At 44.8% G+C, this 144,179-nt stretch overlaps 3 protein-coding genes across 4 annotated transcripts; all 3 read right to left on the bottom strand.

The window, feature by feature from the left end:
• Nucleotides 1-2,997: 2,997 nt before the first annotated feature.
• Nucleotides 2,998-64,411, bottom strand: Lpcat2 (lysophosphatidylcholine acyltransferase 2). Of its 2 annotated transcripts, XM_006984049.4 has the most exons (14): nt 64,104-64,411; nt 55,740-55,879; nt 50,385-50,602; nt 48,772-48,884; nt 46,947-47,007; nt 45,846-45,904; nt 44,241-44,275; nt 40,600-40,654; nt 33,719-33,801; nt 30,715-30,840; nt 29,063-29,216; nt 11,404-11,502; nt 7,555-7,690; nt 2,998-4,991 (listed from the first exon to the last, which is right to left on the bottom strand). In XM_006984049.4, the coding sequence occupies exons 1-14, from the start codon at nt 64,272-64,274 to the stop codon at nt 4,807-4,809; spliced, it is 1,635 nt and encodes a 544-aa protein (XP_006984111.1). In that variant the 5' UTR covers nt 64,275-64,411; the 3' UTR covers nt 2,998-4,806. The 2 variants fall into 2 exon arrangements, with proteins under 2 accessions (XP_006984111.1, XP_076427819.1); XM_076571704.1 differs by lacking the exons at nt 46,947-47,007; nt 48,772-48,884 and having other exon boundaries at nt 64,104-64,394.
• Nucleotides 14,644-18,905, bottom strand: Capns2 (calpain small subunit 2). The gene has a single exon (XM_076571705.1). It carries the CDS (start codon nt 18,520-18,522, stop codon nt 17,776-17,778), a length of 747 nt encoding a protein of 248 aa, XP_076427820.1. The 5' UTR covers nt 18,523-18,905; the 3' UTR covers nt 14,644-17,775.
• Nucleotides 64,412-66,042: 1,631 nt separating the features above from the next.
• Nucleotides 66,043-93,226, bottom strand: Mmp2 (matrix metallopeptidase 2). The gene is made up of 13 exons (XM_006984047.4): nt 92,805-93,226; nt 89,816-90,042; nt 88,902-89,050; nt 87,743-87,871; nt 86,913-87,086; nt 84,038-84,211; nt 83,035-83,208; nt 80,459-80,614; nt 79,351-79,492; nt 75,882-76,018; nt 73,138-73,297; nt 68,968-69,077; nt 66,043-66,929 (listed from the first exon to the last, which is right to left on the bottom strand). The coding sequence occupies exons 1-13, from the start codon at nt 92,955-92,957 to the stop codon at nt 66,826-66,828; spliced, it is 1,989 nt and encodes a 662-aa protein (XP_006984109.2). The 5' UTR covers nt 92,958-93,226; the 3' UTR covers nt 66,043-66,825.
• Nucleotides 93,227-144,179: the final 50,953 nt, after the last annotated feature.

Below are 144,179 nucleotides of genomic sequence, written 5' to 3' on the forward strand. Positions count from 1 at the left end.
TGAGAGTGTCCGTAGCTCTGCTTGATTGATAACAGGCAATTCCCAAAGATGATAGGACATTTGATTTAAACACTGAATGAAGATCATAGCGTGATAACATTAGGTTGTAGTGATGGCTATACAACCCTGTGAGTAAACAAAACCAAGTATTGTATGAAGTGTGAGCTGCATTGTGTGGAGCTGTTCTTAAAACCTGAAGAGCAGAAAGCCATGGGAAGATCAGGAGAACAGTCTATCCAAAAAAGCTGCGGAGCTACTCCGAGACTGGAACTGGCTTTAGCCAGCTTGCTGGAAAGTAAGACATTGGGTCCAGGGATTTGGTTTGTCACCAGAAACTGGTGCGACTGAGGGCAGCTGAGATGTAGCATGCAGGGAGGAGTCAGGCCATAGAGATTTTGTGTCCCGGGCCGAATGTTTTCATTTACCCACACTGTAACTGTGGCCTTTGCTAAGCTGTAACTGCGAAGTGATGTCTTCTTTGAAAATGATTGCCATGCTTCCTGCAAGGCAAGAGAATTCTCAGGAGTGGGTGAGCGTGAGCAACACAAACATCCCCCAACAGCTGGAATGAAGGCCTTGACCCTCAGCTCCTCCTTGACCCTCAGCTCCTCCTTGACCCTCAGCTCTTCCTTGACCCTCAGCTCCTCCTCCACGCTCTTCTGTGACTACAGGGGCACCTCAGCAGAGGATGAGAAGTGGAGACCCAATGCTCTAGCACCACCCACAGGGAAATGCTTCTGTAGAATTCTGAAGCTCCCTTCACCTCTAATTTACAGAAACCTGGAGAATTCACACAGGAAGGTAGGACCATAATGAAGGACAGAGGTGTTACTCTCACTGGCTGGCAGTTCATCTATCTTACTCCATTTGGTTATGGCTCATTGTTCAGACCATTCTTTTTTCTTTGTTTTAAATTTATTTTTCTTTTATGTATATGAGTGCTTGTCTGAATGTATGTTGCTGGTGCTCATAGAAGCCAGAAGAGGGCATCAGATCGCCTGAAACTGGGGTTCTAGCTAGTTAGCGCCTCCATGTCAGTGCTGGGAGTCCAGAAAGTATTCGGGCATCTCTCTGGGTCCCAGAATTATTCTAATGACATTTATCTGTTTTCAATTTAAGAACTAAGTCACAATATGATATCTAGAACCGACAAGTGGGAAAACATGTGACAGATGCTAAATCTGTAAATTCTATAAAGCAGGCAGTGTGGTGCTTTACCTCATGGTTAAAAGAATGGCTGTTGGAATCAGGCAAATTCTGACTTAATTGTATACTTTACCACTTACTAAGTTCTAGTTTTTGTTCACTGGAACTAGTGACAGAATACCCATGCTCCACTGCGTGTTCACATGACCTACTTAGGACTAAGAAGCAGGGAGGACAAGAAGCTGGACCAGGCTTAAACCTCAAGGCCACTCCTCTGGAGCTCCACCTCCTCCATCGAAGCTCCACCTCCTAAAATTCGCATTCCCTCTCAACACTGTACCACCAGCTGGTGACCAAATGTCCAAATACATAACCTGTGGAAGGTATTTGATTCCTAAGACATAACAACAATCTAAACAAGAACAACAACAAAAAAAGAGTTCATCCAAGTGTGTGTGTGTGTGTGTGTGTGTGTGTGTGTGTGTGTGTATGGGGGTGGGGTGGGACTAATACATCATAAATATGTTTGCTTTCCTAGAAAATGGCTTTCTACAAGTAGACTACCTTCTTCAATGATTGCTATATAAAGACCAAACATCCAAGGACTTTCACAGCAGACAGCTTGTCTAGTCCATACAGTCCATGTCCTTCCATTTGAGAAAAACACACTGCCTTCAATTAACCATCCTGTGTTTAGAATGATATGATGGGGGTTCCTGGGCCTGGGAATCAAGCAGCTTTTCTGCTGTGCCTCATGCAGAGTGGAGAACACACACCTTCCAAAAGGGGGCCATTCTCCCTTAAACACCCACCAGAAGTGGGATGGTGAGGTGGCTCACTGAAGAAAGCCACTTGCTGCCAAGTCTGATGACCTAGGTTCACTTCCCAGAACTCACATGGCAGAAATAGAGAACTGACTCCAATAAAGTTGTCCTCTGACCTCCACACAGGATGGTCACAGCATGCCTATGCCTCCACTCCCAAATAAATGAATGTGGGTTTTTTTTTTTTTGTTTTTGTTTGTTTGAGAAAAGGTTTCTCTGTGTAGCCCTGGCTATCCTGGAACTTGCTTTGTAGACCAGACTGGCCTTGAACTCAGAGATCTACCTGCCTCTGCCTCCCGAGTGCTGGGATTAAAGGTGTGCATCACTGCACCCAGCTGCAAATGTAATATATCCATCTACAGCTATCACCACTAATTTTCACACCTGGAAGAGGAAAGTTAACCACGCATAATGCAAACACCTTGGTCTCTAAGCAACTTGGTACATCATAATCTCCCAAGAGAACTATTTTGATCGAAATGCGTTTGGTTTACAAAGTGTTTTAAGAAATAATATTTCTCATTTTCCCTCTACAAATTAGTATATGTGACCATACATGTGGAACTTAATTTCTAACCTTCAATCTTAAGAGGAGGAAAGCTTCTCTAAAAGAAAATTTCAGGGCAGGAAGGTCCAGGGCTGCTCAATCGGCCGAGTATTCAGCCAAGTATTCATCCGGTCAAGTCAAGCCCCTTAAGAATAACAACATGAGGCTGCAGAGCTGGCTTAGTGGGTAAGAGCCTTGGCTGCTCTTCTAGAGGACCCGGGTTTGGTTCCAGCACCCACATAGTGATTAACAACCATCCATAACTCCAGGTCCAGGGGATCAATCCTCCTTGGCCTCCATGGGCACTGCACACACATGATGACCAGACCAGACACACATGCAGGCAAAAACATGCACATAACATAAAAAAAAAAAAATCTAAAAACCACCACTACTAAAGACTCTACTTTGGGTAGAGTCTAAGTTTTTTCTGTAGAGCATAATAACATCAATGAAAAAAAAGATGAACTACATCCATAATTATGTAAATTCAAACTGTATTTTAAGTAAAAAAGTATATTTGAGGTAAACATCATAAAACCAGAACTTTGTCGTCGTCAAGTTTTACATTGCAAATTTGTTTGTTCATTGATGAAATCATAAAATAGAAATGCCATACTGACAGAAGTGGAGGTCTACAAACCAGGAAATAGTGGAACCATTTTTGAGAGCTCCATAGAAAGCCTCTAACTCCTAATGTTACTCTCCCATGATTAGTAGATTAACATGTGGGCTTTCTGCGCTCACCTAGTACATACATTCACCACACATGGCAGGTATCACTGTAAACATTACTTAGCATAATTAATTAGTTAAGCAATTGCTTCCGCTCTTCTAATGCCTCTTAAAATGCTTTAAGACACATGAAAAGCAAATAATTAATACACTTAAGGATAAAACTTTGTTACTCAATTATTCAAATATGTCTTTAGCCATTAACTTAGAAGACACTTGCTTCATGTGTAAAAGTAGTTCAAAATCATGGTACTTGACTAAATACAGTCTCCAACACTTTCAGGAGACTTTGGGGCCTCAAAACTAACTTTAAAACTCTAACTTAAGGTGGACTGTCTAATAGATTCTGAAACCTAGCCAGAGCAAAGAATTTGGTTTCAGAGACTGAATGCAGAATATTAACCAATTATTTTTGTACATTCTTTCAATAAATTGCTTCTTTATTCAAAACCTGAAATATAAGTGATATTAAGAGTATGAAGACATGGGGCCCAATAAAAATGGCATTTGGAGAATTTTTCACCTAACCTAGAGGGAATATGTTGCTGCTGGATTTCTGCCTGGGCATAGACTGTGGCCATACAATGACAAACTTTTTGATTCCTTGGCTGTTGGTGACACATTGGAAGCCTCTGTTTTCCATGTGAATATTTCTGACACACTCTAAAGTTTGAGAGGAAAATTAAACTCAATAAAACTCTCTCTTGGATTGGATGGTACAAAATACTAATTTGACCAATATATAAATAGAACAAATCTGATTTATTTATTGGGAAAGTGCTACCTTCAGAACCATCCAACTCAAATTAAATTCAACTCTGTAGCAAACAATTCATTTTCTCATTAGGCAATCACTGTTCCCTTCAATAAGGTAATTCCCACTCAGCTTGTGGCCACAGCAGTCATTTCAAAACACGGTCCCTTCTACACTATGGATAGCGTCAAAGGATCTGCTGACCTTAGCAGGCATTTTAAAGAACCTTGCAATAGAGATGCATGTCAAGGGGATTGTGTGCCCTTAGAAAATGTCATCTAGCTAAGGGTGCACTCCCCTCTCCTAGCCGGTGACCGACCGAGGAAACTGAAATTTAAATGGGAAAAGAAATCTGCAAAAATAGAGATAAAAATTCTGCTATGTTTTTCAGATTCCTTATCCTTATTTTCAGAAAGGAAAGTAAACAGAGAAAACATAGTATTATTATTATGTGAAAGGGCTGAAAATCATTTGTACTTGCTAAACTCACGGCATTGACTAATGCTGGCCCATACAGAGGAAGACTAATGAGTTTATTATGAAAATTGAACTGAAAAATTCATAAAAATATACAGCATTTATCACCAGTTAAGGCAACTGGTAAAAGTACAATATAAGACAAAAGGAATTTACTTGATATATGCAGGTTAATAAAAGTATTTTAGGAAGAAAATATATCATTTTAGTAAAAAAGCTGTCTGTTTTGAACATCATTACTTAGTAAGTACATTTACAATATTGTCAATCAACACCTTTCCAATGGCAGGCAGAAGCACAGCTTTCCTCCCCGGGAACACAGATTAATCAGCCTTTTTGTCTGAGGTGCCCTCCTCATGGTTCTCAGGACTGACTTTATTACTAGCCACAGACCGAGCTGTCTGGACTTCATCTGGCAATGAAAATACATGGCTTGTCTGGAGGTCTAAGTACGTTGTAAATATCTTGGCATATTCTGGGTGCTTTAGGGCAAAACTTTTGAATTCCTCTAGAAGAAAAAAAAAATCAATCAGTTAGGGTGTTTCTTCTTTTGGCACGATGAAACTTAACAAAAAGATCTTAATCATGCAATTATTGCAGAATCCTGTTACTCAACTCAAAAAACTGCTGATGAGAATATGAATTATACAACCGCTCTGTAGGAGTTTTTCCAATATTTAGTCAAGCTGAAGATACATGTTTTAATGACTCACTAATTCTTTTCCAAGGTACACAACCTATGGAAATTGTGAATTGCACCTGGGAGACATATATGAAAACATTCATAGCAACATCATTCATAACAGGGAAAAAGGAAAATGGCTCAGATGTCTATCAGCAGCAGCAATGAATAAAACTGTAGCATATTCATGGAGCATAATGACCGCAAGGAAAGCGGGTGAGCAATGATGATGAGTTTATGACTCTACGCACTAAGTGAAAAATGCCGCTACAAAAGAACACAGATTATAAGAGCTCATTTATATAAAGCTCAAAACCATAGACAAAACTAAAACATGTCAACACTTATTTTAAGAAATACTTAAATACCTCAAAAAATTTTTAAATTTGGACTTGCACAATATTAGGGGAAGGGAGAGATTCTATGTATTCTGAAAAGAAAAAGGCTGAACTGCAAACAAAACTAAACACTGGCCACTGGTAGATCGCCAGATTGGCCATGTCCCAGTGGATGGTCCCATAGCTAATTGGACTCAGTGGGTTATTTGCAAAAAAAAAAAAAAAAAAGGAAGTAATGCTGGAAGGGACATGTACCAAGAGGGCCTGAAAGAAGTTACAGAAAGAGAACATGAGGGGTGAATATGATTTAAAAAAAAAAAAAAAAAAAACCTCTATATATACATGTATGAATTTTTTCAAATAAATATATTACTTATGATCAGAATAAATCATATGAAAAAAATGTAATTAAAGGAAAAAAATTCCCTGGGAATGGTGACATGTCTCAGCAGTCAAGAGCACTTGCCCTTGCAGAGAACCTGGATTTGATTCCCAGCATCCACATGGCAGCTCATAATTGTCCATTATTCTAGTTTCAGGAGATCCGTTGCCCTGTTCTGACTTCTGTGGGTACCAGATATGCATATGGCCCACAAACATCCATATAAGTAAAAAACTCCTACACATAAAATAAATAAATCTAAAAAAAAAAAAAAACCAAAATAATGTAGCATAATTCTCTAACAGATTATTTAAGCTGACAAAAGTATGGCTATCTACAAATAATTTTAATGGAATTAAAATTATTATCTCTTCCAATGAAATACTTTGTCAAAATTTGGTAATTCTGGGGCTGGAGAGATGGTTCAGTGGTTCATTCCCAGCATCCACATGTAGGCTCACAACCTTCTCTAACTCCAGTTCCAGGGGAGCTGATGCCCTCTTCTGACCTTCTTGGGCTCCTGCATGTACATAGTGCACATGAACTCACAGAGGCATACAAATAAACACATAAATTAAAAAAAAAAAGCTTTAAAAATAGATATTCATGAGTAATAGAGAGTGTTATGGAAGCAAATAGCCAAAGAAAATTTAGTTAACATGAGTTTTTGAAGATTCTTTTTTAATGAACTCAATAGATTCATGGCCCTTTGCATGTAATTATCGAAAAGAGAATATGGGGCAGACAAAATGCCAGTAACTAAACACAGAGTAAGAGAAGTATGTGACCTAATTTCCCCATCCCATGAGCATTAATAAGCTGAACCTCTGTGAACACCTTCAGAGCAATGTAATTAGGTAGTTCATGTCCCTCCAGCTAGAGGGGAAAGCTTGGGGAAGATAAGCCAGCCTGGCATCCAGGACCATATCAAAGCTAAGCAGGAAACAACACCTAGACCTCTGCACAGAGGTATGTTTCTCAAAGACTACACTGGGAAATACAGGGAAAGTGATTCAGCACCATTGTTTTGATGTAGGGTCTTGAACCATCAGGAGGAAGGAGAAGCCAATGCATGGGTCTGTGTCTATACACAGTAACACAGGCCTTCTTCTGTCATGGTCACTCCCTCATGGGGGTTGCTCTAGGATGCCAAAGACAAAGGCTGCCCACGTTTACATGAACAACTACATGGAATCTCAGTAAAGATTCAGCTATTGCTACTGTCAGTGCCTTGGTCCACACTCCTCCGCTGCAATTACAGCCTAGCTTGACTGGCTTACTCAGGGCAGCCTGGCCACACTCACAGCAGATATGAAAGGCACTGAGGTATAGTCAATGGTCCAGGATCTACTGCCAGACTCTTTGAATCCTGGCTCTGACCATCTTCAGGTGGACAGTCTTCAGAAAGTTACTTTGTTCTTTGCCAAACACAGATATGAAAAAAGCAGGATACTGATTAAACAAGTTTATATACACAAAACATAAAAAGAGTAACTGGTGTGTAAGTTTTCAATAGTTAGCTATTACTATCACCATCATAACAATATTACAGTCATCATCATTGCTATTACCAATAGTTAGCCAAGGGAAACACACTCATCTGACTCTCAGTTAATAGCCTGGATGCTCTTCTCATGAATGAATGGGGATTTTGGGATTGCTTACTCACCATAGGAAACAGAGTCCCCCTGGGCAATTTCCCTGAAGAGACCAGAAACTTCAAGGTTAGGCACTCCAAGAGAAGCCTGCAGAATGGTGCAAAACTCCTCTTCTGTTATGTAGCCATCCTCGTCAACATCAAAGAGCTGCAAGGGAAACAGCACACAGAGGTAGGGCCCTGAAGCCTACTGTGTTGAACTGCATTGGAAAGCAACGTCTTTAATAATGGAAATAGTTACATGTATAGTTACAGACACATACATAATGTATATGCATGTGAGGGGGCAGGGAGAGAACAGTCTCTGCTACTCTTAGAAGACTTAAAAACCGACACTAGTTTGGTAATGGAAAGAGACAGAATTAGAATAGGGGCTGTGCCAATGGTGCATAGTAAAAGACATGGGAGCCCTGGAGGGACATGATGACTCTTACCCGGAGAGGTCCACAAAGGCTGTCATTATAGTTGGCTCTCATGATGCAAAGAGATGTTCCCAGAAGATAAAAGGAATGGTAGGTGAGTCCCTGGGACTTAAGTCCAGAGACTGATGGAGAAGCCAGAACCAGATCACGGTGGATGCACATGGCCCCGCCTAATACTTGCAAGTGGGAGTGGTGTGATCACATGTATTCTTAAGGAGGCCTCTGAAGCAGAGTGTGCAGGACAGGATGGGGGCAAGAGTCTTTTTCAAGCAAGGAAACCAAGCGAGTCTAGGTGGACAAGCAGGACAGGAAGGGCAGGCTGTACAAGAGGCACAGATGGGGTGCAGAAAAGGTTTGTAGTGATGGGAAGGGGCAAACAACTGGAGTTTTCTAGCTGGGTGGCTGAGGAGAAACCGTCATGAGAACTACTGCCAACTGAGGTTAGAGCTGCACCTAGAAAAGTTAAATTTGAGTTAGAGGTGCCAGGAGGAAGAAAGGGAGGGAGGGAGGGAGGGAGGGAGGGAGGGAGGAAGGAAGGAAGGAAGGAAGGAAGGAAGGAAGGAAGGAAGGAAGGAAGGAAGGAAGGAAGGAAGGAAGGAAGGAAGGAAGAATCAGCTATGAACTCAAGAGATTGAGACTTAGGTAGAAATCTGGGTAAGACCTGAAACCACGGGTGTTGCAGCTTGTCTGTCGAGAAGGTATGGAGTACAGAGTAAAGGCACAGCCCTGGGACAGTCACCGTTGAGACATGTGGACAGAAGAGGAACTGAGACTTAGAAGCAGATGACTGTGTGTCTTCTGAAGCTAACAGGGTTTTAACAGAATGAGACTTGACAGTGGTAACAGGCACCGGACTACATGCAAAAGCAAGGAGAACTAAGTGTTTGCTAGATTTGGTAATTAGGGGATGAGAAGCTTCCAGTTTCAGAGAACCAAAAGGGAGGTGGCAATGAGAATCAAGGAACAAACCAGTGATTCACGGTGACGACTGGCATGGGCATTTCTAAGAAGTTCCAGAAGAGAGGGCAGGAGACGGGCAGCTAACACCAGGCATTGTGATTGTACTTAGAGGTGGAAAGAAAAGCAGTGGCCTAGGGAGGTGAAAAGCCACACAGCGGAAAAGGAGTAAACAATGGATAACGAATAATGAAAATCCTGTCCGGGTATTAAGAATTTTTCATTAGAACTTCTTCTTTATAGGCACTGATCAAAGGTGTCCAGTTCCCTTTACATGTACTAGTTCTTAATGTTCTCAATATACTTTGCTAACAGGTGCCACTGCCAGCCCCCTTAGACACCAGCAGCTGAGGCCCAATGAAGATAGGTAGTTCTGTCCCAGGGCATAAAACCTGTAAACGGCAGAGCTAGCAAATGCTGGAGGTCAGGACTGAGAAAGGCCCCGGTACTTGAAATCTCTATTTCAGACCGAACATTGGATCAAAGACATGGAAAAATTGGCATTAGTAAGGTCTGATAATCATGGAAAGAAATGTAAGTGAATATTTAACATCGAATGAGAGAAAAAATACATAGCTCAAAGTTGGGGTTTGTTACCCCAGGAAGGGAAAACAGGCTTCTGGCCAATTCCCTGCTGTTGAGCTTTTAACTGGGGGTGAAGGTGACTGGAAAGAGAAGAACTGACAGGTTGTCATAAATTGTAGACCGCAGGTTCCTTACGTATCTTAGACTTCATACAGTAACTGCCAGGGCTCAATGTAAAGAGGAAATAAAAGATAGGAAGTTAGCTATAATGTGCTTACCACAGAAAAGGATGGGACAGGATTCTATATACTAGGAAAGCAAATAACTAACTGAACACAAAAAACATGTAAAAATATTCTCAAAACGTAAAACATACTAAAAAGGCAGCTTTAGATAAACAGTGTGAGCTAGGCATGGTGGCCTGTCATCCTAACACTCAAAGGGCTGAGACAGAAGTACTTCAAGTGTGAGCCAGCCTGGGGTATAGAGTGACATCTTGTCTCAGAAAAAAAAAAGTAGATAAGTAAATACATAAAGAGATAGGTAAATAAAAACCAATGCAAATCATGACCCTTGACACAGAGAAAAATGAGCTAATTATAGATGTAAGTCTTCCTTTCTTCCATCTTCAAATCAAGATCTAGGCTGGTCAAGATTTTCATGGTTTCTTTAAAAACAGTAATTACTGTGATTGAGGGCTAACTTTGCTATTGGGTCTTTCATTGGCAAACCAAGAGTGACTATTTGCTCAGCTAAACGTGTAATTACACATACCACCCCAAAACAGAAACAGAGATGTCTGGATTGGGGTGAGTTAGCTCTCTGCGTCATTGTAGGGTTTTTGATGAGTAAAGTCTAAAAGCTGAAGGTTTGGAATTTTGGGGAAGAGTCTGGCCCCTGCATCATGCCCATCTGCTGCGCATCAGTCACCGGGTTTCTTTACATCCAGTTCGCTCAGTTTAAAGCAATCTGCAGTAGAAGGTGCCCTGGGGTGCTTCCAACAATGATAGAACACCCCCCCCCCCAAGCCTCTAAAACACAAAAAAGGAATCTTGGCCAAGAGAAGTTTTTAGATACTAGAGAAGGGGAAAGGCTGGTTGGAACCACAGTGGGATCTCTGTCTCAGAGAAAGCCAGGGAGAGAGAAGAGGAGGAGATGGGAGAGAAGGTCACTGGCTTTCATGCAACACAGAAGTTGAGGCTGTTGCTGTACAAGTCAATGAACCCTGCTTGGCAAGGCCAGTGGGGAGATGAGGGGCACTGCCTCAGTTGAGAGATGCTCCATGATCTCAGAACTCGGGACACACAGCGATGAAACACTACAGATGAAGCATTTCCACTCCCAGGACATGTGCTTGAGTGTATAGCATGTGTGAGTGGCCAATGCAGTCCGGATCGTCACAATACACAGTTTCCTCAAGCTTTGCTGGGTATAAGAAAGATTTTTTTCTCCTAATTTAGATCCCTCCACTATGCTGAAAATATGTTGGATATTACAGTAAGATCAGCAGGGTAGAAACAGGGTATGTTGGCCTGACATCACCACACAAGATAAACTCCAGCACCAAAGTGCCACTTAAATGATCTAACAGATGCAAAAAGAAGGACAGATCAGTACTTTCTAGATGAATTAGGATGAGGGGCAAGGAGTGGTATTTATTTATAAATCTTACTTCAGGACTTCAAAAGAGAGCTGAAAAGAAATAACATTAATTTGCCAAATCACCTGCTCTTCAGCCTTGATGCTCACACCTAGACTGCATCCACTGTTGTTTAAATGGAAGCCTGTGTTTTCTTTATTCTCAGTAGCAATCGACTTAATCACATTATCCTCCTGAACATGTCACAGCAGATCTATAAACTCGGGGAACAGATTCACCGACTTTTCAAATAATGGAGTTAGAGTCAACACATATTTACAAGGCCAACTGAGATGTGGTCAGTGGGGTTGGCAGTACCTTAAATGCCACCTGGATGATCTCCTCTGTGTTGGCAGGGTTGCACAAGACAGCCAGGCCGATCACATACTCTCGGAAGTCAATACTGCCATCATTATTCTGTGGAAAGACAGCCATCAATTAGGAAGGCAGTTATTGGGTTAGCGTTAGTCACACCAGGTGAAGTGCAAGCCTGCCGCATAGCACTGCAGAATCACGCACTGGGACACTGTGGAGAGAAGCTTCCCGAGAACGACGGCAAGGGAAGGGCTACCCATTGCCAGTTCAGGAGGCAGAACATGCTACATCCAATAATAACTATAAATGCTTACCCCCGAGGCCATGGAAAGCGACCCACCGACACTCACTGTGGTGCCTAAGTTTGGAATTGCTTTCTTTGATGAGGACCCTTCAGGGAGACAAGGACTAGGACTCTAATCCTTAGTGGAAATGAAGCTTTGGGTCCTGCCAAGATGGCCATCACCAGTGAAGGAAAAGAGGGAAACTGAGGCATTAATCAAGCTGCATTCTTTAGTTTTTTGGCTTAATTTGGAGCTGATGTGGCAGACCCAACAACCCTTGGGGAATCTGTGGTCCCAGAAGTGCCCATACTTTGGCATCAGTGAAAACCAAACACAACGAGCATGATACAGTTCAGGAGGGGTGTCATGACAACAGAGAACAAAGGATGAGTGATTCCACCCAGGCTGGCACATAACTTAGCTACCAAGAGAATGAGAGCTTACGATAAAGAGGAAAAAAAGAACGAGGCTTGGTGGTGCCCACATTTAATCCCAGCACTCAGGAGGCAGAAGAAGGTGGATCTCTGAGTTCGAGGCCAGCGTATTCTACAGAGTGAGTTCTAGGACATCCATGGCTACAAGATGAAACCCTGTCTCGAATAGAGAAGAAAAAGGAGGAAAGGAGGTAGGTCAGAACACAAGGGACAAGAAACAGAGAACAGACACAAGAGGAAACAGGGGAAAATGAGATGGAGAGTGAAAGAGGAAGACTGAGGAGGGGGAGGTGAAGAGGACTATGAGACTCCCAGATGTGAGAATCGTTTTGGTAGCACAACCCTCAAGTGAGGAAACTCCCGACAAACCGTGCACCAGCGACAAGACCGGGGCAATACTTCATCCCACAGGTTCACAAAGGACACATGGCATCATCATGCACGGATCGCCACCTTCACACAACCAGCAGGTGCACCTGAGAAAGGGGGTGTCCACAAAAGCCCCTGACCTGGAGGGTGGCACTCTATAAGCACATTTTCTAGGGAGGATTTCACCAGCCTCTCAACAGCCAAACCTCAAAAAGTCAAATCACTTTCTTCATATTGCTTTATCTTACTGCAGGGCGGAAACTAAAAGGAATAATTTAATTTCATGTTCCCACCAGAAAAGCAGAAACAGAGATTTTAAGATTTCCCCCAAGTATTAGGGTTTATTTCTAAGACAAAACCTAACGTCATTGAACTTCTCTATTTGCCTAGAAACCATCTCTAGGATAACTATTTTTTTAAAAATAACTTTACTGCTGTATAAGTTATATCCAGCTGGATGCATCTACTTGAAGTGTCTGACTGAAATCCCATACACCAGGTAGTCACTGCCACAGTGAACATCGGTATGTCAGCACCATGGAAGCGTCCAAGAAGATAGCATCTGAAGGAGCACAATATGCTTCTTGTACGTCACCATTTAATTCTTTACATACTGAACACAGTGGTTTTTCATGAGCCTTAGATACTGAGGAGCTTACTGAATTAGAGCAAAATTGCTCTACGTAGGTACGCTTCCTATGCAGTTGATTTCCCTGAGCAATACAGGAGTTGTGAATGAGCAGTCCTCTCTACACCATCAACCCTGTGTGGAACACAGGTCAAGCATCCCAACTCTTTGCAGAAATAAAAATGCAACAGACCCTTCCTATTACCATAAGAAACAAGGCAATGTGCTAGTGCCCAAATTTTCATTAGTATATGATGGCTAAGCTTTCTTCAATGGACACTTTTTTTTATTGATATGATTACATAATGCCAGACCCTTGACTCACATGAGAAAGACTATGTAATTTTTCTTTCTAGTAATGTAAAGGAGGAAAAATCAATATGGAAATTACTTGCAGAGATTACTTTATTGGATTAATGACATACTACTGAGGCTTCTAAATCAGTATAATAAAATTTAGAACTGGAAAAAACTGTAGAAACCACTAGTGAAACCAAGACAGCATTTCATTTCAAGTTAATAAAATTCACCATTTCTATAACTGCAATTAAATTTAAGTAGTTTGACCATAAATCATTCACATCTAACAGTTTGATGAGGTATATTTTTAAATGTACAAAGAGTTATATAACAACATACATTCTTTTTAATTTTCATATTTTTGAATCAGTTCTGTGACTTTAAAAAAAAATTGTTCCATAAATCTATGGTAGTTTCCTTAAAACTTCCCTAAGAAGAATTATAAACTTAATAATAGCACCTGGTCTTAAAATTTTTTTCACAGCTACATTTAAATGAAGAAATAAACCTTTCAATGGAAGGTCCTAGTCATTTCTCCACATCCTTTGCCAAGGCAGAGCTGAGGAATAGTCCAGAGTTGGCACTGAGGAGTTACACCAAGTCACTGCAAAAAGAAGCATGGCCAAGCTTCAGTGAGCTCCAGCTGTGGACTTCATCCCTTTCCTGGAGGTCAGCAGGGTCAGAAAAAAGTGTGGAAGGAGTTAGAGTGAGTCCTGTCACCCAGCACCTTTCACCTGCTGCCTTGGCCTCTAGGAGCAATGGGAAGCCCAGGTGACTTGTCCTTGTATTAGCTGTTTAAAATCTCAGGAGTGGGCCTAGAGAGACCACTCTGTAGTTAAGAGCACTGGCTGCTCTTTCAGAGGACCCAGTTTCAATTTCCAGCACCCGCTAACAACCATCCCTAACTCCAGTCTAAGGGGATCTGATGCCCTCTTCTGGCCTCTGCAGGTACTGCACATACATGGTGCATAGCCATATCCACAGCCGAACATCCATACACATAAAAATAAATTTAAAAAAATCTCAGGAAGAATAAATGGCCTGATTCTCAGGCATCAGTTCTTTGAGGCTGTTTCAGAACTTAATGTATTTTGTCATTTAGAATCAGATATTTTATAAGGTTTTGAGTCTTCTATAAGATTTTATAAGATTTAAGGATACGATTTTGAATACATTTTACAAGGGTTAGTTCCCAAGGATGATTTTTCTTTTTCTTTTTGTTGTGTTATAATTGATATCATCTTTGGGAATGAGAGATAACCAATGTTCTCAGAGTAACATTCAAAACATTGCCCATAAAATATATTCTACTTGTCTGCCTTAAGTCTCCATCTGTGATGACACATTGTACCCTGAGGAACACTATTATTGTTGATCTCAGTAATCAAAGCAGGCAAGGAAAGATATCCCAATTATGTGGGTATTCCAATTGGGAGTATATTTCTACCACATATATAAGAATACTATCAATTTTACTGTAATTAAACTATTTTAATATACTTAGCATTATGTGAGCATTTTCAAATGGTAATTCTGACATTCTCCAAGATCAATTCACATTCAGGTACAGGGTTGCTCTGAAGATAAAGCTTTAAAACCAAAACATATTCCTAAACATTATGGATGTTTTTTGGAAGTTTCTTGCTTTCAGATAAACAGCACACGGTTCCTTTCTATGGTTTTATAGGTTATAGAACTTAGTGGATACAATCAAGATAAAGGTATTTTCAAAGTTAGATGCAGTCTTTTGAAATGTAAATTTGCAGATAGCACAATTTCATATATTCTTCTCTTTCTCATTCTCAGTTTACCGCCTGGACTGTATTCTTTAATATTAGACATTCACTGACAGTAGAGTGGATGAATCAAAAGCCTTCGTCATAGGCTAGAAGTATTTTTCCATATAGAAATGGATAATTTTTGCATGGGGGCTACAGAGATTGAGAGAGGGTCTTATGTAACCAAGGCTGGTCTCAAGCTCACTAACTACATAGTCACAGCTTGACTTGAACTCCTGACCCCCAGCCTTTATCCCAAGTGTGACGATCATAAACATGTGACTCCATGCCCAGGGACATGGTACATTTTTTGAAGTTGCAAACTAATACGTTCTTTAACCTTGAAAATGAAGTTTTAAATGATAAACATTGAATGAAAACTTAGAAACTCAGTCCACTGTTTGAGCTGTTGGTTCTATACAATAGCCTAAGACTTTCCTACTTAGGACAATCTTGAGTTTGGACTAAATCTTCTAGTATCTACAATGGGGACTGGGGTAATTTAGATACATTTTATATGAATGTAGAAAACAACAGAAGAGAAACTTAGGTGGCTTCTGGGTGTTTTTCATGCACACGTTAGAGGAGAATCATGAAATAGGTATTCTCTTAGCTGGAGGAATGAGGGAAATACTTAATGCCACTTCTAGTAGCGATGACAGCCTTAACTTGCATAAAACATTTATGATGAAATTTGGAGGGAAAAATACAAGCTCTTCATTGTCCTTTCCACAACCACAATGTGGAAATCAAATTAGAAACATATTCTGAGAGTCCCGATAGACATCTTGGCAGTTTTCTCTCTTTCCTGGCTACTCCCCTGCTCCCGTGTCTGATGTATTCCTGAATTTATTCTACAATAGGGAGGCTGATATGAGTATGTGGTTGCTGGCAGCAGCCTCGTGCTTATATTCCCACGGCTGGTCTAAGCAGACTATCAGACCAAGTTAAATCACAAGTTCCTTTAAGAAAGTAGATGTGATCTCTGTGCTTGGCTCAGAATCATGTGTGTGGTAGTTCATAAATACTACATGATGGTGGTGATGGGGCACACAGAGGCTCAATGTCAACCTTTCCCAACATCACTGGGGCTTTCTGACATGAGCTCCAGACCTCCTAAGAGGCCAACTACACCATTTCCATAGTTACAACTTTCTTCTAAATTAGTTTTGATCTTAGAAGGACTCTCCAAAGCGGCCCAGGATGGAAACAATGCATCAAACACAGCAGAGAGTGAAAAACACTGAAGACTGGGGCATGGGTGAACAAAGACTTGCAACCAAGCCTCGTGTGGGTCCTGAGTTTTGCTTGCTTGGTCGTAACAAACAGCTCGTACCAAAACAATAAAGCCAGGTTAAGAGTTATAGACCAGAAAGGCTGGTTTACTAAGCGGTAGGGTGCCAGGTTCTCACTATTCCCATTTTCCCTTTCTTGAATGGAGGTGGCACTGACTCACCTGCTTGGCAGTTCTGGCTGAGACAGATTTGAAAAACACGGGGAGCCAGGCATGATCTAAAGCGTTTAGAACTGTCAGCTCGGCATTAGCATGATCTGAGGAGCTTAAAGAAGAGGGTTTAGAAGAGACTCACTTCATCTGGAGGAGGAGTCAGTCACTCTTGCTAAAGGACTCACCCTGCAAGGCTAAACTGTAGCCAGGCCCTCCAACCACCGCAATAAAAGTCGGCAACATTTGCTATCTACGCTGCTCCACATTCCACTTCACTGACTGCTAATTATGTGTTTTTTTCTATTCTTTTTTTTTTTTCTCCCTGCCTGTTGTTTCCAAAGATAAGCAAAAGAACTTTCCTTGCTCTAAGGTAGGGCAAGATGGGACAAGAGCTGGCTACCATCACCTGGGTGCGCCTGATTTTGTATGAAGTAAACATAAGGGTGATCATTTTGATTCATTAAGATGGCTAAAGATGTTTTGAACAACTGGAATACCTTTTTATTCCTCAATGCCGTTGACTCTTTACAAACACTAACACAAAGCTGCTCTGTTTGTCTTACTAGAAAACAGCCAAAGGACTCTAGACTTTCAGGTAGGCGCTCGATGTCTTTTATAAAATGATACCCCTGAATAAAATAGCTTAATCTTACATTTTTGAACCTATCACTATACAATAAAGTAAGCTCTCTAAAAAGTACACTTCTTCATAAAGACCAGATGTGAAATTATGAGTAGGACAGTCTTTGATCTTTCCTTCTCAGCCTTTCAAAGGGAAAAAAAAAATCCTACCTCCTGATGCTTTCTTTAGTCCAGGATCGTAAACAATGCTAATCCATTCACCAATAAGTAATAACCAATAAGTCAACAGTACCTCCTCATCACATGTATATGTCTCTACATATCACCTCTCAAAAAAACCAATATACAAACCACTCAGAACACTTTTTGTCCAAAGTTAGTTTTAATTAAGCAGTATAGTGTAGACGATCAGGAATATGCAGCATTATAAAAGAGTGCTACCCCCGCCCCCTGGAAATGGTAGCTGTTGGGGGGAATATGAGCCATGGCTCACACAGCAAGGCGCTCTGCAGCCCTGTCCTGCATGGAGGGTCTCTGTCTCTCTCTATCCACTTCAGGAATACATGGTCAGCTGCAGCCATTCTCGGATGGACACCTGAATCAGGCCGTCCGCATCACGATCCAGGGACTTGAAAGCCCGAAACATAGCATCCAGACGGACCAGGCAGGAGATGAAGTTGTTGAAGTCCATACTGCCATCCTCATCGGCATACCGACGGACAACCATTAGGTAAAGCTGCTCATTGAGCTGGAAGCCTGCCGCCTGCACAGCACTGCGCAGCTGGGAGCTTCGGAGAGAGCCAGAATGGTCGCTGTCATACTGCTTAAAAACACACTGCCACTTCTTGATGTTGTTCCACAGGTACTTAAACTCCTCAAAGCCCAGCCTCCCCGTCGTATCACTGTCCATGACCGACACAATGCTCCTGCAGGTGTCAAGGCTGAAACCATCGGTCTTCAGATCTTTGTGCTTGGAAAGGACTTTGTTGAGAATATTCATCAGGTCCTTGGCACCCACCTCCATGTCGGGTCCAGCCAGTTGTGCAAACTGTTGCCGAAAGCGCCTGACTTCCTCGCTTTCCGAGGCCTCCACAGTGGTAAAATGCCGCTGCTGCGGGGGAGGCGGCTCGGGGGTGTACTGAGCAGCAGCCGCCTCGCTGATAAAATTGACAATTCCTCCAATGATCCCTCCGATGTTGCCTCCGCCTCCTCTTCCCTGAGCACCTCCTCCAAGAAGGCCTCCGAGAGCCCCCCCAAGACCCCGATCTGCTCCCTCCAGGATCGCCTTTGCCAGAAACATGCCTGTGGGTTAGCGAGCAGGTGTGATAGCGGCTAAAATCCTGGAGATGGTTTGGAGAGAACTGCAAAAGCCTCAGAGTAGCGCGCATGTGGAAGAACTGGCTTTTCTGTACCTGCTTAAAACTGCACCACACCCATGAGGAGATGTTTCATCTCCAACCAAAGTTGCTGAGTTCCGCTGGGTCCTAGCACCAGCCATATTTTCATGGGCCTCAGTGGAGTTATTTTTCCATGTCTTCAGATAGTCCACATTAGAATAATATTTTAAATAGAAAATATAAAACTACAAATTTCTATGGCATTGTGTTCTTATTTTTATTAGCACCCAAAACAGGACATGAATTTTCCTCAAAGGGGAAGGTGAGTGACTCAAATCAACAACTTCTTAACCAAGGGATATTTACTTGGGGGTTGAATTGAAGAATTCTTGGGCATTTGATACAGATGTTCTCCTTCCTTTAAGGTTTCCAGAATCCAGTTCTTAAGAACAACTTGGTAGAGGCGTCTTTTTCAGCCAAGGTCTCCAGATCCTTCCCTCAGAAGTTTGGTCTGGAGGTTGGCAATGGGGTCCATAATTAATATTTTTGGAACCTTTTTGAGGCTAACACTTATGCAAACAATATACTACATACGTATGTGTGTCTATGGATCCCTTGGTGCTAGAGTCACAGGCAGCTGTGCTGGGATGTGGGTGTCAGGCGAATCCATTCTCCATTCTCCGCAAGAGCAGGGCAGGGCAGGGCAGGGCAGGGCAGGGCACACTCCCCAGCCCACAGTGTTAATTCTTATTTCTTATTTAAATGTTCGAAGGAATTCACCAGTGAAACCATATGGCTCTGGGCCTTTCTAAGTTACTGACTTAGGTCTAAATTTAACTTTGGGGCTAGAGGGATGGCTCAGCAGTTAAGAGCACATACTGCTCCTGCAGAGAACTAAGTTTGGTTCCCATCACCCATATCAGGCGACAGCCTCCTTTAACTCCAGCTTCTGGGGATCCGATACCCGTTTCTGGCCTCTGTGGGCACTGCAGGCTTATGCACATAAACACACACACACACACACACACACACACACACACACACACACACAGTTACAAATCAAATAAATTCTTAGGAAAAAAAGGCTGGTTCATTGAGTAATTAAAAGACAAAGGCTGGGCGGTGGTGGCACACGCCTTTAATCCCAGCACTCGGGAGGCAGAGCCAGGCAGATCTCTGTGAGTTCGAGGAAAGGTGCAAAGCTACACAGTTCGAGGGCTACCAAGTGAGATCCAGGAAAGGTGCAAAGCTACACAGAGAAACCCTGTCTCAAAAAAACCAAAAAAGAAAAGAAAAAAAAAAAGACAAAGAACTTTCACAGATTTTTCTGAGTCTTCATGATTCAGTTATGGTAGGCTGAGTATGTATAAGAATTTCTCCACTTGTCCAAGTTATCCAGATGGGTGGTACGTAGTTGCGCACAGCACTAATTGTTATTTCTGTAAAATTAGCACTTATGATACTTCTACGATTTCCATTAATTCGTCTGGCTTCCTTGTCTGTTGTTTTTCTTCAATATTGCATTTGTGAGATTTGATTATATATTTCTAACAAGCATTTTCAGAAGTCAGCATGTGATAGGTAGGTCTCAGACAATACTCCGATAAGGCCTACCTTTGATATGCTCCATCTGAATTCAAGTCCTCCATTAGTCTTTGAAAGGTCTAATGGTGAATTCAGAGGAAGAGGGCTAGGACTCAATGGTTAAATTATTATGTCTCTTAAGAACTAGGGAGACAGTTCAGTTAGCAAAGTCTTTGTGGACTGAACACAGGGACCATGTAAAAACCCAGGTGCCACAGCACACACCTGTAAGCCCTGGGCAGGTGGTAAAATAGGATCCCGGGGCTTGCTGCCAACCAGTCTGGCAAATCAGTGAGTTTCCGGTTCAGTGAAAGACACTGCCTCAAAAAGGAGAGAGTAACTTAGGAAGACGTCGACATCGACCTCTGGCCTCTACCTGTACGCACACTCACACAGTCTCTCTCTCTCTCTCTCTCTCTCTCTCTCTCTCTCTCTCTCTCTCTCTCTCTCTCTCTCTCTCTCTCACACACACACACACACACACACACACACACACACACACGATTATTTTATTGCTTAGTAATTATTTTATTACTTATTGCAAATCTGAAAAGTAATGATAAGAATATCTTTCCTGCTTGCTTTACAATGGTTCAACCTAATTTTGTATGCATTGGGCCATGGGCTAGGTGGTTAGGATAGAAAGGTAAATAAAACAGGATTGTTGTGCTCAAAGTCAAGTAGATCATAAGGACTGACAATACGTATACGCTTGTGTCCATTTGCATATATCTATCTGTAACACTAAACAATTAAGATTTCACAGATCATAATTTGGTGTTAAGATTTCATAAAATTCCTCTGGAAGACAAAAACACATTCCAGATAAAGAAAAACTCAGAAAAGTTAGCATCCATTGAAGATCATTCAGGTAACGTGCTTTATGTTGCATTACCAAGCTAGCAAAGTCACCAAAAAGAACATAACGAACTCTGCCGAGACAAAGGAAAGGGGAGCATTTACTCCAGAAGAGGTGATGTGTACGTCTGACTACAGGTGCAATCATCCTCCAAATGTGCAATGATACAAAAGGACAGTGAGGAAGAAACAGAGGGAACCAAGGATGCCGGGTACTCAAGTGGCGGTAAATGGCACACTGTGATGAGGCTCTGTTTACAAGAGAGAAAATGATGAGATAGCAACAAATCAGAACTGGATTGGAAAGGATTTGGGACCACCATGTACTGGGGTCCACCTCACAGGTTGCTGCAGAACCCCCCATAGCTCGAAGTGCGGTCAAAAGGAGAATAGATGTGAAATGACTGCGAAACTGGACAAGTCTAGAACAATAAATGGGCTGGCTATTTAGAAGAGAATGGAAATAGAAAAATCTCAATCTCTCTCTCCCTTCTGATATCTCTACACAGCCCAAGAAGACCTTGAAATTTCAATCCTCCTGTTCCAGCTCTGGAATGCTTGGATTATAGGTATATGCCACTAAATCCAACTAACATTATCATTTTTTTTTCCTTTTTTTAGGTCATGGGAACAACATCTTCAATATCCTGTCTATTTCAGACATACCCAATAACTGGCCTTATTTCTTAGGGGCACAATGAAATTACTTCTATGAACACCAAAGGACAAATGTCATTCTTCACTGTGTAGGGAAAAGTACCTAGACATTACTGCCTTCTTTCACTGTGTCTCACACAGACTTAAATCTGTTCACAAAGCTTCTTTAAGAGGAAAATGGGCTTTGTTTTTCATTTTTAATTTAATTTAATTTAATGTGTATGGGTGCTTTATTTATATGCATGTCTTTGTACACATGCATGCAGTGCCCCTGGAGGCCAGAAGAAGGTGTCAGATCTCCTAACTGGAATTACAGTTGTGGGCCACCCTGTGGGTGCTGGAAATCAACCATGAGTCTTCCAGAAGAACAGCCAGTGCTCTTAACCACTGAGCCATCTCTCTAGATTTTTTTTAATGTTGCAAATTAACTTGATAGTAGCTAGTATCATATACAATATACCACATTTTACATGTTGTTTTGTTATTTTGTTATGTTTTAAATTCCAGTAATTTATTTTCTATAAAGTAGGAGGGTATTTGGCTAACAGTTTGTCATAGATCATCACAGGATAAAATGTTGTTATTAGATGAAGAAGTCTTTTCTTTAATGGCCCATTTAATCTTCTATGGTTATTTATTAGAACATCTATAACAATCTGAGTTGCTATCTGGGAGGAAAGACCACTGCTAAAACCTGGAGAAAAAGGGTAGACCAGCCCAGACCTAATGGAAAAGTTAGCCCCAATTTGGGGGAAAGAGTTACTGAACTCAAGAGATAAACAATGATACACGAACACTATTAGAATATTATTTCTAATAGCCCGAAGTGAAAACAACCTGAATATCTACCAACTGGTAAATGAATATCTGATACAAAGAAATACTAATCAAAACCAAGATGAAGTTAATCATTGATACACACTACATGGATGAATCTCAAAGCATGTTAACTATAGAAGTCAGGCACAGGTAACTAACTACATGTTGTGACGTTCCAATTATTCAAAATGTCCAGAAAACCCAAATGTATAAAGATAGGAAGCAGATTAGTGGCAGCCACCTAGGTTCTAGCAAAGAAGCATGTGACATAAAACTTATACAGTCAGTGACACAGTCATCATATGAAGTTGACAGATATGTGCCAATACTGATTGATGGTGACGGATGCATAGCTTGGTAAATAAACTGAGGGGAAAACTTGTATTCTTGAAATAAGTTAATAACATGATTTGTAAAAACACATCTTAAGAAAGTCATTGTTTTAAATCCACAGTAACAGTTTACAGCAAAAAGAACTTAAATTGTTTGGTTTCCATGGTGCAATTAGCTAGCTCTGTGGCCATGACGTGGAACTTCCTCTCTTGGCCTCACTGCTTACCACAAAATAAAGAGAATGGGCAATTAATTTGATGCCAAAGGCCTCGGGTTCTAGAGTTGTGTGTGTCTGGATTTTTTGTTTGCTATTGGGTGTTTTTTTTTGTTTTGTTTGTTTGTTTGTTTGTTTGTCAAGACAGGGTTTCTCTATGTAGCCCTTGCTGTCCTGGAACTTGCTCTGTAGACCAGGCTGGCCTTGAACTCACAGAGATCTGCCTGCCTCCTGAGTGCTGGGATTAAAGGCATGCACCACCACTGCCCAGCATGTGTCTGGATTTTCATGTGCCATGTAATAGTGACAGCAGCAGCATTCTTGAGTTTCGTTTCCTTCTGGTACCTGTACCTCTTTCTGATTTATGTGTGTGTGTGTGTGTGTGTGTGTGTGTGTATGCATACATATATACAGATATATGTATGTATGTATAATTATCTGTATCTTGAACCTGGTTCTATTAATGTTACTTACTCCTAATCCTATGTTTACATGCTGCTCGTTTTCAAAAGTATTCCCGACTACAACCTACTAAGCACATTACTCCTCTAAAGAGGACCTCAAGGTCACCGGAAGGGTTGAGTCCACACTAACTGAGGACTGCCAACTCCCATCTAGGGGAAGTCTTTCTGTCAGGTGAGGCTTTAGCTACTTCAACATGATGTAGAGTTGTCTGAACTTGGCAGTCATTTGTTGATCAAAATGTCAGGTTGGACTAAATCAAAAGCTTTCCTAGAGTCTATGTAGACAGTATCAATTTTTTCACTATGCTGGACTCTTGCTCTGCCCAGTGTCGGGGGCGATACGGTTGAACACAATCTTTTCTTTACAAAGCCTGCTCTTTACTTCCCTCTGCTCTCAGGGGAGGCCAGCAATTGCTCACTTGCTCCAGTGAAGAAGTTTGGATTGTTTCAGCTTCTCTTTTGTTTCCTCTACTAACCTCCCAGGTACCCAAGCATTAAGAAGGGAAAGGATATAATTCTTATGTCCAGATACATATTTATAATATAATAACACACATAGAAAAATACTATGATGGATGAGATGAGAGAGCCAAGTCAACCTAGGAATTGGAAAGAAATGCTCAGACAGAGGGCTGCCAAATTTTCAAGACAACTGAGTAGAAAAGTTCACCTATCCCATCCAGAAGTAGTAGCCTTTTTCCTCAAATGGTGTCACATAAATTATGAAGTGCGTTTCATAGAGCAAGGACTGAATAACTGGACTTGAAATCAAGATGAGCTCTTCCTACAAGAACTATAAAACACTATATATATATTACTTAATCAAAACTGACATGGTAATTAAAAAGATGGGAATTTTCTAGTCTCTCTACAAACATTGAAGATACCTACCTGTGTCTTGACTTTCATCAGGATCAAAATCCCTGTACTGTGCACAGCACCTTGCTTCTAAAAACAAGGGCAAGCCAGTATGTTTGTTATTATTGGCACTCAAGACTTATACTTGGACTCTCACCAAGAACAGGGTAGATGGGAAGAACTTGGAATAAAGAAATACATTCATTCCACAGAATGAAACAGTAATACAAGATCTACAGAAGTTTACAACAGCCAGAAAGGCTGGTTTGCCAGAGTGCTAAAGTATACATAAACCCTTCCTGGGTCATACTTAAACAAAGGACATACTGCTGCCAGGAGAGCTCAGTGCTAGACAGCAGAGATGGAAATATGACACTTTTCAATGTGTTTTAAAGAAGGGAAATAGTAACCAAACAGTCTTACTAGTCGATGGTCTGTGTACAGAACAGTATTGGTTAGTAAGATGCGGAGCTCATGTCAGACTATACCAGAGGAAGTAGAAGTCAAGTTCTTCGCTCTTTTCTTGTGTCTGTGAAGACTGTTGATATACTAGTACTTCAGACTAGGGGAGGAGGGCGGGAGAGATGGCTCAGAGTTTAAGAGTGCAGGCTGCTCTTCCAGAGGACCTCGTTTTAATTCTTAGCACCCACCTGGTGGCTCACAGCCATCTGTAACTCTAGCTCCAGAGGATCTGATGCCCTCTTCTGGCCTCTGTGTGCACCAGGCATACATGTGGTACAAGGACATACATGCAAGAAAAACACCCTTACACATTTTTTTTTTTAAGTGTAGGAGGAGATTTATAAGAGGTGTTTGCAGAGGATGAACACTGTTGTTATGGTACTGGTAAGACACGGGTGTATCTATAGAAATGACTGCCCCATAATTGTTCCTGATTTAGCTAGTATTATTTCTAGATCTCTTCAAATGCTCTTAAGTTCCCTCAAATGTGCTAGCAAATAAGTTAGTACTTAATTTGAATTATTAGCATAAAATATTGAGATGCCAATGTTCTAAACTACTTTCTCAGACTTATCTGGACATTTCACTAATTTTCCAATTAACCCTTGAATAGAAGAATTCAGTCAATACTCATGAGTATAAACAAGGTCAATTAAAGCCAAAGATAAGAAGAGTCTTTTGCTTTTGTCCCTCAGAGAGATGGGACCTTGGCAAAGGAAACTACTCCAAATTAGTAAACAATGACATGGCACCTTTGGAACCTTTAAAGTTGTCTACAATCAAATATCTGGGAAGCTAAAGAACATACTACTAATAACATTTTTAGGACAAACTGATAAAAATAATTGTGCAACTTTTGTACATTAGCCAAGAATGCAGCTGGGAAGAAAGACTTTTAGGGAACCTGAGAAGGGCAAAGAGGGCAAAGAGGCATGTAAAGGGACTGGGGGGTCCCACTCAAGAATGTACAGCTGCTAAGAGATCACCAGCAACACCCAGCCCTCATTAAACTTTGAATTTACTACATAGCTACTGAGAGGAACACACTTGGAGCTGCTGGACCTCCTTGCTCTCCCATCAAATATCCTAAGCTCAATCACTTCTCTAGACTGAGGAAACAGGCCTGGCATGTGTGAGTGTGTGCACAAGGTGTGGTAACAATTACACAACTCAGCTTTTCAAAACAAAGAAAATCTTCACAGGCACAGACATGCAACTGCATTAAACAGAGCGAGAAGAGAGAGAGAGAGAGAGACAGAGACGGACAGAGACAGAGAGGGATGGGGTGGAGAGACAGACAGATAGACAGAGACTATCTAATACATTAGCCATTAATTCTCCACACTATTTTCTCTTTCAATATGTGGCAGGCAGAAGAGCAGCTTATGGTCTACATGGAAATCTAATACAGAGAAAACCATTTATAGCTGCAAGGGCGAGTGAAATCTGTCTGTATTCTATGAATTCCTTCCTCAGCTTCGGCGTCTCTGCAGCTGTATCTGCTTCTAGTTCTGATTTAGTCTTTTGCTCCCTGAATACACCACAACACCCCAGATGAGTCCTGGGCCTGCATCCATTTCCTTCTCTCTTCTTTCAAGACATCTGTGCAGGAAAACTTCACCTGTCTCATATCATCACTTTGCAAAAGCCTGCAGCTATCTATGTAGCCCCATCGCTACCTGGAGTTCCTAGAGTTCATTTTAATTGTGTATATGGCTCAAATTATGGGGCCTGCCCTATTTTCTTTTATTTCTAGTATAAAATTGAGATCGTGCTGTATAAATTGACATTTTGAATTCATTTTACTAACGTGTCATAAATATTTTACTGTATTATAAATAGATTTTCAAAATAACTAATATTTTAATGGCTTCTTATGTATTATTAACTTTATTGTCCAAAAGTAAGGCCTCAGGTAAATCAGTAAGAGGAGATCAGAAGCCAGTGCCCATAGCACTAAGGAAGACTGCAAGACAGGGTGGAAACGTCCTACCACGCAGAGGCAGGACAGCTAACCGGAGACTGTCGTGTTACACTGTTTAGCGAGGGCAAACAGAATGCAAGCATATATGAAGAACCCAGGAATCGGTAGAGTCAAATCAAACACACACTGCTTAAGGAGCCTAGAAGAAAGATTTCATGTTTGCATTAGCAACACAGTGTGTTCTACACCACAATAGGAAATGAATGCCAGTTCTCATCAGAAATAAATAAATAAATAAATAAATAAATAAATAAGTGGAAACCACAAAACCTACTGAAATGGTCCATGGAGAAATGTGACTGGCAAAAACAGGCTACAGTTCTCACCAGTATCCTTATGCCTGGGACCAATTGTCTTCTCTCAGTCAGAGTGACTCAATCTGTCTGACTGGCAGTTATTTTAATCCCTGCTTTTAGCTCCCTTTCTGGCTCCCAAATCCTCCCATATTTAAACGTGATATAGAAACAGCACAGGTGTTAGCAGGTGTCTTCAATCAAAAGCCAGTACAATCCTGGAAATGCCAGCTATGGTAGCTTGACACCTGAAGTACAGGACAACTTTTACAACTACTACTTTAATGTTGATGGAAAGTTCCAGATGATGTCTAAAGAGGTGCTGTAACTGCCCCCTTTGTCCCTGTTTCACGTCCTTTCCCATTTCCTCATCTCCTTCCCTTATTCGCATGTCGCTGTCATATCCCGTCTGTCCGCACAGAGACTGCAGAGAAACTTCCCTGGAAACAGCCTGCATGGATTTGAGCCTCAGTGAAAGCTGCTATGGAAATGTCACAGAAACAGTGGTTATAAAGAGAAAAGCACCTCCAGTCTACCAACTTGCATAGCTAATGTTCAATCATTTTTCTTCCTCACCATGAATCTTTATTACACTTTAAGCACACCATGACACTAATTCACTGTTTCATGTAGGAGAGCATGCTATTTGAATATTGTAGCAAGCACAGCAGAGATACGGAGAGACTACATACAGAGAAAGGTTGGTGACCCATATCCTGTTAAAGACTAGCTGATTCTACAAGATCACAAAGCACTTCACTAGGAAGATGACCACCCTGAGGGAGTGAGAGAGAGACAGCTGGGGTCGGGAAAGCTTACTGTCTGTCATCAAGCATAATTCCTTTGAAAAACATCTTTTCTTGGTGGTGGTAGATAACTGAGAATTCTAGGAGTGGAGGGAGTAAGTCCCCTTTGAGCTCCCTCCCAACTAAACTACAAACCCTGGGTAAAATAAAAAAGAAAAAAACCCCGAAACTACACCTGAAAAAAGAAAAATGCTAAAGAAGGATTGGTGAGGAAAGTCACAGCCCAGAGAACAATCAGGAAGCCTGGGAACCATGGAAGCTGAAGGTAGGAAGACATGTTTAAACTACACCAACTGGACACGAAGCAAATTCTCCTCAGTAGAGAAATAGATAAAGGGAACAAATTATTGCTACATTTAACCCAGTGGCTGAATAGTAAATACATTATACTATGTGAAAGGAACCATAATCGGGACTTTAGTACTATATGGTCCCACTTACATGGAGTCTTGAAAATGCATAATGACCAGGATGGACAGCAGATTAATGATAAAAGGAATTAAAGGTAGGGGAGGGCTTAACTACAAAGAAATTATTATTTTGGTCTGTTTTCACACTATAAATGTTAAGACTGTAACAGGCTTCTATGTATGTGCTAATGTGGAACTATAACCAAAAGAGTTCATCTTAACACTTCATACACTAAAATAACTCTTTAAAGAAAATCTGAAATCTTGATAGATTTTCCCTAAAGAAACTTTACTGATGGGTCAGCTAACTTGTTGCATGAACTTACATATTTATAAACAGTGAAGGGTTTCGTTGAGTTCTGTCAGGCAATTTCATTGAAACAAAGCCCATTTGGTCTTCATACATTTGGAGGCAGTCCAGAAATGTTCAGAATATCACTACCACCCATGCCATCAAAGTACAAATTCTACATACATTTAAAAATTCTCCCCAATTACATAAACATTTCCAATTCCACATTGCAGATGTGACTATATAGTCCATTTTCACTTCTGAACCGATGTTTAAATTAATACACATTGCTTATAGTTATACTACATATATTCACAGCTATGTTTAGTATTCACATTAAGGGGAAAATCAATTCACGACATTAAACTACATTGGGTTTTCTCACGCTGGCCTGAGAAGTTTGTCAACGTCTGCCTTGAGGTCTGCAGGAACTGGCTGAGTAAAATGTTAAAGATAAATTTTAACATACCCTGTCAAAGAGTGCAAATAGTTGTCTCAAGACATCTGAAACAGGTAACTTTAAGTATTCTGCGAACTCTTCAATTCCAATTCTGCCTCCTTTAGAGGAACTTGCAATAGATGCATATTCATCCAAGTGCTTACGAATGCCGTCCCAGTCTAATCTAAATAAAGAAGTGTAAGGACATTATCAGTTTTTTCTAAGTAACATGTACATTTTATGACTGTTATTTTATTGATTTTTCTAAGAGAAAATACTTTATGTGAAATTTAAAAAGGAAGTGAAAATAAGTATTTGAGAGAACATATCAAACATGTATAGGACCATTTAATTTGTAAAAGTATATCAACAAATGACAAAGAAAACCTCCATATATTGGAAGGAAAGAAAAGTAAATACAAGCAGTGAAGTGGAACAGCAAGTGACCCAAGAATTTTAACCTAACAATATCTGGAAAGTCAACTGCTGCTTAGTGAGTTGTTACGAAAGAAATCATAGATACTTCTTTCAACAAGTTTTCAAGACCGTAATTCACAGTCCACAAAATGTTATAATCAGGTGATTCACTAAACTATACACATTTCCTCTGATACTATCTATTAAAAGTCAGAATGGCCGGGCGGTGGTGGCGCACGCCTTTAATCCCAGCACTTGGGAGGCAGAGGCAGGAGGATCTCTGTGAGTTCGAGGCCAGCCTGGGCTACCAAGTGAGCTCCAGGAAAGGCGCAAAGCTACACAGAGAAACCCTGTCTCAAAAAAAAAAAAAAAGAAAAGAAAAAAAAAAGTCAGAATGAGGGCTGGAGAGATGGCTTAGAAGTTAAGAGCACTGGCTGTTCTTCCAGAGGTCTTGAGTTCAATTCCCAGCAACCACATGGTGGCTCACAACTATCTACAATAAGATTTGGTGCCCTCTTCTGGCGTACAGACATACATGCAAGGCAGAACACTGTATATATAATAAATAAAAGGTTTTTTTTTTAAAAGAATGATAAAATATTGGAAAGTACACTATGATTTTATCACCTCTTTGCTGTAAAGAATTAAATATGTGATGTAATAGACACTTCTACAAGCAATTTCAATGACTATTATCACTTTTCAAATCTATGGAATATTGTGAACATAGTGCTAATACAAAAGCAAAATTTTATTGTCATCTAGAAGACAAAAATAATATATTCTATATAATTTATTAAAATACATTTCCATATCAAACTTTGAAAAGTAACTCGTTTTACAGCAAATGCCTAGAGAGGATGCCAACATCTATCAAGTCATAAACTCTGCAAATTCCTAGTAAGGTTAGGAATAGAATTAACTAAAATTAAAGAAGGATGTGAGGGTCACACTTTTACCCCAAACAGCCAAATTAGTAAGACCAAATGGTTCAAATTACATCATAAATGCTGAAGGTTTTTTGTTTGTTTGTTTGTTTGTTTGTTTGTTTGTGAGTACATGAAGACGGGGAAGTCTGCTGCCAAGATGACTCTTCAGGTAGAGGTGCTTGCCATCAAGCCTGATGACCTGAGTTCAATCTCTGGTGGGTGGAGATCATGTTGGGCAGCAAATTAACTGACTCCTGAAAGTTGTCTTCTAACCTCCAACATGCGTTCTGGCATGAATGTGTCTGTGTGTGCACATATATTTTGAAATATACTTACTTCAATTTCCGGCTAATCTTAGTAAATTCTACCAACCCAGCTTCCATGGGCAATGTCAGCTGTCCTGCTGAGATCATCAGGCGGCAGTCTTCATAAGTGTGATCCGTTACTGGTATTGCCAAAGCTCTAAAAGCAATGAGGAGAGGGCATTCAATGAAGCACTCGTGATTTTCCACTCGTCCTGAGCAGGCAGTAGTGACCGGAAAGGAATTCCTGACTCCTCGGACGATTCTCTTGCTTCGCTCTACTTCCTACTCCTCCTGCCTTTAGGCCTCTGTGCAGCTGAAAATTCATGTTCTGTGTTCTAACTGGAAAGATCAATACTTTATTAGCAGTAGCATTATCAATCATGCAACATAATAGTTAGTGCTGTGGGCTTTGGTAATGGGAAATGCAGATTTGCGTCCCACCTGTCACCTCCTCATAGGATTTTGGGGAAACTGCTTAGTAAAACTAACTATTGTGTTAGCACTATGTCCACAATAGTCTGTAGATCTGAAAAGTGATAACTGTCACTGGAATTGCTTGTAGTAGTGTCTATGAGATCACGTACTGCTCTCCTGACGGCAGGGTTGAGATGAGCGCGATGCTAGACAATAGGAATAAAGGACATCCACTGCACTTCTCATCGATTTTTGCCTTGTATATTTTAACACAGGGTCTCAGTGTGCACTCCAGGCTCACCTTGACATCACCACCCCCAGCCTCTGAGAGCTGAGATGAGCAGGCACACTTCCAAATGGTTTGTATCATTTATTTTCCTACTTAGGTATCAGTATAATAAAAATCACATGAAAGACAAAGCAATAATTTTAATTTCTACTTCATATATGAGGAAAAGGAGCCCAGAGGTGGGGGTGACTTGATCTCTTGTTCTTTATGTAAGGCCACTACTCACACCACTGATACTGCAGGAAAAAAGCTGATTGAACAAATCCCTTCTTTGTTTTTAGGTATACTGTGGGAAGTCAAGATATCTGATACTAATGCTTTCCTAACTTTCAGACATAAACTGGCATACAGTTATAAAATTTGCTTTTACATTGTGAAAAAAATATAAAAATATTTTTCTAGCTGGTTTAGAAACTAGATAGAATAAGCATACCCAAATATATTCAATAGCAAAAATGTTTCAATAAACATTTATCCATTTTGAAAATAATTTTATTCTGTCATGAAGTAAGACACATATATATAGAGGGGGAAGCAGCAGATACAAAATGTGGTCTTAGTTAAGGTTTCTATTATTGTGATAAAAAAAATCATGGCCAAACAGCAAGTTGGGGAAGAAAGGATTTATTTTGCTTATACTTCCAGGTAACAGTTCATCTCTGAGGTAAGTCAGGTCAGGAACTCAAGCAAGACAGGAACCTGGAGGCAGGAGCTGATACAGAGGCCACGGAGGGGTACTGCTTACTAGCTTGCTCCTCATGGCTTGCTCAGTCTGCCTTCTTATGGAACCTAGAACCTCAAGCCCTGGGGTAGCATAGCCCACAGTGAGCTGGGCCCTCCCATATGAATCAATAATTAAGAAAATTCACTACACCGCCATGCGGTGGTGGCGCACACCTTTAATCCCAGCATCGGGGGTGGGGAGGGTGGGAGGGGGGCAGAGGCAGGATGATCTATGTGAGTTCGAGGCCAGCCTGGTCTACAGAGTGAGTTCCAGGAAAGGCACCAAAGCTACAGAGAAACCCTGTCTCGGAAAAAAAAAAGAAAGAAAGAAAGAAAGAGAGAGAGAGAGAGAGAGAGAGAGAGAGAGAGAGAGAGAGAGAGAGAAAGAAAGAAAGAAAGAAAGAAAGAAAGAAAGAAAGAAAGAAAGAAAGAAAGAAAGAAAGAAAGAAAGAAAGAAAGAAAGAAAATTCACTACAAACTAAGAAATGCTGAGAATGGGAGACAGTCTTCCCCAGGGATTAGCACACCAAAGCACACCAATTCCTCATCCAATACCAAATGGTCAGCACTGAAAACATGCATACAAGTAACATTATTCAGACTGGGAGTTTGTGTGTATGCATTTAAGAAAACACATACACACACACACACACACACACACACACACACGTAACAATAATTATTGAAAAAGGAGTACATGGATTTGAAAGAAAGAAGGTATGGGAAGGCTTGGAGGGAGGAAAGGGAAGGGGAAATTATGTAATTATATTAATCTAAAAAAATAAAAGAAATAATTAAAAATCCTCCCACTAAAGAGAAAAGACAGAAAATGTACCACGGAATTGCCTACAGGTAAATCTCACAGAGGCATTGTCTCAACCGAAAATCCCTCTTCCCAAATGATTCCAGCTTATGTCAAGTTGACTTAAAACTAGCCAGGACAAAGTCAAATGCAAAGTTCCTGTTGAATTCTTACTGAAAGGGCGGGGAAGGAAATCTGTGTGTCTATTAACCCCAAATCTCCTACTGGGGCTTACAGAGGGAAGCGGTACCTGGATGAGGGTGTACACCCAGGGCCCTGAGGCAGCCTGGGTGGTGGTGTACAATAATGCATTCCTTCCTCACAAGTCAGGGTGATTTACCTAATTAAAATACTCACCAGTTAAAACTCCCTTAAGCGTAAGAGATATTTACCTTACGTTGTCCAGTTTCTAAGTGCTATTTATTACAGGCATCCTTTCCTGTGGGTAGCTAGTTTCCTTTTCCAGGCATCTTTTCACAAGCAAGCCTTTTACTTTTGGATGGCCAGCCTTGGGGCAGCGCAGGGGATGGATAACTGGCCTCAGAGAGAGTGCCTGAAACCACTCCAAGGTTCAGTAGTGACAGGCTAGCACTTGTGGAAGACACGAGCTGGCCTTTTGAGCTGAGACATATTACTATTAGTTATTTCACTGACAATGTCCCTTAGCACACCATCGTACTTACCGAATGAGTTCACGAATAAGAACCGGGGATGGGGGGGAGGAGGGTGAGCTTTAAGCTATAGTCAGTAACATTTACCAAAACTTTTCAAATTATTTATTGGTTAGAATCTCCAAGACATACTTACTCTGCCATTAAATTCCGGACTCTACTGGCAAAAAGAACGGGATCATTTTTTTCTTCATCACTTGGTACTTGAACAGGCATAAACTGAAAGACAGGCACACCTTTCCACAGCAATTCTTAGGCCCAAGACATTAAGCATTAAATAAATTAACTGGCCAATCAACACATCTCAATCTTGGCCTTCCTAGAGCATGGGTCACATGCCATGGAAGGGGCCCTGGGCTTCTTAGACTTGGGACATGGGAGCCTGGCTGTGTTAACTTGGCTAAACTGCCTCCCCAGTTCTGGAAAGACGGCCATGGTCACCTACCAGCCTTACCATGATACTGAAGAAGGCTGATGCCTAGAATTGTGGGATTGGTAACACAGCAGTACCCAACATCTCATCTGCAGAGCTGGATTTTCTTCATTCCTATTTTATGTAAAATTGCCCTAAAAAAAATCTCTTATAGTATTATCTATTTTGTCCTTTCCAATGTTAACAATACTTCAGTTATTTGATTGAAAACCATACTTCATTATTTTTCCTACTTAAAAAAAAATTAAAGTCCAGAACTGGCTTTCTAGTCTTTTGTTTGTCACGTTTTTTCATTTGTTTGTTCATATTTTTGCTTTATCATTTTTCACTTTACTCTCCACCTAACACTGACACCTGACTTGCACTGTCCTTGCTGTTTTTAAAAAATTCACCCATGAGTATGTGTGTGTAGGTGTGTGGGGGGGGGCGGTGTATGTGCTCATATATGCACATATATGTGGAAGCCAGTGGCCAACCGTGGGGCGTTTCCTCTATTGCTTTCTACTTTTTGTTTTTGGAACAGTCTCTCACCGAACCCTGAGCTCACTGGCTGGCTAGATGGCTGGCCAAAGAGCTCCCCAGTGTTCCCCCACCCTGATTCTCTGTTCCCTCTCCCAACACTCGGGTTATGAGGTGCCCATGCCATGTAGCAGTCACTTTAGCCACTCTCCAGCCGCGATCCTTTATATTTATGGTTTCCGAACATAAAAAACGGTCTTAATTCCATATTCAAATGATATAACTTTTCAGATCTTAAAATATTCCAGATGAGATTATTAGGACCTTTTTCTCTAAAGAAGACCTACATCTATCGATTAACACATCATTGCCCTTCTACATGCTAAGTCCAGTTACAGGCAGGGTTTAAAATTTTAGCTCACTGACCCAATATTATAGAATTTACATGCCCCAGGTTCAGTCCAAGGCTTGCCAGACTTTATTTTCTCCTACCAGACCTTTTTTTCCCCCTGGAGCACGACAGTAAGAAGCAGGAAATTATTAATTCTGAGTGGGGGTGGGAAGTAAAGAGATGAGTCAATGCAGCAGTTGGTGACTAGGGAGAAGGTCCACCCGAAAGAGCTAATTCTGTGGAGAATATTCTACAGAAAATCCAAACCTTGATCGTGGCTTGATACCTACCATTTTGCCAGTTTGCTTGCTTATTGAAATACATCTATGAACCTGGGACTGTGCAATGTGTTTCATGGGCACCATTTCATTAATTTTCTCATTTATATTATAAAGAATTATAATTTATAAAGATTAAATGACTCAAGGTCTTGCCGGGCGGTAGTGGCGCACGCCTTTAATCCCAGCACTCGGGAGGCAGAGCCAGGTGGATCTCTGTGAGTTCGAGGCCAGCCTGGACTACCAAGTGAGTCCCAGGAAAGGCGCAAAGCTACACAGAGAAACCCTGTCTCGAAAAACCAAAAAAAAAAAAAAATGACTCAAGGTCTCATGACTTGCATTCATTCAACAAATACTGTTTGAACATAGACCTCTCATGTGCCAGTCAGTGTACCACTTCCTGGAGATTTGGCACTGAAGCCCCTCCCCCTCAGGAAGCTCTCCATGAAGTGTGGCAGATATTTATCATGCAATGAGCTTTATCAGTCAACAGGAGCCACGACTCTGTACAACTAGCTCTCTCAGCTCTGAGGCAAGCCCTACCATTGAAGATGAAATGTGAGCTTTTTAACTTATGATGAAAATGTGTCTTAAAAAACTAAATAACATAGCCAAGTCCACACATAAATGGCCAGGCTAGAACTTAAAAGAAAAAATAAAAAGATTTATACAAAGAAATATCACTTTTTTCAGATGGACCTATATTCAAATTTTGTTAAGCACACTATGAATGTTGGTACACTGGTGATTCAGATGAAGTTTGGGCAAAGCAGTGTGACAAGACAAGGCCTAAGGTTCTTTTGTTTGTTTTATTTTGTGGATTGGTGTTTTGCCTACATACATGTCAATGCACCACATTGAGGCCAGAAGAGGGCATCAAATTCTCCCAAACTAGAGTTTCAGGAGAATGTGAGCCACCATAGAGGTGGTGGGAATTGAACCCAGGTCCTCCGGAAAAGCAACCAGTGCCTTTAACTGCTGAGCCATCTCTCCAGCCCCAAGGTCTAGTTTTTGAGCAACACTGTAGTGGCCTTAATAATTTTACCAATACAACACCTTGGGTGTTTGGGTACCAGAGAGAAAAAAGTTGGGAGCAGAGAAAGAAGAGCCTGGAAGATTGTGCCAGGAGAGACCTTGGGACGCGGCAGAGGAGGAGCAAGAACGCAGAGCTGAGCAGCGATGCCCGAGGCGTTCTTGAGATAAATGTAAAGGGCTTGCAGAATAAAGTGCCATGTGTCATTTTGCTCTTCATGTTTATTTTATTAACTTTACAAGGAAGCAACAGCACTTCGGAGAACGGGCCTCTGTGTGATCCAGTGAAAGGCATCTAGTCCTTCTGTTAAACGAACAAGTTTGACTCCATAATCTCTAAAGTCCTTTCTAATCAGAAGGCTCTGCTTAGCACCCAATTCTTCAAGGTGGAAAAACCAACCAAGCCACCAGAGGTCTCCACATCACTTAATATATCCAGAACAACAAACTGTAAATCAGAGTTCACTAAACATTCCCTCGGTCCTAACCTCGTAAAGTTTACTACACTCGCATAGCACAAAACTCAAAGAAGAAAAGAGGAAGTTAAAAATGTTCATTAAATCTCTAACAAAACAATATAAGGAAACAAAGTTTTAAATTGCCAAACAATTCTTCAGTTTTCAAAAAAGCCAGTGACAGCTGAGTTTGAACTGCAGAGAAAGGCAGCCCATGGGGACTCTGTCGCTGTCCCGCTGCACCTGCCTCCAGCCCTGGAGCTCCACGCCCCTCCCTGCTTACACAGTCTCCAGTTTCACACCACGCTCGACTGTGTCTCACAGCCTGTCCCTGTTAAAAACGTTGGCTGACCCATTTCCCAGCTTTGGGCTTTGTTTTTCATGGTGTCCAACTCTTCTCAAGCTTTAAACCGTACAGAAGATTCAGAGCTAACTAACTCCCTGGTACATCAGCCACGTTTATCCAGTAACAAGGACCAGGCCTCCCATCAACACTGAACACCAGTAAAACTAGTTTGCTCATTGTTTTGTAACCACATCAGGCACATGGCCTCCCATGAACTAGTGAGTAAGAGGAAGGACACTGCTAAACGATGACACTATGATCATCTTTCTTTGCTTTTTATCCTAGACAACAAAAGCATCGTTGAATCAACCCTAACAATGTGAGATTGTAGTTCTTAGGATTCCTTTTCTAAATCTTCAGAGAGGAAAGGTAAAATGAAGGGAAGACTTTTATCACCACCACTTGGTGCTTCTTCTCCAGTGAAGAAAACTGCCAGGTGAGGTAGGAAGTAAAAGTTAATGCTTAATGAACGCTTACCACATAAGTAGACTTATTAAATTTCACAACCCCATAAAAAGGCATTATTGTCCTCATTCGCCAATGAGAACAGATTTAGAGAAGTTGAAGTGGTTTTCACACATATAGGCAGGTAGTAAAAAATTGGAACAATCTGATGCTTTTCATAACACTCAAGTTTACTAATACTTGCAAATCACAGAATTTTGTCAAGTTCTAGAACAAAGTTGCTTTGTCATAACAAGTATACATGTGGCTGGTGTGTACTGGTGGGAAGCTGTAAAATCTGGATTTTCTAAAAGGCCTGTTTGAGATTCAAAACTGCCAATAATTTAAGGTATTTAGATATTTAAGTAAAGTATACAGACATACAGGCACATGCAGCATAACACTGCGTTCAGCAATAGACCTCGTATATAATGATGATCCTGTAAGGTTACAACGGAGCTGTTTATACATGTTTTCAGATGTCTAAGTATTTATCATTGTGTCATAACTGCCTAAGGCATTTAACATAGCAAGATGCTGAACAGGTTTGCAGCAGAGAAGCAACAGGCTCTACCACACAGCCTAGAGAGTCTGTGTGTGTGTGAGAGCCTCTTCTGTCTACATTTGTACAAGTGCCGTCCATAATGTTTACATAAAATGCATTTCTGTGGACATTCACGGGTGTTATAGAATGCATGGCTGTATTCAAGCATCCCTTCAGTAACTGGCTTTTTGAAGACTTTCTTTTTTAAAAAAAAATTATATAATATACAATAATCATCATCATAATCCATCCAAAGTTCACTTTTAAAAGTATAAAATGAATACCATATTCTTAGATAGCAAGTCTTAGACTCAGTTTAGAGATTTTTTACAAAAATAACAAAAATTTCCATCAAGTAAAAAAAAAAAGTTGCTTCTGAACTGCCCAGATACCTGCAATTCCAGGGACAAAATGATCTGAGACTATAAACAGAGCTCCATGTGGGGCAGCTTAGCTCTGCCATAGAAGTTACAATGGAAAAGTCTGGGCCTCATAGGTGAGGCCTGGATTATTAGAGTCTGTGCCAGAGTGTGGCCATACTTCGTGCCCAAAAGGCTGCTGGGTTGCATTTCTGAGTTATATTCAAACAGTGGAGAACTAAAATATTCAAATGTTACTAAGCTATTAGACCCAGGCATGGTGGTATACATCTTTAATCTTAGCTACTCAGACACTGAGGCAGAAGAATTGCAAGTTTGAGGCCAATCTGGGCAGCTTAGCAAGACTGTTTCTTAAAAAAGAATGAAAAATGCTGGGGGATATATGTAAATTCCCTGGTAGAACCCTTGCCTATCATGTGTGAAGCCCTGGGTGAAATTCCCAGTACCATAAAATAAAACAAAATAAATAAAGCAGTCAGGAGCTCCATGTGTGAAAGAACTATAAATCCAAAACAAATATAATAAAAACAAGAATACTAAACTTAAAAGTCCATAAATTCCAGTTCAGCACCACAGTCCAAATATATCAGTTCAATTCCCTACTGATCCAACTGTTTTCAAAAGTCACTTCATTTGTGAAGTTACAGAACAAAGAATACATTCTTTCCTTTGCCAGATGGAGAATGCAATTAAAAAAAAAATGAAGTCATGACACAGAAAGGAAATGTGATAATAGCAGTCAGAGGACAAGATGAGGAACTTAGGTACCCCGCTGTAATGCAGCTTCACCACTGACATGTATGCTAGACAGGGAAGTACAGCTCTGTGTGCACTTCCACAAATGAGGCTGGATTTTATTTTGGCTAGAGAAGGGTCGATTTAGAGGAAAGGATATTGATGGCATGTGTGGTGTGCGTGCGTGTGTGTGTGTGTGTGTGTGTGTGTGTGTGTGTGTGTGTGTGTGATAGCTTCCGAGTCTGCAGAGGTGATACCAAGGCTGTTTTAAGTACATGTTTGTAGGTCTTTTGTAGAAAAAGAAAACAGAGCTAAACCACACAGGCAGTTACTAAAGAAGGAAGAGTCGTGCTCAGGGCACTTAGGGACAACAGTGGGAACGTTCCCATTCTCGGTGGAAGAGTTCTGTCAGCTAACAGCTCAAAGGCTCTGAGAAAGACTCTAGGTCACGGTATTTGCCTTAGTGCTTCCTGACTCTGTGGGACACAGGTTAGACCCCGCCCCCTGACAGAACAACTAGAATTAGCCCATGAGTAAGTGTTCTGCTACATTTTATGACCATGCCAATAGACTCTAAGCTGATTTTAATAGTGGGTAGGTGTATATAAAGACTAATAAAACGATATCTTTCAAGGGGACAGCATGCGAATCTCCAAAGAATTCATGAAAATTTAAACTCATTTGGAAGTCTGATTTATTCCTGTGTATCACTTGATATTGCTAGTTGCCAACATATGGTTAAACAATTAAGTTATCCAGCAAGTCAAAATAGTATTTTAAATGCTATAGTCCTGCCACTTAGAGCACAAGCCTCCACTCAGAATTCTGCAGTACACAAAGAAGTTGAAGATGTTCACTGCCTAATCCACAGACGCAACTGGGGCATCCAGGCTAGAGTCTTAGTTCCCAATACGTTAGCCATCACACTTCAGTCATGACTTGAGGGTTTCACTTGTTATCTGGAACCAATTTTTAGGGTCTTAGAATTTAGGTCCAAAATTTGAAAATGTTCTAATTATTTACTCCATTCCCATCTTACCCTGCAACTCAAAGATTGTCCAGTGGACAATGATATGAGCCACACAAAACTTCCTCAGCATTCCCAGGTGCAAGAGCACACTGCAAATGAGCGCATCTAAATCTGGTGTCTCTTGTCACGTCTCAAGTATTACTTCTCAGTTTTCATACAACTACTCTTCAAGGAAGCTAGCTCCACCAGCTACCACTACTCCTTTTGCCCAGTGTGGGACATTTAACTAGGCATGAGTTGGCATTAAAATGTAGAGGGGTAGGAATGAGGGGCAAATTTTACCTGCCAGGGTGATTAGCATGTTGGAGGTTCTCAAAAGTTACATGTATTTGCTGTCTTGATTCCAAGAACTAAATCCGGCAGTAGGGACTCAGAAACACAATCTATAAGACCGGGAGTAATTTTAAAGGTGTTGGACTGGCACTTCTAAGCTAGGATTCAGTCAGAGAGGCTGCATCTTATGATCCAAGGCTGCATTTGAATGACTTACCTCAACTTCCACCCTTGTGAAGAGCTGACAGAAAGTGAGCACACACAGCTGGAGGCTGAAAATAAGAAGAGAGAAGGCTATTCTCACACAGCAAGGCAAGCAGTACCAGTTATTTACACACAGGCACACACCCCCTCACATCACATTACATGTATATTTTGCATTTAAATATGCTATACTCAAGCCATGACACCTCTTTGGGTTAGACAACTAATTCTTGTCATTGAAAAACTAAATCACCAAGTGCAATCACTGTGCTGCCTTAACGAATGTAAGCTACAGCTCAAACAGACCAAACTTCAAATTTACAGTTTCCCTGATAGCACACATTCATAGGCCTAAGTCTCTAGAGAAACTACTCCAAGTCTACTTTAAGATATGCAAATGTGGATGGGAGACAGTGGTTAAGAGCACTGGCTGCTCTTCCAGAGAACCCAGGTTCAGTTCCCAGCACCCACATGGCAGCTCATGCCTGTCTGTAAGTCCAGTTCCAGGGGATCCAATGCTCTCTTCTGGCCTCCCTGGGCAATAAGAATGCATGTGGCACACCTACATGTGGGTAAAACATCCATACACATAAAATAAAAACAAATAAGTCTAAAATAAAAATTAAAGGTACATAAATGTGTTTACAGGAAAATGCCTTAGTACACTGTATTTCTAAATTCTTTGGGTAACAACTTTTAAAAAGTCAGTGGGATTTTCCTTAAAATTACAAATTTTATCAAAGTTGTCTCAGTAATAAGGTTTGAGCTACGGGGAAATGTCCTGAAATCTTGCAAATTTCAGTGTAAATCTAGACAAAGGGCTTCTCTAAGTGGTTGACAGTTTTTGAGACAAATGTCCTTCCTTACGGCTTTCTGGGATGTATTTAGACTCTGAGCCAGATTTCTGTAGGGTTTTCAGTTTAGCCTCTTTAGAAAGTTGACCCAGAAATCAGGCAGAGTGGATTAGACCACATGTTTAAGAAAACAACCAGTCTTTTTTTTTTTTTGCCACAAAGAAATTAAAGAGCCAGGCAGTGGTGGCACATGCCTTTAATCCCAGCACTCAGGAGTCAGAGCTAGGTGGATCTCTGTGAGTTCGAGGCCAGCCTGGTCTACAGAGCGAGATCCAGGACAGGCACCAAAGGTACACAGAGAAGCCTTGTCTCAAAAAAAAAAAAAAAAAAAAAAAAAAAAAAAAAAAAAAAAAAACAAACAAAAAAAACCCAAAGAACAAAAAAAAAAAAAAAAAGAATGATTTATCTGTAAAATTATCTGAAAGGACTTAAGTAAGTTGGAATTTCACCATGGAATATTGGCTACAGATGGATGCGGGGTGCTCAGCTTGTACTCACTGGCAAGTCCACCAGGCTCCTCTAAACCTGAGTTCCTATGGACAGCTCTGGTTAAACTCAGTGAGTCCCACAAACAAACAAGATGACACAACTGTGGGAAAGGGGCTTGCAGGGAGGAGGACAGGAGGGTGGAGAGGGAGGGAGGGAAGAGGCGTGAGGAGCGACATCTCAGAATGCATCATGTGTGAAATGGCCAAGGAACAAATTTAATGAACTTCACATAAAAATGAAGGAACTGGGGAGTTCAATTTAGGATTTGTAGAGTTAATTACAATACGGAAATGTGATTGTTGCCAAGCCCACCATCTGAAAGGAGAAGAGAAGATTTTGTACTACATACAAGCTCCAAACCACACCATCCTACCTTAACCACGGTCAAGTGAACGATCAAGTGAATGATCGTCTCTTAAATGTTTTCTTTTCTTTCTTTCTTTCTTTTTTTTTTCTTTGCTTTTTGAGACAGGGTTTCTCAGTGTAGTTTTGGTACCTGTCCTGGATCTCACTCTGTAGACCAGTCTGGCCTCGAACTCACAGAGATCTGCCTGTATCTACCTCCCGAGTGCTGGGATTAAAGGCACGAGACACCGTCGCCCAGCTATATTTTCTATTATTATATTGCGTCTGAGTACTTTGACTGCACATGTGTCTGTGTACCATGTGTGTGCAGTACCCTCTGACACCAGAGAGGTCATCGAATGCCCTGGAATTGGAGTTGCAGACGATGATTGTGAGGGGCTATGTGGGTGCTAGGAATTATAGTTGGATTCTCTGCAAGAACAGCCAGGGCTCTTAACCACTAAGCCATCTCTCCAGCCCAAGAGAACAATGTTCAATCATTTACACAGGGCCTTGGAGTTAGTATTTGGACGGACACAAATTTTGTTCTTAAAAGTATGAAGGTTGAACATAATAGATCAGTAAGTTTGCCTTGTTTACACTACAGTAAGACCAAATTCTTCTTGGGAAACTGCCTTCCATAACTCTGTCCTTTCTCTAAGCTTATTTCCCATGTCCCTTCTCCCTGGGGGTATCTGCTTTGGTGAAATAGCAACTGAGAACATAGATTTGAAAGTAGTAGATACAGTGCTACCAGCAGCATTCAATACCTCAGAAGACAGGCAGAAATAGGACTTGCCCTAGGCAAGGGCCATGTGCATTTGCACACAACAAATTTGAGCTTTTTAAAGATCTTGGGTCTGTTTCTAAGTCACCAAGTAAACTGATCCCTTGAGAAGTTGAAGATAACACATTGCCTACATCCCCTTCATCATGTGTTGTTTCTAATGCTGTCTGCCTCACTTCGCCTACCAAGGACTGAAGCCCAAAAGGAACACATGCGTGCTATATGTATTAATGCTTATTCAACTGACCCGTAAGTCACCTTTCCTGATGCAAACTTATGATCTCAGAGAAATTTCTGCACACACCCAAAAGAAGAAGTAAGTACACACAATCTTTTCTCCCCCTTTCCAAAGTTCAAGAGAGTGTACAATGATGTGTAAAGAAGCCAGAATGTGCTAGAAAGCAATGATGATTTCCTCCAAAATACTTCCATTGGTGACGTTAGTTGAGCTCTGTTGCTATCATTGTCAAAACTGGATAAGGCCCCTGGGGAAAGTTTTCAAACCCAGGTTCGCATATGGTTCTCATTGAAATTTAAGTAGGCCCAAACTTCTCTAGTGGGAGCTAAACAAAAGGTCTTTGAAGGAAGCTGGATTCTACATGTGTCGTTCAGTGTGAAAGAAAGAAAAACAACAACAAAAAAGGCCTGTCTCATTCACCTCACCTCTGTGCGAGCTCCAGAAGCTGCTGATCCCAGTGCTTTCCGGATCTGGGAAGGGAACACAAGTCCTGGGTGGCTGTTTCCCCAGCACTGACAGACATGCCACAACAGTTCCAGGTCCTGAAACTGATGTAATCTAAACTGCTAAACCAGCCTCATAAAATCTGAACACAGATACTACAGGATGCTAACTCTACAGTGGGAAGGAGAGTGAAAGAGTCAGGCTAAGCATGATGCAAGCCAGGGCCCTGGAATGTTCCTTACAAACTGGTCGGCAAGATCGTGATGCTGACAGATGACTAGTACTCCTCAAATGGTATTAATGGACATCAATCTCACCAGGCATTTAGTGGGCAAGAAAGTGATTCTGTTCCTAGAGATATGGTTAAAAGATTTAAGACTGATTAGAAATGTTTATTTTTACAAAAATAAGATTTTTTTAAAAAGAAGGAATAAATTATATTTCTTTTCTTCATTAAGATAGTTTGTATAAACTATTAAATGATACAAGTGACTTACAATGTATATCCTTGCCATGTCCAGGTCACAGTATCCTAAAAGAACAGAAATAGTCAAATTGTTAGTCTAGACTGGCATGGACACCTGTAATTTCAGCAGATGAGAGATGTAGGCAAGAGATCAGGAATTCACCGTGAGTTCAAGGCCAACAGGGGCTACATGAGACCTTGTCTCAAAAAATAAATGAAACAAAACAAAAAAATTAAACAACAAAATAAAGTAAGGCTTTGTTTACTATTAGGATTCATGTATACTTTTTCTGGAATAAAAAAGCAACATATTAAAAACTAAAACAAGCTCATAATTATTAAAGGATGTAAACTAATGCACAAATTCCTGAACACAGGTTATATAGCTACACAGAGATCATCTCCCACCTCTATATGGTTTCAGGGAATAACTTTTTCTGAATTAAAAATAATTATTGTATATGTTCATTTTTCTTCTCAAACGAGCATATCTGGAAAACTAATTTATGTCCATGTGTGTAATATATATAATTTATCAATTATCATTTAATACATGAAAACTCAAATATATACGCAGGGGCCAGAGTAGATGTTTAACAGATTTTAATTCCTTTTTGTACTGGAGATTTCAAGTTGAGAAGCCAGCCATTGACTACAAAACTGAACTGGCCAAGAACTTGTAATTTTAAATAGTATGATTAGTAGTTATTTCTGCTTTTTTATAACCTTTGGTAAGGTCCTTTCAGGATGAACCCCAGTGTCTAGGGAAGGGCAGTGCAACTGATGTCCAGAGGATGACAGTGTGACCCCAGTGTTCAGAGAAGGGCAGTGCAGCTGATGTCCAGAGGATGACAGTGTGACCCCAGTGTCTGGGGAAGGGCAGTGCAACTGATGTCCAGCAGATGACAGTGTGACCCCAGTGTCCGGGGAAGGGCAGTGCAACTGATGTCCAGAGGATGACAGTGTGACCCCAGTGTCCGGGGAAGGGCAGTGCAGCTGATGTCCAGAGGATGACAGTGTGACCCCAGTGTCCGGGGAAGGGCAGTGCAACTGATGTCCAGAGGATGACAGAGTGACCCCAGTGTCTGGGGAAGGGCAGTGCAACTGATGTCCAGAGGACGACAGTGTGACCAATGGATGCAGAAGACACTGTTTCCTGGAGCAGCCTTGGACTTTAGAGGTGAAGTTCTCTATGATTGTTTCTTAATTAATTACGCTACTCCCTCAGGCTCACACAGCCAGGAGGTACTGAGCCCGTACTTTACTCTGTCCCCCAGATGGATCCTCTACCTCCAGCCTTCCTCCCACTAGCCATCTCTGTATCTGGAAGAGGTTCCTTGTCAGCTCCATGAAAATCCTTTCTGCTGCCGAGTATAATCAGAGCCTAAGTCTGGGACTTAACCTGTCCATCAGAGAGATGGCAGAGACCAAGCAATGCCCTGCTGGAGCTGAGTTATACAGAATGACATTGAGTACTGCTGTCACAGATAGCTGTTGATCTTGCAAAATTTAAAAACTCCGGAGGCAGGTGGCATCCATCTGCCCAGTCACTTCTTTCCTTTAGCCATTCATTAATCAGATATTTAAAAAGGTCCTGGAGAATAAGCTATTAGGAGTGCAGAGTTCCTTCCCTTACCAGCTTGTTCGGGTATCTGAGGAGGATGGGCTGCACCGGAACTCCTGGGATGAAGGCCCCTAGAACCACATCAAAATTGTATAACATGGTCTGTATATGAACAAGAAGTATATAGTAGTCAACATAGTATAAACACACTGATGACTTACGAGTAAACAGAGCATGAGCCATGCTGAAATATTTACCAAAATGAGTTATAAGTAAGCAAAACATTAAATGCTGTGCCTAAGCCACTGAAGCATACATTTATTTACTGTTTTCTTTGGTAAAGAAAATTAAAGACATTTGTTTCAAAACAATTCTTTAGTATACATATAGTTTTACCATTTACTTTTATCTGGGGAGTTGGTTTCATTTCCTAAGTACATACTATCCAACAACATAGAAGAGCAATGACAAAATCGAGGCAAAGAGAAAATAAAAGAGCTAAAATGCTGGAAGCAAAGCTATTGGGCTGGCTTGACGTGAGTCACACCATGGCGCAAAACAGCCAACATACACAGTACAGTTTGTTGTAAAGTGTTACCAACATACACAGCCTAAAGTGTTGCAAATGAAAATAAAGGCACATTCAGGGCTGCCTTCTTAAGATGAAAAAAAAAATAGATCGAACTTTGGAAGGCATGTAAAAACATGAATGATATTAACGTAGGCTGCCCACTTCATGACAAAAGACCCCAGATATCTATGAGGTTCCTTGGAGGAAAAAGAAAAATGTCAGTGACTTCTGGGCAGGCTCACACATAGATAGATCCACATAGACCCAGACAGACACACATACAGACACATACACAGAGAGACATACATAGACAAACTAAGACAGACAGACAGACAGACAGACACAGACACACATACACACACACACACACACACACACACACACACACATACACACACACACACACCACTGAAGGAAAAGGCTACGTCAAAAAAGAGAGCAAAGTAGTACACAGGAATAAGTTCTGTGGAATCACAGCATCAGAAAGGTTTCATCAGAAAAGAAATGCCAGGAGCAAATGAGTTCTATTGTGCATCATCCTCGAATCATTTGAGAAATCTCCATTACTATATTGTTACAATACATAATTTAATTTATCTCACCTGGTTTAAAAGTAATCAAACAGGAGCGATTAGTACAAGTACCTTCTGGGAAAACTAGTATCTTGGGAGAAAAGGAATAAATTTAATATTTCAGTCTAATTGATAGATTACCTCTTTATTCTCCTATGACTTCATCAACACTGCTAATACTTCAAAAATTAAAATTAAATAAAAGGCTAACTGTTGATCTAATAAAAACTGGAATCAGATGGTTCCATATTCCTCTAAAAGAAGTATAGTTTTTTTAAAAAAGTGCAGTTTGACCAGTATAATAATTAGAAAGGGTTAAAGCTTTCAATAAATAGTATTCTTAATTTATAGCATATGTTGCTTACTTCTGCTTTTTACAACTGTTTCTCGATGCTTTTATTAATGATCTGAAGAAATTTAAAAGAAGACACAAGGCGAGGTTACATCCTTAACTAAAAGAAATCTTTCTGGTACAGTGTTCGCACTCTCTGATATTTACTCCCATTTCAGGGGTGCCTTGAGAATGAACAATGGAGGAAATGCTGTGACAGCCTCCTGCTCAGTTATCATGTGGGCTGGACTTCACAGTTGGCTTTGTTTTTCCTGAGGAAGTAGTTTAGCTGTTAATGTGCTACTTGATGTTTTTCTCTGTGAAAGACATACAAGCATCTCGAGCTTCTCCACTAATTAAGACACAAGATTGATTTTCTGAAGCTTTTCAAATTTAGTCGTGAGTTAACTGCTAAGTATATAAAACCAAATCAAATCCCTGTACTAGAACTACATGATCTATAGTAATTAGAGAGGGAAAACGCTGGCTCAAACTCAAACCAAAAATTAATGAGTGGGCATAATTCCATCCCCTGGTTTATAAAATGGGTTTCCTGTGACAAGCAGACACAATGGCAACAGTTTTACTTGGCATAAATCCACAAACAGCTTACTAACAAGGAATGCTAACAAAGTGAGTCACAAATCTCAGGGAGGAAGGAGCATTCAAAACAGCCTAACGGCTCCAATGTTTAAATTAATTCTACAGTCTCCTCCCCTCACCCCGTGGCTGAGAGTCAGGGCCTGAGAAGTTTTCCAAATCAGGCCATTTTACCCCTGGACAGAGAAAAAGTTCTGCAAAATGAAAAAAAAAAAAAAAAAAAAGTGCTGAAATCTATTTGCTATCTCTTGCCTGTGAATCCTAGACATTTTCCTTGGATCCAAAGAGAAAGTCTGACTTTTTCCAAATGCCACCTCGATCATTTTTATGGCACTCTTCATTTGCCTTGGTTTCTAAAGCCTCCAGAGTGGGGGAATCGAACGCCTGTGTGTTACTATAGGCAGGCCGACCACTGTAGCATTGGCCACTAGAGATCACGTGCTCTCACCTGGGCGGAGACACCGGCGTGTTTGTTGGAATCATCCCTGCTTTATGTAGTAAGTACTAACCTACAAGAACATCCCAGGGAACGAGTTGGGCGTTGGTGAGGTCTGACAGATTTATAGGTTATTTTGATATGCCCCTTGAATGGAAAGCTCTATTTAAATATAACTCAGAAAAGATTTGATATACTTACAATATTTTTAGTCAAGTGAGTTAAATCATATAAAATATTCATTTTATGTAATAGAAAGTAAAGTCAGAGAATCATTTGTTATACCATAAAGAAAATATCTGACAACTGAAAGGGAATGGTATGTGCTGGGGGCAGGGTCTTCTTCACACTGACTGGCTTATTTATTCTGCATCTATTATGGTGTGGACACATGGCATGATATCTCGCTCTCTGTGGACCCAAATGAGTAAGTCTACAGATATACAAAAGCTCTCAATGTATATAAATGACAAGCTGTGGCATCTTACCTGGGGCCACTCCCCTCCTGATGTCGCTCGCCTTCTTATTTCATTTATTGTGTTTTTTCGGGAATCTGGGTCAACACGGGACACCAAAACTGGCTGCAAAGCACGTAACAGTCCTTGAAAACAAAAGGTCATAACCCAGTCTTTTTTTTTTTTTTAAGCCACCATGGCATTATCATTGGATAAACTGAAACAGTGTTTACAGAAAATGAAAATGTTAGCAAGTCTAAAAGAATAATCCCTTTAAACTCAAATTCAAGTTGACTAGTTAAGAGTCTAATTTCAAATGCAGAGAGAGATATTATGTCGTTGGTTTTACAGACGTTAGTGAAAAGAATCAGGGGCGGATAGAAGGAGGAGGAAAAGCAGTTGTTTTCCTAAGTCTTTTTTCTTAATGGATGTTAAAATGTGGAACTATGCTTCAAAACTATCACATTTGATTTTAGGAAGACCTTAAACACTCAGAGAATGAATTGATAGTGTCCATGAGTAGAGGGCGATTATGACTTATTTTACTAAAATCCTTCTGAAGAGACTACTTTCTATCACATGCAAAATAAACTTCAAGTGCTCTGCAACAGAAATGTTACGGAAAAAGCCACGTGGCACAAAGCACGGTAGCTGCACGTTGAAGAAAACAAAGTGTCATCACGCCATGACAAAGCCACAAGGACGGCTATTCCTTCTCACGCAACTTTCACACCCACCCTCATCACGTGGTGTTTGCGGTAACCTTGGGACAAGCAGGAGCAGTTACTTGGAGACTGACTCCTCGGGGAGAGATGGTAGCATCTGGCAGGAAAAACATTTCACTCGCTTCATTATTTTTTATGGCAGGAAGCACTTATTGTTCCACATCATAATTTTCAAAGAGTTACACAAATGTCCCTCAGGGAACCATAGGGGCACAATAATTTAGAAAACAGAGCCGAGAGAAAAGACTTCGCACATTTATCAGCCTAATACCATAAAGAGAAGTTCGAGAAACAGCATGTGACCTGTGTTTTTCAGATTCTTTTAAAAAATAAGCATATTTAGTGTCTGAAATCTGATTTTCCTTATGACACACAGGAACACAAAGATATGATGGCTAGAGATAAGGGCAAGTTTCCTGAAAGTCTAAAAAGCTAAAGATAAGGGGACATGTCTAATTTTTTCTTACAAACTCACCCTTTACACAGAGTAGCTCATTTAAATAAAAAGAAATGCATTTAAAATATTTTAAAGTTTTATTTATTTATTTATTTATTTATTTATTTATTTATTTATTTATTTATTTTGGTTTTTCGAGACAGGGTTTCTTTGTGTAGCTTTGCGCCTTTCCTGGAACTCACTTGGTAGCCCAGGCTGGCCTCGAACTCACAGAGATCCGCCTGGCTCTGCCTCCCGAGTGCTGGGATTAAAGGCGTGCGCCACCACCGCCCGGCTAAAGTTTTATTTTTAACTGACTGGAGATTGTGCTCAGTGTTAGACCATTTGCCTTGCATGCGCAAGACCATGGGGTTTAATACCCAGGAAAGAAAGTAAATAAGTGTACAAAAAATGACTGTCTACAATTCTTTCAACTTAAAGTATGCACACGCTACTGTTTCAGCCGTTAGCCAATAGGTACTTACTGCCAACCAGCGGGGTCTGCGCATTCTCATTCCGTGACACCAGAGAGGGCAACCCAGCCACCACACAGGCAATGCCATCGAAGAAGGTTGAGTGAGGGGCAACAACAAAGATGGGCGCCTCCACAGGGCTGGCCATCTTCCCTTTCACGGTAACCATAAAGCCCATGGAGAAGAACATGGCACGGCCCAGGAACTTCAAAGCTGGGTGAGTAATCTTCCTTCGAAAACAAGGATAGAAACAACATATTTGGCTTTGTTTTACTCCAAAGCACAGTAGGAAAAGCAAAACAAATCGGAGAACTCCATCTTCAGACATAAGCTATGGGGAGTACCAGCCGTCAGAACCATCTTCAGCTGTCAACTTGACACACCTGGGAAGGGGCAACCTCGGCTGAGGAATGGCCTCCGTCAGATGGCCCGTCACTAGTTGGTTGATACTTGAGGGCCCAGCCCATTGTGGCAGGTGGGCCTGCACGGTATAAGACAGTAACTGGACATGAGCCTAGGGAGCAAGCCAGTCAGCAGCGTTCCTCCATGGTCTCTGCCTCAGTTCCTGGCTCCACGGTCCTGTCTTGAGCTCCCCTGCCTGATCTCCATCAGCGACAGACTATGACTTGAAAATTGCAAGATGAAATAAAACCCTTCTGTTGGTGTTGGTCAATGTCTTAAAAGAGCAAAAGACAGCAAACTTGAAAAGGAGCTGAACAGGAGCTCTTCTGTGAAGCTGCAGACTCTGTTCCTAATGTTTTACATATATGTTAATATTTTTCATCCTCAGCCTATCCTCATGAAATGGGTATTATTATCATGCCTGTTTTTAAAACGTATTCTTTGTGTTTATCTATATATGTCTGTAAGAATGTGTATGCTACACTGTGCATTTGGTGGTCAAGGGAAAACTTGTAGGAGTCAATTCTTGGCTTCTACCAAGTGGATCCAGGGAATTGAACTCAGGTTGTTAGGCTTGGCAGCAAGCATCTGTAATTTCTGAGCCATCTTGCCAGCCCTATTAACCTCATTATTTAAATTTAAATTTAATTTGATTTATATGTATCTTAATCTGTGCATGTCACAGGTATATGGATGCCTAAGGAACCCAGAGGAGGGTATCAGATTCCCTGGAGCTGGAGTTACAAGTGGTGGTGAGCTACCCGATGTTGGCACTGGGAACTGAACTCTGGTCCTCTGGAAGAACAGCCAGCACTCTTAACCCCCTAGCCATCATCTCCTTATCCTCATTTTGAAGATGAGAGAAGTGAGGCACAGAGAAGCAATTTATCCAAAGATACATGGATAATAAACGACTCCAATTATTCTGTAAACTTGAAATGATCAAAGTGAATCTTCAAACCACATCCCACACTGAGATCACCAACATCAGCAGTGCTGGCCTTAGAAAGCAGTCATCTTGGAAATGAATTCCTCTTACATAATGAATATGCTACTGACTACCCAAATAAGAAGTCTCATGCTGAATTAATTTAGGGATAATTCTTAGAGATGAATCTCATCATAGTGCGATAGCCTTTAGGCATCACCAAGAATCTCCAAAATAAATATCATTGCACTTCCATCAAACTTAGATCAACAAGAAAGTCCAGAAGCCTCCTTATTTACTTTTAAAAAAGGTTTTAAGATAGTCTACCATTAAAGATTAATTATCTGAGCTGGCAAGATGCTTCACCAGGTAAATGCATTTAACATCAAGTATGAAGACCTGAGTTTGGTATATAGAACCCACAAAGTACAAGAGAACCAACTATGTGTGCAGAGGCATATGTGCACATGCATACACACATATACACACAAAACAATGTTTAAAAAAGATTATTATCACACTGTGCAAAAAACTGTGCTGAACATGTAAGACAAGTAAGGTCCAGTCTCTTAACTAATAAGCTTAAATAACTAGGGAAGCCAAGTTCCAGGACAGGCTCCAAAGCTACACAGAGAAACCCTGTCTCAAAAAACAAACAAACCCCACCCCCCCAAAAAAACAATAAATAAATAAATAAATAAATAAATAAATAAATAAATAAATAAGGAATCAAAACTATTCTCATAGATATTTAGATTCCTAAGCACGGAATGGACACCTCAGATATGAGCAAACATATGTTATGGAGCACCCAGACATGGCATGGCTCTTACTGTCTTGAAATCAGAACAGTTGTAATTATCCCAACAAGACCCTCACAAGATTGGGCCCACTGTCCTCCCTTGTGGAGAGGTGAGATTGCTCACAAGATACCAGAGGAAAAGTGCATGAAAGCTTCAGGTTCGCTCATGGCTCACATACGTACGTACCCCTCCCTTCAGACAGAGAAGCAAGAAGCACCTGCTGGGGTAGAAGTGGGGGTTACATCTTTCAGCACCCCAGCCTCCCCTAAGCTGCCCATGCTTCTTCTGTAGGTAACCTCCCATCCATCCTCCTGTAAGCAGCCCCAGTAACCTCATTGGTTCACTAAGCTAGACTTGGGTGGAACCATTTCTTTGGTTTGTCTTCAGTGTCCTATCTGAATGAATAGACATTTGTTCACATCTCTACTTAACAAGACAATACAGCTTTTCATGACATGGAAAATAAAATATACACAGTCATCCCTCAGTAATTGTGGGGAACAGGCTCCAGAGGCTGGCAAATAGCAACATCCTCAAATGCTCAAGTCTTTCATATAATGCCATGTGACCACTGCTCATAAGCTATACATACTGTCCTGAAGACTTTCAAACATTTCCAGAGTGTTATAATACCTAATATAATATGAATGCTATATAATGTGAATCCTATTTAGGTCTGATAGTATACTGTTTAGAGACTATTAATAAGCAACCAGTATATACATGTGCAGATGTAGTTTTTTTTTTCTGAGCATTTTTGATCCAGTTGGGGTGAACTGCAGATGCAGAACACATTGCTGACCATATAGCACCTAGTAGGTATCAGAAAGAACTTTTAAAAACTGAGCTTCTGATTTTCTTAGCCAGTGAAAGGCTGCTAGTAACTAGCCCGTGAGGAAGCTTCTGCGATGCTGACCTCACAAGAAGTGAGACCCAGTAAACCAGAGTGCTTTCCGGAGGGCAGAGGTAAGTGACGATCTCCACCTTTAGTCTAGAGGTGAGCTCTGGACTCACACAGGAGAGGAAAGCACACTTCTGTGTTTCCATACTTTATTCAGCTATAGCAGTATAGCTCCTTATAAATGTATGTCAAGAAGTCAGACCCCTTAATGACTTCTACTTAGATGTGTTTTAAAATGCCCCGGGGAAAAGCCGTGCAAACCCGATGGCCTGAGTCTGAGCTCCAGAACCCACTTAAAGGGCGGATGCAGCGGGATGCATCAGTAAACTCAGCAGGCTATGGAGGAGTGGGAGGCAGAGACAGGGAGCCAGTTAGCATGGACTATGCTGGCTTGTAGCATAAACATGACACACTGTGCCTGTGCCTCAAAACAAAGGGAAAGATGAGAATCAACTCCCAAATGTCCTCTGGTCCCCACACCCCCACACACATACATACACACACACACACACACACACACACACACACACACACACACACACACACACACAAGTTTTTTAAAAAAAAAATTTTAATAGCTAAAAGTCTTGTGCCACATAATAACTTCCAATTTATTTGTATGAGAGGAAACAGAGATACTGATTTAACTAAAAAAAGTAAAAGGTTTTTCAAAGCAAAAACAATAAAATATTAAAAAGAACACTTTTCTAATTTTTTTTCCAAGATTCTTAAACTATTCCTTCCCTCATCCTAGATTTTTGTAAGCCAGTAACTATAAAACCAAAGAAAGAATCTGAAAGAAGTGTGAATCATGAAAAGCAGCCCATGAAGTGTTATTTTATTCTGTGCATCCTTGAGTTATAAAACAAAGAAGTATGATTTGCAAGGCCTGAGCTTTCTCTGGGGCATTGCCAACGCTAGATTTATTTCCACTTCAAACCAGCCTTGGTTTTGATATTCACATTTGTTCACTGGGACAAGAACTGAATAGCAAACTGCATACTTCTATTAAAAGTTGTACAGCAGTAGTTCTCAATAATTTTTGGAGGACAAAACCACATTTGAGATTTGCATAAAAAGAACACATCCTTGCATACAGAAAAAGCAAACAAGCAAAAAGACAAAAAACAAAACAAAACACCATACATAATTTCAGGGAGTTCATAAATGTCCTAAAATGAATGTATGGATCTGCAGCCTACTGAAATCTGTGGAGTGCTCCTTAAGAAGGTCCATGTGCAATCTGTACAGATGGTGATAATTTGACCCTGCCAAACAGTAATGACTTTCACCAGCATATTTTACTTATTTTGCCCAGTTTGTCCTCTAGAACCATCCTAATTAGATAATTCTAGAAATTCTAGAAAAGCAGTTCCATTCGCCTGCATACTAACATTTGAAAATGCTATGCTGAGTGACAATTAAAGTTAATATTAGCCACTAAACATAATTAATAAAAAAGAATATAATGGATCCACTTCATTGTGTTGCTGCAGAAACCATATTGTTACCTCGAAGGGACAAAAGCACACGTGAAAATGCAGAAGGACAAAAGCAAGTCAAGTACTTTATAGCTGTAATGTCCCAGGAATAATAGCCGGATGTGCTGTCAGACTGCCCCAGTGTGTCATAAGCCCTGACAGGAGCACCGTGGAAAGAAGAAAGATTTGTTTTAGCTCATGGCTTTAGAGGTTTTGGTTCGTAGTGATCAGTTCTGTTCTGGGGACCATGGAGAGGTGGAGCTTCACAGCGAGAGGACATGGCAGACGCTACTCACCTCACACTGGACAGGAAACACAGAAAGGGAACATGGAAAGGGGCTAGCCCCCCTCCTTCCCCAGGACTCACTCCTAGTGACCTAATTACTCCAACTAGGCTAGGCCCTTCCAGATTTTCACCGCCTCCTAATCATGCCCTCATATTATGAATCCATCAAGAGACTAATCCTTTGATCAGGACACAGCTCTCGGAATACAGTCACTTCCTAAAAGCCCACTGGCTGCCGACAGAGCGCCTAACACATGAAACGACTGGAGACATTTCATGTAAAAACACAACCCAGGAACTCTTTCGGAACCATAGATGAATATCCTTCACAATAACTCAGAAAACAAAACGTTTTCACATTAAGAAATTATACCTAGAACTGAATATTATCAAAATGTGCCTGTGTGATAGTTTCTGCAAAAACCAAGTCCATTCCCATGCAAGAAACAAATATAAACTATTAAAACTGAGTAACAGTAAGCTAAAACTACTGGTCACTGAAGAAGCTAGAATCAAACCTTTTAAATTTTTGACTTGTATAATATTTGGATATAATTATCTCTTACCTCCTCCAACCACTTATGGGATGGGTCAGCTTTTCAGGGCAGCATGCTGTTGTAATTGCAGCAAATGGCCATGCCAGCAACAAAATTAATGCAACCAATACAGCACGGACTGGAAGCAGAATAATTCCAAGGAGAATGATCTGCAAGTCAAAGTTGACAAAAAACAAAAAAGATAAATGGATGTTATATAAATATATGACTACCAAACACAAAAGCATAATAGAAAAGTTTTGGTTTCATGCATGTGCTCAGGGATGAATTAAATGCTGTCTTATATCAGACCAAGATACATAAACACACACACACACCCCACATGACATTTTATCTTAGCGGGCTACTACTTACTACTTGTTGGGCATTGTAGTATTCTAATCCCAGCATTTTCCTCCAGGCAGAGGCAGGCAGATTTCTATGGGATCTAGAAGGCCAGCCTGCTCTACATAGTCAGTTCTAGGTCAGCCAGGGCTACATTATGAGACCCTGTCTCAAAAAAACAAAACAATAACAATACAAAAGGCCAAAGAAGCAGTGAGTAGAACCATGGGATAACCTGATCCACATCCATGAGAAGGAATAGAGGATGCTGGTAGAGCAAAGAAAAGGTGGGCCTGACTTAGTACCCAGAACAAGCTTCCCGTGGGAGTGGTAGCCTGAATAGTCCTGCAGAAGAAGATGGTGCTGCCAGGATACTGGCCCTAGCTACTTGAGAGGCTGAGGCAGGAGGAGGAAGTGCCAGGCTGCCTAAGCTAGGAAGTGAAGGGAGCTGGAGCTTGATACCTTGCTGAGAAAGTGCTTGCCTAGCATGCATACATTCCCTCAGTGTGGTCCCAGCACAGCTAATCACAAAGCAAGCAAATGCTAGCAAAGCAAGACAGTTACTGTTTCCCAAAAGCTACACAGAAAGAAGTGTGGGAATAAAAGCATTAGTGAATGATGGATTGCACTGATTCCCATGCCTGCCAGTTCTGTGTAACTAAGCAATAAGGAACTGGAGGAGAGAATAAAAATACAAAATAAATAAGAATGAAGAGTATATGATTAAGAACAGCAAATCATGCATAAATGCTTGCTGTGTGTCAGGCATATGGCACACAGTGATTCATTTAGTTCTTAAGATCTTAAGTTGCTTTACATGAAAAGAAAGCCATGGATAAATTAAATCACAATAAATTAATATTAATATCAACAGAAGTGGAAACAAATTTATTTATAAAGCCTTTGTTCCTAATCCTTATACCACCCTGCCTTTTAAGTGAAGTCATTATATATACCACCTTTTTTTCTATAAATTCATTACATGATCCAAACAGCGCTGTCTTCTGTCTGTATTGTCCTCTATGAGAACCTAAACATCACCAAATAACTTACAAAAATGTCCACACTATTCTAACTATCTATCTGTCTTAACTGCTGTATTTTTCAAGTAGGCCTTCAAGTGGTGGTATGTAACCTCTATTTCTTTTCTTCTTCAACTGTTTTTGAAGATATTTCTAGATCCTCGAATTTCCATAGACGTTCAGAAGTAATTAATTCCTCAGTCTGTGTGCGCGCGCGCACACACACACACACACACACACACACACACACTTTTTTTGAGATTGCAATGAATCTAGAGATGATCTGGAAGGACTTGTCATACAAATAATATTGGGTTGTCATACTAATAATACTGGGCTTTCCAATTAACAGATATGCTACATCCACTCACATGTTTCAATTTCTCAAATCACTGTTTTGTTGTTTCCAGTATAGTGACCAGACAAGGTTTTAGTTAGTGATACTTCTAAGTATTCAACATCTTCTTACTGTTACTACATATAAGATTATCTCATTTTTTTGTAAATGTAAATACAAAATTGATTTACTTTTTAAATGTGTGGGGATTTTTTTCATATATATGGGTCATCCATCCATTCATTCATTGCGACAGGATCTCAATATGTAGCCTGGCTGCCTTTGAACTTGCTATATAAACCAGCTAGCCTTGAGCTCACAGAGTTCTGTCTGCCTCTGCCTCCTGAAGGTTGGAATTAAATGTGTGCACTACCATGCCCTGCCAGTTTTTGATTTCTAATATAATTGTTACAGTCAGAGAACATATTCTGTAATATGTCAACCCTTTGATATTTTCAAGACTTCTTTTCTGCCAATGACTGGTCTATTTTAGGAAGTCTGGGTGTCCTGCAGTTGCAGGAGACAGTTTTCTACAAATGTCGGTTTAGAAATGGTGTTCACCATTGTTCTTCAACTCTTAGACTTCAATAATGATATCCAGTCTGTTTTTTTCTATCAGTTACTAAGAAACGAGTGTTAGCATTCTCAAAGCAGGTTTTTTGCTTGCTTGCTTGCTTGTTTGTTTGTTTATGAGCCAGGTCAGTGTTCCACCTAAATTGCTGGCATGACTCCTTAGCTGTATTGTCTTATAATTCTGCTAGCAGTTACTCTGAGGACTACAGCATGTACATCTAATACACAACAACTCAGAATTGAAACTGTATCATTTCAAACAGTGCAAGAAAAATAAGTGCAATTCTATCCGTTCAGAACTGTTCATGACGCTTTACATCTACATATATGTAAACTTGGGAAAATACTGTCAGATGTTTGCATTCAATAGTCATATTTTATAGTTCTTTGATTAAATTAAGATGGAGAAAAAATGAGTTTGATTTACTAATTTTGAAGTATTGTTTCCAGTATTATTCATTCTTTTCTGTGTACTTTTGCTTTGAACTGATAACATGATTTAGCATGTTCCTACAACTGGAAAAAAACATCCTTTACCTCTTTCTTTTATAAAAATTAGACCTACTTATTTGTGTGTGTGGGGGGGACCCACATGTGTGTTGTGTGTGGTGCGTACACACGAGTGCGTGCATGCATGTCACTACACGTGTGGAATTCAGAGTCAGCTCTCTCTCCACCACACAGGTCCTGGGAAACCTCACATTGTCAGGCTGAGCAGCAAGAGCCTTTTTTGCTCAGCCATCTCCACAGCTCTTTTTTTTTTCTCTGTAATGAGGATTAAATCAGGGCCTCAAGCAGCCTGCAACCACACCAGTGAGCTGTACATCTCCAATCCCCAACCAGCAGTAGTTGGTTGTTTTTATTTCATTATTTATCTATTCATATTTTTGCTTGTTTTGTTTTTTGAGACAGGGTCTCTCTACATAGCCCTGGCTGTTCTGTAACTCATTATGTAGATCAGGTTGGCCTTAAACTCACAGAGATCTGCCTGCCTCTGCCTCCAGAGTAGTAGGATTTTAAAGGTGTGCGCCACCACTCATGGCTCCATTTACCACTTCTTATATACAGTTGTTTGTGTGTGTGTGTGTGTGTGCGCGCGCGTGTGCACATATGTGCGTATGTGTGTGTGTGTGTGTGTGTGTTTTCCTTTGTTTCTTGATTTTTCGAGACAGGGTTTCTCTGTGTAGTTTTGGTGCCTGTCCTGGAACTCGCTCTGTAGACCAGGCTGGCCTCGAACTCACAGAGATCTGCCTGGCTCTGCCTCCCGAGTGCTGGGATTAAAGGCGTGCGCCACCACTGTCCGGCAGTTCTGATAGTAAACTCTTACCATTTTTCCTTCTAAAACTATTTTCATTTTCTTTTAACTTCCAAGTAATATTTTCTTTGTATATTACATTCATGCACTTGTCTATTTTGTGTGTAGGTATATATGTGTATGTATATGGGAGCTTGTGTGACAGACATGTGCGGAGGACAGAGGACATCTTGTGGGAGTTGGTCCTCTGTTTCCACCATATGGGTCATGGGATTGAACTGTGGTTATCAGGTGTGATGGCAAGCACCTACACATCATTTAAATAAAGATGGCTTTACACACAGCCCTCTCTCCAGCCTCCTCATTGACTAGTGGTTTCTAGATGGACTTGCCTTTTACTAAAGTCCCAGGAGCTATTTACATACTTTGGATACTATATATACCTTTACCAGATGTATTATGTAAAAATATTTCCTCAAATTTTTTAGGTGGTCACTTTAATTTCTTTCTTTCATTTTACATGTATACATGGTGTTCCTGCTTGTTTCCATGTTTGCTGTGGGCACATGTAGGGTGGAGGTAGGGTGCACAGGGAAGTCTAAAGTTAATGCTAGATGTGTTCCTCGATCACTTTGCACTTTATTTACTGGGGTAGGGTCCCTTATTGAACCCATAGCTCACCAATTTAGACTAATCTAACAGGCCAGCTGGCCCCAGGGACCCTGTCTCTGCCTTAATAATCCTGGGATTACAGGCAGCCACTACCCCTGCCCAGATCTGTGTAGGGTTCCAGAGACCTGAACTCAGGTTCTCATGCTTGTGTGACAAGGACATTAGCCACTGAGGCATCTCCTTGGGTCGCTCTTTAATTTCCTGGTAGTGAGTCTATTTTGAAACACACAGCATTTAATTTGACAATACTACTTATCTATTTCTCCTGTCCACCCCTCACTGTGTGTGTGTGTGTGTGTGTGTGTGTGTGTGTGTGTGTGTGTGTGTGTGTGTGTGTTGTCTATCTTGGAAACAAACGACTAATCCAAGGTCATTAAGGTTTATACCTATGTTCTCTCTTAAGACTTTCATTATTTTAACACTCATATTTTCTCATATTTAGTTCTTTTTACCAGCTTAGACTGTTTTATATGATAATAGGTGAACTTGTGCATGTTAATCTTGTACATGTTAATCCATTTATCCCAGACCATTTATTGAAGAGACAAGTCTTTCTCCATTGAATTACTCTAGCATTCTTGTAGAAAAAAAATCAATGGCCATAAACATATGTTTATTTTTGAACCCAGTTTTCTCCCATTGATCCATTTATCTAGGGACTTTTATGATTTAATTCTATATTTATATTCTTTGTCATGTGTGGCTACTGAAGCCTCTGATCAATTTGATAAATAGTTAATGAGTACAGGAATTTCCTTTAGTGTAGGAACTGATAAATTTCCCAGTACTTGAAAGTTTTCTGTTGTACATACTGAGATATATGTCAATGCAAGTGGCAGTTCAAAACTTAGCCTCAGATTCCTGCTTAGAGAAATCCTCAAGGCCAATCTAAGATGAGATCTTGGAGCATCCTTGGATCTTTCCAGAGCATTGCATAGGATCTTTTTTGTTCACCTCCACATGTCCAGAGGCCTGAACTTACTATAGTATAGGCAGCAAACAAGTATTTTTGATATGAACAAATAACCCCATAATTACAACTAATCATTTTAATTCTAAATTCTGTTACAGAAATAACAATTAGGCTACTTTTCTCCATGCCACAAAGTAGAAGACCTTTAAGTAGTTTAAAATATATAAATAGAGGCTAGAGAGATGGTCCAGCAGTTAAGAACATTTGGCTGCTTTTGCAGAGGACCAGGGTTCAATTCCCAGCACCCACACATGGCAACTCATAATTGCCTGTAACTCCAGATCTAGGAGATTCAATACCTTTATACAGACATATATTCAGGCAAAATACCAATGCACATAAAATTTAAAAAGAAATAATTTTTTAAAAATACATAAAAAGGGGAAAGGACAAACTTAAACTATAAGCCCTATAATGAAATGCCCAAGTAACAACAATCTTTAAGAAGTCATCAGTCATTACTCAATATTAAATTTAGTCTGAACCAAGTATATTGTTTCTTTTTAATTAAGAAATTTTCTATTCATTTTACATACCAACCACAGTTCCCCCTCTCTTCCCTCCTCCTGGCCCCCAGCCTTCTCCTCTCAACTCACCCCCCATTCCCTCCTCAGACAAGGTAAGGCCTCCCATGAGGAGTCAGCATAGCCTGGTACATTCAGTTGAGGAAAGTCCAAGACCCTCCCCCTGCATCAAGGCTGTGCAAGGTGTTTCCCCAGAGGTAATGGGCTCCTGTTGTAGTTTTGGGGTTTTTTTGGCTCTTTTGAGGGGACCCTCCACCCAGCTCCCAAATAAATCATACAAGAGGCTTATTCTTACTTATGAATGCGCAGTCTTAGCTTGGCTTAGTTTCTAGCCATCTTTCCTTAACTTAACTTATCCCATCTACCTTTTGCCTCTGGGCTTTTCCCGTTCTCTTACGTCTGTGTCTTACTCTACTCATTGGTTTGCTGTGTAGCTAGGTGGCTGGCCCCTGGAGTCCTCCTCCTTCTCTGGCTGCTAGATCTTTGATCTCCAATCCCTCTTCCCAGAGTTCTCCTTCTATTTATTCTCTCTGCCTGCCAGCTCCGCCTATCCTGTCTCCTGCCTTGCTATTGGCCAGTTCCTTATTAGACCATCAGGTGTTTTACACAGGCACAGTAACACAGCTTCATGGGGTTAAACAAATGCAGCATAAACAAAAGTTTCACACCTTAAAATATTCTACTACAGGCTCCCAAGAATATTGTTTTACCTAAGTAAGAGTATATCTATATTTTAAACTAGATAGTATAAACATCATATTTTATCCATGCCTATCAGATTTTTTTTCTTTTATCCTTGCTATTCAAGCCACTGAAGCATCTATGGTAGGTAACACTGGTATTATGGAGAAAGAATGAAAGGAAGGAAGGAAAGAAAGAGAGAGAACGCCCAGACCATACCCCAACAGTTTAATCCAAGCAGCACATTTTGAGTATAGGACACAATTATAGACACAGCAGAACTACCAACATTGAGATCAGCAAACCAGACTACATTGTGCCACATATTATCTCATTTAACTTTCCTTTGAAGGATTATTTCAATTTAATAGATGAGAAAATGTAGCAGACAGGGGAGGTTAAGTGACGAGGCCAAATTTACAGAACTAATAAGTGACCAGGGCTCTTTGCATTATATGGGGTTCTCATGGAGTTCTTAGAAAGACCTCTCTTGGGTGATTTTTAAAAACTAATCTACTCGAGGTGCAATACAAAATTTAAATATGCCACTTTGAGCCTCCCTCCAAACTCTGAACCCAAACAGACAGGTACATTTTCACTTAAATATAACGTATTTGTCTGAAGTTAATCCTGAAGCATGGCCACTGTGCTTACAAGTGTTGCAGATGATTCAAGGCATAAAGAGGAACTCTGCAAACTTTCTCTGCATCCTTATCTTTCTCTTCCTCTCCCTTACCTATGTTCAACCAGATGCCTATCATTGCTCTAACCACCACCACTCCCCCCTCCCCCAACCTCGCCCTTAGCTCAGTGCCAAAAAATGTTCCCTCTAGAGAGGTCACTAGTCATAGAGCTGTCTACAAAAACACTGCAAAGATAACCACCCCATTAATCCAAATTAACAAAAATGATGAGATGGACAGGGAAACGTCAACTTTTGTTTCCCCCCACAGAACAAGACAAATGGAGTTTTCCTCATCTATCTTGTTCTCCAATCACTAACCGCACCACAGAGGAAGTCAACAAGTGAACTAATGGTAAAAGCTGCCCTTTGCGAGATAAAGACAACTTCCTTTGTGGCCATTTCTAACAGTGGCTACCTCTCGTGTCATCTTTGAATCTAGAAAAGGTACTGTGTGAAGGCTGATTCAAAGAAAAGGCTCCCGACTACCTTCATGGGTCTCCCAGTTCTCTTTTCTTTGCTTTCGAGTACAGCCTGGTTGTTCCTGTTCAGTTAAACCACTAGAGCCTTACCTTTGGTTCCAAGGCTAGACCAGGGCTCTCAGCCTCCTCTCTTGCTCTACCCAGCCCAGACGGACTCCCCCTTTTACAAAGGGCATAAAAAGGAAAGAACGCCGGAACCCACTCTCGTGTGGAAATTCTCAATCCTCTGTGCTTTCACAAGCTCGAGACAAAGTTCCTGCCCCATCCATCCCTTCTCAGGCAAAGAAGATCCCCTATATGGGATATTCCCTGCTGACATTCTGTCTCTGCATCTTCTCGCTTTCATGTCCCTAGGGTCATCCCATCCCCCAGTGTCCTCAGTTCTCACATCCTCTGTCTGCCCCTCATGACCCTTTCCTGTCATATCCACAGCTCTTCCTTCCTCAGATGCTTTCTCTTACCAGACTCCACACCTCACTCAGCCTCCCCCTTCAGACTCACTATCTCCTCAGATGCCTCCCCGGTCAGATTTCCAATTCCTCGGACAAATCCTGAGTCAGACCCACTATCCCCTCCGAGTGGCAGACCTGTGATCTCGGACGCCTCGAGGTTCAGATGTGGGTAATCCTCTCAGGCGGCTCCTCCGTCAGACCCACGATCCCCTCCCTCATAGTCCCTCAGACCTGAGATCCTCTTAGATACCTTCCCTCTCAGACCCGATCCCCTCAAGCCGGATCCTCTCTCCCACCAGATGCCCTCAGGTGCCTCCTCTCTTGGATGCGCGATTCCTCCCGAGCCTCCTCCGTCCGACCACATCCCCGCAGCCTCCGTGCGCACCGCGCCTCTACCTGCAGCCGTCGGGCCGCACTGATCCGCGTCTGCTGAACGAAGGGGTTGGGCACTGGCGGCGGGAAGAAGGACGCTTGGCGGGGCACCATGGGTGGCCGCAGCCCCGCATCCCCGACGCCGGCGCCCGGCACTGTGGCCGCCACCGCGGCCGCCTCGGCGCACCGGTTCATGGTGGATCCTGGCGCCCGACCCGAGCAAAGCTGGGGACCCCGAGCGCGAGGAAGAACGCTGCTGCCCGGCCCCTGCCAGAGACCCACGAGAGTCCCTGCCCCAGGCGCCGCTCCCGGCTTCTGCGCAGGCGCCAGAGTCACCTAGCCACTGTCGGCCCCGCCCCCCGGCCCCGGACACGCCCCCGGCTCTGGCCCCGCCCTCCTAGATACCTGCTTTCCTGCAAAGCAAGGACCTGAATGGTCTGAACAGAGCTGCAACCAAGAGACTCCTTGGTCTCTGCTGTGGGGTCAGGATTTTCTGTTTAACTAGTCCTGTGCCTAAACCAAACCACTCATCACTGTGACCCTCACTTACCTGCTCTGAACTGAGGTAACACATAAAGACCTGTGGGCCAATCTAGTAAGTAAACTAATAAATCCAGGGTGGGCTTTGCTCATCTTTGTTCGATTTCCAGTGTGTGTTTCGTTTTTTGTGTGAACCTGTTTGATGTGGGGGTATTTGTACATTAAGATGAGAGAGAGCTAAGACAGGAATTGGCAGGAGGGGTAGACTGTGTTACACTCAAAACTTGGATTAGCAGTGTGGAGAGGGCTGTCTTTCACGGAAATTGAACTATTATTTAGAAAAGGCAAAAACCATCAGTTCTCACTGGGGATGAGGAACCTGACCCAGAGACAGGAAATGATCAACATCGTGGCTACATTTCACACTGAGGAAATATGAGGCCTGTCTGAAACTGTGTAGGAGGGGGAAGGGAAAGACCAGGGTTACCAAGGACCTTAGGCCAATTGAGAGTGGGTAGAACCCTGACTGGCCACAGCTGAAAAAGAATGGAGATACTGAACCATTCACCCCTACAGTAGGGTGGTGTGTGTGTGTGTGAGTGTGTGTGTGTGTCTGAATTCTCTCTGAATATGTGACAGAGAATCTTAATAACAATGTGCTTCTATATTCTGTAAGCTTCTCAGCCTAGAGACTCTTCAAATAGGGCTGTAAATCCTTAGCCAGACACTTGCAAGAAGGACCTTCAAGAATCAGAACTCGTGGGCTGGCCACAGAAGAAAAGATGATTTCAGGCCCATTGAGATCTCCAGTCCACTCCTCACTCCATTCCCTAGTCCTACCAGGAAAAGTCCAAAGCAACATACAACAGCTGTTTCTAACAGCTGTCTGACCCCAGACAAAGCACCTTCCACTGTATCCAGCTACCTCTTCTCAAGGGTCTGTAAAGGTGATCATAAGGGCTCTTAGAAGAGAAGGTTGTGGGCTAAAGAGATGGCTAAGAGGTTAAGAACACTGGCTGTTCTTCCAGAGGTCCCGAGTTCAATTCCCAGCAGCCACATGGTGGCTCACAACCATCTGTAATGAGATCTGGTGCCCTCTTCTGGCCTGCAGGCAGAACACCATACACATAATAAATTTTAAAAAAATAAATAAATAAAAGAGGGTTGTGTGGTTGGTTGCGGTTCCTTGCTATCAGCACTATCATTAGGATGGCTATGAGAGAGAGAAGCTCCCACAGACCCCATAACTACAGCAAGCAACAGAACTGCTGCTGTGCTGTGTCCCCGCCCTTCCTCATGAAGATCAAAACCACTGCTGTGTCCAGGCTCTGCATGTGGATCAGGCATGCAAACCTATTCACTCCAGGGCTTGGCAACTCTCACCTTTCCAGCACACATCATCTGTGCTTTGCATTGAGCAGAGATTTGCTTTTAAGTTCCTCCTCCTGGCTGTGAGCCGCTAAAACAGAGGCAAACACTGCCATTCAATTCTGCCACTCAATTGGTGTCTTTATTTATAATTGCTTGCCATTTCCCATGGGGAACTGTTAAAGGAAGAAGCGAGAAGGCTGAGCAGGAAGCCACTGGCTTGGCTCTCCTCCATCCAGTGGAGGAAGTGACTGAGGATGTTCTAGACCACACAAGGAAGCCGTTGCTATGCGGGCCAAGATGCACCATGCAGTGATGTCAGACAACCTGAGTCCTTCTGTCAGGAAATACGGCATAGTGAAAAACTGGAAAGGTTGAAGGAAATGAATGAAGTACGTACAAACTGAACTGCTAATGTAGTGCAGGCACAGGATGGCTGGAAGTGAGAAAGCAGGTGTCTCCAGCTTCCGCCTGGACACACCTGTATCCCACCGCCCTGTGCCAGGCTGTTGGGCCACCAGTGCCCTCCTAAGATAGTTTCTGTTGACACTGAAGGTGCTGTGAGCCACAGCAGATCATAGATGAGGAGAACCTCAAGTGTGGAGCACCAGGGCAGCCCAAAGGAAGACTGCATTGAGAATATCCAAGTGTCCCCTAGGGCGGGAGGAGCGGGGAGGAGCACCTGGGAGGGGTACAATCAGCACCGTTCTTTGGGCACAGAAAGAGGCCGCTTTCATTGATCTTCAATCACCAGGTGAGGGAGAAGGCTGCGTAACGACAGAGCTGAAGGCAGGGCAGCCAGGCCGAAGGCAGGGCAGCCAGGCCCCTCCACATCCTTCCCCAGTATTCTGAGCCTGTGTGCAGTGATGACCGCAGGGCCTGTGGGAACAGGGCCCGCTCAGCAGCCCAGCCAGTCCGATTTGATGCTTCCGAATTTCACACTCTTCAGACTTTGGTTCTCCAGCTTCAGGTAATATGCACCTTTGAAGAAGTAGCTGTGACCTGAGAGAAACAAGGAAGAGAGATTGGACCTACCCTGACCTGCCATGGCACATGGAAGGTCCCTGGGAATCGTCACATCTGCCTGGCCCAGGAAGGAGCTTTTCAGCCAGGGAAGACCCTGGGCTGGAAGAATGGGAATGGCTAGGAAATTAGGTCTCATAGTTGTTGACTGCTCCTCGGAGCCAGGGATCAGGACACCAACCTCTCAGAGCAGTGGTTCTCAACCTGTGGGTCACGACCCCTGTGGGGGTCACACATCAGCTATCCTGCATATCAGATATTTACATTACGATTCATAACAGTAGCAAAATTATAGTTACAAAGTAGCAACAAAAGTAATTTTATGGTTGGGGGTCAGCACAACACAAGGAACTGTATTAAAGGGTCACAGCACTAGGAAGGTTGGAAGCACTGTCTTTGAGCTTGTTATGAGACTCTGTTAGGTAATACTTGGCTGTTGGCGACAACAGTACCTTCCAAGCACAAGCACCAAGCCATGCACTTTAATGCCTCAGGGAATGGGAAGCAAGAGGCCCCCAGGCCTATTGGTTTAGTAGGTTCATGCAAATATTTGCTTCATTTTGTCTTTAACTCTGAATGAGTTGCCAAGATGTAAACACATTTGGCAATGTCATATGAACATGCAGATGTCTGGCCTCTCTTTAAACCTCTACACTGTCTAAAACCGTAAGACCTTACTCTTGCAGGTCAGCAGTCATCAGAGGCTGAGAAGCAACCCTTCCCTGCCAATGAATCACTTGCCTCCGACTCCTTACAGCACACACACACACTCACACACACTCAGGCCCCTCACGCTCAGATACACTTAGCACCCCCCCCCCCACACACACACACACAAACTCTCTCACACACATATACTTAGCTCCCCCATACATACAAACATACTCAGGCCAAAACACATGCACACATACACTCAGAACCACACATATATACACTTACACACACACACACACACACACACACACACACACACACACACACACACATGCGCGAGGCATTCATACACTCCAGCACTCCCCACACTCATGCACATACACACTCGCCCACATAAACACTTACACACATGTGCATACTCACACATACACTGATGCACACATACATTCTCACTCACACACACATGCACACACTCACATAAGCATAACTTATTTTCTACTGTTTCCCCTCCTGGCCTCTAGAGGCTTTGGAATCTGTGAATTCCTTCCAACAGGCATGATCCTGTTTACTCCATTAAAAACCCTAGCTCAGGAGTATGGACTTGATAGCTGTTTGGGTGGAGGTAACTCTTAATGGAGCACCTGTTTATACACTGCTTTCCTTCTGTGCCTGTGAAACTTTCAGCCATGGAAACTCAGGCCTATGAGCTTTGCAGATGGTAAGAGCGCGTGCATACACACACACACACACACACACACACACACACACACACACACACACACCACATTAAAAAAAAAATTGTGGAACCAAATTAAAACCTCCTCTCAAAAGCCGAGCTGACTTCATTTCCAGGACCCCAGAAGATCACAGAAACCTCCCTGGGAATATGGTTTTCAAATTCCAAATGTTATCCAGTGCTGACACTGCAAAGCAGCAGCTAAGTGGGAGATCACTGCCACAGGAGTGACAGAGCATGACAAAGTTTGCCTTGTCTCAAGTAAAGCCATGCTTCAGACGGGAGGTGGTCACAAGGCCTCCTGAGAAACCCAATACAGCCTGGCTCAACCCCCAGAATGAATCCAGGGCACCAGGCCATGTTCCTGGTCCCTGGAGGCCTCCCAGCCCTCCTCTGCTGTGGCTCCAGGCCCTGCAGCTGTGAGGGGCCTTTCTAGGTCTTCCAGCCTGGAGCTTGGCTGGGGCAGCAAGGGTCAGGAACTGGCTGCCTTCCCAGCACTGAGCTAAAGGGACTGGTTTGTTTTCCAGGACTGCATGGCTACCCTGCAGGAGTGTGTGCAAGGGAGAAGCTGCTTCCTGGCTGGGGGCAGGCAATCCTAGAATGCCAGCAGAGGCCTGGGTAGCTCACCACCACCCTGCAGATCCACAACCGCATCCAGGTTATCAGGGATGGCATTCCAGGAATCTGCGATGAGCTTAGGGAAGCCAGGATCCATTTTCTTCTTCACCTCATTGTATCTAGAGAAAGAGACAGGGAGAAGAAGCAAACAGCCTCACTGAAGGCCAATCCCCATGGCCCACTCTCACGCTCCCCCCCCCCAATCCTGGAGAGTGGATCTGGGGAAAAGACTTTGACCGTCCAAAGGGAAGCAGGCGGCTGTGCAAGGGCCCAGAGAAGACCTGGCTCTGAACTGCCCACTACTTACTCCTTCCTGATTGCATGGCTTGAGACGATCCCTAAGAGCAGCAGCGACATTGCCACCAAGAGGCCCATGTTTGCGTCTCTCCCATGTCTGGTATTCAGCAGGGGTTGGGAATTGATAGTTCCCTTGCCAAGATTTTTTTAAAAAAATTCTTTTGAGACTTATTTATTTTTATTTTTTTATGTGTTTAGGTGTTTTGCCTGCATATATGTCTGTGTACCATGTGAGGGGGTGCCCTCAGAAGTCAGAAGAGGGAGTGAGATCCGCTAAAACTAGAGTTATATAGGAATGGTTATGAGCCATATGGGTACTGGGAATTGAACCCAGGAATTCTGGAAGAGCACACAGTGCTGTTGACTGCTGAGCCATCTCTCCAGCACACCCCCCCCAACCTTTGATTCCCTGCTGCAGTCCGAGGACCAATGGACCAGACCCATAATTCTTTCACTGTGTGGTTTGAACAAATTGCTGCTTCTTCATCTGTCAAGCAGAGATGACAAGCCATGTCTGGGAGTTAACCGAGGCTCAGAGAGGGAGGTCACAATGCAATGCGGTGGGTGTGAGCTCAAGGCCATGAGTCACTGGGCAGACGGCATGCCACACCAGTCCCAGCTGCAGCTGGCATGGTACATATTCTTCTGGGCCCTGCCTTTAACCCAGGTAAATGCCTGGAGCATTACGAAGCCTTTCTCCCCGGCCATTGTTTTAAGTCTCCTGGAGAACTTTTTGATTCCTGTCCTTTTACTCCTTAACTTTCCCTCCCTCTGTGCCTCCACCTACTAGTTTTCTTACACAGATTCAACACTGCAAAAGCTAACGTGCTCCACAGCGTGCCCGTGGATATCTCAGCAAACAAGATCAAACCTCACCTCCATGGACAAAATGTCTAAGCAGATCATTTTGGGTCCCATCCCATTGATGGGCAAGCTTTCTCTCTTCGGCACAGTGTCCTGGCTAGCTCTCCTTTGCCCCTGGTGGCATCCCTACCACCTTCACCAGGGGTTCCAACCAGAGATTGCCCTAAGGCTGTCTTTTGTAGGGGCTTCCCTTTCAGCTCATCACCCCAAGAACTGCCAGGAACACCTTCCTAACCACAGCCTCATCTGAAGATAATGTCAGGCTATTTCTTCATGGCCCAAGTTACCAAAAAACAAGTCCCCTAGCTCAAAATGCCTATGCCCCCATCTGACCACCCCGGAGCCCACTGTAAATCCCTGGAATTACAATGGCACAGAGATATGTGTCCCAAGCTCCAAGGACTTCCCCTAGCACAAGCAGAAGGCAGGAATCAACCTCTCTGGATGAGGGAGGCTCAGAGAAATGAAACAACTTGCTTCCTGAGAACTCTTTTCACACAGGAAGACTACGGTGCTATGTCAAGAGAGATGTCACCTCCTCCCTCTAGCCTCATTATCTTGACAGCTTATCTACAGATGTAGAAGGTGCAATATACAGAGTGTCAGAAGAGACATTTGAGTCCCGGGTTCTCAATGCGTCCATGACCTACTTCGGCCTTAGTATCCTTGGTCCAGAAAATGGAGCTGATAACAATATCCAAATCAAATGAAAAATCCAGATATGCATAGCATCCACCTAGAGCAAGGCACAGGTCTGGAAGGAGTCACCAACACTAAATGCAGAAGTATTTAAGTTCTGTGCACAGCACACAAAGGACACTGAATATGTATTCGTGGTCTCGGTGGCAGCTGAGTACTTCCTGGCATATTGGGGACAGCTGCTCTCCCTGGTCACTCCAAACACCCTCTTCTTCCTGCAGCCATAGCCCAAGAAGGTGTCTCAAGCTCGTATGTCATCTTTCCTTTGAGGGACCTCTCTCCTTTGTATGCCCAGTCCAGAACCTAGGGTCAGCACATGCCATTCCAGCCCCTTTACTAAAGGTTCATGGAGCTTCCTCAGCAGAGGATGGTATCTGTTCTGACATCTAGAGTTGGAGGAAGGCCTTGTCAAGGAAAAGGATTAGAAGAAATCAGTAAGGCGTTTCAGGGCCTGTGAGTCTGTGCATGCATGCACACGCCTGCTCACACAGGACTTGCCTGTTCTTGCATGTGTACACACATAGGGTGTGTAGTAGGAGGACTGTGAGAGTACAGGGAATCACTTAGGTTTTAGAATTCTGAGATTCCTGAATCACACGTCTGTGACGCTCCACTTTTCTGGCCCACCACACTCAGACTGAAAGATTTAGAGCGTCAGTGAATTCAAAAGCCTGAGATGCCATTGGAAGGATGTGTGTGTGCTGGGGAGGGAGTGTTCAGGAGCCCATGGGCGAAAGGTCCACTCAGCCGTCTCCTGACAGACTGTTTTTCTTCTTGAGGCTTGAGATACCAATCAGCTTAGGTTGCTGAGAGTCTCAGCAGTGCCTCCAGAATTCCACCCCGCCAGAGGCAGCCGAGGGACATAAGCAGCTTCTCAATCAGGGCAGTTTCGGGTGGGGTGAGGAGAAGAGAAGGAGGAGGAGGCTGAGGCCTCAAAGGAAGCAGGAATGTTTGTTCAAGCTCAGCAAAGTCTGGGAGTTCTATCAGTGGTTCCTGGGTATGGCCTGGCTGCCCTGACAGCCACAGAAGCAGGAAGGGAAAGGAGACACCTGCAAAGCTTTTGTCCACCCACCCTTTTCCTCACTGATCAAATGACCCAGAGGGCACAGTGAAGGGGGCACTGGGGAGAAAGGAGAAACAGCTTTAAGCACAGCTCTGGGCCAGCACACTTACTTAGAAGTGGGTTGACCAAGTCCTTTAGGTTCTTTGGGCCTAAGTTTCCTGATGGGTAGGTTTCTGAAGGATTATAAGCATACTCCTGAGTTTGGGCTATGTCCAAACACTGCTTTCTCTGACCCTTCATCCAGACCTTTGCCTCTCAGAGCCAGAACCTCTCTCTAGAGAACTCGGAGCAGAACCACCTGCTTCTAAACTGCTCCGCTGCCAGTCTTCACCACTGGCCAGGCCTGCAGACATGGGGGAGGGTGCCCGCTGCTGACATGGGGGAGGGTGCCCGCTGCAGACGGGGGCGGGGGAGGGTGCCCGCTGCAGACATGGGGGAGGGTGCCCGCTGCTGAGAGGGGGAGGGTGCCCGCTGCTGAGAGGGGGAGGGTGCCCGCTGCTGAGAGGGGGAGGGTGCCCGCTGCTGAGAGGGGGAGGGTGCCCGCTGCAGACATGGGGGAGGGTGCCCGCTGCAGACAGGGGGAGGGTGCCTGCTGCAGACAGGGGGGGGTGCCCACTGCTGACATGGGGGAGGGTGCCCGCTGCTGACATGGGGGAGGGTGCCTGTGGCTCCCCAGGGCCTGGTATGGATTCTGTCTTTCTCATTTCTGTCTGCTGCCTTGCCTATGCCTTCCCTCCCTGGGAAGTCTTGACTGCATCAGGAAGAGTAGGACATCCTCCAGGGCCAGGATGCCAGCTCAAAGTCCAGCTGTCACTCCACGGGCACGGGACCTGAAGCTAGTCATTTAACCTTTTGAAACCCTGTTTTCTGCATGTGAAAGTGGGAAGAATAGTGATTCATACATCCCTGGGCCTCACAAAAGCCCCTGGCATACAGCAACAGTAGCAGATAACCAGCTATTATCGGTATGTGTATCATCAACTCTGCTGTTGAGTTGCCATAACATGAGCATCTAGACTAGATATCTGCAGGCCCAATCAGAGGCAGCAGAAAAAGGAAAGGGGATTCTGGCCAGAATAGCCCTAACAGTGTCAGAAGAAGGGTGTATTCTGTGGTGTCTTCTCTTGGAGGGCCTGCTGCCTGGCAGGCTAAGGACCAGGGACAGGGTGTCTACCCACACTGTGTATGTATATCAAGCCAGAGTGCCCTGCCCCATGAAAGGAGCCATGCTGCCATTCTACCTGGAGCCCCCTTACCTCCAGAACTTGTCTCCAGCGAAGATATACGTCTTCTTGTTCTTACTCCAGTTAAAGGCAGCGTCTACTCGCTGGACATCAGGGGGCAACCCCAGGCTGGTGAGTGGCTTGGGGTACCCTCGCTCCAGGGTGCTGGCAGAATAGACCCAGTACTCATTCCCTGAAGGAAGGGGCAGAAAGCGGGTTAGTGGCTGTGGGGAAATGCCTCAGGCCAATCCTGTCCTTTCCATCGTCTTTCTGGTAGAAGAGCCTACTGGGTCTTTCTCAACAAGGAATGGCCTTCTGCTCAATTCCTAGCTCTATACCTAGAAGCAGGTCTCACCACAGAATTATGTTTTGTTTTACTTTGTTTTTGAGACAAGAGCTCATATAACCCAGGCTGGACTTGAACTCATCTATCTCCTCAGTACTGGGATTACAAGGAGGCAGGCTACTGCACATCTGATTTATACAGTGCTGAGAACTGAACCCAGGGCTATTGCATGCTAGACAGGCACTCTATCAATTGAAGTACATGCCCTGCTCCTACACACAGTTTTTTTTTTTTTAATAAATTATTTAATTTTATTTTACATGCATTGGTGTGAGGGTTTCAGATCCCCCTAGAACTGGAGTTACAGACAGTTGTGAGCTGCCATGTGGGTACTGGGAATTGAACCTGGGTCCTCTAGAAGGGCAGCCAGTGCTCTTAACCGCTAAGCCATCTCTCCAGCCCTCATACACATAGTTTTTTAAGTTGGTTATGAAAGGGGGCAATCAAAGGAGGCAAAACAGTCCATGAAAGTGTCATGTCTGCCATAAGAAGACCCTCTTTCTATTATGTATAAAGTGCCCTGGGAGCCAAACCCAGCCTGCTCAGGACCCATCTTCACCAAAGGCAGAGATGGCAGCTGGCTATATATGGGACAGTAAATGCTCAAACCTTAGCTGAGCCATCAAGGTCGGCCTGAGCTGCATAGCAAATGCAAAGGCCAGCCTGAGTTCTGTCACAAAACCCTGTCTCAAAACAAAGGTAAAAGTAACAAGCCTAGTTAAAACAAACAAACAACAACAAAAACGGTGCTTGTTTGGAGTCTAAATATCATGTATAGAAAGAACAGTTTGCTTCTATCCTGTTTTCAGACGCCACCCTACTGTAACTAACTACCTCTGTGCAAATAGATGTGTGCTAAAAGCATTTTATGTTAAAAATGAGGGGCTGGGGGCTGCCGAGATGGTTTGGTGGTTAAGAGTGCCTTCTGCTCTTCCTGAAGACTAGAGTTAGATTCCCAGTATCCAGGTTGGGCAGCCTGCCACCTTTGCTTCAAGTTTCCTGCCTCTAGTTCCTGCCCTGATTCCCTGGATGATGAGAGGTAAGATGAAGTATGCCCTTCCCTTCCCAAGTTGCTTCTGGTCATGATGTTTTATCATAGCTATAGTAACCCTAAGACACACCGGTACCTCCAACTCAGGGGGACAAATGCCTCTGGCCTCTGTGAGCACCTTCACTCATGTCCACACACACACACAGAGAGAGAGAGAGAGAGAGAGAGAGAGAGAGAGAGAGAGAGAGAGAGATACACAATATACTTGTTTTTAAAAGTTTGGGTTTGGGAATGTAGCTTGGTTAGTAGAGAGCTTGACTACTATGTACAAGACTCTGAGTTCCATTCACAGCATCAAATTAAACCAGGTGTGATAGCAAATTCTTAATCCTAACCCTTGAGAGGAGGCAGGAGGATCATAAGTTAATGGTTACCCTTAGCTACACAGCAAGTTTGAATCCAGCCTGGACTGCATGAGACTCTGTCTGTCTGTCTCTCTTTCTGTGTCTGTCTGTCTCTGTCTCTCTCTATCTCTTTCTGTCTGTCTCTTTCTCTGTGTGTGCATCTGTTTCTCTCTGTGTGTCTGTCTGTTTGCATTTGTGTGTGTGTCTGTCTCTCTGTATCTGTCTGTCTGTCTCGCTCTCACACATAGACACACACACACACACACCCCACACCACCCCCCCCCCCCCACACACACACACTAAAGGTCTAACTAAAGCAGCTACTGGCCAAGGATCTAGCACTGGAAAGATGTTAGGGAAACAGCCCCGAAAGGAGATCCTGTTTTCTTTTAGAAAAGGAACCAAAAGATCGACAGAGAACCCAGAGGGAAGGAAATGTCCTCCTGTGGGTGGGGCTAATTGATGCTGGATGTCTAGACCATCCTCCCAGGTAAATCCCATGTGTGTTGGCCATTTTTTTTCTTTTTGTCAACTTGATACAAACTAGAGTTACATGAGAAGAGGGGCTCTCACTTGAGAAAAATGCCTCCATAAAACTGGCCTGTTGGCAAGCCCTTGGAACATTTTTCTGAATTAGTAATTGATGTATAAGGTCCTAGCCACTGTGGGTGGTGCCACTTCTGAGCAGGTGGTCCTCAAGTGTGTAAGAAAGCAGGCTGAGCAAGCACAACGGGAAGCAAGCCAGTGTTTGTCCATGGTTTCTGGCTCAGTTCCTGCCTTGAGTTCCTGCCCTGACTTGCCTTCATGCTACACTACAACTGTAAGCTGAAATAAACCCTTTCCTACTCAACTTACTTTTGAACACGGTGTTTTATCACAGCCATAGAAACCCGACGAGGACACTGTGCTTTGGGAATGATGTGAGAAGGATTCTTAAAGAAGATGGGGCACCTGTAGGTGCCTGGGAACTGTGGTTAGATGGAGGAGAGGATCCAGTTAAACAGGAACTGAGGGCCAGAAAGCCCCTCCCACATACCTGCGAAGAACACAGCTTTCTCTTCCTGCGGGGCCTCATACACAGCATCGATCTTCTCTGGGAGCTCAGGCCAGAATGTGGCCACCAGCAAGGGCCCTGTGGGCTTGTCACGTGGTGTCACTGTCCGCCAAATAAACCTGGGGACAGGAATGGGACACAAGAAGTCACACCTTCTTCCATCACTCTGAAGCTCTAACCACCAAGCCCACTCAGAAACATGGAGAGAGGAAGGTGGGCAAGATCCAAAGAAGGCTGGAGAGGAACACTGGGGAATAGGGAGATACTACTCTCCCAGACGCCATCCTTCATTCTTGCCCCCACCTCCTCCAGGAAGCTTCCCCAGACTGTCTCGGTTTACTGTGTCTCCTTACTCAGTGCCTCTCCAAAACACCAGGCCCGAGTGCCTGGAGCAGCTGTTATCTATCTGTCCTATTTGACTTGAAGCCAGCTGAGGCCAGGCCTGACGGCACTTCAAAGCGTTTTCTGAATTTAAATGGAATGAATCTGTCTGCCTTAGCAGAGTAAGAGCTACATTTACTGAGGACATACTGAGCGCCAAGTGCTTTTATGAACGAGCTTTGTAAAATGTAATCCTCATAACCTCCTAACATGTGTGCTTGGTGGCTTGCCCAGCAACCGGCATCTCTTTCTCTACCGTCCTTCCTCTCAGCTCTACACTTAGAACCATCCTTCAACACCAGGCACCCCTGCTGCTCATGACCTCACCCTCGTCTTAGGAATTAGTCCCGGGTGTCTTCAATGACATTGTAACATGGCTTGTCATCTCGTTATCAGAACAAAAGCTATCCTCAGCGGCATGTGGGCTCAGTGGCAGGTTGGTCATGGGTAAACCACTGGCTCTCAGACTGTGATCCTCAGACCAGTGGGCCGAGCAGCACCTGGGCATTATGTTAGAAATGAGAATTTCTGGACCTGACCTGAGATCTGTAAGGCAGACTTCCCTGGCTTGTGATTGAGACTCTGTTTGAACAAGCCTTCCAGATGATTCTGTTTGCCAGAGTTTGTTAGCTTCCCATTCCTTGCCATGTGTCTTACATCAGCATGACAAGATTGAGCAGATAGACCAGTATCTCACCCCTAGACATCTCTCTTCCTCCCACCTCACCCCACACTTTGGCGGATGTGGGAAACCTGTGGTCCTAACTGCCACTGGCAGTCATCCTGGGAGCCATCTTGGCACACGGGCCATGCAAAGGTGTCAGTGGACAAGGACAAGTCGCCGACCCTCCCCTGCCCTTTAAAGCAGCCTTGCCCCTGGACACTATATCATGAAAGACCAATTTTTCTTCCACTTTTTAATTTGGGGCAGGAGAGGGTGGTATCTCTGTTATTTGAAGCAGCATGTACAAGGCAGAGTTACAATCCTAATTTGCCAAACAACACTCAGATTAATGATGGTATTACCTGGGTTTAAGTCCACATCCAACTCCAAAATCGATGCAAGGATCCCGCAGTACTGCCTGCCCTCCCAGAGCCTGGCACCAATATTTGTGTAGGTTTACTGTTTAATTATTTACAGTGAATCAATTCAGTGAACCCAGTGAATACACATTTAGGTCCTTTTGACAGAAAGTGTGATGCAGAGTCAGAACTAGCCCTGGCCTGGGCATGGGCTCAGAGCCATTTCTGAGATTCCTACTTCTGACAGCTCTACACATGGCCACAGTTTCCACAGTGGCAAGTGTTCCAAGTTGGGGACCTTGCTGGAGTCCAGAGACCCCACTTACCTCTTCTCCCTCCCTAGAAGGTACAGCAGGACATCAGTGGTATCTACAGTCGCTAACAGTGGTTTGGGCACCAAGACCTAACTAGACTGCATTTTGAGTCTCACTTCCCTCTCTCTCTTTCTGTTATCGCCTACTGGCCAGTGGTAGACTCTGTGAAGGGCAGAGCACGTGTATCCCACACCTGCCCCCATGTCTGAAGAGAAGCCCTTCATGGGACAGAAGACACTCCTGGAATATCTTTTAGCCTCCCCAGGCTCTCTGTCCCACACTGTTTAAGTCAGGAAATGCTATCTGTCTCTGCTACATGATTCCTAACCGCCACTGCTGTCACCATCCACCATCCATGAGCCTCGGAATCACTGGGGAAATCTGGTAAAATGCAGATATGTACGCCCTGCCCCCAGAGAGTACAGTCAAAGGACTCAGGAGGGAAGACGGAAACCCATTTTTTTAGTTGGCCCATTCTAGGTGGTTCTAGTGTAGGAGGCCTGTGCACTTCTCTTGAGAACAGTGTCGTGACATTAAACAGACCCCTAGCCCCAGCACACTGTCTTCCTTTCCTTAGCTATCCTCAAGGAAACTGGCCCAACAGCTGCTGAATTACCATTTGTGGAGATGACAGCTGGTGGGACTAGACAAACACACTCTGTGCCGGCATTATTCTGAGCACTAAACTCATCTGATCCTTAGTTCTGCTCTGTTTGATAGGGTAAAATATTAGGCCCATCTTAGAGATGGGCAAACAGAGGTACAAAGAAAATGATTAACCTATTAGTAACCATACGTCTTGTACATAGCTAGAGTAGTATTCTATATCCACCGTTCATTTTCCTAACTATTATACTCTATGAATGGATGAGTGCATAATTGGATAATGTATGGAAGGATAATGGAGACTAGATGGACAGAAGAAGATGCTTGGCAGATAGATAGATAGATAGATAGATAGATAGATAGATAGATAGATAGACAGACAGGTGATAGATGTATAGATGAAGGTAGAAATGAACAGATGGATAGATGACAGATAGATGGATGAATGGATGGATGGACTCTTTAATGATGTCCTAGACAGTTCTTGACATTACCCAGGGATCTAGGGCATTAGGGTGACTCTCAGCCATTTGTCATGACCATAGCCTTGAAGAATGAAGGAAATAATCTCTCTCCACCTATGGTCACTTGCTATCTATATAGACAGCAATTTGGCTACTTGAGATCAATAGCATTCAAGGAGAAGGCCAATGGAAGACTGGCTAATTCCCCTACATTCTTCTTTCCATCTTACTTTAGAATCATGTCTGGATGTGTCTTACTATATGACAACTCACTCCATCTTTTATGGCTGGGTTGGGGTGAACTGGGATGCCTAGCTTAGCCCTGTTCTTTGATTTCATTGGTAGAAGATTCTCAGATGTGACATGCATCAATCATTCAGTGTGTGTGTATGGTTTGATTTGGCAGCCTACACCCTGTCATCTGCCACAAGCATCTGCTAACTACAGGAAAATGAGTGACATGTAAAATGTACCTGACACCCTACTGCTGCAAAAGCCTGGACAACTGACAGACCACCAAGATTTGGAGGTTGTGAGACACACAGCAAAAACTGCTTACTACAGGTCATTCTGTAAGGCCCTAGGGTTCCTCAACAAACAGTGGGAACACAAGAACCACGGGAAGGGGCAGAGAGCCAGAAAGACAAAAGTAGCCTCACTCACCGGTCCTTGAAGAAGAAGATCTCACCACGAATCTGGGCAATGCCATCAAAAATGATGTCCTGTTTGCAGATCTCGGGAGTGACAGGTCCCAGGGTAGGAGTGGGGCCAGTACCAGTGTCAGTATCGGCATCAGGGGAGGGCCCTGGGGAATGAATGGGGAGACACCTGAACTTAGACCCTCCCTAGCAACAAGACTTCTAATCACCAGGCTGAGCCCTAATACTGCTCACTTAACCCGTAAAGGCTAGAAGGAAGAGACATCTGCCTCAGGGCCGCCTGTACTTACGGAGGGAACTAAGAGAAGCTTGAATCTTGTGTGGTCTCTTACTTTAAGAACAGGGAAGTCTGGGGCCTCTTCACTTTTTTCTTCCTCATGATGAGCAGCCACATTTGAGAAACTGAGTCCAGAGAGGTGAACTGCTCCATCTTTTTCAGCTGGCCTGTGGCAGGGCAGGTCTGCAACGCCACACCTCACTGTCTGGATCTCCAGTTCTTTCCCAAGTTCCGTGTCCCTAGGCTTCCCCATCCAGGTTCTACTTTCACTATTTTGCCTGGTCCAGGAACCACTAGGACTACTACATAGTTGATTTCTTCTTTAGGCAATGGACTGGCTTTTTAACCTCTAGCCTTGTTGAAAGCACAACAATAGACAACCCTTGGTTGTAGGAACCAAGAGTTATGCTTCTATCACAAATTAAAACATCAACATCTTATGAAAACTGGCAATGTTCATTCCCATGTCATCATTCCCATTCTGTGCCAGAGAAAATCCTGCCCTGCAGTCAGCTCACTCTTCAGGATCCTGAAACCTACCTAGTCACTGAAACCTAGTCCAGCCTCAGTTTACATACTAACAAATGGAGGGTCCTAGAAATGGGGAGCCAAGAGGGGCATGAATGATGAGTTTAGAAAGGACATGGCTGTTTGAGCAGTGCTGTGAAGCATTACTCCGAAGCCCGAGGACCAGGCACCATTCATGTCTCTTGCCCATATCCCTGGCCATTTTGGCTAGATGAGATCTGGCATTTTCCACTTCTGTGGCCTCCCACCCAGGCCGTGGGATGGCTGTAGACACCTCTGCTCCCAGAGGCATCAAGCTGAGGCTTACCGTAGAGCTCCTGGATCCCCTTGATGTCATCATGGGATAAGCGGAAGTTCTTGGTGTAGGTGTAGATAGGAGCCATCAGAGCACCAGGGTCCTGTGAATGCTCCAGCCCCATCGCATGGCCAAACTCATGGGCTGCCACAAGGAATAGGCTATATCCTGAGTGCCAAAGCAGGGGTAGAATTTGAAAGAGAAATATGACAGGCATCCAGACTTGCCTCATATAAAGGAAACTTTGGGGGGCCTAAAAGTTTTGCAAGTGGCATGCATTGGTTTTTTTCCTTATCCTGAGAATTCTGTTGCTTTTGAGGTCAGCCAACATCCGACTGCCCTTTCCCAATGATGACTGTGTGTGGGATGAGAAAGAGAGACAGGAGCATCTGCTTCACGTTTCATCTGTTAAAAATCATGCTTCCTGGCTCTCTGTGAGAGTTGAGGTAAAGCCTGCTGCTTGGGATCTCAGAGATATTCAAGGATAGTCTGACCTGAGGGCTTCACCATTTCTGCCCTGGGGAAGGGAGTAAAAGCCACTCCCCTGGGAATGGGACTTGATGATGTAGCATTTGCCTAATGTATGACAGCATCTCCAGTCCCATAGGAAAGCTGAAACAAAACATATCCGTGCCTGTATGTGTTGCTCAGGCTTGGCAATGGAGAGTAGGCAAATCATGTACCACACCCTGTTGGGACTGAATTATCCCACGGGCCCCACTACCACAAAAAATACACCCAAATCCTGTTCCCAGTTATCTAGGACATGTGATCTAATTTGCAGATGTCATTATAATGGAAGGCAAAGCCAAGAGTGGTGTTATATGTCATAATCCCAATACTTGATAAGCTGAAGTAGGAGGACTGTGAGCTTGAGATTAACGTGGGCCACACAGTGAAATCCTGCCTCAAATAAATGAATAAGTAAAAAGACTACCACATTGCAGTGGACAGAGCTCTTACCCAGTGTGGATCACGACCTCCTAAGAAGAGAGACAAAGAGACAGGTGTGTATGTGGAACAGCGACAGGCATGTAATGACAGAAGCAGACAATAAAATGATACAGGCTCAGAGGGAACACTTTGGTTTTAAACTTCCGGCTTCCAGAACCAAGAAAGAATCAGTGTATGTTATGTAAGCCACCGGTATGTTATGCTCTGCACATGGCAGCCTGAGGGGACACAAACTCTTCACGCGGGTCTCCATTCCACCTCTAGCAGAAGTTGCACAGTGCGGGGATGTCAGCATATCTCTTAGCAGAGCATTTGGGAGCGAAGAAACTCTCCTAAGAAAAACCCGTTTGGCCAGCTGAGGCATTCACCAAGGACCGTCTCATTATGGGAAAAAAGAACAATAGTAACGGAAGGAAAGGGTGGCCCAGTTAGCATTAACTGCCCATGTGACACAGCCTAGAAGCATAGATAAAAACTCTCAATTGAGTAGCTGCCTTCATTGAGTTGGTCTCCGGGCATGTCTGTGAGGAACTGTCTTATTATTAATTGATACAAGAGACCATAGCCTACTATGGGCAGCTCTATTCCCTGGGCAGGTATCCTGGGCTTAATAAGAAAACTAAGTAAGCATGAGCCTGTGTGCCAGACAGTGAGGCTGGCAAAGGGTGTTCCTCCATGGTTCCTGCCTGCAGGTTCCTACACTACATTCCTGTTCTGACTTCCCTGGATAGATTGTAACCTGAGAGCGTAAGCCTGTTTGCTAGCATTTCCTCCCTAAGTGTTTATTCACAATAACAAAAATTAAACTAGAACAGAGGCTCACCTAATTCTGGCAGGTCCTGGACCCATCTCCTTTCCTAAAGGTTTTGGGATACCTGAAAACTGAAGCCCTAGGCCTCTAGGCCCTGAAAGCTAGGCCCAAAGCACCCTGCTCATAGTCCTGACAACAGTAAGGTCATTGGCTGTCTCTTGCTAGTGACAGTCCCACCCGGAGAGGTGGCTGAAGTGGAAAGCAAGAACGGAAATAGCAGGGCTGAGACCCACCCAGGATCAGTGCCTAGTAATAGGGTCTCATTTTGGAAGCTGTGTTGAGTGTCCACTTGGACCTAAGTGGCTGGACCTAAGCAGGGAACTTGTCTTCACTGGGGCTGAGCAGAGTCTCTGCTCAGATGGGTAGGTCTGAAGCCACAGTGGGGTATCTTGTTGTAGTGGTTTGAAAAAATGTCCCCCCAAAGAATATGGCACTATTAGGAGGCGTGGTCTTGTTGGAGGAAGTGTGTCACTGTGGGGGCAGGCTTTGAAGTCTCTTTTGCTCAAGCATCCCTCAGTGTGACTGTTAGTCAGCTTCCTGTTGCCTGCAAGATGTAGCACTCTCAGCTCTAGCACCTGTATGTTGCTGTGCTCCCCTTCATGATCCTAATGGACTGAACCTCTGAAACTATAAGCGAGCCACCCCAATTAAATGTTTTCTTTATAAGAATTGCTGTGGGCATGGTGTTTCTTCACAGCAATAAAAATCCTAAGATACTTGTCTAGGGACAACGTCTGTGCTGAAAGTAGTCTAAGCCTCAGAATATTCCAGCTCAGGTGTGGAGGTGTGTCCAGCATCTCTACCAAAGGCCAGGGCCTCATACCTTGGTCAGGACAGAAGCCCCACTTCCGGTCATCATCATAGTTAGCGGTGGTCGCACACCATATCTTCCCGTCACTGCGACCGGCACTGGTGCAGCTCTCATATTTGTTGCCCAGGAAGGTGAAGGGGAAGACACACGGGGCACCTTCCGAATTTCCACCCACAGTGGACATAGCTGTGGGGTAAGGGACACAGGTCAAGGGGCAGCAGAGGATCTGAGGCCACTACCAGGAAACAATGACAAGATGCTGACATTAACACAGACTCACTGGAAGGGTGGCTGGAGTGGAAGGCAAGAATGGACATTGTTGGGCTGATATCCACCCCGATCTCATTTTGGAAGCTGGATGAGTGTCCACCCTATTCACCCTAGCACCAATAACCAATAACACTGGCACATTAGATACCCTGTAGTAACATCTCTACACCATATATGGGGAAAACCCAGATATGAAGAGCTTAGGAAACTTGCTGAGCAGATAATGCTAGAAATTAAGTATCAGAGCCAAGGTTTAAAGCCAGGTAGCCATGGTTCAGAGTCCAGAACTGGACCCCTGCAGATAGGAGCAGAGAGGCCAGACACACAGAGGACTGAGCAAGCTGATGGTCTCAACACACTCTAGAAGGTCTCAACTGCCTTAGAAGATGAGCCTTTAGGCCCAGTCTCTAGAGACCAATCCCCGAGTTAGCTTCAAGAAGCAGGCTCAGTAAACATAGGTTGGAGAAAGAGAGAATTGAGAAAGGATGAATAACAGACTTAGAGGAGACACAGCCAAGAGGTGGCGAGAGGTTCAAGGCCAGAGGGAGGGAGAGGCACACAGTGTCAGAGCTGAAAGACGGGCACAGGCCAGCTAGCCAGAAGTCAGAGCACAACCAACCAGCTGATTTCTGTGCTCACGTGGTACCGGCAGCTCGTCTGAGGAAAGGATGCTGTGGGTGGACAAGTGGGTGTTAAACAGCCAAACGCTTGACTCTGAGTGGCGGAGAGGGGCAGTGGTACCCACCGGTCTCTGGGCAGAATCCATACTTCTTATCTCGGTCATAGTCCTCAGTGGTACCACACCAGCGGTAGCCGTCTGTGCGGCCCTCGGTGGTACAGCTGTTGTAGGAAGTGCCCTGGAAGCGGAATGGGAACTTGCAGGGCTGTCCATCTGCATTGCCACCCATGGTGAACAAGGCTGGGGAAGAGAAGAGATGGAAAAGAGACCGTTGAGAGAGATCCGCCTGGGCAGAGCTGGCTAGTTGATGTGTATGAACCACTTGCTGGTTCTGTGTCAAAATATTAATGACAAACAACCTCTAGGGGCTGGAGAGACGGCTCTGCAGTTCAGAGCAATAGCTGCTCTTCCAGAGGACCCAAGTTTGGTCCTAGCACCATGTCAGGCAGGTCACAACCATCTGTAACTCCGGCTCCGGAGAACTTGCTGCTTCTAACCTCAGAGGGTACTTTCGCTCATGTGTGCGTACTCACATAAAGAAACACACACTCACACCTAATTTAAAATGATAAAAATAAATCTAAAAACCCAGCTTCCCCTCGTTAGTGGAGATCTGCTTCTCTGAGAAAGCTTCAGTCCTTTCTGGACATTTCTACTGCTGCTGTGGCCCCTGCAGAAGGGAGAGGAGGAGGAAGCAGGGGCAGCTGGTATCTAAGCCTCCCACTCTGACGACCCCAGGATAGGGCCATGACTGGAGAACAGGGAGGGATAGGATCAAGGTCAGCCTGTCTGTCCTGGGCTCTCCCAAGACTCCTATCCCTCCATCCACTCTAGAGTTACAAAATGGTGTGTCTCTAGAATTGCCAACTAGCAAAACCACAAGTGCGTAACAAGGACCATCTGTGCACAGCAGTGCCAGAGGTGACCTCACTAGGCCCTGTTAACTATCACGAGCTGAGCGGAGCCCAACCCCTGGCCTCCCAGCGCAGGACTGGGGGTGGGTCTCTGTCTTCATTGCTCTGCTCACCCCCAAACAAGAAATCTTTTCCTGATGAAGCAGGAAGAGGCCAAACTGAATCCAGAGACCCTGCTGATTCAGAGTGGGGAAGGGCTAAGTGATAACTCTGATCCCACCAGCTGGGTTTCTGCCACCCAGAAGCCCATCTCCTCTGGGATCCACCCTCCTCCCAAGGAGAAGGTCAGGGAGCAGACACTGAGTCAGCCATCAGGAGGGGCTGAGTAACCAGAATTGCAGCCCCAGACCCAAACACGCGTGCATTGTGAGGACTTGCACCTGGCTAAGGACCAAAGAAATGGCCAGCGTCCAACACAAAGGGAACCCTTCCAAGCTCGTGAAGTTGGAGACTGTTTCCATATCTATCCATTAAGCCTGTTCTAACAGAAGGGCTGACTCAGGACTTTCTGTCTTTCCTCGTGTCCTACTGGGAAACGCAAGACACAGACCTTTATTTTAAAATCTCTGATTTACTAATAGCGAATAGCTTGGGTCTTAGCACAAAGCTCAGCTTCAGTGATAAAAGTATAAACAGGCTGGGGGTAGAGCTCAGGGGTGGAGGAGAGCATGACTAGCATGTATGAGGCCATGGGTTGGACCTCCCAGACAAAGAAAGAAGGAAAGGAAGAAATGTAAACAGGAAGACAACTAGAAAGTTTGTTTCTTCCCTTCTGTCTAGATGACTGGGGCTAGTGTTGTGTTGCAATAGGGACAGGGAGAGTCACAAACATATACAATTATATACTATTATAGTCCCTCCTCGCCCCCAACGGACTGTCATTAGTCTATGACCCCGGAAAGTGTTTATGGGCTGGGGAATAAGCTAATTCTTAGCAGTATGTCGGTATTTTCCCCCATTTCTCCACCATTTTCTGGGCTTCTGATCTCTGCAACCACCAAGCGAGATGGCCTGGCCAAGTATGAAGTCATGCATAATTTTAAAAAGATTTATGATTAGAAAAGCGTATCCAGGATGCTTTCAAAGTCTATTGAGTGTGTATATCAATACCGTTCCCCTTTCCACACTTTTACCGCCAGTGATGGCAGATGGGGAAACTGATGTTCTGAGCTTGAATGAGCACTGGAGCACATGCGCGCACGCCGGCACACACACACACACACACACACACACACACACACTGAGTGAAGCCAGATGCCTCCGTCATGACACAGGGACAGAAGGCAGAATCAGACGTCATAGCTGTGAGCCCTTAACACTGACTTTCGCTGGTACAGTGGAACCAGCGTGGGAGGGGTGGCTAATATCCTCAGACTGGAGCCCCACTTCAATCAAGCACCAGCTTGGACTGAGTGAGCCCTGTTCCCCTCCCACTTCTAAGCTTTCGATCCATCTCTGTGCCTCAACTCTCTTCTCCTGTCCTCCTGTCCTTGAGCCCTGGGTCTTGTTTAGAGTGTAAAGTGGCCCCCAGAAACAATCTAAGGTCATTCTCATGTATGTTAGAAAAAACTAATACCCTACATCCATGATTTCACAAAGAATACTGCAAATGGTGAGACCTGTAAAACCTGAAGTGACTTAAAATAAATATGAAGTACATATGGCCATATGCCCCAAAAATAGCATGTAAGTCACAACAGACCATACACATGGTGGTGGTTTCATGTGACAGTGGTCCCATACGGTAACTCTGTGCCCTTCTCAGCTTATGTAAGGATACTGTGCTCACACAGTGATGATGAATTTGCACAACTATACATCTATAGAATGTGTGTCCGTCCTTATGCAACACATGGCTGTAACGGTAGAGGGGGAGACAATGATAGCTGAACTCAGGATAATGGACACTTGGGTGAGGGGATGAAGGCTGACTTCTCCGTGGAATGTGGAGGGGGACGGTAGAGCAGGAACCCATGGAGGCTGGGGGCCTGGGTAGGATGAGGGTTGGGGCCAAGGTAGTTGCTCACCTTCATGGGGACAGAAGCCGTACTTGCCATCCTTGTCGAAGTCGTAGGTGGTGGAGCACCAGAGGAAGCCATCGGTGCGGCCAGTGTCTGTGCAGCTGTTGTATTCCCGGCCATTAAACAGGAAGGGGAACTTGCAGTACTCGCCGTCAGCATTCCCATACTTTACCCGGACCACTGCGGGGCACACAGAGCATGGAACCCACCTCTCCAGGGCCTCCATTCGACACTAGGCTATGGGCTCACCCTGGAGGCTGATTTCCTTTCCCCTCTCATCACCCTGATCCCATCAGAGCAGATGGAGGGCTTAAACTTGGCTTTGGTTGCTAGGAGATGTGGTTTATATATTGTGCACCCCAATAAACTTATCTGGGGGTCAGAGACAGAACAGCCACTATATTAAACATAGAGGTAAGGCAATGGTAGCACACACCTTTAATCCTAGCATTCCGGAGGCAGAGCTCCGTCTGGATCTCTTTGGGTTCAAAGCCACACTGGAAACAGCCAGGCATGGTGACACATGCCTTTAATCCCAGGAAGCAGAAAGGTATATAAGGCATGAGGACCAGGAACTAGAGCCTTTTTAAGCTTTTAGCTTTTAGCAGCAGCTCATCTGAGACCCATTAGGATGAGGACTCAGAGGCTTCCTTCCAGTTTGAGGAAACAGGATCAGCTGAGGAATTGGCGAGGTGAGTTAGCTGTGGCTGGTTCTGCTTCTCTGATCTTTCAGTGTTCACCCCAATAACTGGCTCCGGGTTTGTTTTTATTAATAAGACCATTTAAGATTTGTGCTACAAGGGGACAGGGAAGCATGCCAGAGGAGGATGTCTTACCTTGCCCTTCCCCCAGGGTCCACAGCTCATCATCATCAAAGTGGGAGTCTCCCCCAACACCAGTGCCCGGGGCGAAGGCATGTGCCAGGAGTCCATCCTTGCCATCAAATGGGTATCCATCTCCATGTTCTGAAACCCACATGGGTTCTTAGCTGTTAGTGTCCCCCATTCCCACAACTTGGTCCTTAAGTCCAGCCACACCCTAATCTGTGTTTGGAACTCCTCAGTCCTCCAAGACCCTGTCCTCTTCCCTTTTCCCATTGGGGTTATGTAGGGCAGGTGCTGCAGGGAGTTAATGGGAAGCTCTGGCTTGGCTGCTTCCATCCAGTGCCCCATACTACCCTCAAGTCCTCAAGCTACCCCCCCATACTACCTTCAGGTCTCAAGCCCTCTCACCAGCATCACTGACCTTCGCTATTTCATCAATACCAACAGCACTGCACCCACCCACATATCCACAGTGTCAACACAGTGCACTAACCCCATACCCTCCTGATCCCCACACCCTCCCATCAACACTGCCTTCCTCACCATGCTCTACCCTCATGGCATAGCCACAGAACTAGCCCCCAGACCCACTGTGTCAGCATGCTCACCTTACTTACTCCCATGTCTACACCGTTCTTCCCCTGCCCTCTGCCTTCCTTCCCTGCGTTACCACCCACTATCTACACCACCAGCCTTCATATTTATGCTGCAGCCAGTTCATACCAATAGCTTATATATGGTGCTGTGACCCTAGATTCCATTCCACTTCCTCCCATGTTGCTATTGTGACAACTGAATTTTAATTAGAAAAAGGTCTTTCACATTGCTTTGAATCCAGGTAGCCCTTTAGGGGCTGTCTAAATGATTTAGAGGGTGCAGTAGGTTTTCACTGCACAAAGGGTACACTGCAGTGCATCCTCTGCTCTTACAGCCATGGCTCTCCAGTGTCTGGACCATATTCTGCTACATCCATCTAATCCACACCCAGTATCTACACCTCCTTGGTAAGCTGCCCTCGCGATCCCCAGACATCTCAAATGTCTACATGGCCCTGCTGTCTCTCTGTTGTCCCACTCTCCAGCCCCCTTCTGCCTATCCTAGCACACATCTCAGACGTCTACATGGTCTTGCTGTCTTTATGTTGCCCCAATCTCCAGGCCCTTCTGCCTACCCCAGCGGCCAAAGTTGATCATGATGTCAGCTTCCCCATCATGGATTCGAGAAAAGCGTAGTGGAGTCACATCACTCCATACTTGTAAGGCCCGAGCAAAGGCATCATCCACTGTCTCAGGGTCCAGGTCAGGTGTGTAACCAAGGATCCTAGAGAGGGTAGAAATGCATATGAATGTGCATATATGCAATTGTGCAAGTGTCTATGTGCACAGTGTGTGTGTGTGTGAGTGTGTGTGTGTGTGTGTGTGTGTGTGTGTGTGTGTGAGTGTGTGTGTGTAAGTGCTCTTGTGCAGATGGGTTGAGCAAAGCTCACTGAGAACACCCTCCTAGAAGATCCCAGACCTTCTCATCTCTCAATTGTGTCTGGGACAAGGGCACCAGGGACATAAACAGTACAATATCAGAAAAAGGGTAGAGATCTCACCCTTGATAAACACAGGCACACAGAGTAGGGCTCTTATAGCCCAATTAGCAACGAATCATAACAACACTCTAAGATTAAAAACACAATTATCAGCATCCCCCACCTATTCCAATGAACCAAAAGATAATAACAACCACAAACACTTATTAGACTCTTGCTCTGTAACAAACATTGAGGAAGCCCTTGATTTACATGTAATCTAATTTAGTTCCCCAATCATCCCTATGGGAAGTAGATTTCTTAGCCTTGTTTCATAAGCAAGAATACCAACTCAGAGTGTAGGAGAATAAGACCAGTGTCCCATGGTTAGTGAGTGTGAGACTCAAATCTAGGTCTGCTGGTACCACTCACCAAGAACTCTGTTTGTCCCTGAATGCTCAGCTTTCAGTAATGACACTTCATGGGCCCCCTGAATTGGAAAGGCAAGTCCCAAGGAGACTCACATCCCTCAGGCTGCTGGCCCTGCATCCCCAGCCCCTCCTTAGCACCTGTATGTGATCTGGTTCTTGTCCCACTTGGGCTTTCTGGGGAAGAAGTTGTAGTTGGCCACATCCGGGTTGCCACAGCGTGGCTTCCGCATGGTCTCGATGGTGTTCTGGTCAAGGTCACCTGTCTGGGGCAGCCCAAAGAACTTCTGCATCTTCTTGAGGGTGTCCTTCAGCACAAAGAGGTTGCAACTGTCCTTGGGGCAGCCATAGAAAGTATTCAGGTATTGCTGAAAGAGACAGGTAGTCTCAAAGTCAGGAACCACATTGGGATGACAAAACACACAGCCCCAACTAGTCCCTAAATATCCCCTACTTGGGACAGGTTGGAATCAAGAACACTGAGTGGAGTCTTAGGCTCCCAAATGACTTCTGTCATCCACCAGCTGAGTGGTGCATCTGTAAAGGGCATAGCTACCTTCTTTTATTTCCCTCAATTTAGTAGATGTTAACTTATGTACCACTCATTTTATATATAAAACAGCTTAAGAGATTTGCTTAAGATGAAACCACTCGCCAGGCGGTGGTGGCGCACACCTTTAATCCCAGCACTCAGGAGGCAGAGCTAGGCAGATCTCTGTGAGTTGGAGGCCAGCCTAGTCTACAGCATGAGTTCCAGGAAAGGTGCAAAGCTACACAGAGAAACCCTATCTCGAAAAACCAAAAAGATGAAAGCACTCACAGATGGCAGATGTAGATTTGACACCAAACAGTCATGCTCCAAAGCCCACGCTTGAATCCTGATACTCCAGCATCTATCTGATTGAACCTCCCAACATTGTCTTCCTCCTTTTTTACTTTTTCTTTCTTTTTTTTCTTATAAAGAAATTCAGGAATTGTGTGCAATGGGTGTGGTAGCAGACCTGCGTTCAAATCTTACATCTGTGATTTCTAGAAAGAGAATGGTCTTATTCTTCAGAGGGTCTGCCCCAAAGTACCAGCCAGCTGCCCATCAAATGCCTACCACGTGTCAATCCTTGTGCTACTGCTGGGGTAAACTGATGATCAAGACAGACACTTCTAGTCTGTAAGATTCAAAACCCAGTACAAGAATGTGTGTGGATCACAAAGAAATGCGAAATTAAATACATAGCTAGCTGGAATGGAGAAAGGAGCCAGAAGTGATCCTGACTGGTTCTCACCTCCTTGAAGGCAGTAAGTCCAAGGGTAAAGAGAGGGCATGATAGTAGCGATGATAATGGTGATAGAACAGTAATAATGCCTGATGTTCATTGAGTGCTTCCCAGGTGCCAAACACTCTTCTCAGCATCTAAGAGCACCTGCCCATTTATCACAAAGATAGGTGCCATTCTGACCCTCTGACTTCAAAGATATGGCCACCCCAGAAGTTCCATCAATCATCAGAGATCGCCAGACCAGTAGGTTAATACACTCCTTGAGAGAATTTGCAGGGGGTAGTGTAAGTTCAAAGTCCTCTCTTCTTTTTCTTCCTTCCTTCCTTCCTTCCTTCCTTCCTTCCTTCCTTCCTTCCTTCCTTCCTTCCTTCCTTCCTTTCTTGTTTGTTTATTTTAGGACCTTTTTATTTTAAAGCCCAAGCTAAAGTTGAACCTAGTACCCTCCTGTCCCAGTGTCCCCAGAACTGGCTTCACAAGTGTGCACTACCATGCTTGACCAGAGCCCCCCGCCCCTTTTCCCAGAAGGCATGGAGACCTTGGTAACTGCTACCAAGTTCCACTCTTAGTATCAGCCAACAGACACATCACTGATGTTTTAGACCTTTGAAGAAAGTAGTCCTCTAAAGATTTTAAGATCTCCCAACCCATCTACCCAGAGAGGATGGAGGCTGTAAAGGGAGGGATGTGGAAAGAGAGTAGGTGTCTCATTCAGCAGGGACACCCAAACTTACCCAAGGGCATGTGATTCCTAGTTCTGGGAAGACAGGGGAGGAGGCTGGCTAGAGGATTTCTATAACGGTTAAATTAAGGCAATAAAGGTGCAGATAGATGTTCTGAGGCCTGCCAATCCATGGCCCATGGATGGCTAGAAATGCCTACTCCTTGCTGTGGGTATTGCCTCGCCTCCCTGCTGTCTCCCAGTCTGGCTTATGCAATGGTGCTGCCAGGGAGCTCTAGAGCCAGGCGCAGGCAGGCTCACTGCCTCACACAACAACATCTGAGCCGCAGCTCTGGAGACTGGCCAAGAAGGAGGTCGTGCTGGCCGCTGGCCGACCCCAGCCCGGCTCAGTCCGCCCCCGCCCCACGCGCCTGGCCCTCTGCGCCTGCTCCTCATGCCTGCTCGCCAGCCTGGAAGGTTTGTTTCCTTGTATCTTCTGACCCCAGGGAAAAGTTCAAAGAAACTCAGCTTGGACCCTCCTGGGCAACTTCTTCTGCCTTAAACCAAAATGCACTTTTCTGCTTCCCTCCAGTCTCTACTACTTGCCAAATGGCCCCTTCCAGTCTCACCAAAGGCCTGTCTCCAGATATGTGCCAAAGTTTCCCAGAAATTAGCCAAGCCTTGCTTTGGCTTATCCTTCTATGCGCAAAGGCTTATACAAATTATATGCCAAAGTACACTCCCCGTTTTCAAGAGATTCCCCCTTAAAATGATTGTCCTAAAGGCCTGCCAAGGTACTTGCCAGGGGCTCTGTTGCCAGCTCTCCTGACGCATCCAAAAGACGTTTATAAAGCTCACCTCGAACCAAACCCCCTAGGTACGCAGACAAAGTCTCTGTTATTCAGAAAAACAACCCTTTCCAGATGTTTCCCAAGGCAATCGTCTCCCTCCTTTGCTCCGTCCTGGTCCCTGGGATGTATGTACCTTGAACTTCCCCAAGTTACTTATCAACAGCCTTCTCTTACCCAAGCCCCCTCCGCATTGTCTACAAAAGCTAGCTAAGGAGACCCTCAAAGATGTTTACCAAAGCCCCTCCTGACTCTGTGTGCCAGTAGGGAGTCAGAGGGTGGGTGGCCTAAGTCCTCCGCTTCCAAAGTTTGTCTAAACTTGGCTGGATGAGGCCAGTGTAGCAACTTACCACTGCCAACTCTTTGTCTGTTTTGGGGGCCACATCGCCGGGGAACTTGATGATGGGCGATGGCGCGGCGGTGGCGCGGCTCAGCAGGCAACCCAGGACGCAGAGAACCCGCAGAGGGCCGGCGAGCGCTCCCCAGGCCACTCGTGCCTCCATCGTTGCGCTCCCGGGCTCTGCGTGTCACCCTGAAGTCGCTGGCTGTGTGCTGGGGTCCGCCCGACTGGCGCCTGCTCCGCACGGCGTTCTGAGATCCCCTTGCTCAATTGCCTCGGCTTCGCAGGGCGCAGGGGCTCATAACGGGGTTCCGCGTCCCAACCCGTCCCGCCCCGCCCCGCTACTGAGGGTGCTTGCTGGTCCTGGCAATCCCTTTGTATATTTAAAGCCTTGGATGCACACACAGCCTCTAGCCACGCCGGGGGAAGTCTGGATGCAGCGGAAACAAGGGCGGGCAGACGCCAGATGTGGCCGGCTGGGCTGGAAGTGTGCTGGCAGCCCCCGGCCAAGTGGGGAGGGGAGGGGAGTGAGGCCGGCGAGAGGGGTGGCTCAGTCTGACCCGCCCCTCTCTTCCCCACCCCCATTCCCCGTTCCCAGCGTCTTCCCACTTCTTTTTACATTTCCCATCCCCCTTCTGCCTCCAGCTACCTCTGGCCTCCTTGCGCCCAGGCTGAGCTCCTCCACCACTCCACCTCTACACCTACAGGCTCCCATCCTGGAGCACAGCTCAAGATCCTTGCGCTAAACACCTGGTGCTATAGAGGCTCTTGATATTTAGATATCAGATGGTGGCCTCGTCTTTGGAGGGATGCCAGGATAGGGGTCAGAAAAATGAAGGTTAGAAGCAAGAGGACTCTGACCTTTACTGATGGTGCGAAGCAAAAATTTTGAATAACCAGCCATGGAAACACAAGAGAGGAAATTGAGATGAGGCAGAAAGAGTCAGATAGAAGCTAGTAGAATCTAGCCTGCCTGCCCTCCCTCCCTCCCTTATTCTCTTTCTCTCTCCCTCCCTTTTTCCCAAAATAAGTAAGCATTTGCTTGGTCTCACTGGTAGTCCTCAGTGGAACACATACAGCGAAGAGCACAGCACTTCACCCTGAGAAATGTCCTCTCTTAGGAAAGACAATTGGGTCTGACCTTACCCTCTGCCCCCCACCCAACCAATATGGACATTCCAGGAAAGCTTCTTGGAAGAAGTGCTATCTGAGCTGTTCCTGGAAGAGCTAAACCTGGGGGCGCACGGTGGGAGCAGGATAAACATTTCCAGCAAGCTGTATCAGAGAAGGAAGTACCCTCTATCTTAAAGGTGGAGGCTATCCCACCCAAGGGGCCGGCAAGGACAAGGCTGGGAAGAAGAAGGTGGGATTAGGGTGAGCTGGGACTGATTAAAGAAGCAAGGTCATGGGCTGAGATCACCCTGCCTAAGGTAAGGGGCTTGGAGGTCATGGTGAAGAGTGTGCCCCCTATCCCAGGGCCTGGGAAAGCTCTCTGACTTGTGTCTGGGTGGGCTTCTGACAAGTTCAGGCTTGCCCGGGCAGGCCTTGGAGTTGGTTTGCCAGGGCCAGCTGCAGGAGTCCCTTGGGACCAGGATCTGTAAGAGGGAGCTGGGCCATCTGAGAGGTCAGCCCAGGCTTTGGGAAGGGGCGGCCTCTGGGGACGGGGGTTGCCTGCCGGTCCAGCCCCATTTGGCTCCTCACCACCAAGTCCTGTGGAGAGCCAGAGAGCCAAGTTAGAGATCAGGTTGTGAAAGTGGAAAAAGTTGTCTCACTAAAGCAGGGGTTGCAGACTCGTGGCTTGTGGGCTGAATAGCATTTTGAAATTTGGGAAGCCTTATGTATAAATCAGACTTTCTGGTTTCGTTTAAAAAATGTCCTAGACCTGGCAACTGCTGTGAGCCACCGAAATATGAAGTAGGAATTCAGCTGACTATGGCAAAAGAGTTATGAACTCTTCCAGAGGATAAAACCAAGTCTTACAGAGTCTTGGTGATACTGACTTTGAATATTCGCCATTTCCTGCAATGCATTTCTCGTGTGCTATTGTAGCTTTTCCATTCTCAGAACAGTGTGTTTTATCATTCATTAGGCATAATTTCCTCTATGCAACTAAAGTATTTGGATAACATCTCCCAACTGTGCTAACAGAAGTCACACAGCCAAACCCCTAACTTCAGGCCTTTTTGTAATGGTCATCATTAGCAACATCCGTCCAAGACCATCTCCGGACCAAAGTATCTTATCTGTGATACTTCCCAGAATTTCTAAGAACAGATCACAGATAGATAGCATTCCAGACTTCCTTTTAGTTCCTGAGAGAGGGTGAAAAATGTACACTGACAACCAGCCAGGCCAGGCAGAAGTGATATTAGCTTAACCTTCCTCTCTCCAAGTCTTATCTCTAGTGCTAGTTGTCCCTTTGACAATCAATCCAGAACTAAAGCGCTTTTACTTACCAGGCACGTCAAGCTGTGACGCAAGTTGCACAGCTACTGAGCACACTTCACCCGCCCTGCCAGAAAATGGCACAGCCCAGATAAAACCGGACAGATCAGGGGCCAAAGGAAAAAAGGGCAGTTTTCTCCTAACACTTTACCTAACCACTTCTAAGAATACAGTTTGGGCACATAAACCTCTTTTCCTAGACATACTAACCGAATTTAGCCCTCAGTTTGATTCTATTCCCCACTCGCCCATCACTTCTCTTTGGAGTTGTAAATGATATCTGACAATTGTTGTTTTGTGTGGACCTTATCCCCCTCTCTCTGCTTGACCCTGAAAGAATTCAAGCCTGTGTGACCTTGCCTTGGCCAGAAAATTGCTGCTTTGTGTGGGTATATAACCGGAAAACCTCAGAAACTGGGAAGGACTAGAAGAACGAGGTGGAAGATGAGGAAGAGCTAGATGGGGAAGAACTAGATGTGAGAACTAATATAGAACTTAGAACAGCAGAAAAGTGTAGAGAGAAATCAGGCAAGAAAGGAGAGCAGAAAAGAGGCTGTGTAGAGAGAGAACTGACTCAGAAGAATAAAGTGAATGGACTAAAGAGTTTCGTGTAAGTAGATTCATTTGATATCATTAAGATTAGATTCCTCAGCTGGTTGTTAGATTCTTCTACAGACCCTGGGAAAAGGGTAGTAAGGGGCTGGACCCCAATTGTCTTTAATAGGCAACCCTGGGTGCCAGTTTTCATGTGACAGCTGCTAGCTGAGGCTAGGTTGTCCCCTTCAGACAAGACTTCGCCACTCTCTACCACCTGGCCAGAGATTTATGGTGACCACTTTTGCCCACATCTCACTACTATATCAGGTAGTTAGCTAGATATTAGCCACCTGGAAGGACATTAGGGCTGTACCCCTCCCTCCTAGGCCACAGCTGTAGAGACAAGGACTGGAACTGGGGGATGCTACTAGTCAGGAAAATGGGATCTGAATCATATCCTAGTAGGGGACATTAAGTTCTGAGACATCCAGAACTGTTTGGTAGTCATTAATTGAAAACTAGCTAAACCTCCTTCCAGGAGCCCCAAGCCTTGCACAATTCCTATCCAGCAGAACACTTCATGTACCATTGCCTTCTCCAGAAAGTCAATCCAAATGGGGGCCTGTCAATCACCTGGCAAAAGCTATCTATTCTAGAGCCTTTAAAAACAGTATAAAGCCTACCCACAATGCATCAGCACAGTGGTGGCTATAGTCATCATCATCTGTCACCCTGGTAAACATGCTTTCCTTTGCTTTTTGATAAACGATGTCTTCTTCACCACACTCTGTGTTTATCTGAATTCTTCCTACAGAGATAAGGACCCGAGGGGAGGCCAGAATAATATTCTAGTAACACCTGGTTTCCATTTCAATCTTTCCCTGAAAGTCTTAGGAAGACGTGGAGCCCAAACAGCAGAGATTTGTGGCTCCTCTGAGGAAGGGAAGGAGATTTTTAAGTCCCTAGGTGGAACTTGGGAGAATTTTTTTCTACTGCTATGTGGGTTCTAGGGATCAAGCTCAGGTCATCAGGCTTGGTAGCCAAGTGCCCTTACCCATGGACCCATCAACCTGGCTTTAATTGGAGCTCTTTATAGAAGCATGAGGGGGTACATATGAGACTATGGGTAAATGAGGAGCTTCATAGCCAAACATCCCTCCTGGCCAGCTACCATTATCTGTTTATATAATCCTTAGGGAAGGGCAAGGCCTCCTCCTATGTGGTGGTATTGTGTTCCCCAAAATATTGTGTACCCTAATAAACTTATCAGGGGTTAGAGAACAGAAAAGCCACTAGATACTTAAGATAGGCAGTGGTAGCTCATGCCTTTAATCCTAGCATTCCAGAGGCAGAAATCCATCTGTTCAAGGATACAGCCAAGCATGGTGACACATGCCTTTAATCCCAGGGAGTGATGGTAAAAAGCAGAAAGGTATATAAGGCGTGAGAACCAGAAACTAGAAGCATTTGGCTGGTTAAGCTTTTAGGTTTTGAGCAGCACAGTTCAGCTGAGAGCCATTCAGATATGAGGACACAGAGGCTTCCAGTCTGAGGAAACAAGATCAGCTGAGAAGTTGGCCAGGTGAGGTTAGCTGTGGCTTGTTCTGGTTCTCTGATCTTCCAGCTTTACCCCAATACCTGGCTCAGGTTTGATTTTATTAATAAGACGCTTTAAGATTCCTGCTACATCCTACCTCATACACTGCCGTGGGTGGGCCCATGAGCCTTCTCTTCCTCCATCTTGTGAGGGCCGCGTGTGGGTAGTCACAGCTGTTCTGATTCCCAAACAGCTGCCATGCTGTGCCTAGAGGATAGCATTCCACAAGAGTTTGTTGGCCACCAGCCGCTGGACGAGGTTAGGAAGGATTCTCCTCTGGGGGCTTCCTGGGGAGCGTGTGGACCTGTGGGTGCCTGAGTGTGCTTCAGCATCCAGAACTGGGAGAAGATGAATTTCAGACGTTCAGAGACACCTTAGTTATGGAGGTTTGTTACATAGATGGTGGTTGGAATGAGAATGCCCCCCCCCCGGGGGGGGGGCATATTATACATTTGAATGCTTGCTCCCTAGTTGGTGGAACTGTTTTGAGAAGGATTACATGTGGCCTTTTTTGGAGGAGGGGTGTTGTTGTTGTGGGAGAGGGGGGGGATATTTCAAAATCCCATGCTAGCCCCAGTTGTTCTTTCTGCCTCCAACTTGTGGATAAGATGTAGCTCTCAGCTACCGCTCCGGCACCATGCCTGTTGCCGGCTGCCATACTCCCGGCCATGATGGTCATGGACTCACTCTTTGAGATTGCAAGCAAGCCCCCAATGAAATGCTTCTTTTTCTTATAAGTGGCCTTAGGCATGGTGTCTCTTCACAGCAATCGAGATGTAACTAGGACGCCATAGACCTAGAAAACTACCCAGGCTGAAATTGGCAGTGTCAGGCTATGGCAAACATTTTATTCATTCACTCACTCATTCAAGAATTCTCTTATGAACTCCATTCTAGGTGCTGAACTCCAGTGGCATTAGGACAGAGTCTGGGTCATTGCAGAGACAGGGATTGCTTCCAACACTCCTTGGTGTTAGAGGCCCCTGACCAGACCAGCCAAGAGTCCAGTCAGGTGGAGATGAGTGGTGGAGAAGCAAGGGCATGACATGATTGGCTATCCAATGTGGTCACATTGAGAAGAAATAGGAAGCATCACTCTGGTCCCTGGCTTCGGAGTGTTAGCAGAGCCTCAAGGTATATGGAGACAGAGCAGAAAAGGAGTGCATAGCCAAGCATTTGGCTTGGTCCGGTAATGGTCTGGATGATAACTATCTCAGGTCTGGTTTTGGGTCCTGTTGGCTCCAGGGCATTATTATTAGGGGCAATTTGTTTCTTGTTAGGAGATGATTGTTCTTGTTGAGAGAGGCAGGCCACTTCCAGTCAGAGGGTGGAAGCTTGGGGCGCCCCTTGTTCCTGGAATTTGAGATACATTTGGTAGGAATCAGAGAACAAAGAGCCAGAAATACAGTTAGTCCGGACAATTGGTCCTTCTTCACAGTGACAATGCAATTGCCTAAAGCTTTGGAGGGGCAGGCATCTGTCATCTGTGCCTTCCCAGGACCAGGTCCTTAGTTCAGGCTGATGGGGTTCAGTAGATGTGACCCACCTACCAGCTCCAAGGTGGCTGCCTGGCATAGACCTGGATGGGAAGTGGGTTCATTCCCCTCAGCAAGGCAGAACTCAGCTGGGCTTTAAGAATCCACTGAGAGCCTGGGTGGCGGTGGTGCACACCTTTAATCCCAGCCCTAGGGAGGCAGAACCAGGCGGATCTCTGTGAGTTTGAGGTCAGCCTGGTCTACAGAGTGAGTTCCAGGACAGGCACCAAAACTACACAGAGAAACCCTGTCTCGAAACAAAACAAAACAAGCAAACAAAAACAAACAAACAAAGAATCCACTGAAACCAGCTGATAATTCAGTGACATTTGCTGGTCTCTGTTTGGGATGCACCTGCCTTTTAGCTGTAAGTGAACTTGGTGTGGTACAGGGTAGCAGAAGGCCACGGCTTACCTGACGTGAGAGAGACACAAAGATGGAAGCAGAGCCAAGACCCAGGGAGAGAGGGCAGCCCTCCCTCTTCCCCTTCCCTTCCCCACTAAGCTATCCCAGCCATCCAGCTCTGTGAACAGCCCCTTTGACTGGCTTTGTCTTTGCCGAAGCCTGTTTAAATGACTTTGGCTGGCCCCTGAAAAACACTGGGAAGCCAAGACCATTGAAAGCTCTTTGCTCTGCCCCATTTTGTCACTATGTCTTGATCTCCAATTCATTTGAGGGACACAACCCTAGCCATACACCCTCATCCCTTCATCGGGGCCCAGAACACACGGCTCCTTCAAGAGGCAATCGCAAAGATGTCTCTGGAGCCAGGGAGTCCCAGGTAGATTGAAACCAGTTCCAGCCAGTCAACCCCTGGTGACTCTGGGGGTCTATACAACCTGCTCTGATCTCACCCCAATTTCATGGCAGAACCTCAATTCCTTGCTGTGGCTATGAGACCTTTCAGTAATTCCTAGAGCTTTGTCTTGAGCAGTCAGGGTCTGGGGAGTAGGGGTGGGGAGCTAAGGGGTGCCCTAAGAACCTGGACAGATATCTGAGGTTGACCCCACTGAAGACCCTAGAGGGCCAATGACTGCAATCGTGAAGAAGGGACACTGGAACTAAGAAGGGGTTTCATTCCCCTTCTTCACTGATGTCTTGTCTCTTCATTGATCGCACCAAGCCCAAAGCAAAGCCAGACACAGGGGCTGTGCAGTCCCCAAGCAGGACAGGAAGTGCAGAGGCATCTGGAGGACAGACAAAGGTGACCAGCCTAACTCTGCCAGCTGTCCTTAGCACGTTTCCTCCCTTGCTCTCGAACCCTGGACCGCATAGCTTTCTCTCTCTTTCCCTGTCCCCTGGCCCTGGGTGACAGCCCAGAGGGGCACTCTGGGATCTTCTTTGGAGGAATGGGTCCTTGGGAAGCACAGGGCAGAGGTGGAGTCTGCAGAACCGTCCCCACCTTGGGATCATGTCTCCTGCAGGTCCAGCCCTAAGCCCCCAGCAATGCCAGCTCCAACACTGTCTCAGGCTTTCAGAGTCACACTCCTTGTTCCATAGGCCTGCAAAGCCCATTTTCTAGGACTCAGTTCAAATGCCATACCCTCTGTGAGAGTGTCCTTGATCGACTATCCTCAAAAGGATTCAGGCTGGTAGTAATCCCTTTGTGGCAGTGACATTCATCTTAAAGCAATCTTTTCTTTAAAAGTCATCGTGTGTGTGTGTGTGTGTGTGTGTGTGTGTGTGTGTGTGTGTGTATGTGTGTGTGTATGAGAGAGAAGGGGATGTATATTTATGTGTTTTTATGTGTCCACGCATGCACACACAGAAGCCAGAGAAGAATGTCTAGAGTCCTGTTCTATCTCTCGCTGGCTGCCTTGTTCCTTTGAGAACAAGAACCCAGAGCAAGGCTGGTAACTGGAAAGGCCCAGCTATCCTCCTGTCTCCTCTCCCTAACCACACTGGGGTTACAAGCACAAGTGAGACCATTGAAAGGTTTCCGCACCCTGATAGTGGCTTTCTCTACCTAAGGAATAAATCAGATCAGGCCGAAGAATTAAAAGTCCAGATTTAATCTGAGCAAAGCATTCCTGGGTGGTCTCGGGAAAGAGGGGAGACCACAGGGCTGCTCCTAAGGAGGGGGCCTTACATACCCTGTAGGTGTGGTCTTTGAGCAGCTCCAGAGGAGCTGATCCTTGGGGGGCTTTCTGAGGAGTGCGGTTTGGAATGGGGCCAGAGCTGGAGTCCCAACAACCATGCCTGGCTTTTTAAGGGTGCTGGGATCCATGCTCACATAACAAGCACGCCTACCCCCTTACCTGCAGACTCATCCCTCTAGCCCTCAAAATAATCTTATTATTTCATTTCTCAATTCTTGATTGACTTTGGTGCTAGAATGTCAGTGGCATTTCCATACCATCTCACACACTGTAGTTGCTCAATAAATACAGTCTCAACAAAAGCTTGAATAAATGAATAATCTCTAAACGAGCAGATGGAAAGGCAAACCCGGTACCCAGAGTCTGCAGGATTCCTTCAGGGAACTCGGGGAGGCAAAGAACTGGTGAGACCCTGTTTGGTCTACACCGGGCCAGCTAGGTAGACGGGAGGCCCTGGCCGGGCTGGAAGGACGTGAGAGCCGTTCGTGTCCTCAAGACACGAACCTTCCTGCCTTCCGCACTTGAACGTGAGGTCTGAACCGATGCTTGTCCCTCTCACTTGGCTCTTCCTCTTCTTCCTGCTTCCCCATCTCCTGACTCATCCCTATCACCCACTCCCCATCACCAGACCCGCCATGGCTTCTGCCTTAGGCTGAGCTCTGTCTGAGGTGGTCAGGAGGAAATAAACCGCTGGCGAGCTGGGGCCTGGACCTGCCCTACCCCCGCTATCCGTTGTTAACAGCACACCCATTTCCCCATGGAAGCCACACTTCCTGCCAAGCGTGGGCTTCAGGGCAGAGGAAGCATTGAGGACTTTGGGCCACCATGCTAGATGGGCACAGGCGCTCAATAAGAATTTAGTTTTTAATGAATTCATTTACTTTTATTAATTTTCTGTGACCCTGGGGATTGAACCTGGGATCTGGGACAGGTTAGGCAAGTGTTCTGTCACTGAGCTGGATTTCCAACCCATTTGTATTTTATTCATTTTATTTGATTCTCTGCAGCCCAAGCTGGCCTCAGTTCCTGAGTATTGGGATGACAGGCATGTGCCACCATGCCCTGACACATTGAATTTATGTGTATGTGTGTGTGTGTGTGGGGGGGTCTGCTTTAAATCAGTGGTGAGGGGCAGAAGACTTGAGTGACTGACACCCTTGATGCAGTTTTACCTGAAAGCAGGATAGCCTTAGATTTCCCAGTTCAACGAGCACTTTTAATACTTAGTGCAACCTCAGTAACATTTTTATCATTTGTCCCCAAGGGTGCCCTGGGGAAGAGTCCTCAGTGGTCCAGACTAGTGAGTTGCCATCGTGCCGCGCGCGCAGTGGCTTACTTGCTGCCACTCCTGCTTCCGTTAGGGACCCAAACTTTCTGCTTTGGTGCCATGGGGTAGAAGAGATATGAGATCCTCACAAGGGTGCCAGAAGTTCAGAGAGAAAGAGACCCTGTCCCTGCTGCTGGTTACTGGGAGACTGGCTAATGGAGCAGTGGATGCCTCATTCCCGACCTGGCTTAGACAGCCTGGGCTTCCCCAGCAGGGAGGACCCCACTGACCCACGCTCCTCCTTGGATGGGAACCACTATGCTTAGCTTTCACAGCCCCCAGGAGTTCACAAGGCAGAGGAGTACAGTAAAGGGGCCTGTCCATGTCCACCATGCCCCTTGATGGAAAGCCTCTTTGAAGGGCTCTTGGGGAAATACCACAAGGTTAAGGAATTCCTGAAGAGAACATGCAGAAGGGATGGGTCTTGCTGAGCTTTGCAGCCAGCCTTTCTTGTCCTGTTTCTTCTCTTCTACATCCTGGTACCTCTCCTCAGAGCATCTCCAGCTCTGTCCTCCATCCCAGAGTGTCATCCTGGAATGGCCCTGGTACCCACAGCACCGTGGGTCCCCCAGCACTGCTCCTGGGGCAGGGTGGGGACAGTGCTTTCCCACAGGAGGGAGTCTTTGAAGGCTTTGGCATGTTTGGTTGGGTAGTGTATCTCTAAGCTGGCATCAGCAGAGAAAGTCCTGGAACAAGGCCCAGCGGGGACTCAGCTGCAGGGGCATCTTGGGCACCAGTGTGTCAGACAAGATGATTCCTCCAGACGGCCCCGTCCTGCCTCTCTGCCTAATAGCTTAACATTTGAAGACAGACCGGTGGGTGGGGGTGCCACCCCCCTGGCTGAGGGCTGGGAAGCAGAGAAGGTGACCCACTCAAGGTCACGGACTCAGGGTCTGCACTGGGACATTCTTGTGGCTTTCTGGTTTTGGAACCCCTGTCCTAACTGAACTATCACCTTCCACAGCCGCTGTGGCGAGGTAGGGAACTAAGCCAAGGCACCGAGGAGGGCCTGCCAGGGGCTTGCTCTGAGCCAGGCACCGTGGTAAGTATTGTCACACAGGACACCCAGGATACCCAATGAGCCCTCTGCAGATGAGAAGGAGAAGAGAGCCCAGAGAAGTTGAGGGGTTTGACCGAGGACACACAGCAGGTCTGCACAATGCTGCAAGCAGAGTCGCAATTATCTCCCTTGCAGCTGCTGTTAGCGCTCACTCACACCCTGCAAACGCACACTTGCACTTACAGCCACACCCACCCTGCTGTCTTTTGCCCCCGCTTTCAGCACCCACCCCTCTGCCCCTTGCTGATCTCCACTTCCTGACTCCCCCTGACCCAGAAGTCAACCCAAGAATATTGCACTTTCAAAGTCAGTTCAAAACACACCTTCAGGAAGACCTCCCTGATTCAGAGCTAGTCAACCATGTCCAGGAACAGACTGTGGCTTGTTGACTGTATGACATAACCTTACTTCTTTTATTTGCCCTGTGATTGTGCAGTCAATGCTTAGGGCTGTGATAACACAGTTAGTGCTTATTAAACATCTAATACTGCCTGGCATGCATGCAGCAGACACTCAACAACCAGTCACTCTCTTTATAATAACGTGCTTTCTGCAGGTTTCCCAATCAGGCTGGTGTATGTGTGTGTGTGCTTGTGTGTGTTTGTGTGTCTGTATGTGTGTGTCTATGTGTTTGTGTGTGTGTGTGTGTGTGTGTGTGTGTCTGTGTATGTGTGTGCACATTAGTTCAAGAGATGAAAGTATTCATGCACTACTGGGTATAGGCTTGTGTCTGGGTAATAAGGGCCTAGCCACTGCCCTGTGGGTTCTGGTAAGGATGAAGCTGGATGCGCCTCACTTTTCCAAGCACCCAAGCTGGGAGGCTCATGGGTCTTCAGCTTTCAGAGCACTGATTCTCAAGGCTGGCTGTTCCTGAGCAGACAGGTGTCGCCATCTGGTGGAGCTGCTGTTAAAAAAAAGCAGCCTCGGGGCTCAGCATGCCTGGGTCGGCACATTCGCTGGGCTTGGGCTCCCCCTAGTGAATATTATGAGCAATCACATTCAGTTGGCTTCAGCCGCAGAATCACTTGAGCAGTCTTTAAAGTTCCAAGTGATATAAACTATTGTACAACTTCAGAATGTGAGGGTGTGGGGCGTTCAGTCACAGAACTCAGATTCTAAACTCACTTCTCACAAGCTCTTAATTCTGGGAAAGTTTGTGTTTGAGAAACATGGCCTTAAAGGGACTTCTGCAGATGTATTTGTGTACACAGCCCACTGGGTCAGCCACAGAGTCTGTAGGTAGTTGCTCTCTCTTCCTTTTTTTGGGCGGGGGTTTTGTTTGTTTTGTTTTTATTTGGTTTTTCGAGATGAGACAGGACTTCTTTCTTTGTGCAATCCTGGCTATCTTGGAATTCGCTCTGCACACCAAGCTGGCCTCAAACTCATAGAGATCCACCTGCCTCTGCTTCCCGAGTGCTGAGATTAAAGGCGTGCATCACCACTGCCTGATCCTCCTTCCCACTTTACAGAGCTCCTTTACTGCCCATTAGCATACTGGCCTCCCTTAGGCCAGAGCAGGGAAGGCCAGTTCTCTCTTTTTCCACTTAAAGATGAGATGCCGTGGGGTGGCACGCACCTGTAATCCCAGCATTTAGAGGCTGCGGCAGGAGGGTAGGCAAGCTCTAGTCCAACCTGAGCTACAGAGCAAGAACCTACATTAAACACTTGAAGGCATGGGGCTGTCGCTCAATGATGGAGTCCTCAACAGGCATGCACAAGACTCTCAGCAAAGAAAACAACCGTGAGAGGAACCTGAGGTATCATGGGGACAGGACTCACTGACCTTGGGTCAAAGAATGCTCTTATTTATCTGTCTTTGTTTGTTTGTTTGTTTGTTTGTTTTGTTTTTCGAAACAGGGTTTCTCTGTGTAGTTTTGGTGCCTGTCCTAGAACTCCTCTGTAGACCAGGCTGGCCTCGAACTCACAGAGCTCCACCTGGCTCTGCCTCCACGGTACTGGGATTAAAGGCGTGCGCCACCACTGCCCAGCTTGTCTGTCTGTCTTTTATTGCTATAGCTATCATATTTATCCTGGTGGGGTGAGGATGAGCCGGGTGCTGACCTGCCAATCAGAGGCAAAGGCAGCGTGAAAAGCTTACAGTGACCATGGCTTTCAAATGTTACTTGTTGGCAACTCCCATGCAAAGGGCTTCAGTGCACCGGCTCACTGGGTCCTGAAAAGTCCCAAGGATGAATTATTATGAAGAGTGCCCTCTGTGTGTGAGGAAACCAAGGCCAGAAGTCAAGACGCTCACTGGAGGTTGCACAGAGTGAGCACTGACGGCAGTGATCTCTGCTCGTTACCCAGGCTTGGAATCCAGGCCTGGTGACTGCTTGGCTCACACTCAGAGGAGCCTCAGGAAGAGAAATGGCTGTCTCTGTGGTCAGGCGCTAGGGGCTGGGGTCAAGGCTGAGGTGCGGGAACCCCGGGTCTGCAGACCCCCATGGAATGCCTCTGTCACTGGAAAACGTCAAGATCCAGTCGCTGCCTCAACAGTCAGCTGCTGACCGCAGTCCTCCCAGTGACAAAATCCAGCTCTGTGCTTTCTGAGAATCCAGTAGATCCTCTTGTACGCAGCGGCCACCCTTCCTCCAGCGGCTTCAGGGCCTCCTGCCCCCGCTGCTGGTGCCCAGGACCTCTGTGCTGTCACCCACTCCCTTTAGTTAGAAACACTGGCACAGCTGGCTTTGCCCTCCCCACTGGCAGCCAAGACCAGATGCCCCAAACACCCTGCACCCTGCCTTCCAACCAAATCCCCCAGGGGTTCCACCCTTCCGAAGCTCAACCCGTTGCAGGCAGGGTCCCCTTCTTCCCTATTTTGTGACTGCGCTATCCCACTGGACAGCGGCCAGGACCTCCTCCCTTCGCTGTGGGAGCCTCCTTTGCAGACCGCTGGGGGGCGGGGGCGGGTGGAGAAGGAGGTCTGGAAAGGTCTGGGGCTTCTACGGCTCCCTTGCAGGCAATGCCCAGCTTCCTCAAGATAGTCAAACATGGGCACAAAATAGGTCGAGGCCTCCTTTTGGAGCCACTGGGTGCCTTGATTCAGGTTCCCAGGTGGCCATGCCTGGCCCTGCTCTCCTCCCCCGGCCCCCAAGTGCAGCAGGAGGGGCAGGACATGCATCTGTTCTGCTCTGCCTTGGGCACCTGCGCCATTGTCAGTGCATGCACACACTAAAAGCGTATCCGGCCACACACTGACAGGTGTAGAGAGAGCCAGTCTGTGCTCTCTCTACACCAGAAGCTAATATGGGGCTTTCAGGAAGCTCGGGTGGTGTGCCATCCCTTCCATTATAGGAGGTATCTGGGAGGACTTCTCAGAGGAGGCACCACTGGAGTGGAGCTCTGAAGGCCTAGGCTAGGGGGAAAAGGCTCCCAGCCAGGTGTTAGGGTCAGAAAAGCCTTGAACAAAGGACCCCTGGCTGGGGGGTGGGCATGATGACAGGATAGGCCCCAGCTCTAGGCAGTTGGAGACCCTGCCCATTGCACTGAGCATCTCTTCTCCCCAGCCACATGTCATCTCTAGAGAGAGACAGGCTGGAGGCTGAGGACCATGGCTAAATCTACAAAGCGGCATGCCACACAGAAAGACATCTCTCCGGCTTCTGCTTTAAAGATCATTGGCACATCTGTAATCCGGTAGCACAGGGCAGCCCAGACAAGCAGCAGTTTGCCACAGGCTTTCCCAGCCCCTGTTGCCATGTGTCTGTTTCACACCCGTTTGGTCTGTGGGCAACTAGGAGCCACAGAAGGTGACTGAGCTGGTATGATCAGACTTCTTTATAAGGTGTTTAATCCTAGAAGAGCTGCAGGAAAGCTTAGGTGAGGAAGATTGCCCAGGACAGACAGATGCTGAGGGCTATGACTGACTCTCATAGACCTGGATCTTTGGGACAGGTTGGAGAGAACCTTACCCATTCCCTTCTCCCTCTGCTCCATGGGCATTTCCCACAGTTCTTGTTGCCCCCTGTGAAGATCGTCTATCTGTTTCCCCTGGTCCACCATAGATAGGGCTCCCTGGTTCATCCAATTATCTGTCCACATCCTGTGGACGTCGCCTGAAGTTGGAGTTTGTGGAACCAGCTCGGTGTGGTTGGAAGAGAGACAGATAAGCATGCTGAAGGCAAAATGCTACATTGTCTGTGAGGCTTGGTGAGCCAGGAGGTTCTGCAGGAGTCCAGAGGGGTGTGGGGGGACTTATAGAGCCCTGGCTCCTTTGGTGGCTGGAAACAATACCCTGCTCAAGCAAAGTGGGTTTCTTTCTTTTTTCTCTTAAGTTTTTTCATTTCCCCAAGCATGTTAGATTTCTGTTGTGGAAAAATACTCAAGACAAACAAAAGAAGGAAAAGATTATTTCTGCCCTGGTTCTAGTCATGGTCACTTATTTTACTGCTTCTGGGCCTGTGGTAAAGTAGACTATGATGAGGAGGAAGGGAAGGGGACTGAGGAGAGAGGGAGAGACAAAGAGACAGAGAGACAGAGACAGAGAGACACAGAGACAAAGAGATACAGAGACAGAGAGACAGACAGAGACACAGAGAGACAGACAGAGATAGAGACAGACAGAGAGAGACTGAGAGAGGCAGAGACACAAAGAAAGACAGAGAGAAAGACACTGACAGAGACAGACAGAGAGAAACAGAGACAGAGAGCAACAAAAAGAGACAGAGGCAGAGACACAGAGAGAGAGAATAAACACCCTTCCAGGGAACATGTTGACCTGCTTCTTCTAACCAGGTCCCACCTCCTCAAGTCTCCCACTTCCACTAGTTCACTAAGCAATGAATCTACTGCAGAGGTCAGGGTCATCACCACCTGACCGCTTTCCAAAGGCTGCATCTCTGAACACTGATACACTGGAAAGCAAACCTTCAGTGTGTGAGTTTGCGGGGAACACTTCGGCTCCACAGCATACCAGCAAGGGCGAGTCTGAGCAAGGCCACCTCACATGGCTGCTGAGAGGGGTACACTGCCTATTCCTGCTGAGAACTGTGCCTGACCCACAGTAGGTGCTGCCCAGACTTGAGTGGCAGTGCCCATGTTGCTAGATACCCTTGTGGTATCAGCAGAGGGCACTTGGCTGAGGAGACGTTCCTTAAGGATATGAGGACTGGGCATTCTCAACAAGTTCCTGTCCTCAGAGCCCATGGTGCACTCTGAACTCTTGGGTATCATAGCCCCAGGGGTCAGAACTGGCAGGGAGATGGCCAGATGGGGGCCAGATGGGAGCATGGCCACTGCAGGCACAGCTGCCTGAGTAGGCAGCCTGGGGGAGGGAATGACTGGGGGACACTGAAGCTGTAACGACTCCCCAGGTGAGAACAACCAACCTCTGAGAGGGAAGGGCAGCCAGGTGCCAGAATTCAGAATATTCTCAGACCTCCCCCCCGCCCTGCCCACTGTGTCAACTGCCAGGCTGCGATTTTTGATGTTGAGTCAGAGGTGTTTGTGGGGGTGAAAGAGAATCAGCATGGAGCTATTTTTCAAACGGGTGAGTCACTGTATCTGCTAGCTATTGCTGGGAAACAAACCGCTCCAAGATAGATCTTAAAAGGACAAAGATTGGCCGGGCGGTGGTGGCGCACGCCTGTAATCCCAGCACTCGGGAGGCAGAGGCAGGTGGATCTCTGTGAGTTCAAGGCCAGCCTGGTCTACAAAGCTAGTCCAGGACAGGCTCCAAAGCTACAGAGAAACCCTGTCACGACCCCCCCCCCCAAAAAAAGGACAAAGATTTATTTTTCATTGGTCCACGGGCTGATGGAGGGGTGGGGTGCTGCTACCTGCATGAGCCTGGGCTCCCTTTTGTCGGTAGAACTGATGGGTCAGTAAGGAGGGCTGGGCCAGGCTGAAAATACCAGAAGTATAAATGCAGGTCTATAACTCCTGGGCTCGCTCCTCTGGCAGGCCAGTCCAGGCTTTCTTGGTGATCGGTAAGGCTTGTGGTACAGAGATGGGAGGAATGTAAGGCCAGGCTCAGAACAGAAGCACACCTTGCCTCTCTCACAGCAGATGCAATGGGTGCAGTGGATGGTTCTATTCTATGATAGGACAGCTGCAGAGTCACACTGTCAAGGACACACATGAAGAAAGAGGTGGAGGGCTCTTAGTTCATAATCTACTGTTATGTTTTAAATCTGAAATGTCCCCCCACAGACTTACTAGATGGTTCTGGAACTATTTGAGGGTGGGTCATAGATAGAACCTCTGGGCATGGGGCCTAGCTGGCACAAGTATGCTGTGGGGTGTCTTTCTGTTCTCTGTGAATAAGTGTTGCTCTGATTGGTTGATAAATAAAGCTGTTTGGCCAACGATGAGGCAGAATAAGGTTAGGCAGTACATTCCAACTGGAGAGAGAGAAGAAGGAAGGACAGTGGGGCAGACTCTGTGAGCCGCGCCAGGAGGCGCGAGATGTGAAAGTATCAGTAAGCCACGAAGCCACGTGGCAATGCATAGATTAATAGAAATTGGCTGAGTTAAGTTGTAAGAGCTAGCTAGCGAAGCCTGAGCCAGTAGGCCACATAACTGATAATTAATATAAGCCTCTATGTAATTATTTTACAAGCGGCTGCGCGACCAGGCAGGACACAGGAAAACTTCCTGTGGCCTACACATGTAGGCCACTAGGGTAGGTCTTGATGATCATAACCTGCCCTGGTGTCCAGTGTGAACTCTCTGCTTCCTGTCTGCCATGGGAATGTGAAAAGCTGCTGGAAACTCCTGCTGCCACAGATGGAACTGCTCCTGCCTCCACACCTTGTCTGCTGGGATGGACTGTTGCCTCCGAACTGTGAGCCTTTAAGTTGTTTCTGTCAGATAGCCTGTCCTAGCAAAGAGAAAGGAAACTAAGACATTCACCTACCACCAGGAGGTGGTGGTGGTGGTGGTGGTGGTGGTGGTGGTGGTGGTGGTGGTGGTGATGGCGGCGGCGGCGGCGGCGGCGGCGGCGGCGGCGGCAGCAGCAGCAGCAGTGCATGCCTTTGATCCCAGCACTCGGGAGGCAGAGCTAGGCGGATCTCTGTGAGTTCGAGGCCAGCCTGGGCTACCAAGTGAGATCCAGGAAAGGCGCAAAGCTACACAGAGAAACCCTGTCTCAAAAAACCAAGAAAAAAAAAAGACATCCACCTACCAACTTGATAAAGTTTCTATTTTCTATTAGCAACTTCCCATCATCTCCAGTAGACTGGAGCCAAGTATCAGACACCCATGCAGACACATATACTGTCTGGTTTACACAGCCTTTCCGGGTCCATATCACTTGTATTTTTGCCCACCTGGCTCCCATTAAGTGAGTTGGCAACTTTTTCCTCCAGTGTTACCAGCTCATACTCATTAGCCGCCTGTAGCTTCCTATGGCCTACGGGAGAAACCTCAGCTGCTCATGCCGGAACTAAAGACTCTTACCGTCAACACCCCAGGCTTAACTTCTGCCTCTGACTCATGCCTCTCTCTCCTGCTGTCCTCATACCCGAAGCCCTCACCAGGTGCTTGTAAACGTAAAACTCTTGCTTAATGTTCTTTAGTGCCTGCCTGTTTTGCAAGTCTTTCTTCTTCCAGGAACTCTCTTCCTCTGTCTGACGACACTGACTCAGCTCAGTGCCATGTCTGCAGTCTTTGCTGGCACCACACTCCACATCCTGCCTCACCACCACTAGCCCCTCTTTCTCCACTCTTCTCACTGCCACCAGGGACACACTCACTGCCCACCGTGCCCCTTCCTCTGTCTCCAGTGGACAGTCACTCATCGGCCAGGATCAGAGGAGCTGGGGCAGGAACACAGACTCTGGGAACAGACAGACCCACAAGCAAGTCCTGCTCCCACGCATCATGAACTCAGGGATGCTCAAAAATATCTTGATAATCTCTCTGAGTCTCAGTTTCCCCATCAGGAAAATAAGTGTCTCATATATCTGCCTTAGGGCATTGTTCTGAGAGGCCCCGTAGAGGGAGCCCATGGAATGTCCCTTGTGTGGTGTCTGGAGCGTGGCAGGTGTTCAGTAAGTGTCCATGTGTGGATAAATGGAGTGAAGCTCCAAGCCCTCCTGAGCCTCTGCCTCCTAGGCCACCCTTCCCCAGCCTCTCCGCCTCCACCCTGGCAGCAAACAGTACCTCTGTTCTTTCATCCTTGTCCTCTTCCTAATCACATGGCAGGAATGGAAATGAGAATCACAAAACACCCACAAAAACTTGAAAGTGTTTCTATTTGGGGTTCAGAAGATTGAGGATCAGTTGCCTGTCTCTGTCTCACAAATAAATTAATGGAGAGGCAGCTTTGTTACAAAATATGATTCTTGTAGAAAGGATTATGTATACTAAATCCAGCTAAAATATGCTGTAGATATGCAGGTGTGTGTGTGTGTGTGTGTGTGTGTGTGTGTGTGTGTGTGTGTGTGTAGCAAAGCTGCAGTAATCATACATTTACAACTAATAAATTGGGTCGTTTAATTCCACCGCAATAAGCCTTTGAAATATAAGCTCCCATTTCAGACTTACAGAACATAGCTTCTCATGATTGTAACTCTCCAGCACACATTACCACTTATAATTAAATTCACTTTTAAGAAATCTGAAGCACTTTTGTGGATTATCTCTCCATTCAATGTCATGATGGTAAAATTAATGTGTAATCTGTTGAATGCATTTGGTTAGTGTTTGGATAAAACACATATCCTCTGCTATTGATCAAAAGCTGGAAAGTCAGATAAGATGAAGAGGGTGTACATGACTTCTCTGGAACAGACTGGAACAGAGCCAGAGCAAAGCCAGGCATGTCTCTCCCATCCCTGCTTCCCCAAAGGGGTACCCAGCCCTACAAAAGAGGAATGTCTGAGTTACTTGAAAAGGCAAAAATGTTAAATTATGGTCAAATTATCTTCTGAAAATGATGCAGTCATAAATCCTGAATAGCAATCGACTCAAGGCCCCTGGCTGGATGATCAGAAAGCAGACCCCCAAAAGGCCCCAGGTCAGTGAATGTGTGGGGAAGGCTCACACAGATGCACACAGGGCCCAAGGAGAAATTAAGTGGGGAGGAATGACAATTTTGAACTCAGGCATCGGTCCCATGAAAGCAGTCCCCTGAAGAGTAAGAGTACAGTCCTGAGCTTTGGCTGAGTAGCCCAGGGGCTCTGTGGTGATTTTCCAAACTTCAGACACACAGAGCTAAGGTTTTAGTACCCAATCCAAGTCTGAGAATGAGTGCAGCCCTGTTTGGGCCTGTTCCTGATTCAGACCTCGAGCGAAGTGAATGCTTCCCTGAACATGGGATGCTGAGTGTGGTGGGGAGGACTGCGTATGTCACTCAGTGGTGAAATGTCTGGCCAGTGGTTCGGTCTCTAAGAAAGAGAGAGAAAGGGGGCGTGTGTCATTCTTCCACTGGCAGAAATGTCACTCAAGATTTATTCCTTTCCTGTGGCCCAGAAGATCTTTGCTTAAAAGACAGTGTGTTCCTGAGAATGGCAGCTTGAATGAGGAGATAAATTTTAGCATGTGCCTGGGGATCTGCGTGACCTTTGATGGAAGTGGCAGCTCTGACACTCAAAGAATGAGGCAGTGGCCAGGTCACTCACTACTGCTGCTTTTTGTGGTCACCAGGAGTCAGAGGCGAGGACAAGGGGAGGAAGGTGTGTGTAGGTGTCAATGTGTGTGTTTGTTAGTGTCTCCATGCATGCACCCACTTGTGTGAATATTGGTGTTCATGTGTACCTGTGAGTGTGCAGGAGTGTGCGTACATGTGTCTGTGTGCATTCAGTGTGAAGGAAGATGTGTCTATGTCTGAGGCTATAAGCATGTATCTATGTGCCTAAGTACGTCTGTCCTTCAGTCTCTATCTCCATCCACTGAGTGGCTCTAACAGTATCCTAAACTGGGACAATCGTAAATAGCAGGGATGTACTGATCAAGTTCTGAGGCTGTAGTGCCTGAGACAAAGACACTGGGAGATTAGTGAGAACCTGCTGTCTGGTTCATGGATAACGGTGTCTCACTGTGTCCTTATGCAGTAGGAAGGGAAGGAGGTCTCTTCTCAGCCTGTTTCACAAGGACATTAATCTCTGTCACCTTACAAAGGCCCCACCTCCTAATACCATGCCCTTGGGGTATAGGATTTCAATAGGAATTTGGAGGACACACTCAGACCATGGAGGTTTCTGGATGTTGAGTGTCTGCAGGTTCTTCTTTGTGTCTCTGTGCTGTGTATTTCTAGAGTCTGGGTATCTTTGAGTCTGTGTCTCTGTGTCTTCCCGAGGCTGTAGATTGTGTGAGTCTGTTGGTATGCCAATACATGTATGTATTTCTGGTGTCTGAGTATGATAGAGAAAGAATTCGATGTGTAATGCAAAAAGACAGCAAGAAGAAGAGGGAAGTGGGCCTTAAGGAAGTCCCTTCTCATCTCTGCTCGCTAATTTCCACCAAGAACGTGATATTTTCCAAGTGAGCCAGCCAGTCTGCAGTCTCCATTCGAGAAACTGGGGCTGGAGCCATGGAAAGTGCTAAATCAAGGTCCCTGTCTTTATGAGTTATCAGTGACATCGGGTGAGGGACACTTAAGTCTGGCCTCTTCCTGTCACCTCACATCAACAGTAAGGAGGGCCATTACCTATATGGAAGGGCCACCTTCTACACATCACTGAAGTCACCTTCTTGGGTACCGAGCACAGTCAAGGTCGGCAATGCCAAGGTGCATGAGCTCCTTTTTGCATAGCTCCTTGGACCGAAGGACCACACTCACCGTTCCTGAGATCATACTGGGTACCACTTTCCTGTGCTCTCCTTTGACCGAAGATGTCAAATCTCTATTTCTGCTCTCGTGGAGCCTTTGATCCCAGCAGAGCATGGGAGGAAATCTTTGACAGATTCAAGCACATTAACCTGGGGAGAGCCACTCAGTGGTTAAGGCAAAGGCTACCACTGACCTTGAGCTTGAGATGGAGTCAAGAACCAGAAGAGATGTAACCACAGTCTTTTTAACATGCTCCTGTGGAAAAAGAGAACTCAAAGGAAGGTCTTGGCTCAAGGCACATTCAAGGAAGAGGCTGCAACAGTGAAGACAACCTTTAGCACTTGGCCTTTCTTAAAAGCACATAGACATTTAAAACTCTCTGGCTACTTCCCTCTCTAAAGTCATAAGCAGGACCAATAATGGGGCTGGACATGAGACTGGGCTTGGGGTTAGACTCCTTCCTGTTTCTATCACATTGCCTTGCATCTGTAGGTGCTAATGAATATTCAATGTATGGTGAGTGAATAAATTAACATGTGATAGATGACTGGGTGGATGGATAAGTATAAGAATGGATAACTAAATCAATAGATGGGTAACTAGATAGGTGGATAGATGGGTGGTATGGATAAATAGATAAATAGATAGATAGATAGATAGATAGATAGATAGATAGATAGATAGATAGATACATAGATACATAGATACATAGATAGATATGGGGATAAGGGGTGCATAAATGGGTGGACTCATGGGTGCTTAAGTAAATGGATGGATGGGTGGATGGATGAATGGATGAATATTGAAATTAAGAGAAGGAAAAAGGCTGTGAAGTCCAAAAGTACCATCCTAAGAGTAAAGGCTGTAGTTCATCCATATGCCTGGTTTACATTTATCATAGAATTGACCCATAGAGGGCTTAAAAATATTTAATAAATAGCCAATATAAAATCACAGAAATATCACATCTTAAAAATGCAAATTTCTGGCTTTTCTGTTTTCAGGCCAAAAGACGGCAGCCTTATATTTCGAGTGTAAGCACCTGTGGAGAAGGGCACTCCTTTGGAAGGGAGCAGGATTCTGATCTGCCCCCACCCTACCCGCCCCCCCCCTTTCCTATTACTCTCCACCTCCCTCAAATACTCGGTCATATCCCTAGTCAGCCCACAGCTATCTGCTCTTTCCACTTTACAGAGTTAAAGGAAATCCTGATCCTCACTAGTTCACTGTGCTTAGCCAGTCTGAGCTGGTATTTTCTCTGCTTGTTCCTTACCTTTCCACTCTGCCTATGGGCAGTGCTGCATTCATTGTACAGCAAGTGAGGACATCCTGAGCCTCAGCTGGAGGGACAGAGAAACCTGAAGGCCTCTGCCACCCCTCTCTATCCAGCTTTCCCTGAGGGTGGTCCTTGGCCACGGGCCCCCAGACAGAGAGGAAGGGTGGCTAGCTGAGGTGGCTGAGGTGGCTGTGTTGGCGGGATCAGCAGACAGGTCTGCAGAAAGACACAGCCAGCCTTCCAGAAGCTGAAAGGGAATGGTTTCTGAAAATGTCCCTCGTGCACTTTTGTATTTCATTGACATTTTAATTAAGACTGGAGCACTCTTCGGGGAGCTCTGCTCTGAAGTTGAAATCACTTTAATATGCTGCCCTCGCATAAAGCTGCAGATGAATGGGGGCTTGGGGCTCTCATATGTTTCCTGGCTCTTAGTGATTCCTTTTCACCACACATTATGATGTGAAGATGGTTTATGACTTTCTATTGGCTAAGTGCAGCCATATCAAATTATAATTTTGCTCAGTGGATTTTCTATAAGAAGATTAAAGTTGCATCCAGGCCTTCCCCTATGGGAAGCAGGTCTTGGCGTCACCTCAACTTCCCAGGAGTTGAACAGTTACTGGAGAGGCTGGAGAGGTAGCTCAGTTAATAAGTGCTGGGTTGACATGTGAACAGGAGGACCTGAAAAAACTGGGTGCTGTGCGTGGGTCTGAAATCCTAGTGCTAAGGGAAGGGGATCAGTCACATGGATCCCTGTAACTCCCTGGCCAGCCAGTCTAGCCAGTTGGATTCAGTGATCCTGATTCAATGAAAGACCCTGTCTCAAAAAAATATGGTGGAGGGAGGGGTTAGAGAGATGGTTAACAATATTACTGCTCTTGCAAAGGACCTACGTTCAGCTGCCAGCCCATGCAGGGCAACCCACAACTGTCTGTAACTCCAGCTCCAGGGATCCAACACCATCTTCTGCTCTCTATAGGCACTTGCACTCATATGCACACATATATACATAATTATTTTTTTAAAAAAAAACCTTTTAAAAAATACAGTGGAAAGTGACAGAGGAAGACATCTGATATGACCTCTGGCATCCACATGCATGAACACACACACACACACACACACACACACACACACACACACATTCTGGTTAAGGGAGTAGGTAATGGTCATTACTATGAGCCTCCCTGCCCTTGGCTGGGGACACATCCATGTACATCAGAATTGAACCCCCACACCTAAATTTTCTGAACACTCCCATTGCAAATGTCTGCTTACAGAGCTCTACTGCCCTGTTTAATATTCAAATTCTTTTCTCTTGGTGGAGAAAAACTGAAGCCAATCAGAGGAGCTTGATGTGAGGGAGTCCCACCGTGCTGTTCATTTGCAGCATCAATCTGAGTTGTTCTCTGCTTGGTGCATGCTCACTTCTCTCTCTCTCTCTCCAAATAGTTTTCTATGTCTCATCCAAATTTTGTGAAAAAGCTCTAACAAGCATAGTGAGTGATTGTATTAGTTTGAAATCACATTTCTTCCAAAGCAGAAACCAAACGAAGGCTGTTGAAAAAGCAGCTTCTACCAAGGCTTGCAAATTCAAACAAGTGAGGGAAGTCTTATTTAATAAATGTCTTTGGAAAACATGGGTATTCATCCGGGAAGAAAAGATAAAGCTAGATTCCTACCTCATAACTTATACCTAAATCAATCCTAGGTAAACCAGTGTCTCCATATGTACAACAAAACATATAAGAATTAAAGAAAGGGGAACTTTAAAATAATCTGAGATTGGGTGAGAATTTTCACATTGTGACAGAAACAACAGAAGTCATGAGAGAAAGCACTGATCAACTTGCCCACAAATAAATCTTTATAAGCTTGCTTGACAAACATTGAAAGTAAACTAAACATGGGGAAATGTTTGCAACTCATAGCCTACAGTGTGATTTTGCTTAATATAAAAAGAGTTTCTAGAAATCAATGGGAAAAATGGCTGTGAAAGACACAAAGAATAAATAAGAAAAAAGTAAAAAAAAATACATATAAAAAAGAAAAATAACCAACAACTGAAAACAAGAAAATGTGTTGAAAGCATGAACATGTTGCGTTTATAATACGCTTTCTTTGCATGCATTATATTGCCGATGTTACAATGTTCCACCCCAGCCCATGAGATGGTGGCATCTACATTAAGGATGGCTCTTTTCATGGCAGTTAACCTAATCCAAGAACTCTGTCACGACATGTCCATAGGTTTGTCTCCTGGGTGATTCTAGATTCTATCAAGTTGAAATTTAATATCAACCATGCCAGGACCTAAGCCTGAATATTTATACAAAAGAAAGGATTATTCATGTTACAGTTTTGGAAGCTGAAAGTCCAAACATGGATCCCCATTTCCTTAGCTTCTGATGAGGACCCTTAGTCATATTACCGTTCAGTTCAGTGGCTCATAGTGGGAGTGTGTGCAAGAAGAAGGGATTGCCCAGTGAAACAGGAAGCCAGAGGGAATCAGGAATCAGACCCATTCTTTCATACCAATCCACTAGAGGAAGTTCATTCCTGTAGACCAGCAATAATCACTCCCAAGGGCCATGATTTCTCAGACCTTCTCACCTCCCACTAGATCTCACCTCATAGCTTCTCCCACCTCTTGCTCTCTTCACACTGGGGACCAAGCTTCAAACACTTGACCCTTGGCAGAACAATCCACACCCAACCCACAGCAGGTGGTTAGCAAACAGATCTTGTTTTGTGCAGGGTTTGGAGAGCTTTTGGTTTGGTTACATAATTAGATCTGGGCACTGACAATGTGAGGCATCATGAGTGTCCTCTTTTGTGAGGGTTTAGGTCTACCAGTTCTTTTCTGTAGCTCTGTAGCTCCAAATTCCTAGCAGTGTGTGTGAACACATATGTGCCTGTCTAAAAGAGTCAAAAGTTCAGGGAGAGATGGCTCAGCAGTTAGGAGCACTGGCTGCTCTTCTAGAGGGTCTGGATTCAATTCCCAGCACCCACATGGCAGCTCACAACTGTCTGTGACTCTAGTTCCAGAGGATCTGACACCCTCACACAGCCATATATGTGCAGGTAAAAAAGTTCTAGCCATTTCTACTGCCTAGTCCTAGTAAGCCTTTGTCAAATGGCTCTTTGGTGACAGTTCAGGGTGGGGAGTAGTTCGTGTTCAACAAATGGAAGTGATTGGCCTCCCGATTTCTCAACAACAGTTGTTTTTTGTGGTTATAAAGATGTGAATGAGCCAGGCAGTGGTGGTGCACACCTTTAATCCCAGCACTTGGGAGGCAGAGGCAGGCAGATCTCTTTGAGTTTGAGGCTGGCCTGGTCTACAAAGAGAGTTCCAGGACAGCCAGGACTGTTATACAGAGAAACCCTGTCTCAAAAAATAAATAAATAAATAAATAGAGATGCGAATGAGGTGTGGGGATATATTTCAGTGGCCAACTGCTTGTCTAGTACGTGTGAGGCCCTAACCCACAGAACCAATAACTCCTGTCCTCGAAGTGAAGTGCAGGGTGAGAAGCAATGCAAATTAGAAAGAGCTGTCTATGCACATTCATAATAAATACCAGAACTTCACGGGTCTTTGTCCAATTCAGACTTTGGTTTATTTGGTTTTAAAATGTCAACCACCTCGGTGCATCTGCTTGGCCACTGATACTTTGTGCCTTTGATCAAATCTGTACCTCAAGGGAAGTTACTAGACTTAGCCAGGAGTGTGCATGGGAAGTCTCTAGTGCTAAAACAGTAGCAACAGTGACATGCCCTCAGTGCTCTCCCTGCTGGTCTCAGAAGAGGCTGATCTGGACCAGGAGGAGGCAAGAGAAAAGAAGGAAAGATCAACAATGTTACTTCAAACCACTGAGCCAACGGGGTGCTGAAGCCCTCTTTCTAGTGAGCATGAACATGTGTGTAAGGGTCTGTTTCTAAGTTCTGACTCAACTCTGCCCCCAACACAGGCTGCAGGATGAGGAGGCCAGGCTGGGTGTGCAGCATGTGTGTAGTGTGTGGAGTAGGCTCTGCTGAGAAGGTGGGTGTTGGCTCCACCCTTCCCTTTCTTTAGGCTCACTTGGCATGATCAGGGAATCATGTCTTGCTAGATCTAGGCCATACCCACCCACCTCTTGCTAATAACAATCTGTGGGCTTTGCTAGGTCTTCCTTCCTTCCTTCCTTAGTATTACCATCCGTGATGCTGATAAAAAGGTACAACCAAAAGCCGGGCAGTGGTGGTGCATGTCTTTATCCCAGCACTCAGGAGGCAGAGGCAGGCAGATCTCTGTGAGTTTGAGGCCAGCCTGGTCTATACAGAGTGAGATCCAGGACAGGCACCAAAAACTACACAGAGAAACCCTGTCATGAAAAAACAAAAACAAAATCACCATGGCGACAGGCATATGTGATTTTGCCCGACCTCTTACCTCCATTCAGTCTCTTTAGCTCTCAAATCATGGTTGAGTGGGCCAAGAGGAATCCATCATCAGTCCTAGGTTGGCAAGTAGCCCCTGACTGGCTTTGGAATGAGAAGTGACCCTATTAGAGCTATAGAGATGACTACTGTCTTTGTTGGGACCCTTGGCCAGAATGATTGATGCTTCCTATAGGACTCTACCAAAGACACATGATGGTGGCTGGGGATCTGTTAGTGTTCGTGTCTCTTTCTTTCTTTCTTTCTTTCTTTCTTTCTTTCTTTCTTTCTTTCTTTCTTTCTTTCTTTCTTTCTTTCTTTCTTTCTTTTTTTTTTTTATAATTCTTTGGGGTGTCTGTGTCCCTGTGTGTCTCTGTCCACCCGTATGACTGTATGTGAATGTGTGCACATCTGTGTATGCACAGAGGCCGGAGAGAACAACATCCTTTATCCATCATTAGAGATCCTCCAATCCATTCTTTTGAAGCAATGTCTCTCCCTGAACCTGATACTCATGTTTTCTTAACCGGGCTAGAAGCCAGTGAGTCCCAGTGATCCTCTTGTCTCTGCTCACCTCTGATCCGAGGTTATAGGTATGTACAGGGTGCCCAGCCTCTTACATGGGTGCAGAGACCTGAAGTCCAGTCCTCATGCTGAGCAGCAAGTGTTCTTAGCCTCTGAGCCATCACTCCAGTCCTAGTGTCTTAGTGTAGGAATGACAACAGGCGTGATTGTGACAGGCTGCCTGAGACACAACCGGAGGTCAGGCAGTAAGTAGTAGCCTCACTGTATCATTTTTTCCTTATCTAAAAACATCTGAACTCTGAAATGCATCTGATTTGCCAAGTTTCAAGATAAGCATCTGTATAGGCTTGCAGCATCCTCAATTCAAGTGTAAATCATCTTATTTAAAATCCCTTAGAATTCCACGTTTATGGTTTCCTTGAAGAGATGGACGGTCCGTCATTGTCCTGCAGAGCCATCGGGAGGCACCCCTAAGATGGCAATTGCCTGTCACTGAGATGCCCTCACACACTACATGAGACCTGTCCCTCTGCATCTGGCTGGACAATCCTGCATCAGTTAGGAGAGCGTACTTGACCCTCCTCTTTTCACAGGCTGACAGGCTACGAAGTGTCCTAAAGAGCTGCCATTCCTTGATACCACTGTTTCTGGCCTCTTGTTCTCCCCCTAAGCCCTGACACCACCTCCCTTTGTACCTGCTGGGGTGGGGGTAGGGTCCCAGGGCCCTCTTCTGATACCACAATCCATGGATGCTCAAGCCCCTTTTATAAAATGACTCAAGATTAGTTTACAGTCTACACACATCTTCTCATATGCTTTATTTCATGCCGAACACAATAGAAATGCTCTGCACAAGATCCCTGTACTGTGCTGTTTGGGGAATAATAACAAGAGAAAGCCTGCACGTCGTCAGGACAGGTACAGTTCTGTTGATAATGTTTTCAAACCACAGTGGTTGCGTCAATGGAAGCTGAACCATTGGTAGAGAAGGCCAAGCATGCTGACCATGGCTGTCAGACTGCATGCATCAGTGGTTCCCACAACAGCCTGGGGGAAAGCCACTCTGTTTTCAGGTGAGGCGTCAGAGGGTGTAGCATGTCATGGGTCTTACCCAAGGCCACACCCTTAGGAAGAGCTGGGTTTGGACCAAAGCCATTGCAAGTTTCCCTTGACCTTTATCTCTAGGTCAATGCTCAGAGGTGGCTGAATCATAGACCTGTTTGGTGCAGTTTTGATCGGAGAGAGATAGGAATAATGAGAAGGAAGGGGCTGAATTCTGGGAGGCCGAAACTTTCAGGCAACTGAGAAGCTCTGAGGGGAGGCCTTCAGACCCTTTGGCCCATCACTCTTATTAGCTCCACCAGGAAAGTAGAAGAGTCAGATTCAAGGACACACAGGTAGGTTTGTGTCCAAAGGAAAAGGTCACCACAGTAGTTTGAGAATCAGATTCTGGAAACTACTTCAGGCTTTTCCATGTGTCCATGGCCCCACACCCTGCAATGTTCACTCACTTGCTTAGCCACAGGGAAGTTCTGGCCCTAAACCTGGGGCGTTTGTTCTCCGTGCCCACCATGTCTCATCTCCCTCATGTCCCCTCGGTGACCTCTCCATTCTCCCCTTCTTCCAACCTTAACAAGCAAAAAAATCAGCTCTACTGTCAGGTTGTCATATGGGGCTGGGAGAGGGTTAAACTCTTCCGAAAAAGAGAAGGAGTCTGGGCAGGAGGGAAAGTTTAAAAAAGAGGCAAGATTTGAAGTACCTGTTGAAATGGAGCTTCTGGTCTCCAGCACACCTCAGCGGGAATGGTGGGTTCTGTGCAAGCAAATCCATTTTGTTTTCCTGGGAGGAAATGATGATTAAATTATCAGAAACCAAGCTAAAAACAGAGCTGCCTGCATGTTCCCCCACCACCCCAGGGTCCCCCTCACCTCCTGCTTATGAGGCGCCCGGCCTTATCTCCAAGCTTTACTTTAAATGTCCAGCACATCTTATTAATGAAAGTAATAAGCTGCTGTTTATTACATGTCATAATGGGGGAATATGACTATTTAATATAAATCTGACATTTAAATTCCACTTAGTTCTGAGATGTGGACGGTATCAAGGCATAACTCTTTACCCTGGAGTAAAAACTCTCTGGCTCTGCATTTTACAGCATGGAAGTTTTCAAAGTAATCAGGTTCTCTCTCTCTCTCTTTTCCCTTTTCCAGAGAAACCAAATTGTGAAGACATCTGTTCTGTTATTAATTTCACATAAATCTTAAGCTCCTCAAGGCCAGAAATGAGGCTTCATTCACGTCGAATTAATGAAACATGATTGTAAGTCCCTTGCATGGAAATGCTGTCACACAGTCTTGAGCCGCTTATAAGCGCCGAGTAATCTCAGGGAACCGCCAGGGGACAGCCACTTGAAACCGGGCCTCCCCTCCCCCAGCCCAGAAAACAATGTCTGAAAATATCACAACACTAACTATGTCCTGAAAGATTACTAGCAGATGAGAATTTCTGGGAAATGAATCAGAGTTTCTCAGTAAAGGATACGAATATCTCAGGCGAAAGCAGATTGCGCAATCCACAAGCTCTGTGGATACAGTTTAATAAGGGCGCCTCGGGCAGCCCTGGGATACACCCGCCAGGAAGGGGCCTGGAATTTCTTGCAGGGAATCTCTTTGAAAGTGGATGTTAGAGAATGTGTTACATGTGACATAGATTTGAAACTGGAAACCTTGATCAGCCAGAGTCTGATGGAGGTGTTGGTGTGTTTGTGTATCCAAAAGTCTATACGCAAATGTGTAACCTCGCTTACATAAGCATGGGATTTTGTACGTATATGGGATTACAATGTGTTTTGTGAATTTGTATATTTGTATATATGAAAGAATGTGAGTTTTGTGTGTATAATGTATATGATTTTGTGTGTGAGCATTATGAAAGTGTGTCTGTGCGCGCGCCTGTGTGGGTGTGCATGCGTGTGTGTGTGTGTGTGTGTGTGTGTGTGTGTGTGTGTGTGTGTGTGTACAGCAGACCTCTCAGACCTCTCAGGTCAGACTTGAGTCTGCTGGAGATGGATCTCTTACAGTAGACAATTGAACCAAGCCCATTGAAGCCATCCTTGAAAAGAATCTACTCTTGAGGCTTTGGTTCATGGGGCATGGCTATTTATTTATTCATTGATTTATTTTTTTATTTCTGTCAAATCATTGAGAAGGGCCAGCAGAAAGACTGTCTGAAGGGAGGCCTGGGACCAGAGAGTCTGGGATTTCTTAATCAAACTTCCAAGTGTTATTTTTAGTCTTCTGCTGAGCTGGGACCCCAAAAAGAATCTGCATTTGATATTTACATCTCAAATCTTCAGAGCCTCATTAGCTTTGATATTTATTTATTTATTTATTTGGGGGGGGGAGAAAGGAATTAAATCAAACAGAGAGGCACTGAGTAAAACCTTTGAATGTAGTGCAAAATTAATTAAAACAGGCAGCTGATGGCTAGGGTGGAATACAATAGATTTCAGGGAGCAGACAATGAAACTAATTAGGCTCTGGTGGGAAAAATCCTTCCTCATTTGGTGACCATCCATTGGCAATTAATAAGCCACCAGTATTGATATTTTGATATTTAAAGAAGAATAACAGAATTTCATTCACGTTTTTGAAAAGGCTTCTTTGTATCTTAACTGTGATCTTCCAAATTAAGCCAATGAAATGATTCGAATTTTTTATTGTATGTTCCAGGGAAAATGGTTTCGTCTTTGCAATCAACTGGTTAGCTGCTACCTGGCCTCAAGATAGTGTGTGTGGATGGAATCCAACAGTCCCAACCAAATACAAGGGATATTTAACTCTGGCAGTTAGCATTAACCCAGACAATGGAGCCAATTTGTGAATGTAAATAGAAAAGATGTCAGCTACATTTTGCCTCTGGTTATTTTGAAGCCTTATTTCATCATCCACACTTTGTAGATCTGTGAAAAAGTATTTGCATCTATCCAGTTGAAAAGCCCTTGGCCATCAGTGTAAGGGAGACTTAGCTTTACTTAGTGTGAGACAGCACGGAGGGGGTCTGGCTTCCTCCTTGGAAGCTCTTTTAAACGAAATGATCAGTTGGCATTTGTGCCTTTTGTCCTTCTGTATTACGCAACAGCACAAATATACAACTGGCCCAGTGGGACAGTTTAATGCATGACTGACTTGTCACAGGTTTTTCAAATTGGTCACATGAGTCTCTGGTGTGCCTCAGGTCTCCTTTCCAGTTCTTTTAGAATCCCTGTCTACAAGTGCCCAGCCTGGCATCGAAGGCTCTCAGGGTGACAACAGGCCGTTGCTAGCTTTTTAAAGAGACTACACCTTGAGAGATGCCTTGATAAGTTTCAGTTCAGAATTTGAAGATGGCTAAAACACTGATGGTGTAGTTTCAGGCTCTGTGGTCAGTAGATGACAAGGATGCTTTTGAGCAAAAGACATTCCAGCAGCCCCTCAAGGCTCGGTGCACACGGGTAGCCCGTTTAGAGAATTCAATGAATGATGCCATTCAGTTTTTCTCCTGTAAAGTAAACCACAGTGATCTTAAGGATTTCTTGAAGTCTGAATAGTGGCTATAACCTTGTACCATAGAAAGAGAGGGAGATAGTAGAATAGAAAGATATTTTGTCATGTGCAAAGACCCGAGGTTCTCCTTTGTAAGCAGCATTTGTATTGAATTCCTTCCCCCCTCCCTCCCTCCCTCCTTCCCTTCCTTCCTTCCAGTACTGAGGATAGAGTCCAGGGCCTCACACAAGGCTAGTCAAAGGACTCTGTCACTGAGATAGATCAGAAGTTTCCTTTTTCTTTTTAGAATTTTGAGGCGTGGCCTCACTAGGTTGCCCAGGCTAGCCCGAGACTCCCGCTGTAACCCAGGGAAGCCCTTAAACTTGCTGTCTTCCTGTCTCAACCTCCAAAACAGCTGGGACCACGAGCCTGCGCCACTGTGTCTGGCTTCTACTACTTTTCATTAAATTTCACAGTGACCTTCTGAGGTGGGCACTCCTGAACAGGAGGGAAAATGAATTTATCCAACCATCAAGAAACTACAGATACTGGACAACCAGGACACCGATGAAACCGCCAGTACGGGGTCCAGATGCCCTTCATTGTGCCCAGCACTCATTACCGTGTGGGGAAGGTGGATGGTCAGAGGGGAAGGGAGCAGCCAGGATGGCTGGCTGGAATGGAGCCTGGGAAGCCATGACTAACTGGCCTGGGAAATGCTTGAAATTTTAAGTGGCTACAGGATGTGATGGAATGTCAGCTATGATTTTCATCGCTCTGTTCTTCAATGGAAAGAACTAAGACTGTGGTGGTCAAGCAACATTTTGGAAGTCGCCCCACCAGAAAGTAGGTCTGAGTTGGAAGCCATCTTAGACCTTTCAGACCCCCAAATTCGTGTAACCCTTATGCTAACTATAAAGGTGTCTCCAAGCTGACCTTAGTATGTCCCAGGCTGGCTCAGCATTTCTTGATAAAGATATGGAGGAAAGGTTCTAGACACCAGTTTTAGTAGATGGAGAGGTTCCAGATTTAGTTTATAAAAAATTAAGACATTTGTTTGGATTTGGTCTTCATATAAACAATGAGTAATGAATGTGAATGATTTTAGCATATACCTTGGGACATACTTATATTAAAATTTATCCATTGTTTATCTGAAATTCTAATGTAGTTGGGAATGCTATTTTTTTCTGGAAGCCCTGAGTAGGAAGGGCTAGGCTGTCACAGGAATACTTAGACATTCCAAGTCCAGGACGTTTCAGTCTGTAGAAACACTGATATCTAAGATCCTCCCTTTCAAAGCCTATGACCTGAGAAATACTTCTAATCCAACCCCCATCGCTTCTTAGTTCTAAATCGATGGACTCTCAGGATGGAGGGAATTGAAGTCAATCCCCCTCCCTCCGCTTTTCACATCTCCCTGTCTTCTCTTCACACAAGAAGGCAAAAGCCAGTGTCCTGGCACTATGGCTTGGCTTTGAAGCTAGGCATGCCCTAGTCTCCCAAGCACATGGAAACAATTCCCTTCCCAAAGGCCTTCATGGTTAGCCAGCTGCACGGCGCACGGTTTTGCAGCTGTACTTATAATTTCTGTGGTGCCCCCACCCTAGCCCAGATGGTATCTATTAGAATGCATTGCTTTTGAAAAGCAAACTGAGTCTTAATTAAAGGTTGACTATCTGAAGCCTGTTTGTAAATGAGAAAAATTAAGCAACCACTCTGAATAGGGCAATATGTCGCCTCTGTGGTTGGAATAGCGCTGTCTCCACACATAGAGGGGTCTCCTGTGCTTCAGGCTGTCCCTGTAATTGCATCTGGGTGCTTTGTTGCACAACAAACACAAATGAGCCATGAGGCTCAATGGAACCTCAAAGCTAGAGTTGCTTTCAGAGTGAAATGGGCCAGTCCCGGAGTTTCAGCACATCCTCTCACAAGTCACTGTTAAAACACAGTACCTGATGACCTAATAAGAAGTTGCTCAGTGTCCCCCAAACTAGGCTACTGTCATTGGTAAGGAGGCCAGGGGGGAGCTAGGAAAACCTAACCTTCACCTCACCTCTACATCAAGAATGTAACAACCCAGTGAAGACAGAAATGCATGTGCCCACATCATTTGAACAAAAGCTCCTAAAAAAAAAAATAGGTGCATAAAATGCAGGAAGTCCATATTTGGTTGAGAAAAAAAACAAAACAAAACAAAACTTTTTTTTTTTCTAACTTCTGGCTGAAAGCTAACATTTCCTTTAATTCTGAATATAAGACGACTCAATACAATCTTACCAATTCTACATACAAACTCTGTGACATTGTCATCAGTAGCAGTCACATCCCAGGTGTTCGATAACATCTGGAAACAGGCTCATTACTCTTTGGAAATTGTAATGATTATTGGGCCTACCTCTCGATCTTGCTCTTTAATAAAAGCACATACAATACTGTATCATTTTAAAATTATTTACATAACTTATTCTGTGTAACTTGCTTTGTAAGCCTGTCATTCATGCATGTGAAACATGGTCTTACAAGGATTCTTGAAGACATTGTGCCAACAAAGTCAGAGAGTAAAAGGTCCATGCTGTGTCTGTGTGTCTGTGTGTCTGTGTGTCTGTGTGTCTGTGTGTCTGTGTGTCTGTGTGTCTGTGTGCTTCCACCTTCATCGGGCACATGGAGCAGTCAACTGCCTAGACAGTGAGCCGAGCAAGGGGAAGAAGAGTGAGTTACTGTTTGGGTTTGGTCAAGGTCATGGTTTATAGCCCAGGTTGGCCTCAACTTTCAACCCTCTGCCCCCCCCCTCGCTGTTGGCATTACAGGGTGGATCACTGGGCCTAGTCATGAGTTATTTTGAGGACAGAAGTTTTAGTTTGGGGAGTTGAAAAAACTGTTCTGGGGGTGGATGGTGGCTGCACTGGAAAGCAGTGTGGTTCTACTTAATACCATTCGATAATTCTGGGAATGGTTAAAAATTGAACCACCCATGGTGGTGCATGACGGCAACCCCAGAATCTGGGAGGTTGAAGTGTGAGTTTGAGGCCAGGCTGGGATACAGTGAGACCTGGTTTCGAAAAAGAAGAGGAGGAGAAAGAGGAGGAGGAGGAGGAGGAGGAGGAGGAGGAGGAGGAGGAGGAGGAGGAGGAGGAGGAAAATAGTAAACTTTATGCCATGTATTTTTGTCACAATTTTCTAATATCCATTGGAATGTTACAGATGTTTTCACATATTACATTTCACACCCTGTGTTTTCCTGTAAAGCAACCCACAATCCTCAGCAGACCTTGGTTCTAAAGCAGTGGTTCTCAACCTTCCTAATGCTGTGATCCTTTAATACAGTTCCTCATGTTGTGGGGACCCCCAACCATAAAATTATTTCTTTGCTACTTAATAACTGTGATTTTGCTACTGTTATGAATAGCAATGTAAATATCTGAGATGTGACCTCTGTGAAGATCGTGGCCCACAGACTGAGAACCACTGTTCTAGGGGACTTGCCCATCCTGAAGTGAGGTACACCTTTTCAGGTCTGCTGGGCTCACCACCCTGGGAATCTAGTCTCTAATCCATCCAGCATCCTTCTCATAGTCCAGTTGAACCTTGCTGCCTACCAAGAATCTAACACCTTATTCTGTTTAATTAAAGGTCCATTTGTCACGTGTCAAGGAAGCGCCCAAGTCATAAAAGCACTAACTGGAGATTCTCTTTGATACGATTGGAAAACTTGCTTTGTGAATTGGTGTGACTCAATGGGTTGTCTGCGGATATGGAAGTGTATCACATTTTAAGAGATGCTTCATAATCCTACTTTATCTCCCCAACCCTGTGAGGTTACTACACCACGAGCAGCATTTTGCAGATGAAATAACTGAGACTTTAAAATGTCAGATGAACTCGTGTGACCCCAAAAAGTTCCAGCATGGAACATCTCATGCTTTCTTTTGTTTTGAACAAAGTCATGTTTTATAGCCCAGGTTGACTTTGAACTTTCAATTCTCTGTACTCAGCCTCCCCATTGCTGACATTACAGGGTGGACCACTATGCCTAGCCATGCATTATTTTAATAGGAAGATAGTTTTTAGTTTGGGGGGATGAGCACTCAGGAACGGGTGCTGCTGAGGAGAGCCTGTGTTAAGATGAACTCGACCGAGCACCCGCAGCCCCACATACAGGTCCCCGAAGCACAAGCCTGGAGCAAGTCCAGTTCTGTGACTAAAGATGGCAGTGAAACAAGAAAGGAGTGGACAGGAAAGGGAGAAAATGGGAGTAAGTGATGGGTAGGAGTCTCAGTGTGCTCATCCAGAAAGCGGGTCAATGAAACCTACCACATAGGTGAGTCATTGGGAGGATTTGAACACACGCTCACTTCTCTCTTGCATATCCCACTTTCTGCCTCCCTGATCCTCCTTCCCTCTCATTCATATATGCACACAAACAAGCAGATGTGGCTGTATATTTTTAAAAGTGGGATAAGAAAGAGGCTGTGGAGGCATGATCTGTGCTCACGGGAAAGTAGGTGGGGTGTGTGAGCCAAACAAGGTGGTAGGCAGTTTTAGGGTAACCACACCAGATGCTGAGGGAGGTGTCATCTGACACTTCCCAGGGATCCAACCCCCAGGCAAACAGCCAGTGTCCCCGCCATTAGAGCCTCGTGCCTTTGAGTCTGGCATCTTCCCTCTCCTGCAGCAGCTCCGCAGCTGCGACCAGCTGATAGAAGGGTCTGGGGCAGGAATGCTCTGAGAAAAGGGACTCCTGAGCAGTGGAAGGAGATGGGCATGGTTAGAACCTGCCATAGGAATATGCTTCTCCATTACACAGGAAAGAAGGGTCTGTTGGCTTTGCATGTGCCTAAGGGGTGGGGTGGCGGGGAAGGAGTCATCCCAAAGCCTAAGATAAAACTGGGCAGAGGATATCATTCTTGTGGCGCGTGACCATGCATCAGCTTCTCTGGCGCCGGCCTCTTATCTCTAAGCTGATGTGAGGCCAGATTGCCATCCAGCTGGGGCCTGCTTCTTATTGCCTCCAAACCACTTCCTCAAACTCCCTGGAACTCAGCACATCTGGCCACCCGGTGGACGTTTGCTCAAGAGAACAAGGAAAAGATGAACAGGCACGAACAGGGGTTGTATGATCTACAAATTCGTGCAAGGTGCTGATGGAGATTCCAACCTGTTCTCTGGCCCTGATCTTAGCTTGTCTGCTCTCTGAGCCTCAGTGTCCTTGACTGTAAAATTCTGGAGGGGAGTAAAGGCTGCCTGATGCCTAAGAACCCTTCTTGTTCCTAAAATTAAAAATCCCTGGGCTGGAGAGATGGCTCTGTGGTTAAGAGCATGTATTATTGTTCTTGCCAAGAGCCCAGGTTCAATTCCCAGCACCCATTTGGGTGGTTCACAACTGTCTGTAACTCTAACTGTAGGGAAATCCAACCTTGCTGGCCTTTGCTGGCACCTGTACACATGTGCACACATCCATATATAAACACACACACATATAATTATAAGAATATTTTAAAATCATAATATTGATGGTATTCCTATATAAAATCATAAATGCAGAAGGAATGCACAGGGAAATGTTTGTGAAAATTATTGCACACAGAAGCCCAGTTTCCAAAGGGCCAAATGCCTGGTTAGTAAGCATAATCTAACTAAATGACTTGTCGATTACTAGCAAAAGAGATGGAGCCATGCAAATACAAAGGGCCAAGATTATTGAACTAAGTCTGCACTTAAATGTCAATCTGTACCTACATGTACCTTTATGTTAGAGGTCATACACTGGCAATGTTGTGTCTTTTGTATTATACGACATTTTAAAAACTTGAGCAAACATTTTAATAACAGATGATTTCCCATCAAAGTCCAAGTATTACATGTCTCCAGAACAATCTGTGGATATGATCCTAATCACTACCGGCTGATAGTCTCTCTTGTTATCAGTGTGGTTTAAATTTGAGACTTTGGTTTCTGCAGGAAATGTCTAGATATTTGGAGAAAAAAGGGATGGCCCTACTGGAGATGTGCCTGTCCTTCCAGGTGACTGACTCCAAGTCCAGCCACACAATCCTTTGCTGAATGTGATCAAGACCATGAGCTGGCCCCATGCCTGGCTGGTTGCACCTTTCCTAAAGTGGCTGCCTTGCTGATCAGGAGTAAGTAGCAGACAGCAATGACTGGGGCCCAGATGCTTCCAGACACATCCAGCCTCTCATTCGATCTGAGGCTCTCGCTGACTTTTTGGTTCCTGCTGCCCCACGTCTTTTTCTGATGTGTGAGCTTGCTTTCCCTATCTGTGGGTGCCTTGACGAGTTCTATGAAAAGGGTCTGCCAGCTTGAGAATATTGCAAAATAGCTTCTTTTTAATGGCTTATTTATATTTTAAATTATAAGTATGTGTACGCCAATTCAGATTATGTGCATGTGACTGCAGGTGCACAGGGAGGCCGGAAGAGGGCATTGCTTCCCCTGGAGCTGGAGTTACAGGCAGTAGTCAGCAGAGGTGAGTAATAGGAACTGAACTTGTGTCCTTGGGTCCTCTATGAGAATCATATGTATTCTCAATAGCCGAAACCACCTCTTCAGCCCAGAAAATGATGACTTTCAGAAAGGCTTTTCCCTCTGGAATTTTTAAGACTCTGTCTCCATTATTAGGCTTCACTCTCCTTCTGTCTACAGCTTGTCTGGCCCTAGTGAGAGCTGAGGGAGACCACAGAAGCTTAGTCTATGAGAACTTGCAAAGGCTAGAACTCTTCAGCCAGACTGGGGTCCTCTAGCTGACAGTGGTGAGAAGTGAGTCAAGGAAGAAGGAAGACCGGGGCAGCCTGCAGAGACCAGAGGTGACCAAGATTACCTTGGGGAGCCTTTTATGTTCCTGTCCCACAAAGGCTCCAAGCGCACCTCTGCCTCTTCCTAGGATGCTGTTAATGAAGGGCAGGTCAGGCCGAGAGTACACAGGGCCACAGGACCTCTACACTTTGTCCCAAGGTCAGCAGAAGCTGTGTGAGGCTTAAAGCCAATAAAGATGTGCTCAGATCTAACTTTTGCAGACAGCAATGGATGTGTTTGCCAGAGAGACAAGAAAGAAGGAGAGTAGAGAGAGAGTGTAACAGGAATCCATGTGGGAGACAGTGAGAGGCAGGGGTATGACTGGGGGTAGGAAACAAGGAGATGCCAATATGTGGGGCACTTTTGTAGGTCTATGTGTACAGTGAGATAGATACTGGATAGAGACAGTGCAAAATGTCTGCCCATGGATAGATAGAGACAGTACAAAATGTCTGCCCCTGGATAGAGAGAGCGCAAAATGACCATGGATAGATAGAGACAGTACAAAATGCCCATGGATAGATAGAGACAGTGCAAAATGTCTGCCCCTGGATAGAGAGAGACAGTACAAAAGGTCTGCCCCTGGCTCCTGATGAATGGCATCTCTAGTAAGATCAGAGGGACACTCGGGGAAGACCAATGGGTCTGGATTTATACTTGAATGTATTAACATGCAGAGCCGGGCAGTGGTGGCACACACCCTTAATCCCAGCACTCAGGTGGAGGCAGGCAGATTTCTGTGAGTTCAAGGCCAGCCAAGAGCTAGTTCCAAGACACCTAAGGTTACACAAAGAAACCCTGTCTTGAAAACCAAAACAAAACAACAACAACAAAGAACACATGAAGAGTAGACAACCCCACTGAGTTCCTGTTATCTATTTTCATGCTCTACAAAGAAGTCTGTGGGCGAATACACTCGTCTTTGAACACATAACAGGTCCATGCTGATTGTGCAGTACAGCCTGTATCAAGGAGGCCATTTTCCCTGTGCTCTCACTGCCTGGGAGAATATCAGTCCCCACAATCAGTTTTTATCTCCCAGCAACTCCTATACTGAAAGCCTGGAGCTTATTTATCCCCTCCCCCGCTCCCCCTTTGCGATGGGCACCTTGATTTAATCTCGAATCCCCCATCTGGCACAGTGTTTAATATATAAAGTGTCACTAAAAGTTGAGGATCAAATACATAATGTTACCTATTTCCTTGCAGTCCAGGGAGGCCTAGGGCTTGCCTCTGGTCGCCTGACGATCTGAGTCCAGGTCCCTGAGGACTTCTCTCCAGTTTGGAATTCCCCACAGACCAGTTTAATTTCCACACCATTATTTTAAAATGAGAATTCACATGGCAATTGGGACATCACAACCAGATCTCAATGTTTTGTTTCTTTGATAAGCTGTGAGATCTGGAAACACTGGACAGACGCTGATTCACAATTTGCCATGCTCCCCACCTTACCTGCAAGACTCCCCTAGTCTTGGACAGGAAGATGGTTTCTATGCTCACACTATTTCTTTTTTCTTCGTAGAGGAATATTATAGAGTCTTGAGTCTAACAAATGAAGAGCACAGTGAGAGAACACAGTGTGTGTGTGTGTGTGTGTGTGTGTGTGTGTGTGTGTGTGTGTGTGTGTGTGTGGTGGGGGGAGTAAAGACCAGTCCCAGCTTCTTCCCATTTGTTTTTTGTCTTATTTGAATTTGGGGGTGGTGGTGCTGGGAATTGAACATAGGTCTCTTATCTGCTAACCATGGGCTATACGGCTGAGCTACCACTTCCAGCGCCCATGCTTACACCCTTCACCCCGACTCTTGTGCCCAGACACAGGCATGGGGCTCTCCTGCAGGGAGGTGGGAGGGCACAGTAGCTGGGAATAAACCTTTCTGGGTGGCCGTAGACAAGCTTCTACCTCTCCTTACAGCTGTTTCCTCATATGCAAAATGAAACGTGGATGATACCACCTTGCCTGCTGGTGGCTGTAAGGGTTGAATGAAGCAAGCCCTTCAGAGACACAATGACAGCCCCTGGCATCAGTCTGTAAAGAACAGGCGCTACTCTGTCATTAGGATGAGTGGCAACATATTGACTTACTTACTCTCTAGTCAATTCATTTGGAAAACAGTTATTGACTTCATGACCCAGAAGGCTGATGCCTTTAACAAATGCCCAAAACACACATGTTCAAGGGTTCTTGGTCCACATCAGTGGTTCTCAACCCTGGGTAACCACTGGAATTATCTGAGTTATTCTTACAGAATGTAGTTCTAGGGGGTTACTAAGGATATCAAAAACTCGAGAGCAGGTAGGTCCCTAAGCTGCAGTGATGACTGACATGCCAGGAGATGGCCAGCCTGGGGAGCTCTCCTCAAGCTCAATCTGGTCATACATGACTTGAGGGTGTGCTTTGAAGTATATGCCTGCGTATCCATTTGCCTAGCTCACACCTTCTGCTTCCTCAAACCACTAGAATAGAGACTCCAAGATGACAGATTTCCCCCTATTTTTCCCACTATTGTCCTACAGTCTGTGGGGGCTGCTTCCTATTGGACATCTGAAACCACAGAGCTAAATGGCTCCGTAGCGAGCAACGTGCTAGAACCTCGATAGCCATCTGAAGTCTGGAAAAATGGCCATTGTCCCAGAGTTCTGTGCACAGCTAAGGCTCGTCTCTTTTTTTCCAGAGGCTCCTGGGTTTGTCTTACCCCAATCAGAGCAGCACAAGCCTAGACCTGAGATGGCCAATGTTTCTAGAAGGAATTTTGGAAGTCAGCTGGGACAGTTTTCCCCAAAGTGAAGGCTTTGCCTCACCTTCGCAGTGCCTGATGTATTTATACCCAACTCACAGTGTCTTTACCACAGCCAAAATTTGCTTATTATACATTTGACAAAGAACTCCTCCCCAAATCAATTATTCCAAGGAAAACATGTCATCACTTACCAGAAGTAGTAAGATAACAATAAAAACAAGCACAAAAGAAAGAAATCCATTTATAAAATTTAGTTAGGATGAGAGCCTGTGACCTTTCCCCTCTCCATGTGGAGGTTTGGATTCACTGAGAGCTGTGAAAGACATCAGCACTACCTTGAGACTATTCGGTGTTACAGCCTTGCATAATATTATCTTAGCCCATCCACCCAGCCATCAGTTGTACTCATTCAGTGTAGAAATCTCCAGCCATGTAACTTCTGTATTTTAAAAACTGAGGCTGAAGAGGGGAAAGAGCTATCCAAGGTCTCATCATTTAAAATTTCTGCCATCATGGACCTTCTATTCTAGTGATTGGAGGAAGAATAGGGACCAGGTGAGGCAAATGAGGCATGTGGGTACCCAATTTAAACCACATCCTCAGGGTGTGTGTGACCTGGCCCTGGCTTAAGATGCTGTCCCCCGTTTACTTCTACTTATCAAATACCTCCTAGGTGCCTGGCATGAGAGCCAGGCAGACCAAGTCCCATCCACCATGGTACAAAACAGAGAGAGTACCAGGGTGCTCCCGCCAGTGCCCTGCCTTCTGACAGAAGATGCTTTCATGAGTCCCATCCATATCTGCCCACGGAAGGGACTTGGGCTCTTTGTGTTATGTTGGCATCTTTTCATTTGAGAAAGCAGCTACCCTCTTCTCACACCATTCTGGGGTCCACCTCCCAGCTGCATGCTCTTTGAGAACGCCGCTAATTTCCGTGTCTGGCTTCCAGACCTAGACGTCAGAACAACCACCTTTCATCTCAGGTCTGTGATACAGAAGACCTTCACTATTGGGAACAGATAGCCTGGAAGGCGGGTTCCTATCTCTCAGCAAGATTGCTGTAACCTAAGTCTCCCGCCCCCAATCAAGGCTTTCCCTCTGCCTCATAGGTATTTGAACACAAATACGCCTTTCATTTGACTGACTGGAGGTCTCCAACCTGCAATAAATGAAACATCTGATCCCCTTGAATCCAAATCACTTTTTCTTTGATTTTCCTTTACTTCTATTTCTTCTTCCTTTGTTCTATAGCTCGAGTCAAATTTCCCTTTAGAAATTGAAAGAATGTGTGTGGGTTTTCTTGCCCCACCCACCCCCCTTCAGCCAAGCTCTGGTGCAACTGCTGGGTCACAGACTAGAATATGAAGATCAAATTCAATGGCAGCTTGTCTCCAGTAATGTATTTTGCAGGCCATTGTGCCTACCTGCGTGGGCAGTGGTTATACAAATTAGCCCATGCCTACTGGTCACTAAAGAGGTCACCTGAGTAATCCCTGTGCTTGAGAGAATATAAAAGTGAAGACAATTTCCTCTGAGGAAAGAACTTAGTCACTCATGCACAAAAGCTCCATGCTGGCATCTGACTATGGAGCCGAGCATTTAATTGCTTTTCTAATGCTCAGTCCATCCACATAGACAGTGTTGAGTTCTCGGTTTCAGCTAATGGGAAATGAGGGAATCTGTTAGTCTCTGGAATGATCAGAGAGTACACTTTAGATGCTATAAAATGCAAGCAACAAACAAGCATGGTGCTGGACATCTGTAATCCCAGCGCTGGGGAAGCTGAGTCAGGAGGACTGTGAGTTCAAGGCCAGCCTGGGCTGTGCTGTGAGACCGTCTCAGCATCTCCTCCCAAGAAGGCCAGTAGGATTTATGAGCAGCTAGTGATGCCTTTGCACGCTCACTATCTTGGCCCTCCATTGAGGGCAGCGGTAGTAGAATCATTTCCTCTTTGATTCAGTAGACAGGCTTGTCCCTTGGGAGTGGTTGTGCTGGTACCAGAAGATAGGTCAGTTTCCCATCACCGTGACAAACTACTTGAGAAAACAACTTCAAGGAGGAAATATTTTGCTCGTTGCTGGCTCTATTGCTTTTGTGTCTGTGGCACAGCAGAATATCACCATGGAAAGGTGTGGAAGCTTACCCCATGGCAGCCAGGAAGCAGAGAAAAGGACAGTAAGGGACCAAGGACAAGGCATACCTTTCAAAGTCACACCTTCCAGTCAACTGCTTCCTCCTCCTACCCCAGCTCCTAACAGCCCATTCAGCTATGAACTCATCAATGGATTAATGTATTGGTGATGTCAGTCCCCTCTCAATCAATCACCTCTCTGTAGAGTGACTAGCTGGGGACTAGCCTTCATCACATGAGCATTTCATCTTGAAATGGCAGTAGGAGGCTATGACTGAAGCATGATGTTGTACCTTTCTATGCTCTGAGTGCTTGTACCCACTTCCCATATCTATATATAGATCTATAGATATAGATATAGATATAGATATAGATATAGATATAGATATAGAATATAGACATAGATATCAAGTGGTGGAGCCTTTGGGAGGATAATAAGGAATATAAAAAGGGCATGAAGGAGCTTGTTGTTCGCCCCTTGTGCATGCTGATGATGCAACAAGAAAGCATTCTCTATGAGAAACACCTTCAAAGGACTCCAAATCTGCTAGTGCCTGATCTTCTATTTTCAACCTTTGAGAACTATAAGAAATGTTGCTCAAGCATTGCTTAGTCTTTTCTTCCTTCCTTCCTTCCTTCCTTCCTTCCTTCCTTCCTTCCTTCCTTCCTTCCTTCCTTCCTTTTTGATTTTCAAAACCTGGTTTCTCCGTGTAGTTTTTGGTGCCTGTCTTGGTTCTCCCTCTATAGACCAGATTGGCCTCGAACTCACAGAGATCCACCTGGCTCTGCTTCCCAAGTGCTGGGATTAAAGTGTGTGCCACCACCACCCAGCTGCCTAGTCTTTTTCTATGGCAGCCTAGACAGATTAAGATATACTCTTTAATCTTGAGCCACTGCTGCCCAGGGCCAACCAGGCTTCCTGACTCTGGGTGCAGTTTCTGTTTTTCACCTGTATGTAGTTGGTAGTCCTTCAGATGATCATAAGTATCCCTGCCTACTGTTGTCCACACTCTGCCAAGTCCCCTCTCAACTTGATTGTAGGCTGTTACAGGCCAAGCAGCACTCAAGAGCTGCTTCTGTATTCCTGATTCTAGAAGCTGTGTTAGTGAAGCATTTGAGCTGTGAAGTCTAGAGATTTATTCTTAGGCAGTAATAGTACTAATATACCATCCCAAGATCACTTTTTCAAGCTATATAGCAGAGAACAGAGTTCTTTCTGTCCCCCAATATATTTTCAGTTCTCCCTTCATACAATGGATGCTTGACATTAAATAGACAGTTGGATACCTGTATTGCCCTGCTTCCTTTGCAGCTAGATATGATTTGTACAGTTACATTCTGGTTAGCTGGCATATGTAGAAGCAAGCTATGCAACATTGGGGATTGTTTATAGTAGGAGATAAGCTATTTTCATCTTCCTCCTTCCACCAGCCTGGAACTACGCATAAAGGCTGGAGTGCTGGTAGCCATCTGGAATAATGCAGCGATGGCGCAGAGCAACTGCAGAAAGCATAGGACACTGACACCAAGGAGTCCCAGATCCTTAATGTGGCCCTTCCAAATGGGAGAAAAGTAAACCTCTGTGGTGCCGTTCCCTGAAGCTCACACTATTCTCAAACCTAACCTTAATTCGATCTCTCTTGTTTGTGAACAAAAATGGCAACTCATGTACTAAGTCAGACATTCTCCTAATGGGGAAATGCCTTTGACCGACCCAGCAATTTCCCAAACCAACACAGAAAGACAGAGAGAAAAGCCTGCTTTAATTTCTTCTACATCCTTGTAATTTTTGGACACTTTCTATCTCTAATTGTCTTGGTTTCCTTTTGGTGATGCAGTAAAGTACCCTGACAAAAGCAAGTCAAGGGAGAAAGGGTTTATGTGGCTCACAGTTCCAGGCTATAGTCCACCACTGAGGGGAAGTCAAGGCAGCAAGAAGTCAAAGCAATTGGGTGCCGTCACATACACAGTCTAGAACAGAAAGCAATGAACTAATGCATGTATCATGCTCTCATCTTTTCATTCTGTTCAGGGCCTAGCCTAAGGAATGGTGCCTCCCACATTCAGGGGATCTTCCCACCTCTGCCAATCCAATTAAGAAATCTCTCACAGGCAAGCCCACAGGACACCTAATTAAGACTCCCTTCCCAGGTGACTCCAGACTATGTGAAATTGATAACTAAGGAAGCTAACCATCACTTAGTATTTGGGGGGGTCTTAACAGAAGCTTCTGTTGCTAAGGAAGCATGATCATTTCCCTAGATGGTCCCTCATCCATTGGCCCCAACACCTCTCCCATAAGCCTCTTCTTTCCTGCTTCCAATGTGCTTCCCCACCAGCATCATCATTGCCAAATGCCCACACATTCAGCACACCTTCGACTCTTTATCCTGCCTTCTCAGGGGCTTCACTTCCATCCTAGCTCAGGCCTCAGACTTTTCCCTCTTGTGATTCCTTTTCACCCAAGAAATTTCTATTTGGCCCTAACTATATAGAAATATAAAATATGTCTGCAAACCAAAAACGTTTACTAATAACAAATTATAAAGGACTTTATTTTAAAGCAATTTATATGGACATATCATTTTACCATTTACTAGAAAAGAAAAAAATTTGCATAGTAATGAGATGGATATATTTATATTGACTTAAAAAATTAATTATTGGCTGCAGGCCTATCCTACTGGCCCTTACAATACACTCAATAAGCTATTCCTTCTAAAAAGTAAAATGAAAAAGGAGCATTAAACCTTGGCTGAATATTTGATATTACAGGACAGAGCATTTCAACGGTTTTCAGAGTTGATCAATATTTTGATTCTATAATAATCAGTGCTGAGAAAGCCACTTGCATAAACATTTAGTACAAAGTGGCAGAAATATGTTCAAGGCCATTTCAGAAATTGCTCAAAATTCTTTCCTAATCCCAAAGCCAAGATTCATTTAATGATCTTTTTAATGAAGCTCAAATTGGCAACTCAAATAGCAATTTTTAAAATCAAATATTCTAACACAATACAATCCAAATATTTACTAATTTGACATGTGCTGAGGAATAGGGTAGGAAAATATTCTTTGTTTTCGGTTAATCAAATCATTGTGCTTCTAGAGCTGAAAACATTGCATTCACAATTTTTAAAAAACTCTGTAAATCATCACATACAACAGTCTCATGCCTGAGCTGAGGGGTCAGACAGGGCTCAGGTTCCTGGATCCACATAATGTATAAAGTGTGCATGTGTGTTCAGAACGGAGCCTGCCATCAAGTCACATGGTACAACAGGAACCAAAGCTGCCAGAAACATCCTGGATACATTACACTCGATTTTTAAAATTATTTGTTAGTCATTATGCTTTCAGAAAACTTTTAGTGTTGGCAACTTTTCTTTGAACCTCTGAATTGAATGACATGACATTGTAAGAATCTGTGCCCTAACTCAATAATGCTCTCCTGCCCTGCCCTCCTATTAGAACTCTGTCCCAGATGTACCCAGACACTTCTTCCTCCATGCTGTGACCTCATACTCTCCCAGAACCTCTTTCATCCTATGAGGACCTAGTGCTCCTGTTCCCTAAACCTTGGCAGACCCTAATCTTCCTCAGGGCCTTCTGCAGTCCCTGGGCTCAGACTCTCCCAAATTCCCATTTACTTCTATGACCAACATGCCCTGGAGTCTTCTTCTGGCCCATTGAATTAAAAACAAAAACAAGACCCTAGCACCCCCGCCCCCGCCCTGCCACTCTGTCTTCTCCATGTTAACCCCCATGCCCTCCCACACCTCCTGCGCCACCTCAAACAATCCTATAGGCTTTCTTGCACTCCCATCTTCCTACTCCGACCTCCTCATCCCCCGACATCTCCTAGAACCTTCTCGTGTACAGGTAGCTGTCATCCTCTTCAAGAGGCAGGCCCCTTCTATCTACCAGTCCTCCAGGAACTTTCCCTGTCCATACTTCCTAAAGCCTCCCAGTGTCTGCCCCCATCCTCAGGACCCCGACTCTCTCAGGAGAATTTCTCTACCCAGAAGACCCCAGAACCTATGATTAGGCTTTCTCTCTGCCCCATGGGCTGCTAAAGTTTGGTCCTGTCCAAAAAGGTCATGTGCAAAAGCTTAAGTCCCACATTCTTATGTTTGATGAACTTGGAGCCGTGCCATAATTAGCATTAGATTGGAGGTCTTGAGAGTGGGTACCCAGGATGGTGACAGTGACTTTCTTTTTATATTTTTCAAACAAAGTCTTCCTATTGTACCCCTGGCCAGTCTAGAGCTCACTGTGAGAAATAAATTGACCTTGAATTTGTGGTGATCCTCCTGCCTCTGCTTCCTTAATATTGGGCATTAACAGCTTTATGAGAAGAGGAGGACATGCCTGAATTACCTGGTTTCTCTGGCTCACCATGGGATGTGATACTCAGTGACACATTAATGGTGGCAGCGTGAGGTCCTCTTCAGATGCTGTGGTACCGTGGACTTCCCTGCTTCCAGAGCGGAGAGCCAAATACACTTTTCTTCTTTGTAAATTCCCAGCCTTGGACTTTTACTTTCAGCAACAGAAAAATGGACTAGGTGAAGGCTAGACTCTCCCTGAGAAGTGGCCCCCTTCCCACTCCTAGAGCCTCCCCTAGCCCAGTGGGTCACAGCTTCCAGGGACCAATCTCTTCCCAAGCACTTCTGGGAGAGACATTTCATGTAGCTAGACTGACCCAGTGTGTGGCCTTTTGCCTTTCTTTGTCTCAGTGTTCTTGTCTATAAAATGGGCATGATGGCACTACTCACCTCAAGACACAGAAGCACAAAGGGTAGGGTATAAAACTTAAGGAGGCCTTAGGGTGTCTCATTGACCTCCCTACGGTTCCAGACCCACAAAACTCTGTCCAGCGTTGTGAGGGGCAGAGGAGTGAATACACATAAAGCCTGTGAACAGCACCAGCTTTGAAGAGAATGTTGTCTGTGTGATAGGATGTGGTGGTATTGTGTTCCCCAAAATATTGTGCACTCTAACAAACTTATCTGGGATCAGAGAACAGAACAGCCACAATATTAAGCATAGAGGTTAGGCAGTGGTAGCACACACCTTTAATCCTAGCATTCCAAAGGCAGAGTTCCTCTGGATCTCTGTAAGTTCAAGGTCACACTGGAAACAGCCAGGCATGGTGACTCACACCTTTAATCCCAGGAAGGATGGCTGGAAGCAGAAAGGTATATAAGGCGTGAGGACCAGGAACTATGCCTGGTTAAGCTTTTAGGCTTTGAGCAGCACAGTTCAGCTGAGATTCATGTGGATGAGGACTCAGAGGCTTCCAGTCTGAGGAAACAGGATCAGCTGAGGAATTGGCGAGGTGAGGAAGCTGTGGCTTGTTCTGCTTCTCTGATCTTCCAGCATTCACCCCAATAACTGGCTTCAGGTTTGATTTTATTAATAAGACCATTTAAGATTCGTGCTACAATAGGACTTGAATTCTGCTATGGACTGACTACCCATGCCCACCCCACAACTCCTCTGGTGTACTCTATCCCCAGTATGATGGCTTTAGGGGTAGGGTCTCTGGGAAATCATTGGGCCAAGAAAGTAGAAACCTCATAAGGGAATGTGTAGCTAGAGTTTTCCTGCCTTGCCCACAGTCAGGACAAATCTCTGTCACCCGCCAGTCCCACAGCCGCTCAGACCCAACCAAGTAAACACAGAGACTTATATTGCTTACAAACTGTATGGCCGTGGCAGGCTTCTTGTTAATTATTCTTATATCTTAAAGTAACACATTTCTACAAATCTATATCTTGCTACGTGGCTCGTGGCTTACCAGCATCTTCACATGCTGCTTGTCCTGGCAGTGGCTGGCAGCGTCTCCTTCTGCCTTCCTGTTCTTTTATTTCTCCTCTCTGTTAGTCCCGCCTATACTTCCTGCCTAGCCACGACCAATCAGGTTTTATTTATTGACCAATCACAGCAACTTGACATACAGACCATCCCCCAGTACAGCCAAGTGCAGACCATCTCAGACACCTGCACTCAGGCCCATGGTCCTAATCATCCTCTATGCAAACCTGCTGGGTAACGCCACAAGGAACCCAAGAAGGGCTCCCACAGGACATACATTAACATCCCACAGCAGGAATGGGTGTTCACTTAAGAGGCTGAAAAACAATGGCCTGTTTTCTGCCCCATGAAGTGACAGGGAGAGAGGTCTTAGCTCGGCTTCACCTTCGTCTTGAACTTCCTGGCTCAGGAACTTGAGAGGTATATTTCTGTTGTTCAAGTCACTTAGCATTCCATTACATAATAGCAGTCCAAACTAAGACAAATCCCACCAATGTCTTGCCCTGACCTGTGGGCCCAAATAGATTCAGCGTCGAATCCTCCTGCCTCTGTCTCCTAAGTACTAGTGCCACAGGTGTGCACCACCATGCCTGGCTCCAGTCTCTTGAAAGCTTAAATGTTCCTCCCACAGTATTTTCTCCTCTTAGGGAGCCCAGTATCACGCTCTTTCTGAATGGCAGGTCTCAGTAAAACCATTACACGGTCTCTTCTTTCTAATTGCTGACTCTGAGTCTAAGACTCGGACATCTGGGACTTCAGGTTCCTTCAAAGGGATAATTTCATCATGCTTCAGGGTCGCCAGCATGTTGACCCAGAGTCTGGTGGCAGAGGGATGATGACAGAGGGCCTGTCTGTGGCACCATGGACCCAAACACATGCTGCAGTTCAGCATTCTTGTACTGAGAGGCCACTCTGAGCCCACGACTTAAGGAGGAGGGGGAGAGAAGCCAGGTAGCTCTGTTACTATTTAGGGGTCTTGAATAAGCTCCTCTTCTCCTCCAGTTGAGGAATTAAAAGGTAGGCAAAAATCTCAAGCACAGTAGGCAGCAATAGGAAACAAACTTCATTACAAGTGAAGAAGCAGACACACACACACACACACACACACTTAAACACACACTTAAACACACATTCTTTCTCACATGCATACTTACAATACACTCATACACTCAAACACACACACTTTCACACATATACACTCACACACTTAAAAATGCGCGCACACACACACACACACACACACACACACACACACACACTATGATGGTGGGGCACATGGAATCTATTTTCCCAGAGCGCTAGGGGTTTTACATGTTGTGGCACTGGACAGGTCCCTGTCCCCTAATTTTGGGTTGATCAGCTTAAACAAAGAAAGGGAGCTGACAGGCTCATAGCATCAGGTAAAGATGTTTAAAATGTGCCTTGAGCATATCCGGCCAGCCTGGACCTGTTAGCATGACCCAAGCCCTGACTGCAGGAGAAAAACCTGCTAGGCCTGTGTCTGTCAGGAAGGTCGGGAAGAACTGTAAGTTTGCCATCTTGATGGTCTATCTGTGGCCTTTTCCCTATTTGTCTGGGATCTGTCTAGCTCTGAGTCCCTCAGGGCCAGACCATTAGGGCTGACAACTGGTGGGGGGTCATGACACACACCTAAAAAGAAGTGGCCGAATAGAGCAGACAAGGGCTGAAAGAACTGATCAATAAATACCAACTGAGCATCAACTTTGTGTTTTCGATGGCCTTAGTAATATAGGGGCTCATAAAATGGAATGGAGAGAGCACTCTTTAGAAAGAGTGCCAATTTATTTCTGCCTATGAGCATG

This window comes from Peromyscus maniculatus, chromosome 5 (assembly GCF_049852395.1).
Source record: "Peromyscus maniculatus bairdii isolate BWxNUB_F1_BW_parent chromosome 5, HU_Pman_BW_mat_3.1, whole genome shotgun sequence".
NCBI lineage: Eukaryota > Metazoa > Chordata > Mammalia > Rodentia > Cricetidae > Peromyscus > Peromyscus maniculatus.

What these genes read in the sequence shown, in the direction of transcription:
- Capns2 (XM_076571705.1), bottom strand. Translation starts at nt 18,522, where the DNA reads ATGTTTCTGGCAAAGGCGATCCTGGAGGGAGCAGATCGGGGTCTTGGG.
- Mmp2 (XM_006984047.4), bottom strand. Translation starts at nt 92,957, where the DNA reads ATGGAGGCACGAGTGGCCTGGGGAGCGCTCGCCGGCCCTCTGCGGGTT. An exon ending in ATCTTCTTCTTCAAGGACCG is followed by an intron (nt 76,019 to 79,350) that starts GTGAGTGAGGCT and finishes TCCTGTCCCCAG; the next exon opens with GTTTATTTGGCGGACAGTGA. An exon ending in GCTGGAGACAAGTTCTGGAG is followed by an intron (nt 69,078 to 73,137) that starts GTAAGGGGGCTC and finishes CTCTTTCTCTAG; the next exon opens with ATACAATGAGGTGAAGAAGA.
- Lpcat2 (XM_006984049.4), bottom strand. Translation starts at nt 64,274, where the DNA reads ATGAACCGGTGCGCCGAGGCGGCCGCGGTGGCGGCCACAGTGCCGGGC. An exon ending in CAGGAGGGGAGTGGCCCCAG is followed by an intron (nt 47,008 to 48,771) that starts GTAAGATGCCAC and finishes TTTTCTCCCAAG; the next exon opens with ATACTAGTTTTCCCAGAAGG. An exon ending in TCACAAGGGTGGAAGTTGAG is followed by an intron (nt 33,802 to 40,599) that starts GTAAGTCATTCA and finishes CCTGTCTTTCAG; the next exon opens with TTTATGCCTGTTCAAGTACC.